At 40.9% G+C, this 144179-nt stretch overlaps 1 protein-coding gene across 1 annotated transcript; it reads left to right on the forward strand.

Moving 5' to 3' along the window:
• The first annotated feature begins 6746 nt into the window (after positions 1–6746).
• NOL10 (nucleolar protein 10) lies at positions 6747–113007 on the forward strand. The gene is made up of 21 exons (XM_004436467.3): positions 6747–6908; positions 11145–11190; positions 13156–13254; positions 16490–16567; positions 21236–21273; positions 22841–22977; positions 24139–24204; positions 25631–25691; positions 29372–29457; positions 33312–33390; positions 34608–34757; positions 37843–37909; positions 45084–45136; positions 78331–78457; positions 82183–82262; positions 82441–82539; positions 84396–84485; positions 93799–93972; positions 94232–94479; positions 104033–104135; positions 109644–113007. The coding sequence occupies exons 1-21, from the start codon at positions 6843–6845 to the stop codon at positions 109761–109763; spliced, it is 2067 nt and encodes a 688-aa protein (XP_004436524.1). The 5' UTR covers positions 6747–6842; the 3' UTR covers positions 109764–113007.
• The last annotated feature ends 31172 nt before the right edge of the window (positions 113008–144179 follow it).

The following is a 144179-nucleotide window of genomic DNA, read 5'->3' on the forward strand; positions in this document are numbered from 1 at the left end:
GCCTACAGCCCCCAGGTCAGTATGCTGAAGTAGGAGGGTCTCCAGCAGAATCATCTAGGAGAAAGGCATCAGGGCAATTCACACTGACCAAAGGCCTGGAATGCATGTGTAGTGGACATTTCTCATCTTTGACCATCCAGCATTTGAACTCTCCTCCAAGATTTGTAAAATTAGTCTTGGTGCAGAGCTGAAAACACTGGGTATCTCCTCTCAGCCTCCCCTGGAGCTTGGGCATAGGCCAGTGGCCTAGGCTGGCTGGTCAGATGTAGGATGGGGTCTGAAATGGGAGTAAGTCACATGGAGGAGAATAAATGGGAGTAAGTCATGTGGAGAAGAATGAATGGGAGCATCCCTCCTGAAGGTGGGGGCTGCATGGCAGCAGGAATGCCCAGTTGTCAGGGGTGGCAAACTATGGAGTTGGGTTCAGTGGCAATGGCAGCAGGGTCCTCAGGGGGTAGATTTAGACAAGGTCAAGCCTCCGTTATTCCTGCTTAGTTTCTGAGCTGGCTTCCTTGCTTTCGCAAGGATTCAGTGGCAGTGGCAGCAGGGTCCTCAGGGGGTAGATTTAGACAAGGTCAAGCCTCCGTTATTCCTGCTTAGTTTCTGAGCTGGCTTCCTTGCTTTCGCAAGGATTCTGTGACTCTCTCAACAGCCTTTCTAGAAAATCCTTTTCCTTTTAAATTGGCCAGAGTCTGTGAGTTTTGTTTGCAATTAAGAACACTGACAGGAGATGGAGGGAAGGGAAGGGGAAAGAAGAGAGGGAGGAAAGGAGGAGAAGGAGGAGAGGAAGAGGGAGGAGGGGTGGAGGGAAGGAAGAGGAGGAGAGGAGGAGGGAGGAGGGGAGGAGGGAAGGAGGAGGAAGAGAGAGGAGGAGGGAATAGGGGAGGAGGGGAGGAGGGAAGGAGGAGGAGGAGAGGAGGAGGGAGGAGGTGAGGAAGGAAGGAGGAGGAGAGGAGGAGGGAATAGGGAAGGAGGGGAGGAGGGAAGGAGGAGGAGGAGGGAGGAGGAGTGGAGGAGGGAAGGAGGAGGAGGAGAGGAGGAGGGAGGAGGAGAGCAGGAGGGAGGAGGGGAGGAGGGAAGAAGGAGGAGGAGAGGAGGAGGGAATAGGGGAGGAGGGAGGAGGGAAGGAGGAGGAGGAGGGAGGAGGGAATAGGGGAGGAGGGAGGAGGGAAGGAGGAGGAGGAGGAGGGAGGAGGGAATAGGGGAGGAGGGGAGGAGGGAAGGAGGAGGAGGAGGAGGAGGAGGAGGAGGAGGGAAAGAGGAGGAGGGAGGAGGAGAGCAGGAGGGAGGAGGGGAGGAGGGAAGAAGGAGGAGGAGAGGAGGAGGGAGGAGGGGAGGAGGGAAGGAGGAGAGGAGGAGGGAGGAGGGAGGAAGTGATCTTCAGTCACACAGGTGGGGTTTGCGTCCTGCCTCTCTCATGTAACCTGGGGCAAATTTGTTTGTTTTTCTTTTTAACTTTCAAATCTACAAAAAAGTTGAGAAAACAGTATTTTCGATGACTCACATAGCCCTTACATAGATTGAACAATTATTAACATCTTAGGGCAAGTTTCTTTTTTGTGAGCCTGTCTCATTTTTCTTATTTGTAATATTGGAAAATTAAAACTACCTTTCTCCTAAGGTTTTGGTGAAGATTAAAAGAGGTGACTTGTGTAAAACATTTAACTTAGAACGCCTACTGTGCGTACAATGAATTATGGTGATTTTATTATTATTAATTTGCTCAACATACACTTGGGGGCATCTACACGGGGTGAAACTTTTGAGGCGTCAGAGATCTGATGATATATCTTGTAGTTTGGGAATCTATGGTGATATGGATAAGTAAATTAAAAATTACAATATAAGACAGTACTCTTCAACTTCGAAAAATGTTCAAACATGTAAGTGAGAAAGAAATCTCAGAATCTCATTGTTGGCTTAGCTCTTTAAAAAAAGCTTTATTTTCTTAAAAAAAACTTTTAATTTTAGGTGTACAGAAAAGTTGTTATTATACTACAGAGAGTTCCCATATACACCTCACACAGCTCCCCCTATTCTTATGACATATTTATCAAAACTAAGACATTAACAATGGTCCAATACTATTAACTAAACTACACATTTTATTCAGATTTTACCAATTTTTCCACTAATGTCCTCTTTCTGTTCCAGGATCCAATCCAGGACAACACGTTACATTTAGGACTCAATTCTTTTTAATGTTTTCCTTGAAGATGTACAAATATAAACCTAGCTATAAGTTTACTATGCTTTTAGCTCTTGTATTCCTATACACCCAAAAAAATTTATACATTATTTTCAAGCAAAACTTTAAAACTTCAAACCAATATAATGCAAATTAATTTGACATGATGATTGATATTGTTTCGATGAAAACCAGTTGCCGCTTTGCTAAATAAACACATAGCACTGCTATGGCATGAGTTCTTTCGTATTTTCTATCCCACCTGATAACGTTGGTTTAATTCTTCCTATCACTGTCCTCTATCTGATCAATTGCAAAACCTTCTTTCACACAGCACGCCATGACATCATTGGGCTTTCACTTGGCTCCAACTTGTCTCTATCATATTACTTTGTACCATCCCCCCTCCTTCTAATCACGGAGCCCAGACAATAAAAGTAATGGCGCGTGGCACCAGTGAACTGTAAACTTAAATGCAAACTTGGCCCTGATACTGAGTGGTAGTACCTTTCAGAAGATGGCCGACCAGATATCAGAGATGCTTATGTCAATTGTTGAAAAGATTATAGTTGAAATAAAAAAAAAAAAGCTAAAGGTTCTTTGAGAATACAACTGTAAGCCCCAGTTTAAGAAACACTCCAGTGAGATTATACACAATGTATGATGAGAACTTAGCCTATTTAAGGCCTCCTGGAGATGGAGAAGGATAAACGGAGTCGACGAGGTACACTGAGGGAGGAAGTTGAAAGTAGCAAGAAGAGCAGGTGCAAAGGCATGAGGGTCTGTATTTTTCAAGCTGTAAGTAATTCACCTGGAGAGTCTCGCGAGTGAGGGGTAGGGGTAGGAGAGGAGCGGGGGCTGGGGGGGGGGACGGGGGGTGCCGCATCAGGTACCGTGTCTGCGAAAGGTCAGAAGGGGCCAGCCAAGGTGCTCAGGTGTGTTCTTTCAGGCTTTGGGGGAACTAACCATTTTTGAGTTGCAGTGTGACATGATCAGATTGCCCACTAGAGAGATTACTATCTCCTGTGGAAGACAGATTGGAGGCAGAACACCAGAATAAAAGGGTTGCAATGGTGGGAGAGGATGAGGGTTTGAACTCCTATGGCACTGGGGACAGAGAGAATGAATCTGACATCTGAAAGGTAGAATCCAAAAGATTTGGAGATGGATTCGCCGTGGAGATGAAGAACTGGGGGAGGAATCTTGAACTTACTTGAGGATTTCTGGAATGGCAACTAATAACAGAACATTTAAGGTTATTTGGAATCTACAACTTAACTATTTTTTTCTTAAACAGTTTTTATTTATTTTTTTTAAGAAAGACTTATTTATTTATTTTGTGAGGAAGATCAGCCCTGAGCTAACATCCATGCTAATCCTCCTCTTTTTGCTGAGGAAGACCTGCTCTGAGCTAACATCTATTGCCAATCCTCTTCCTTTTTTTTCCCCAAAGCCCCAGTAGATAGTTGTATGTCATAGCTGCACATCCGTCTAGTTGCTGTATGTGGGACGCAGCCTCAGCATGGCTGGACAAGCAGTGCGTCGGTGCACGCCTGGGATCAAACCCGGGCCACCAGTAGCGGAGCACGCGCACTTAACCGCTAAGCCACGGGGCCAGCCCCTCTTAAACAGTTTTTAATGTTTTGGTTCCCAGGAGTAAATAATAATAACTAATACATAGTGCTTACTATGTCAGGTACTGTTCTAAGTACTTCATTTTATTGAATCTAAAAGCCAATTCACTTTAAGATGCACCATTACTCATGTATCATTAGGGGAAAAAATATTGTCAATGAAATATTCATGACAAGCAAGACACATCCTGATTTCAGGGATGTTAAAAATAGATGTCCTGGAATCAATGATTTATGGCATATACTCATTTATCTTTCCAACAGCGCTCTGAGGTAGGTACTGTTATTATCATCATTTTACAAATGAGGAAACAGAGGCAGAGAGATTAGATGAGATTAACGTGCTCGATCCAGGCTCTATCCAGGTAGTCAGTGGTAGAGCCAGGATTTGGATCCAGGCAGTCTGGCTCTAGTCTGTGCTCTTAGCTCCGAGCATTGGCATCTAAGAAAGCACTACATTCAAGTTCATTACAGCCAAGGGACTGATCCTTGGGTTAGAGACGATACTAGAAACACCCGAGAAACTGCACCCTGATCTGTAGTTCTGTCCTCAGTAGGAAGCAACCCGAGTGGAGTATATCAAACTCTCAGGCCGGTGCCTGTGGGGAGGCAGCTGTCTTGCCACTGAGGACCAAGAACACCTTGTTTTATCTCAGAGAAAACACTGTGTTCCCTCATGTGTGGTTCCTGACTCTAAGGTATGACATCTCTTGTTGGAAAGACAAGATGTATAAATGGACGTATTTGAAACAATGATCATCTGGCACAAAGCCACACTGCTTTTAGTATCTCCAAAGGCCAAAATGTGTGAAACAAAGAATTAGGACTTTGGGTCAGGATGAGGAGTGATCAATTAATTGATTCATTTTTACCAAGAAATATTCACAGAGAGTGTGCTATATGCCAGGCACTGGGTCAGGCCCAGGGAACCCAGAGATGAACTAAGGCCCAGTCCTGTCATCAAGTCTGGATGGAGGGGGTAGTCAGACAAGTACATCACAACTCTCGAAGATAATTGCCATAGATTTACTTCAAAATCATTTCAAATAATTCAAGGATGAGGGAGTGGTGGGGGTATAGGTGAAACATGCTGGGTCATGCGTGAGTTGGTGAAGCTGGGTGATGCATACGTGAGTTCAATACACTAATATGCTTTTAAATATGTTAAAAATTTCCTATAGCAATAAAAATGAGGGAGCAAGAAAACAGAGTGAAGAACATGTTCAAAAGGAGCCCGTTCCAAGTTTAATAAAGGAAGAAACTTTATGGGCTCTTTAAAAATGACATTTTAATTAGACTTGAGAGGTTGTGGTGACTTAAGGAAACCAAAGGGCCTGAAGGAAACTTCCAAGCATAAGCATCTAGTGTAGCATTACATCCAAGTTCATTATTATTGTGCTTGTAGGATGTTTTAAATCACTGCGTATTTTGATAATAAAAATCTACCAAAAAAGATATACTTGCCATATAGCTATTTATACAGTACACTGAAAGCATAGGAGAAAGAGCAAAATATTCATCTGGATATAAGGAGAAGCGGAGGGCATCCCAGAATCCAGATGAGCCCAGGCAAAGATTCAGAACCAGAATAATGAAACCGATGCTAATCAAACAGAAGGCAAATCTGGGAGTCAGTGGGAAATACGATTGAATAAAGCAAAGTGAAATGGTCTAGGGCCCTTAATATCAGTAGGTGTAGGATACATCTATATATCTTATCTCTAACACTTACATAGCACTTAAGTGACAGATATTGTTGCAAGTGTTTTAATGTCAATGGCTTTTACAGTACATTCTTGAAAATAAAACTAATATTTTTGGGGTCTGTAAAATTATTTAAGATTTCTTGAAAATCATCCTGCATATTTTGGAAAATAAGCGTTTTCTATTTATCTGACTTGCTTAAAAGGCTTCCTTTTTTTTAATCACTATGAAGCCCATGATCTTTCTACCATGGCACACTGCCTCCCCGAGGATGGCAGTCCTGGATATTTCCTCAAAGAAAGTCTCAGGCAGAAGGTAGAAACCGGACTGGGAGTTCAAGGACAGTTATAATAGAAACAAAATTGCTAAACCCAGAAGTCCTTACCCCGACCATGAGCCTGTTGCTCAAAATGACCCACCTGTTACATGTAAGGGAAGTTAATACTATGCTCCAATTTCAAAAGGACCCGTTTGATCGCACAGTTAATCTACACTTTCCCCCGAAGTTTTCATCTACGCCAAGAATTCTCAAGTCCTCAGATCCAGGCAACAGTAAAGGCGGTTTTCTAGGTCACCGGACGATCAAGAGAGAAAGTTTGTGAACTTTCCGGAAACGACGTGTACGTGAGGGGCTGTGTCTGTAGATACTGTCACACAACCTCTCAAAAGACATCAGGTTCAAATCCACTTCTTCCCTGATCTCCACCCCTTCTTTTACTATTTTCTTTTTCTTTTTCGGTATGCTTTTTCTTTTATTTCCCTTCTTAGTGGATGAATGTCAAAGAAATCCAGACGAAAATAACATCTTTTAACACACTAATTTAAAACAGCATTTATTTCTAATGTAATGTTGCAGAAACCCTGGAGCAGAGAAAAGAACACACTTCCACTCTGAATTCTCTCACTGGCCGCCTTCTGTAGCCGGGTTCCCTCGACTGCGCCCACAGGGCTCCGGCCAGCCCAGCCAGCACCGCCCGCCTCACCCGTGACCGCGACCCTACGGGCTTCCTGCCACTCGGGAAGCTGAGAGCAGGGAGAGCGACTCCCGGCTCTCCCGGTATCGGGGTCGCCGCAAGACCCCGCCACCTCCCCGGAGCCTCAGTCCTCCTCCTCAGAGCCGCTCCCCTCCCCTAACGCCGCCACTAGTCCTCTTCCGGGAACGCGCGCTTTCCCGGCGCCCGGAAGTGCGTCATCAGCCAGCGCAGCGCCGCACGCCGCGGAGGCGCGCCGGGGAGGCCCGGAGGTTCTGAGGGTACCGTGCGCCGCGCGGAGAGGGGAGCGGACTGGAGCAGGGATAGTCGCTTCTCGGCGCCGCCATGCAGGTCTCTAGCCTCAACGAGGTGAAGATTTACAGTCTCAGCTGCGGCAAGTCTCTTCCCGAGGTGAGTCACTGCGGGGTCCGCCTCCGCGCGAGCAGCTGCCCCTCTCCCCGGTCCTCTCCCTGTCCTCTGTTTTAGCGGGGCCCTGGCCGGCCCCTGACTCGGGAAGGCCCAGAGGCGAGTGACGGCCAGGGGGAGCTGGTCGGCACCGGGAGACGAGGACACTACTGTCGCCGCGCCAGAGCGGGGCCGAGGGGTGATCAGGGTTGATGAGCTTTGCTTGAACTTTTGTAAAGTTCTCTAGAACAGAGGTCGCGTCCCTTTTGGGTTTCTGTGGATGTTCACAGCCGCTGCCGCACGGAGGATGAAAACAGGGACGGATTGGTTGACAGACATTTCTTCCCAATTTTAATGCACGTTCATCAGCTGTTTGTTGAGTTCCTTTATATACCAAGTTCTAGAAATACAGCAGTGAGCAAGAGAAATGCAGACTTTGGGCCTGCAGAATTTATGGTGTAGAGGGCACTGTTGTTGAACCTTGCTGAACTTAACTTGATTTCATTGAGTCTTAGGACGTCAAAGTTGGAAGGGGCTTGGAAAATCAGTGATTCTCTTCCAATCTTCTCATGTTTAAAATATGCAGCAGATCCAGTGAGGGGAAGGGTGATTTATTCAGGGTCACATTCCTAGGCTCTAAAGCTTGGATTTTATTTCTGTTAAGTGATGGTCAAGCCTCTGTCCAAGCACTTCCAGCGAGAGGAAACTTTTTGCAGAAGCTCGTTTCCATTTTGAGACTACTTGTTAGATAGTGGTTTTAAAACATGCCACTTTATAGCAGGCTGCTGTTGGCCTGAGTCTTGCTCTTGGAAATCAGAATAAATATAGCTCTTCCGTGTGTCCGCCCCTGAAAAATTTGGAACCAGTGATTAGATTCTCCCATTCTTCTCAGAATTAAAGTTAAATAACTCCTCGTCCTCCAACTGTTCTTCACACAACATGATCATCTCGTTCATTCATTCTTCGCATTTGTTGAGAAGTGACTGCATGCAGGCAGCCCTCTGTTAGGTGTTGGGATTCACGGTGAACGTGTCAGATAAGGTTCCCTATTGAGGAAAAGGATAATAATTAAGTAAATAAGACAACTTCAGATACTGGTAAGTGCTGTGAGTGATGAGGGACTAGAATAGAGCTGTTGGGGATGAAGTGTTCAGAAAAAATGTTTTGAATAAATCCTTCAGGGAAGGCCTCTCTACAAGAGGTGACATTTGAGCAGAAACTTGGATGATGAAAAGGGGCCAGTCATGTGGAGACATGGGGGAAGGAAGAGTTTTCAGTGCTGAGAGAACAGAAAGTGTGAATGCTCCCCAGTGGGAGTGCACTTGGCGTGTTGGAGAAACAGAAGAGGCCCAGCTGTGGCTTTGGTATGCTGAGTGAGGGGAGAGAGTAGGGGCAGATAAGGCTGGAGAGGTGGGCCTTGTAGGCTAAGGTAGAAAGTTGGGCTTTTATTCTTAGTGCTGTTGGAAGCCATTGTTGGATTTTATTTTATTATTATTATTTCTTTTGTGTGAGGAAGATCGGCCCTGAGCTACCATCTGCCAATCCTCCTGTTTTTTTTTTTTGTTTGTTTTGTTTTTTTGCTGAGGAAGACTGGCCCTGGACTAACATCCATGCCCATCTTCCTCTACTTTATATGGGACGCCGCCACAGCGTGGCTTGCCAAGCAGTGCATCGGTGCGCACCCGGGATCCGAACCGGTGAACCCCCGGCTGCCACAGCAGAGCGTGCGCACTTAACCACTTGTGCCACTGGGCCGGCCCCCATTGTTGAATTTTAAATTGGCTGCTGAATGGCAAATTACTGTAGCTGGGGAGAATATGAGTGGGGATGAGTTAGGTAGTCCAACTGAGAGACTTTGGTGGCTTGGGGTAGGATGGTAGCAAAGGAGATGCTAGGACACGGTGGGATTCAGGAGGTATTTTGGAGGTAGGCTAATGAGATTTGGTAATGGATTGGATAGTGGCGGGGAGAAGTTGAGGTGAAGGAAAGGAAGGAGTCAGGAGAGAACTCTTGGGTTTTGCATCTGAACAGCTGGGTACGTGGTGTTGCTGTTAACTGAAATGGAGGAGAGTTGAGCACAGTGTCCTCGGGGAGGGGAAAGGTAGTGAGCTAAAAGGGTCAAAAGTTTTATTTTTGATACTTAAAGTTTGAAGTTCCAAAAAGTATCAAGTGGAAATGTTGAGTAAACAGTTGGGTGTATACTAGTATGGTGAGCTCTCTGAATCTTCTTCTTCTTTTTTTTTTTTTTTTTAAGATTTTATTTATTTATTTATTTTCCCCCCAAAGCCCCAGTAGATAGTTGTATGTCATAGCTGTGCATCCTTCTAGTTGCTGTATGTGGGACGTGGCCTCAGCATGGCCAGAGAAGCGGTGCGTCGGTGCGCGCCCGGGATCTGAACCCCGGGCTGCCAGCAGCGGAGCGCGCGCACTTAACCGCTAAGCCACGGGGCCAGCCCTCTGAATCTTCTTTTAAAGTAATTCTAACTTATCAACAATTGCCTGTTTTGCTTTACCTACTTCAAATGTAAGATCAAGTAGGGTCTTGTTTTCTTTTCAACAACAGTGAAGCACCTGTCCAGTGAGAGAATTAGGTCATCAGCATGTCCAGAGCTCTTTTTCTAGGTTTTTGATCGAACTATTTGGCATTGGTAAAGTGTCATTCTTTATTGGCTATGATTTTAATCAATACAGAGAGGATGACTGAAGTTAGTAACAACTTGCGGTTCTTTGGTGAACTTCTTTTAGCTTTAGGCTTATTTGTTCCTGCCCCGTGCTGGCTCTCTGTCTTGTGTGCCCTCCTGTAGTGCTTTTGGTTCATACAGAAACTCCTGAATGAACTTTCCTTCCTTCTCATCATCACTGTGTTACAGAATTTCTGGCCCTTTAAGGTCCCAGGCTCCCATTTAGAAGGAAATCTAAGTCCCCTTCCCTTTGCCCCAAGCTCTTTTGCTCATGATGTATGAGACTAGTTATTGAACGAACTGCCCCTTTCTTGAGCATACCTTCCTGAGAAGAGGAGATTGAGTCATCTATTAAAGGAGAAGCCCTGGTAATATGTCTTTATTCTGCTTGTAATAGGTTAATGTAAAAGAATATGTTGAGTGCCCAGAAACATAGTTTGTCATCTTTAATTGAAACATTATTACCTAAAATAAAATCAGAGCAGTTGAATCACAAAGAGTAGCATAAACCTATAAATCAGTGCACTAAATTCAAAGGCAGGAGGAGAGCTCTGGCTCAGACTCAGGCCTTTCACAGAATGACACCTCTTGCAATGTAGACACTGCCTCAGGCATCAGACTTAGGGTCTTGAGTGGTGAGTCTGCATGACCAGAGAATCCTAAAGATTATAATGTCATGGGTCTAACCAGCTGTACATTGGGTTTGTGCTTTTAGAAATGACATCTGTCAATTTTTCTCTCGCTTTTCTTTCGTTTCTTTAGGGTTGGGTTTCTTAACCTCATCATTGTTGACATTTTGGGTTGGACGGTTCTTTGTTGTATGGGCTGTCCTGTGCATTGTAGGATGTTTGGCAGCATCTCTGACCTCAACCCACTAGATGCCAGGAGCACACCCCTCAGTTGTGACAACCAAATATGTCTTTGGGACTTGCCAAATGCGTTGCGGTGGGGGAGGTGGGGCAAAATTGTCCCTGGTTGAGAACCAGTGCTTGAGGGTAATCGTAATTGATTAGTGCTTCATTGTTGGCACCTGTTCATGCAGTGGACTTATGCTGCTTGCAAAATTGAGGTGCATTAATTACAGAACAAAATCTGGTATCAGTGAATGTGACTTTTAAAAGTAGCCTTTCTTTATTATCAAGTGGCAGCTATTTGGTCAGGTATTTATCTAGTTTTATTCTTTGTAAAAAATATATTTAAGAAAGTTTCTATTTTAATGTTTTGCTTTTTAAAATTTCACTTAAGTTGTTCCATATATTAGTTATAACCCATAATATTTGAGGCTTACTGCTTTCCCTTAGATTGATTAGATGAATTAGTTTTCTCTTGTGTAAAACAAGAGTAGTACTTCTAAAAATTTATTGTCTATTATATGTAAATATATACAAGAAAAAATCCAGAGTATATGTTAACAGTAGGATTAGGATTACAGAATGTTTTCACTATGTTGTATATTCCTGTAAGGTTTCAATTTTTTAATATGAGCATGTATTATGTTTGTAAGCAGAAAAACAATTCAAGTAAATATGTTTTAAAATAAAGTCTCTTCATTTTCTTTAAGTGGCTTTCTGACAGGAAGAAGAGAGCACTACAGAAGAAAAATGTTGGTGAGTATAATTTTTTCCCCAGTTTAGCTACATTCATGATCCGTGTTATAATGCTCTTACTCATTTATTATCATATTTAAGTGTAGGTTTGCAAAAATGCAGTGGCAAATAAACTTTTTGCCCTTTTCCTTCTTAGGAAACCTTTTCTTGTGGTTGATAGATTCCTGGTGAGTGGGGGGTTTGATCTTACCTCCATGCTAATAAGTTAGGCTGTTACTGTTTTGTGGATAATAGCAGAAGACGTAAGGCTCCTGGGTCAGAGACAAGGACTCTGTTACTAACGCAGCCCAGCAAATAGCATTCGCATCAGCATATATCTGTCACTTCCTCTTGCGGTTAAGTCCCACGGGGGCACTCAGCTTGGCCCAGATGGATGCTCTGCCTGCAGGGGGTTTGTGTTGCAGCTGAGGAGCAGGGAGCTTGGGAAGTCCGCTGCTTTTATAGCAATCAGTAAGCCAGCCTGTCTTTGTCTAGAGGAGACATGTTACCTTACCCGTCAAGGTTCCCAGCTGCATAAATAACGCTGAGAAATGGCTCAGATTCAGGAGTGGCCAGGGCCTTGCGGTCTTGCAGTACCCGGCAAGATGTGTAGGCATGCAAGAGGCCCAGGAAGGACTGTCTCTCCTAACGGTTCCATAATTGCTTTGTTCTCCAATGTATCGAAGTCTTTTTCCATTTGTTAAATCCACTTGTCAGTTTTTGAGATATAGAGACAATGAACATTTTCTTTCTGAACAAAGTAATTTTATATACAGGACATATGAACTGAATAATGAAAGATCCTTGCAGAAGATTTCAATTCTTTAGGTTATGGCAGCAGGGAAGATAGATATGTAAGGTCAGTTTTTAACTTAAATCATTTTGGACAAATTTGCATTAAATTTTCTCCATTACAACTTGTCATATATGAAAGATGATTTATCTTCCCATATATATTTTTTAAGTTATTATCTAAAAATCAAAGACCTAAGATATTGAAGGGGTTTCTGGATGTGAGATAAATACCCCAAGGCAAGTATCTTGGAAAAGTAGGCTTTATCTGGTATTAAAGTTAGAAAATTAAAACTTTAAATCAAAGGAAAACAAAAATTGCTGCTGATTCTGATTTCTTTTGATTCTCTCGTTCCACTGTAATGTTCTAGTGTGTAAGAAAACAGATTCAGATTATTTAGAGGAAAAAATTGTTCATTGACTGTTTCTGCTGACCCATCTCAAAACAATCATGTGTTTTCCAAATTGAGTGAGTGGGCCACTCCTGCTCACTTGGTTTGAATCTTATATTTGAGTTTAATAAACAAGGCCGTAATGTGCTGTGGAGTCGTAAACAGTTCTGGCAATGGGCATATTGTTATGATGGTACTAGCAAGAATCCACACTTTCTTATAGGAGGGAACCAGTTTTTGTGAGAGTCCAGGTCAGTGTTTTGATCTAGAGATGGCTCTAAGTCTTCTTCTAGCCAGGATCCTCTTGGCTGCAGATCAGTGGTGCCCACAGCGGCAAAAAGTCAGCTTGATAGCAGTTTCTTAACATTTTAAAGGTTTAAAACTTAACATTTTAAAGGTTTAAACTTGTTATTATTTAGGAGGAGAAAATGATAAGATTTTTGTCTTGGCCATGATTGAGTAACAGTAGGGGCTTAACGTTTATTCTGTTCACCCATTATCCAGGTCTTAAAACTGGGTGTTTGATGCACTATTATGGACATTTTTTTTTAAATTAATGATGATACTCTTTCCTTTTTAAAAAGTAAAAATAAAAAATAAAAAGCTTAGAAAAATAACGTATGAGCTAAGAAAAACCCTTGCTCTGTAGTGGGTGAGGCTGTACTGGTGTGCTTTCCCAAGGCTTGGAAGCACTGGGATGTGGTTGATCTGTTCGTAGTGACTGCTCTGAGTACTCTGTCTTCCTGTGATATAGAATAAGCACGTGCTAGTTAACCCAGTTATTTATTTTCTCTCTTTGTAGATGTCCGTAGGAGAATTGAACTTATTCAGGATTTTGAAATGCCTACTGTTTGTACCACTATTAAGGTGTCAAAAGATGGACAGTATATTTTAGCAACAGGTAAGCATCTTTTTGATTATGATTTGTATACATGTCATAGCAGGAAATGCTATGGTGAGAAAAGTCACGTTTTTTTAAATTACTCTAATATTTTATTATGAAAAATTTCAAATATACAGAAATATTGAAAAAATTTTACAATGAACATCCATTTACCCACCACCTGGGTTCTGCAGTAGTTTTCTCTATTTGCTTTATCACATATTTATCTATCCATCTTTCTGTCAATCCATCAATCCCTCCTGGTTTTTGATGCATTTCTGAGCAAGTTGCACATATCAGTATACTTCACTCCTAAATACCACAGCATGTACATCATTAACTAGAGTTCAATATTTATTTATAGCTTTTTTTCTTAGGTAAATTTACATACAGTGAAATGCACAAATCTTATTATACCGTTTGGTGAGTTTTGACAAATGCATACACTTGTGTAGCACAAACCCCTATCAAGATACAGAACTTTCCTGTCACCCAGAAACTTCCCTCATTCCCCTGACAGTCAGTCCCTGCTCCCACCCAAGCCTAGGCAACCACTGCTGTGATTTATTTCTTCACCAAAAACAAGTTTAGCCTGTTTTAGAACTTCATATAAATGCAGTCATACACTTTATATATTCTTTTCGTGTAAGACTTATTTCACATAGGACTTCGTGTTTGCGATTCATACGTGTTGTCAGATGTGACAGTAGTTTGTTCTTTTTTTAATTACCAAATAGTATTTCCTTGTAGGAATATACCACAGTTTATCCATTCTCCATTTGATGGACACCTGAGCTCTTTTCATTTTTTGGTTGTGATTGATAAAGCACTATGAACAGTCTTGTACAAGTCTGTTTTGAGGACTTTGCTGGGTCCTAGGGTAGGTGGATGTTTAGTGTGATAAAAAACTGCCAGGGGCCGGCCCGGTGGCGAAAGTGGTTAAGTGCGTGTGCTCTGCTGCGTTAGCCCGGGGTTTGCCGGTTCGGATTCCAGGTGCACACTGACGCACCGTTTGTCAAGCCATGCTGTGGCAGCATCCCATGTAAAGTGGAGGACGGTGGGCACGGATGTTAGCCCAGGGCCAGTCTTCCTCAGCAAAAAAAAAAAAAAAAAAAAAAAAAAGGAGGATTGGCAGATGTTAGTACAGGGCTGATCTTCCTCACAAAAAAACAAAAAAAAAAACCTGCCAGACTTTTTTGCAAAGTGATGAGATCATTTTACACTCCCACCAAGGATGAGTGAGAGTTCCAGGAAAGGTCACTTTTAACGTAATGATTTTCTGTATCATGTACTAATATTTTTTAGGTCACTAAGATATTCATCAGTATCAAAAAGCCGTGAAATATAGGGAACTTCCTATTTATTAGTGTATTATAATTTAGAACAGCATTACTCAACCTGTTTTAGTTGTGATTTTGGTACATGTATCCTGTGTATTGTGCACATACATTTTTTTACTGGCTTAACATTACCCATCTCTATCCCTTTTCCAACCACTTTCTTATTTGACAGAACTTTTATACATCTGCATGCCAGTCTCTTTTGTTCTGTGTTAATGGTTGTCTCAGTACTAACACTATCTATATTTCGTAGCCTCTAGTGTTTTGTTTTGTTTTTTTTTTGTGAGGAAGATCAGCCCTGAGCTAACATCTGCCAATCCTCCTCTTTTTGCTGAGACAGACTGGCTCTGAGCTAACATCCGTGCTCATCTTCCTCCACTTTATATGGGACGCTGCCACAGCATGGCTTGACAAGGGGTGCATCAGTGTGTGCCCGGGAACCGAACCCGGGCCGCCAGCAGCGGAGCTTGCACACTTAACCGCTACGCCACAGGGCCGGCCCCTCTTAGCCTCTAGTTTTATGTTCAGAATATATATATATATATGTAGTAAATGTTTATAATAAAACATTTTATAACATTTTATAAACATTTTACAATATAATGTTTATAATTATAATTTATAATGTAAATATGTTTGTATTGCATATTGTTTACATGTGTAAATTATTACCTATTATATAATATATATAACATATATATTATATATAACATATAATATATTTTCATGTATATTATATATAATATATATTATATTACAATATAATATATTATATATTATATATAATATATATTATATTACAATATAATATATTATATATTATATATAATATATATTATATTACAATATAATATAATATATATTATATAGTGTGTGTGTGTAGATATACACTATACTATATACTATTTTTACATGGGATCTTGGGCTTTGATCTATGCCAGTAAACACAGGACTACCTCATTCCTTTCTTTTTAAAAAATCTTTATTGGTTTTAAAAATCAGTCTTTCTCTTTTCCTGATTGCCAACATGATAAACTTATAAAAAATGGAAACATTACAGAAATACATAAGATAACGTGTAAAAGGCCCTAATATTGCACTTCACAGAGACAGTCACTGTGCTATTCCTCCAACTTTTTTCTGTACAAAGTGCTGACGTTATCACTGTTGGGTTTTATAAAAATGAGAGCATACTGTGTGCACCATTGTGCAGCGCTCACCCTGGATCTCGGTACTCACTCTCTTTCACTTGTAATACATTTTGGTAGCTTTCCATGTCATCCTCTTTCCATTTCTGTGTCATCCTCTTTATGAGCTATATAATGATTTACTATCATTTATTTAACCATTTCCCTATCAGTGGACATTTTATTTGCTTTCAGTTTTTGGTCATTTGTAAACAACGCTGCAATGAACATTCTTCATGTCTTTGGTACACTTGTGGGTGTGTTTCTGTAGAATAAATTTGTGTAAGTTGAAATACAGATTCAAGGTGTATAAACATCACATATGTTACAGGTATTGCCAGATTGTCCTCCAAAGAAGTTGTAACAATTTATGGTAATCCCCAAAGTATGAGTGTACTTTTTTTTAACATCCTCACTAACACAGATATTAACCACCTTTTCATCTTTGCCATTCTGATGGACAAGAAGTATTTCATTGTTTTAATCTACTTTGTTAGATAATTAGCAAAGTTTATTAGTTATTTGTGTTTCATTTTCTATGACTTGCTTGTTTATATCCTTTGCTCATTTCCCCTTGGGATGTTGGGAGGGCTGCTTTTAAATTATTTTTCTTTGATGTGGTTATGATGAATCCTACTTACCTCTGAACAAAAAGTGTACTCAACAGATTGTGGGATAATGAAAAGTATGTACTTTAGGTTTTACATCACATTAATTCTTTTTTAGGAACATATAAACCTCGGGTTCGATGTTATGACACCTATCAGTTGTCCCTGAAGTTTGAAAGGTGTCTCGATTCAGAAGGTAAGTAAGAGGTTAAATTGGAATTCATGAAAATAGCTTTTTATGCAGGTGTGCCTTGGAGATATTGCAGGTTCAGTTCCTGAGCACCACAGTGAAGTGAATCACATAAATTTTTTGGTTTCCTAGTGCATGTAAAAGTTATGTTTACACTATACTGTGGTCTGTTAAGTGTGCAGTAGCATTATGTCTAAAAAAACAATGTACATACCTTAATTTAAAGAAACTTTAGTGGGGGCCAGCCTGGTGGTGTAGCGGTTAAGTCTGCACATTCCTCTTTGGCGGCCTGTGGTTCGCCAGTTCGGATCCTGGCCGCAGACCTACTCACAGCTCTTCAAGCCATGCTGAGGCGGCGTCCCACACAGAGAGCTACAACTCTACAACTATGATATACAACTATGTACTGGGCTTTGGGGAGAAACAAAGAAAAAGAGGAAGATTGGCAGCAGATATTAGCCCAGGGCCAGTCTTCCTCAAAAATAAAACAAAAAAAAACTTTATTGCTAAACAATGCTAACCATCATCTGAGCCTTCAGCGAGTCCTAATCTTTTTGCTGGTGGATGGTCTTGCCTTGATGTTGATGGCTGCTGGCTGATCAGGATTGTGGTTACTGAAGGTTAGAGTGGCTGTGGCAATTTCTTAAAAGAAGACAGCAGTGAAGTTTGCTGTATCCATGACTCTTCTTTTGACGATTTCTCCGTAGCATCTGATGCTGTTTAATAACGTTTTACCAACAGTAGAACTTCTTTCAAAATTGGAGTCAGTCCTCTCAAACCCTGCCGCTGCTTTATCAACTAAGTTTATGTGGTATTCTAAGTATCTTGTTGTCATTTCAATAATCTGCACAGCATCTTCACCAGGAGTAGATTCTATCTTAAGAAACCACTTTCTTTGCTCATCCATAAGAAGCAACTCCTCATCCATTAAAATTTTATCATGAGATTGCGGCAATCCAGTCACATCTTTAGCTTTCACTTCTAATTCTAGTTCTCTTCTATTTCTATGACACCTGCAGTTACTTCCTCCACTGAAGTCTTGAACCCCTCAAAGTCATCCATGAGGGTTGGAACAACTTCTTCCGAACTCCTGTTAGTGTGGCTATTTTGATCTCTTCGCATGAATCATGAATGTTCTTAATGGTATCTAGAATGGTGAATTCTTTCCAGAAGGTTTTGAGTTTATTTTGCTCAGAACCATCCAGAGGAATCACCATATATGGCAGCTTTGGCCTTACGAAATGTATTTCTTTTTTTTTTTTTTATTGTGAGAAAGGTTGGACCTGAGCTAACATCTGATGCTGATCCTCTTCTTTTTTTTTGCCGAGGAAGATTGGCCCTGAGCTAACATCTGTGCCCATCTTCCTCTACTTTATATGGGACGCCGCCACAGCATGGCATGACAAGCAGTGCGTTGGTGCGCTCCCGGGATCCGAACTTGCGAACCCCAGGCCAGCGAAGCAGAGTGTGCACACTTAACTGCTTGCGCCACCGGGCCGGCCCCCGAAATGTATTTCTTAAGTAATAAGACTTGAAAGTTGAAATTAGTCCTTGACCCATGGGCTGCACAATGGATGTTGTGTTAGCAGGCATGAAAACGACATTAATCTCGTTGTACATCTCCATCAGAGCTCTTGGGTGACCAGGTGCATTGTCAATAAGCAGTAATATTTTGAAAGAAATCTTTTTTTCTGAGCTGTGGGTCTCAACCTTGGGCTTAAATATTCAGTAAACCGTGTGCTGTCGTCTAGGCTTTGTTGTTCCATTTATAGAGCACAGGCAGAGTAGATTTAGCGTAATTCTTTAGATTTAGCATAATTCTTAAGGGCTGTAGGATTTTTGAAATGGTAAATGAGCATTGGCTTCAACTTAAAGTCACCAGCTGCATTAGCCCCTAACAAGAGAGTCAGGCTGTCCTTTGAAGCCAGGCATTAACTTCTCCTTTCTAGCTATGCAAGTCCTAGGTGGCACCTTCTTCCAATATAAGGCTGTTTAATCTACATTGAGAATCTCTTATTTAGTGTAGCCACCTTTATTAATTATCTTAGCTGGATCTTCTGGATAATTTGCTGCAGCTTCTAGATCAGCACTTGGTGCTTCACCTTGCACTTTTATGTTATGGAGATGGCTTCTTTCCTTAAACCTCACAAACCGACCTCTGCTAGCTTCAGACTTTTCTTCTGCAGCTTCCTCACCTCTCTCAGCCTTCATAGAATTGAAAAGTTAGGGCCTTGCTCTGGGTTAGGCTTTGGCTTAAGGGAGTATTGTGTCTTGTTTGATCTTCTATCCTGACCACTAAAACTTTCTCCATATCAGCAATAAGGCTGTTTTGCTTTCTTGTCATTCATTTGTTCAGTGAAGTAGCACTTTTAATTTCTTTCAAGAACTTTTCTGTTGCAGTTACAAATTGGCTAACTGACGCAAGAGGACTTCGGCCTGTCTTAGCTTTTGACATGCCTTCCTTACTAACCTTAATCGTTTCTAACTTTTGGTTTAAAGTGAGAGATGTGCAACTCTTCCTTTCACTTGAACACTTAGAAGCCATTGTAGGTTTATTCATTGGCCTAATTTCAATGTTGCTGTGTCTCGGGGAATAGGGAGGCCCGAGGAGAGGGACAGAGACAAAGGAATGGCTGATTGGTGGAGCAGTCAGAACATTCACAACATTTATTAGTTAAGTTCACTGTCTTATAGAGGTGTGATTTTGGTTCCCCAAAACAATTACAATAGTAACATCAGAGATCACTGATCACAGATCACCATAACAAATATAATAATAATGAAAAAGTTTGAAATATTATGAGATTACCAAAATGTGACACAGACATAAAGTGAGCAAATCCTGTTGGAAAAATGGCCCCAATAGACTTGCTTGATGCAGGCAATATCTGTGAAGCGCAATAAAGCGGAATGCAGTGAAATGACATATGCCTGTGTTTGGCTGTTTTTCTGCCTTTTTTTTTTTTTTGTGAGGAAGATTGACCCCTGAGCTAACATCCATTGCCAGTCTTCCTCTTTGCTGAGGAAGATTAGCCCTGAGCTAACATCTGTGCCCATTTTCTTCCATTTTGTATGTGGGATGCCGCCACAGCATGGCTTGATGAGCGGTGCATAGGTCCACACCCTGGATCTGAACATGAACCCCGGGCTGCTGAAGCAAAGTGTGCGAACTTGACCACTACGCCACCAGGCTGGCCCCCTACTTTTCTGCTTTTTAAAATGGGAATGGGTTGTGTATTAGTTTTCTTTGCTCTGTGACAAATTACCATAAACGTGGCTACTTAAAACATCCTTTTTTTTTTTTTTTTTGTGAGGAAGATCAGCCCTGAGCTAACATCCGCCAATCCTCCTCTTTTTGCTGAGGAAGACTGGCCCTGGGCTAACATCCATGCCCATCTTCCTCTACTTTATATGGGACGCCGCCACAGCATGGCTTGACAAGCGGTGTGTTGATGCGCGCCTGGGATCTGAACTGGCGAACCCCGGGCTGCCGCAGCGGAGCACGCACACTTAACTGCTTGCGCCACCGGGCTGGCCCCTAAAACATCCTTTTATTATCTCACAGCTGTATAGATGAAGTCCGCCCAGGCTCTGCTGTGTTCTGTGCTCAGGGCTGGACTCAAGGTGTCGGCCACGTGGGACTCTAATTCAGAGGCTTTGGGCAAGATTTGTTTTTAAACTTTCAGCTTGTTGGCAGAATGCAGTTTGTTGCAGTTATAGTACTGGGGTCTCCGTTTCGTGCTGGTCATCAGCCTGGTGCCACTCAGCTTCTAGAGGCTTTCTGCGTTCCTTGTTGTCACCTTGTCCGCTCCACCTTCAAACCAGCAACAGCTCACCAGATGCTTCTTGTGCCTCGAATCTGTCTGACTTCCTGCTCTGCCACCAGCTGGAGAAAACTCTGCTTTTAAAGAGCTCATGAGATGATAAAGCTCCCCTTTGCCATATAATGTGACGTTATCAAGGGAGTGGTGTCTCATCACAGTCACAGCTTCCACCCACACTCTCCAGAGGAGGGGACTAGACAAGGGGGAAGGTCACTGGCGTTATTCTTAGAATTCTGCTTAGCTAGCACAGAGAGCAGGCTGAAATGGGAAAGTTCAGGTATTTTTATCAAATGGCCTTGTGTTTGAGATTGAGGGAAAAGAAGTTAATGGGATATGTATTCTTCTAACTGTTTCACCCTTCTCTTTTTAAAAACAATGCAAACTCCATGTGCCGCTAATGAAAATTGTTTTCACTTCTTTATTTTTGTTTAGCAGGTATACTATATAATGAGTAAAAAGTCACTGTTATCTTTTTTTAAAGCAGTAATTTTTTAATGTTTTTCAGTGTCTATTATTTTATTATGAATATCTCAGAAAAACTGGCAAAATTTAGAAGTCGTTATGTTTGATAAATTTATCTATTTTTAATTTGCTTCAGTTCTGCAGAAAATCTAGTTGATCTGTATTGAGAAATTATAAAATTTGTAATTTTCCATTTGGTGTTTTGGGGGCAATTTAATATGGCAATTTCGTTCTTGTTTTAAGTAGGGGCAAAAAAGTAAAAAAAAAAAAAAAAGCCAGCATTTGTATATAATTTTTGTGTTGAATTAGAATCTTTGCATCAAGTTTGCATTTTTATTAAAAAGCAGGTTGATAATTTTATTTTTTCCTACTATTTCTTGTTTTTCAGTTGTCACCTTTGAAACTTTGTCTGATGACTATTCAAAGGTATGCTTGATAGCATTGGTTTGTACTGACTATACTTGGGAAATGAATGAGTAGAATTTGGTTTTATAAGTATTTTTATAATGTTCCCGTTGTTAGATTAAAAATGGCTGTGTAGTAAAATAAAACCTGTTATTTTCGATTAATATATTTTTCTAGTTTGTCACATGTATGATACATAGTATCTTTTAAAACAACAGTAATAGAGCTAGCCTTTGGCCAGTCTAGTATCAGAATAAATTTTCCATATCACATATAAAACCTTCTTTATATTTGTAAGAATTGGTAGCAGTCATCATGTTTAGACCACCTTATATTCTAAATGTGTGATTTTCATCACTGCATTTATTTATTTATTTATTTATTTGTGAGGAAGATCAGCCCTGAGCTAACATCCATGCTAATCCTCCTCTTTTTGCTGAGGAAGACCAGCTCTGAGCTAACATCTATTGCTAGTCCTCCTCCTTTTTTTCCCCAAAGCCCCAGTAGATAGTTGTATGTCATAGCTGCACATCCTTCTAGTTGCTGTATGTGGGACACGGCCTCAGCATGGCCGGAGAAGCGGTGCGTCGGTGTGCGCCCGGGATCCGAACCCGGGCCGCCGGTAGCGGAGCGCGTGCACTTAACTGCTAAGCCATGGGGCTGGCCCCATCATTGCATTTAAACTAGTGTTTTCCGGGTTGCTTTCCTTTTCTTATTCATATGTGAAAAATAAAATAGTAGTGAATGTTTAGTTTTCTTAACCCTGCAAATAAATGGTTGTGGCATATTCTGAAACAGTTCAAAACACAGCTAAATATATATCTTTTTTCTTTTCCTTCTTTTTTTGGTGCCATTAGTCCATCTATCAATTCTTGTGGTCCTTTTCAGCAGTTAGAAGATTGTTAGTCAAGTGCCTTATTCAATTTAAAATGAAAAATTTTTAGTGATGTCAGATGTCATCTTGAAGGAAAATTGAATTTTCTGAACTGACACGGCTTTATGTATTGTCTTCAGTTCCAGAAACAATAGAGTACAGTTTTATCTTTTTGCCTTTGGTAGCCATTTATCATGTAATTTGGGACATGTAATTTTGTAATGTATTTTCTCTAGATATTGATAAATTTGCTTTTAAATACCATCTGCAGATTTTTAAGATACCTCTGTAATATATTAAAGTTAAATTTATACAAGGAGTTTATCAAACCCTGTGTAATAATTGTGAGATTATTAAAATGTGTTCTTAGTAAACTGAGAAATTACTCATTGAAGTTACTGAGCAGTGCTCTACATTATAAGGTGTGGGTACCAGATAAATGAGGGACATTTGTCTTAAGTCAGTTAGAAGGTAAGGTTTGTAGAAAAACTATTTAGGATGCAGGGAGGCATTGAGAAACCAATGGAGAGGTTTGATTCTTAATCACAATTCTTAATCATGATGGAGAGTTGTGGTTATGCATGTGTGTTTACAGAGAAAGAGGCAGGTGAGAGAGGTCAGAGTTTTTCTTGCTTTGCTGGTTTTAGTGATGATTATAAAATAAACACTTTACCTAGAAACCTAAGCAAACTAATTTTCTTGTTTCATTTTCAGATTGTCTTTTTACATAATGATAGATACATTGAATTTCATTCACAATCAGGTTTTTACTATAAAACCAGAATACCAAAGTTCGGGAGAGATTTCTCTTACCATTATCCGTCCTGTGACTTGTACTTCGTTGGCGCAAGGTATTGGGTCTAATCACTCTTTGTTGTCTCCTTTCCACCTTCCCAAACAACTTCTGTTCTTAAAACTGGGCAGAGGGATTAAAAGAAGAATAAGACGTGATCTCTGCCTTTCAGTTGCTCAAAGGGTGTAGTTCCAAAGTAACTGGCTCCTTTAGGAATGACGTCCTTGACTTTTGTTAGCATGGTGCTCTCAGTCTAGAGAGAGACATGGGTAGCCTAATTGGTGGTGCAGGCAGTTTCTTAGCCTCATTGCATGGCATTTTAAAACTTTGTATTCTTAAATGCTACCTTTTTCTTTATGTTTATAAAAATAATACATATCCTTTTTAGAGAATTGGGAAAATATAAAAATATATAAAGAAAAAAATCACCCATAATTATGCAACCCAGAGGAAACCCTTATTATGTTTTATTGTATTACCTACCTTCTAGTCTTTTCTTTTATACCCATGTAGATACCTTTTGGATCTTATATTCCTTGTGTTATTTGTAAATACAGTCATGTGTTTCTTAACAGCAGGGATACGTTCTGAGAAATGCATCGTTAGGTGATGTCGTCATTATTCGAACATTCTAGAGCATACTTACACAAACCTAGATGGTTAGCCTACTACCCACCTAGGCTCTATGGTACAGATCTTATAGGACCACCTTAATCTGTGGGACTTCACTAATGTATGTGATTCTTTGTTGATCGAAGTGTGGTTATATGGCACGATTGTGATATTCTACTTAATGACTTCATAATATTTCCTTGGCAAATGGGTGGTTTACATCACTTTTATACATGAACAAACTCACAAATAAGGTGATTATTTTGTAGGTTTACAATACATTTTTTTTTTTCCCCAAAAGCCCCAGTAGTTGTATGTCATAGATGCACATCCTTCCAGTTGCTGTACGTGGGACACGGCCTCAGCATGGCCGGAGAAGCGGTGCGTCAGTGCGCGCCCGGGATCCGAACCCCGGGCCGCCGGCAGAGGAGCGCGCGCACTTAACCGCTAAGCCACGGGGCTGGCCCTACAATACATTTTTATATCAGTTTTTACAAAGGAAATTGACGCCTTATGAGCGATAAAATATATTTCTAAAAATTATGTTTACTTGAAGAAAAGCTCTTTATGGTATACCAGATTTTTAACTTTTTTCATTACTTTGCAGCTCTGAAGTTTATAGATTAAACTTAGAACAAGGACGGTACCTGAATCCTCTGCAAACTGATGCTGCGTGAGTATTTTGTTTTGAGAATACTGCTGTATTTATTTTGGCCAGGAGATGGAGCCAGATGCTCACGTTGCATCCTGTGTTGCTTTTAAGCAGAGCTCTGGGCAACTTAGAAAGAGTGCTGTTCAGTTTTTGTCTTAAACAAAAAATTTACTAAAAGACCTGGTGATTTCTTTAAAATTAAAAAATTTTTTTAATATACTTGAAAATTTTAAAACTCACTAAAAAAATTCAGTTTATTATTTTTTGCAGTGTTTTTAAAATTTTCATTCATGCTTTTGTTTTGTGATATTTTCTCGTTTGGAGAAGTTTTGAATTAACTTAGAGTGCCATTTAAAAAATTTTATTTTTTATGTTTTTGCTATCAGGCATTTAAGCTTTTTTCAAGTTTTCCTTTTATTGTACGTTATAGTCTACGCTTTTGTTTTATTTAAAGAAATCCTTTAGGAATGAATCTGTCATAATATTAATACTGAGCAATAACAAAAATAATAGTGAAAGTGCTTACTATGTGTTACGCATTATTTAGTATTTTATATATATTAACTCATTTTAGACATAACAAATTTTTATGGTAGGTACTATTATTATCTCCATTTTACAGCCAGGACAGCTGAGGCTCAGAGAGGGTAAGTAGCTTGTCCAAGGTCACACAGCTAGTAAGGGGTGGCAGCTGGATTACTTCTCATCTATGTATGTAAGGAGCTTGTTGGATTTTCATTATTGCTTTGAAAAGGTTTTTAAATGTTAGACGAACACATAGTGATAAAAACCAAGTAAACTCTTGGTATTTTATTTTACGTTGGCTTGAAATGCTCTTATTTTCTTTAAAAAAATTTATAGTCACTTCATGTTGCCTCGTTGAATAATAAAAAGTCATCTGCTCTTTAGCTGCATAATTTCCTGTTTATAATAACAGCTGCTATTTATTGAGTGTCTTGTAAACTCTGGACACTGTGCTGAACATTTTGTAGTTTTATCATTTGATCTCACAACAACCAAATGAGGTGGGTGAAATACTCATTTTACAGAAAAAGAAAATGAGGCTTGGATCAGTATACAGGTCTCAGGATCGGCAGAGGTATAGCTCATGTTCTTTTTGCCTTGGGAGAAAATATGTTGAGAAAGTGGAAACAGCCTTTATTCTCATGGCTGTGAAATAGTGTTTCAGAAGGAAGTCTTGTCTTATCCTTGTCTCATCCGCTGGCAGATGGAGTGTCACCCTGGGGATCAGAAGCTCTGGTGACTGGGTGTCAAGCCCTTAACCCTTTCCTGCCTCAGTGTTTTTCCTGTGCAGATGGGTGAGGGCGATACGTGTGTCTTCTTTCTCCATAGAATTGGGTTGACTGTTTACTTCGAAAGTTTATTGAGTATCCCTCCCCCCTAAAGCAGATGCTAATACTTTCTCCCTATTGCTTTACTGTTTTAGGGAGAATAATGTTTGTGACATCAATTCAGTGCATGGCTTGTTTGCCACAGGAACAATAGAGGTAAGCATACATTGACTTTTTTTAGGTATTTGTTTTACATTTGCTGATGAGTGGAGTTTTGTTTAAGGACAGAGTTGTGTGGTTCCTCAGAGCAGGGTGCTAATGAAGCGACAAGCCACTGGCTTTCTTTTTGTGTGGAGCGTTGGTACCTTCCACACAGAGACACAGCTGTGCTGTTGCTGCAGACTGTGCCTCGTATGCATCTGATTTGGCGCGCACTGACGTGGATCATCCGGAGCTGGATGTGGAGTCGCTGCTGGGTCGCCAGCTCCGGGGGAGCGGTGTGACAGCCTGTCTTGTTCTGAGCAGGAGGCCGTATGGCCTGGAGTCCCGGCTCTCTGCTGCTTGTTAGTTTATGACTGAATTACTTTCCCTGAGGCTTAGCTTCCTCATTGGTGGCATGGAGATAATACTTACCTTGCTGACTTTGTAGAGGTGCTGGTGAGAATCACATGAAACAGCCTCTATGAAAACATTACAAACTGTAAAGGCACATAGGATCATGATTTGTACATCCCGTATAGTAGCATTCAATAAATACACAATATTATCCTTTTAAATCACCATACCTTTGAATCAGTGTCCTTCATACTTGTCAAGAATTTTTCTGAATTTACATTTTTTAATTACAATAATAATAAATTGCTCATAGTAAAAAAAAGAAAAAGCAATTATGTCATAAACATATTATTAAAAAAAGTGTCCTCTTGTACCTTCCAGTCACCAAATCCCATACCCCAGAGGTAACTCTTTAATGAGTGGTTTGCAGTGTTATCCTTTTGGGTTTTTTTCTATGTATATACAGATATACATGTATGTTAGTAATATATTTTTTAAAGTTTTTACAAAAATGAAATTGTACCATGGTTCTCCATTTGCTATTTTTTTTTTTTCAACATAATGGTATATAATGTGTATCTTTATACATTGGCACTTAAAAATTACTCATAATGCTAAACTAATTTTCTAAAACTGATGGATAAGATTCCTTTTTTTTTTTTTTTTTTTTTGGTGAGGAAGGTTAGCGCTGAGCTAACATCCATGCCCATCTTCCTCTACTGTGTATGTGGCACACCTGCTGCAACATGGCTTGATAAGTGGTGTGTAGCTCTGAGCCTGGGATCTCAACCTGCCAACCCCAGGCCCTCAAAGTGGAGCACACGAACTTAACCACTACGCCACCGGGCCAGCCCCAGGATTCCATTTTTTAATGCACTATAGTTTATTAAACCAATCCCATATGGATGAAATTTAGGTCTCTTTAATCAAATTATTTTTATGTTAAGAGATCGGGATTTGCAGTGGGACCCATGAGGTTGACTTAATAGAAATACATAAAATTATGTTGAATATGTTATCATACTGTCACGCCTAAATCACGCTAGTGGAGCATTTTCTTGGCAAGTACTTTTCTTGAGATTACCAAGGGAGAGTTTTAAAGTAGTTTCCTCATAGTTTTTGAAGAGTCCTTGCAGAGCAGTCTACGCTAGATATCAAGGAACACGCTCTGTAAGAGAAGTTCTGTTTTAGAGCAGGCTACTCTTTCCCCAGCTGTTAGAAGACCAGCCCTGAGACATGCTGAGGGGTGAATAGACCCCCTCCAGCCCAAAGGCTGGGGTTCCTGAAGTTCTTTGATTATTGAGGGCCTGAAATTTGATATGCATAGTCAGACTAGACTTTAAAAATTCATTTTTACATTAATTTTGATATTATATATCAAATAATTTTGATTTCTCATGTGAGTTATTATAATATTATTTATTATTGTTATCAAATCAGACAGTAAGTGGTTGCATTTTGTGCTTTTTGAGGTACGTAAGAGTGCAGGATTTAGCAATAGGAATATTGAAGTTTAGGTCACAAAAAATCAGTATGGTTAAAAGAATCATTTTATATTTACTCTGAAATTTATCTGCATACCCATTTTTTGTTTTTGAAATGTGACTTTTCTTTTTTCTGTCCATAAAGTCTGTTAACTCATTTTGAGAAGACATAGAAGACTAGACCATTTGGAATTACCTGCTGCATGATTGATAAGATTTCTCCTTTTATTTATCTTTGTGACAGACACGTTGGTAATAATAATAAACGATTAATGAGATCAAGCCTTCTAAGTATATTGGAGATCTTTTCTTTTAAGGTGGTTAATATAGTAAACAATTTTTTTTTTTATAAATTGTAGTTTTTTTTTCAATTTTATTTATTTATTTTTTCCCCCCAAAGGCCCAGTAGATAGTTGTATGTCATAGTTGCACATCCTTCTAGTTGCTGTATGTGGGACGCGGCCTCAGCATGGCGGGAGAAGTGGTGCGTCGGTGCGCGCCCGGGATCCGAACCTGGGCCGCCAGCAGTGGAGCGTGCGCACTTAACCGCTAAGCCATGGGGCCGGCCCTAAACTTTTTTAGTCTCCGTGTATGTTTATATTTTTTTATCATTACAAAATCAAATAATACAGAAGAGTAAAAATTGAGAAATGTAGTTCCCTTTGCTCTAGTCCAAGCCTGCATCCTTAGGTAAACACTGTTCATAATTTGTTCTGTGTCCTCTTGGAGGTTTCTCTGTGTTTATGCAAACGTTTTTTAAAATGACAATGTGATCATACTGTTTTTTTAAAGAAACTGGTTTTTTTTTTTTTTTGAGGAAGATTGGCCCTGTGCTAACATCTGTTGCCAATCTTCTTCTTTTTCTTTTTTCTCCCCAAAGCCCCAGTACATAGTTGTGTATCATAGTTGTAGAGTAGTAGCTCTTCTGTGTGGGATGCCACCTCAACATGGCTTGAAGAGTGGTGAATAGGTCTGCGCCCAGGATCCGAACCGGTGAACCCTGGGCTGCTGAAGCAGAACGTGTAAACTTAACCGCTGCACCATCTGGCTGGCCCCAATAAACTGTTTTCTTACGTAGCAGATTGTGAACGTATTTCTAGTATGTATATGTATCTACATCATTGTTTGTAATGACTGTATAGTGCTCTATTTGATGGGTTACACCACTTGCTCCCTTGCTCTAGTGTTTGAAGTTTTTTTCATTTTTTTTGCTTTGTTTTCCCCCAGTTTTTTATTTTTAAAAATGTATACCTTCTGAAAAGTTGGAAAACATAGTTCATTAATCACTCATTTGCATATATTTTGCACATTTGCTTTTTTCTTTTTTTGAAAAATGTGTGTGTATATATTTATATATATATATATAAAAAGGTTTCTGAACCATTTGAAAATAAGTTGCAGACATTATGACGTTTTAGCTCTAAATACTTCCAAAATGTTTTTCTTAAAAACACTTTCCCCTATAAAATCATAATCCTGTTATCATCTCTAAGAAATTTAGCACTGATACAATAATACCACATAATTAAATGTTGAACATTGATGTTTAAACTTTCCCAGTTATACCAAAATGTCTTTCATAGCTTCTCCCCTCTTCACCCCACCAACCAAACAAGGGTCCAGTCAAGGATCATGCATTGCATTTTGGACCTCTTTTCTTAACCAGTTTTTTTCTTTCTTTTAATTATAAGAGAAATTCAGCTCATGGTAAAACATTTAACAGTACTAAAAGGGGTATAAGGTAAAAAATTCTTACTTCCTATGAGATAATCAATATTAATAAGGCTTTTTTTGGTATTTGTCTAAAAATTTTCTAGTGGCAGCTATTATTTAAAATTACTGTTTTTTGTTGTTTAGGGTCGAGTGGAGTGTTGGGACCCAAGAACTCGAAACAGAGTAGGCCTGTTAGACTGTGCGTTAAGTAGTGTCACAGCCGATTCAGAGTAAGTAGAAATTAATTTGCAGTTTAAATATTCATCAGCTTCTGATTTAAACAAGTGTCTCAATACTGAATTAAAATCAATTGCTAAACGATGAAATTCTTCTGACTTATATCTGAGGTTGTAGTCATGCTGATGTTTTATATAAAAATCCTATCCTGTAAAAGCTCACTACGTGGGTCAGCCACATAGAATTGCATTCTAAAATACTGCATAGAATGCCTTATTTATTTAGTTGCCATGGAATTGTATTAAAACAAATACACTGTAGGAATTTATATTTCCAATTCTCTAGGATCTAGTGGTAGAACCGGGAGTCCCCAAGCAAAAAGATGTGCTTTGAATTCTCAGGTGGAGGAAAGCAAGTGTTTTTGATATTTTCTTATTCCTGTTGGCAATTCCTACATTTAAAACAATTAGAAAAGTAACACATACTCGAGGGATGAAAACCTCTAACAGCTTGAATCAAGTAAGAAATATGGGCCCCCTGTCCAACCTTTCCCCACTCACTGGAGTGGTTACCGTTGCACTGTTTGATCCATATTTCAGACATTTTTCTGTGCTCGTATTAACACATATGCAGAATTACACTGTCTTGGTCAGATCCCTGACGTGGGGTTGTTTGCTGTGTTCAGTTCAGGAACGACCTCTCTGGGCTCCTGATCCTCACAGGAATGTGGCTTTACCAGCGCGTCCTCATTGCAGTGGGTCAGGCGTTCATCTGTGGCTGTACCGTGTGGGAGGTGGAGTGTTTGATGGGTGGGCTACAGGGAGACTGTGACCTCTCTAAAGTATTGCAGAGTTTTGTGTGATTTGTATTTTTCTGGGTGAGAGAAGAATTCATTTAGCTCTTTCTTTTGGGAAAAAAAACCCAGCTTATGTAAAGCATCCTTGACCTAGAAACAAGTTAAGAAGCACTGAATTGAAATTCAAGACATTTTTCTAATGTATACATCTTTCCCTATGTGATAGCTAAAGAAGTTAATTTTTTTTCATCTTTTAATTATAACATTTAAAGGGAGTATAGGAGATTTTTTTCTTGACTATTAGTGAGTTTTATTAAAGTAATATTAATGAACAACTTTGTTAACATGGTATGGAGTATATTATATTGAACAGTTTTAAAGTGGGAAATTCACTCATTCTAGATTTGTTTTTAGAATTAGACATCTTTATTGTGAAATATAATACACATACAGAAAATCTCATAAAACATTAATGTGCAGATTACTGAATTATTATGAACATCTACATTTGTTAAAAGAATAAACCAATAGAGAATGCTTCTCAGTTTCATCATATTGGTGTGAAAGAAAACAAATCAGAAACTTGTTTATTTTTAGAAAGTAGGAAATCAGTTATAGGTGAACAATCTTGACCTACTCTCTAGGAAGCAGAGAGGTTAGGTTTTTCTTACTGAAACATTAACGTCTTTAAATTAGCATAAAGATACTTGATTTCTAGTACAAGCTCTGTCATTAGTTGTTTCATCTTGAAAAAGTCATTACAGGCCAGCAGGAGTTATTTGCAATATGTCGTAAGGCTATTTTTACTTTAAATGTAATGACTATGATATACCACTATAGAAAATTTAAGGAAGGGCTGTGAAAAAATATTCTTAACTGTAGTCTTTAGAAACATGGGAGTATTTATTCTGTTTTTTTTTTTAAATAGAATATTGATTCACAAACATTTTTTAGTGGCCTTGTTTATCCTTAGGGGTGGGGCATTTTTCAGCTGTCATGATGGAGGTTATTTTGTTTATTAAAAAAAAGTAATTTTATTATTTTGTAAAAATGATTTATAGTTAGTGTAAAAAGATATTAATCAGTTTCAAAAATACACAAAAGAAAGTAACATCACCTCTGCATACACATAGGCAGATTTAATTTGAGTAACCAGACCACTCGGTACATGAAGGATGTTTATAGTTTTTCACTCTTACATATCCATTTACATTCTGTGATGATTTCCTGAGGGAAAATATCAAGAGCCTGAATTTCTGGGTTAAATAGCATATGTGTCTTTAAGGCTTTGGGTACCCATTGCTAAATCGCATGGTAGAAAAGGTAAAATTGGTTTAAAGGTCTACTTGCACAGACAGAATGCACATTCTCCCACCCTCAGTAGCCCCAGGCACCCGTCTTATTTTAATAATACTAAAATGTCAGAGAGAGCCTGGGGATGTCGATTAAATACAGCTTGGTAGAAATAATAGCTAACAGATAGCACTTGCTATTTTCCAGATAGTGTTCAAGTTCTTTACATATGTTAACTTACTTAATACTCACAACAACCACCTTTGATGTAGGTACTGATCTTGTATTCATTTTACGGATGAGGAAGTATTGACCAGTGGCATACGTAAGCCTTTAAGAATTGTGTTGCAGAAACGTATTTATTTCTAGGGAAAGATATTCCAAGTATACTGTTAAGTGGAAAAAGAAATCATACAGATGCGTATAAAGTTTTATCATATTTTCATAAGAAAAACAACATGGATGTATATCACAGGGGAAAAAATCTAGATGTGTACCAAAATGTTAAAAGTAGTTTTTTTGCTGATTCAGTTTCAGGTGATTTTATTTGTTTGTTTTTTTATGCTTTGCTTTATTTTTTCCTACACAAACGTTATGAGCTGTCACCTCTGTTATTTGACAGAGATGGAGTTCTGGAAGCCAATACAATAAGAGAAATGTGTGTAAATATTGGATAGGGGAGGACAGGCTGTCATTATTCACAGATGATGTGATTGTCTGCTTGAGAAACCCAGTAGAATCAACTGGAAAACTATAAAAATATGGGAGTTAAGTAAATTGGCTACAAAATAAATGTACAACATCAATGGCTTTGATACTTATCAGCAATATCCAGTTAGAAAGATACAATGGAAAACAGTTCTCATTTATAACAACTAAAATTGTAAAATACTGAGGGATAAATTTAATGAGTACCTATCTGAAGAAAATGACAAAATTTTATTAAGAAACAAAAAAAGTTTGAATAAGTGAAGAAAAATGACATGTCCTTGCACTGAAAAATAATTCTAGAGTTCATTTTGAAGAGTAAATGACTAAAAATGATGTGGATGAGAGGCCACAAGGTTCCAAATGGATGCTCAGCGCAGTTACGGGCTGAGGCTTTAGGTAGCATAAGAGACCCGAGGATGCTAACAGTCAACAGCGAGGACTGTAGGTCCTGGTCCAGGACGTGTAGACGATAAGTATTGAAATGAGGACTGTGGTCCTCTTCTAACTTGTTGTCTGGCACCCTTCCACCATAGATCATTACCTTCAGTACTGATACTTTTGGTTGCTGAGAGAGAAGCATATTCCAGATTCATGGCCGTAAACATTTTTCATCATTCTTTGTACTTTTATTCCCCACTTGGGGATTACTCTTTTATTTTATCTTGACATAGCTAACTTTAAAAATGGAGATGGGTATACCCGTGCCCGAATATAAAATTGTTTCTTCTTAGGGGATGTTTAGATGCAAAAAAGAGGATGTTTCTGTAAATAATCTTATCCTGGATTAATTAAAATGAAAGATATTGTCATACTGATCCTTTTGAATTGGTTTTATATTTTCAGAAACTTTTTTTTTGTTTGTAGCTACTTTGAGAATATTTCTTACAGTTTTTGAAGAAGATAATCTACAGATTTTTAAAGGAAGATTATATTTATACGTAAAGCTCATTTTTTATTTTAATAAAGTTTGGGTACAATTACCTTTTAAACAGAAGGTCAGAAATATGATTTTCCCCATTAGAATTGAAGTGAAGATTAATAATAAATTTGTTACTTGGAAGGAAGTTTGGCCATGTGTACATGAAACACGAATATTTTGCCTTTCAGGATAAACAGTTTACCCACAATCTCTGCTTTGAAATTTAATGGTGCCTTGACCATGGCCGTTGGAACATCCACAGGGCAGGTAAGTATGTTTCAGTTGGAAACTTCACACTTAAGTTGGTATTTCAGAGGCGTGTATGTGTTGTGGGAAACACCCACAGACCTTGTCACTGTGGGCACAGAAAATGAGGCGTTACTGTTTTGGCCGGAGTGGAGAGGCTGCTCCAGAACGCTGTGTTCATTTAGGACCCTGAGAAATTCTGATTCTGGCCTTAATGGTTATTAGTCTGAGAGGCTCTTGAGCTGGATCCCTGGTGGAGTGTGCCTCAGGTGTTCTCTTGACTGGAGTTTAGAACAGCATTTTCCAGAGTGTGTGTAAAAGAGTTCTGTGGTTAAAAAAGTTTGGAATTCTGTCAGATTCCTACTCTTGGAGAGTCACTCTGCATTTAAATATATTTTAAAGGCTCTGAGAATTCCTGTAGACAGGAGATGTGTTTAATAAGTGTTTCCGGAGTTTATTTGTTCAAGGATCCTCTTTTCACATCTCGCCATTAACTGCATCCCGTGCAGTGAGTGGTCAGTGGAACAGACCTTGGCAGATGCTGTCTGAGGAGTCCAAGTGAAGTGGCCGCCGAGGTTTAGTTCATCTTTTCTTTCTTTCCGTCAAGGCAGAGCCCACACACTTGTGAATTTGCTCTCCCCAGAACAGGTCTGAGACACTGCTTCCAGGAGAGTTACTGCCTCTGTCATCATGGTCTAGAGGGGATCTGACACTGGAACTAAGATCCGGCTTCCCCAGGTCCCTGCCTCTAATGACAGGGCTCAGAAAGACGCCTCCCCTCCCCAAACAGTCATAGCCACCACCATCTGCCTTGAATCTGCCAGGACTGTCTTCATTATGCCTGCCATTCTTGTTTCTGTCAGTTGCTCTCACAGTGCCTGGTACATAGTAGGCCCTCGGTATATGTATTTGTTGAATTCACAAATGACACAAATTCTTAAGGACTTTCCTTTTTGTTCTTTTCTTAGGATAACTCAGTAGTTCTCAATCTTAATGGGCCTAAAAATTACTGTCAGGGTTGAATTTATAAAACCATGTATTCTAAGGGTAATTTAAGAGATTTTTCCAGAATTCTTTTGCTGGCTGACTTTAGAATCTTTGTACCCTGAGTAAGGGTATTCATTGTGTTCATAAAAAGGTAATGAAACAAATGACAGCATTATTCTAAGTTTTAAATCTTGCTTTTTGAAATAAAATATTTAGTTTGTTTAAACAAATAACTTGTTTTTTTCCCCTAGGTTTTGTTATATGATCTTCGATCTGATAAGCCATTGCTAGTTAAGGATCACCAATATGGGCTGCCCATTAAGTCAGTTCATTTCCAGAATTCGTTAGATTTGATTTTGTCAGCAGACTCTCGAATTATCAAAATGTGGAATAAGAACTCAGTACGTATTTTTTTGTTGAAATTACTTATTTGCCTGTTTTCCTAATGTTCCTTTTCTTTCTGTTGCCTTTTTGAGTTACGTGGGTTCTTGAGGAAGAGATGCCAAGTGTCCATTTGGGAGCTTAGAGGGAAGTCAGTTACTTCAGGAGAGATCATATTCATATGTGGATGAGAGTCAGGATTTCTTTCTTCCTGTTAGGAAGTTTTCCTGTTTTGCTGGAACTGGAATGCATTTTTACATGTACCGATTAGGTAGAGAGTAAATCATTGTTTAAAAACATTGATCTGTGAGAAAGCCCCTGGATCTTGAGGCACTCTCACAACCTTAGGAAAGTTTTTGTGAGCTGCTAATTATCTTTCCATATCAATGTTATTATACATCTCAATTTCATACCTTTTCCCCATCTCAAACAACTGGATTTTAGAAGTGACACCTTTACACTAATTTCTTATGGTGTTTTTCTTAAAAACAATATTTTCTTAAGAATATTTGATGTTCTCTCCCCTCAACTCCGTGTCATTTAAAAAGTAACAAGTTCTATATTGCTAGTTTTAATCTGCCTTCTGCTTTTCATTTTTCATTTTAAAACCTAAGTATTTTGAGAAAATAGTAGAAGGTTAGTGCATCAACTAAATGTAAGAGAATTCATTCAGTAGAGCAATTGCTTTTAAGGGCTCTTTGTATTTAATTAATTACAAACTTAGCATCTTTAGTCAAAAAGTGTTACTTTTTTTTTTTTAAACTCATTTTTGAGATGAAGGGGTGGAAGGTCCAGAGCCTCAACATTAATTGCCAGAGGACAAGCGCCAGTCTTCCTGTGGAGGCTGCCTGTTCTCAGGGCAGAGATGCTACCAGCGGCCCCATCCCAGTTCAGCTACTTATCAGAATCCCTGGCAGCTTGGACCATTAGTTTTGTTTTTAATTTTCACGTTGTTAGCTCTCGAAATAATGACCTTACTCAGCTTACTTTCTTTTTTCCTCTGGATGTGTTGTGGAGATTCAGAGTTATCCTTGAGATGTGTTCTGCCTCCCAAGGCCTAGTACCTTCACAGCTCCTGTGACTTTATTTATATTAGGGAGAAGAGGAAGTCTCCCAGCGTTTCTCAATTCTTGGAAGAATTACCCTGATGACTGCCCAGGAATTGACTCTGCTGCTTGCATTTATATGTTAGCTTTGGCTTGGGAGGGTTTTGAGATCTTTCTTAGGGAGATTCATGGTGTCTTAGGCTGGAATTTTCTCTGCTCTTCTTCTGATAATCCAAAGTTTTAATTTACTTTAAAACAATATTTATTTATTTATTTATTTATTTATTATTTATTTTTTTTTGCGAGGAAGATCAGCCCTGAGCTAACATCCATGCTAATCCTCCTTTTTGCTGAGGAAGACCGGCTCTGGGCTAACATCTCCTCCTTTTTTTTTTCCCCCAAAGCCCCAGTAGATGGTTGTATGTCATAGTTGCACATCCTAGTTGCTGTATGTGGGACGCAGCCTCAGCATGGCCGGAGAAGTGATGTGTCAGTGCCCGCCCGGGATCCGAACCCGGGCTGCTAGTAGCAGAGCACGCGCACTTAACTGCTAAGCCACGGGGCTGGCCCAACAATATTTATTTTTAATACTGCAAATGCAGACATTTTTATTTTTAAAAATTCATAAAATACTGGTAAAGTAGAAGTTGTCATTGACCTGACTTCCATCCTACCTGAAGGTAACTACTGTTACCACTTTGCACGTATCCTCCCAGACCCTTTGACTACTGTGTGGTTTTCCATAGTGTGGATTTCTGTGCAGTGTGGCACCTTTTCTTTTTTGTTCCATGCTGTTATAGTTCCCTTTTTCCCCTCCTTTTTTTCTTCCGTCCTTCTTTCCTGTTTGAATGGGAACTTCAGAAGAAAGGGCGGTAGCTGTGTGAATTTCACTGTTTGTCTTGAATTAGAACTTGGCTGCTGTTTTTCACTGAGCATGAAATAACCATCTTCCCTGGGTGTTAACTGTGACCTCCTTTTGCCACGGGAGCCTCTAATAATGAGCTAATAAATGAAAGAGCTGGCAGACATTTTCAGCATCACATCTTGAAATCATCGTGATGTAGTTGCTACGATAAGTTTTATTTGGGCCTTGTTGTCATGACGGAGCGCGCCCTCGTGACGAACACCCAGGTGACTTGGTTTTGCTTGACTTGCTTTCCTTGTGTATCTTTCTTATCACCTTTTTCCACTCTCATCTTCCTATCTTCTGTTTTTTTTTTTTTCTTTTACTTTCCTTCTGTTAGTTTTTTAAAATACAGAACATTTCCCCCACATTTAAAATAAAAATGTTTTAGCCTGAACTGTATAACAGCTAACACTTTATGTATTTATAAGATTTCGTTTTGTAAGTTATTTTATGTCCGTTGTCTTATTTGATCCTCCTCAAACCCTGTGATACAGGGATGGCAGATAACTGTCCTTATTTTACTGTGTTGCTATCTGTCCTTCTTTGGTTTCTTTGAGTGCAAGTTTAACTAGGATGTACTTTCCAGATGATGAGAATTTTTTTAAAGTTGATGTACAACTTTATTTTATTTATTTTTTTTTTTTAAGATTTTATTTATTTTATTTTTTCCCCCCAAAGCCCCAGTGGATAGTTGTATGTCGTAGCTGCACATCCTTCTAGTTGCTGTATGCGGGACTCGGCCTCAGGATGAACGGAGAAGTGGTGCCTCGATGCGCACCCGGGATCCGAACCCGGGCCACCAGCATCGCAGCGCGCGCACTTAACCACCAAGCCACAGGGCCGGCCCATACAACTTTATTTTAAACATTAGACATTATCTTTAAAACTTTGTATTTAGTTTCTTGGATAAGTCACCTCTTCCCCCCTGGGTTTCAGTTCCTTCATCTCTAAAATGAGGGCATTTGATAAATTGATAAAACGAATTCTCTAAGAATTTTTAAACTTAAATTCTATGATGTCATAGGTGATTTTATTTCTTTACATAGCAGTATGTGGTTGAGTTTTGTCTCCAGTTTATTTTCTTTACATGACATTGCTAAAAGTTGTCTTCTTTTAACTATTTTAATAATTCCTCTTTGCTTACTCTTTTAGGGAAAAATATTTACTTCGTTGGAGCCAGAACATGACATTAATGATGTCTGCCTCTATCCCAGCTCAGGTATGCAGTGTGTAGCAATGAGTCATTCAGTGAGACAGATCTGGGCTATGCTTTATTGGGTTTTAAACTCATTTTATTTCTCAAGACAGGGTTTGGCTTGGTCAGGACAGTTCTTAGATATTGTATTTTCTTGAAGAATCCAGAGCAGGAAGTGGTGTGGATGATTCAGAAAATGGTACTCTCAGTGACTCAGTCCTCAGCCAGCCTAGCTATTAGTAGAAACTGGTAACAGTATATAGGTAGGTGGCAGGTGCGATGCTATTTTAGTGTGCGCTTTAGCTGTTTTATGTGATTAGTAATAGTGTGTCGAAATTGAGGTTAGGGATTTGGAGAAGTCTGGAGTTGCCTGATAAACTACAAGACTCATGAAGCCATAGGTTTTGGTATATTCCATGTTGTATGCTGTTCAGCAGATTACATGGCAGATTTCAAGATTTAACAATACCTTCAAGGCAAATCTGAAGAATTTGGGGATATGAGAGAAAGTGAGAACAGTTCCCACTCTCAAGCAGCGTTGTACTCTGAGAACAGACATACACAAATAATTTTGTTGGGGGGGTACAAGGCAAAGCAGGGAAAGTTCTGTTATGTATGTACAAACAGCATCTGGACAACATGTTAGAGACGGGGGTTTCAGCCAGAGCGGCTAGAGGAGATCGTGGAGAATATTTTTGTTTGCAGTGAGTTTGGAGTGATGAGTGAGATTTGATAGGTGGAGTTGGGAGATGAGGTGAACAGAACAGGAACGGACAGAATGACAGTGAAAGAAGCAACAGTTCTTGAAGCAGCATAGAAGCTAAGACAGGAGCAATTCAGTGGGCATTGCTCAGCAAGTGTTAAGTATCACAGAAGTTGAGGCAGGAAGCAAAGAACTAAGAGTTATTACATGCTCCTACGTTGCCAGTCTAAATGATGGATGCTGTAATATTAATTTATCATTTAATCTTTTTATAACCCTGTGTAGTTAGAGGCACACACTTTTTTTTCTGTCTGTCTGTCTGTCTTACATTGTAGGAGGTGAGAAAAATTGGGTAATTTGCCCAGGGTTGGTCACCCAGTTGGTGTGTGGCAGAGCCTCGGTTAGAGCCAGCCTTTCCTGATTCTGGAGCCCATGTTCTTTCTAGTGACATGCTGCTCTTGTGAGAAAGATGAGGAACTCTAGATATTTGTGCTTAGCTTTTCATCTGTGATAGTGGAGAGGATTTTATTATAATAGTGGGAGTGAGTCAAATTCTGATGAGTTCAGGAATTAATTGCAGTTGAGGATGCTGGGGTCCTAGTTAGCAAGTATAGAGTGATCTAAAATGGCATCTGGGCTGAGTACAGTGATGAGTAAAACTAGGTGAAATTGAAGTTGGAACAAGGGTGGTGAGCATGTTTAGCTGGATTGAGGAAGTGTGAGTTTGAAGGGCAGCAGGTAGTGATGAGAGAAAGAACTTCTTGACCTGTGCTGTCCAGTTTGGTAGCCACCAGCCACATGTGGTGAACTTAGTATGACTAATCTGAGTTGAGATGTGCTCTAAGTATAAAATACACACCAGATTTCAAAGACACGGTACGGAAAAAAGAATGTAAAGTAGTTCATTAATTTTTTATACTGATTACATATTGAAATGAAAATATTTTGGACTTACTGGGTTAATAAAATATATTAAAATTAATTTTACCTATTTATTTTTATTTTTTAAATGTGTCTACTTTTAAATCACATGTGTGGCTTGCATGATATTCCTATTGGATAGTGCTGGTCTAGACTTGGAGATCTTTAAACAGTTGAGGATGCTGAAGGGTGCAAGGCATTACAATTGAGCTGCGGGCGTGGTGGTTCTTCCCCACCACAGAGTGCAGCATTGATCTCCTCGGAGTGGAGACATTCTTCTAGTGGTCAGAAATACCGTTATCCCACCTAAGAAGAATAACAATCATTCCCTAATACCACTTGACGTCCATTCCATTTTCACATTTCCCTAACTGTCCTCAAAATGCCTTTTTTAGCCCATTTTTTTGAACTAGGATATAATCAAGGTTGTATATTACATTTAGTTGTTGTGTATCTCTAGTTTCTTTCAATCCGGAATAGTCCCCCCATCTTTTTTTTTTTCCTTCTTCCTGACAACTGACTTTCCCAAGAGTAGGTTGATAGTCTTATAGATTATCACTCATCCTGGACTTATGTGATTGTTTTCATGGTGTCTAACTTGTTCCTCCAGCCCCTGTATTTTTTCTAAAATAGAAGTCAGATCTAACGGCTTGATGCGCTGTAGGTTAAATATTTTGGAGGAGAGTAATGCTCGGGACTGTGGGGTTCTCCGCTACAGACCTCATCCCATCAGTCTTCCATCCCAGTGCCAGTGAGGATGAGTGTGGGCGCTCTGTTAAGAAGACCCCCAGATCTCTGCATTACAAAGTATGCTTTTCTGACAGGTAAAAATCTTAAGAGTGATGATAAGAGGAATGACTCTACTGTTGAATAACTTATAAGAGGTTCATCAAACACAAAAACTAGCTGAGTAGTTTCTTTGGTGAGATCGCAAGCACAGTAAGATGAGTGCCTTGGCTGCTGCTCTGGGGTTTGGATCTGAGCGTGGTTGATTCATGTGCTTTGCTGTCTTTCCCTTCCTTTACCACACCTTTTTCCTTTAACGCTGCTCTTTATGGTTTGTGCTTAATCATTATGAGCTTAATCATATTTTAGAAAAGCTAAAACATTCTTCTTTTTTTATCTTGTCACTTACTCATTTTGGCGTAATTAAAGCTGAATCACGATTACTGTTTTGTAATATTTTTCCAATACTAAGACTGCTCAGAATGTTGAGAAATGGTTCTGCCTTCCTGGCCCCTTTTACACCCCAGCTCTGTTGCTCATTCAGCCGTCTCTGTGTCAGGCAGCTGCTCTGCAGGTCAGGGCGCACGAGAGGCAGCAGATGCACATCAGCTTCACATGGTGCTTGTTGAGCCTCTCTGTGTCGAGTCCCGCCCCAGGCCTGCGGAATCAGGATCACTGGTTTCAGGATCACTGGTTTCAGAACCACTGGTAGAGAGAAAAGAAGGTTTCAACTCAGAAAGACCTAATTCAGGCTTCATAATTATTCAGATTCTCCAACCTCAGTTTTCTCACCTGCCTCACAGGCTGCTGGAGGTTGTCTCTACTGTTAAATGTGAAGTAGCCTTTTATTCTATCAGTATCCTCTCAACACATAGTAAAAAGCTGTTCGAGTCATCTGTAAATACCCTTGGTGCCATATATACAGTCTCGCGCTGTGGACCTACGTTTCGGTCAACGACAGACCGCATATATGACAGTGGTCCCATAAGATTAGTACCATGCAGCCTAGGTGTGTAGCAGTCTATACCATCTAGGTTTGTGTAAGTACGCTCTATGATGCTTGCACAACAATGAAATCGCCTAATGACACATTCCTCAGAACATATCCCTGTTGTTAAGCGACACATGAGGGAAAATCACATGTTCCAATTTATATCAGAAGTTGAACACATAGGAAGAAATGTCCCGGCCTTTCCCCTCTGACAGAGTTCAGTACTCACCGCTTGTCTGCTCAGAGCTGTTTAAGGCGATGACAGATGCTGTATGTTTTAGTACAGTGCTTCTCATATGTATCTGGTGAAGGACCAGGGTTTTGCTTTTTCTTTGTTTTTAAGTTTCCAATCCATTGCAGATTGATATTTTTGTAAAATATAATAAAAATGAATTACTAGAAAAAGGATCACACATTTGGATCTCATTGCAACGTTAAATTGCTATACAGGTTTCTAAATTCTTCTTTTCAGTTTCTACACATATCTCAGCCGGGTATCAGTTTGCCAACTGGCCCTGGGAGCACACTGTGAGTAGTGCTAGGATGGAGCATTGTCTCTAATTTCCAACTATGAGCTTCGGTGAGTCCTTCAGCCCCCGAAGCACATGCAGACCGGTATTGATAGGTGCATGCCTCTGGGGAGGGCAGTGTTCTAGCAGGTTCTCTTTGGCTGCACCCTTACACCATAACCATACATTGTATACTGTACTCTACTATTTCATACCAGAGGTGTGATCTTTTGATTCTAGGTGCCGATGATCTTTTCCTTCTTTTTTAAAATGCATATTTTTATTGTTGAAGCCGTAATAAACATAAGGAAAGGAAATTTAGAGGAAAAACCATCTGTAATTCCACAATCTCTTCACAAGTACCATTACTCTTTTCATTAGAGAAATTCTTGGTGGGTTGGCCCCGTGGCTTAGCCGTTGAGTGCGTACGCTCCGCTACTGGCGGCCCGGGTTCGGATCCCGGGCATGCACTGATGCTCCCCCTCTCCGGCCATGCTGAGGCCGTGTCCCACATACAACAACTAGAAGGATGTGCAGCTATGACATACAACTATCTACTGGGGCTTTGGGGGGCGACAGGAAGGAGGAGGCTTGGGGGGGGGGTGCGGGAAGGAGGAGGCTTGGCAATAGATGTTAGCTCAGGGCTGGTCTCCCTCAGCAAAAAGAGGAGGATTGGCATGGATGTTAGCTCAGGGCTGATCTTCCTCACACACACACAAAAAAAAAATAGAAAGAAATTCTTGTTGTATTAATCACGTGTTCATGTGTTTTTATTTTTATTTATTTATTTTTTTGTGAGGCAGATCAGCCCTGAGCTAACATCCATGCCAATCCTCCTCTTTTTGCTGAGGAAGACCGGCCCTGAGCTAACGTCTATTGCCAAGCCTCCTCCTTTGTTTCCCTTTTTCTCCCCAAAGCCCCAGTAGATCGTTGTATGTCACAGGTGCACATCCTTCTAGTTGCTGTATGTGGGACGCTGCCTCAGCATGGCTGGACAAGCAGTGCGTCGGTGCGTGCCCGGAATCTGAACCCGGCCACCAGTAGCGGAGTGCGCGTACTTAACCGCTAAGCCACGGGGCCAGCCCCAGATCATGTGTTTTTAAATTGTTGTCCTCACATGATACATATAATTGTCTTTTGGTTTCCAAGTTGACATTATATTAAAAACATTTTTCATGTTGCTGTATGGTGTTTATATTGGCACTTTTTAGTGGTTTGTTAGTTGATCATGCAAGAAGTCTTTTCATTTCACCTTAGTTGTTATTGGAGTTTTAGAGTGTCGTACGTGGGCTTTGTAGTCAGGAGAATATCAGTTAATCTACTTAGTAGCTGTTCAGTGACCTTGAGCAAATTATCTCATTTCTGATGCTGCGTTCTCATCTGTGGGTGTGAAGTGCCTGGCATGGTGCTTCCCACTCTCCTCTCTTGCCTGTGATCTTCTTCATTTCTACTGAACTAATAACTTTCTTTAACTAGTTTGAGTTTTCTGCTTCTTACTTGTTAAAAACTTCTAATACTCCTGGGCTTTGTGAGGTTGTTTGTTTTTCTCATCCATAGTTGGTTTCAGTCCTGACCCTCCCCACTTTAGTTTGGTGGTAGGTCAGCTTGTATCACTGTATATGGCCAAGTGAACTCCTGCTCCATTGTAGAAAGCAGTCTGCTGCGTCCAGTCTGAATTCTTTTGTGTGATTGGATTAGAGCCTCTTCTATGGTTTGTTTGGTAGGTGTGGTTTTGTTTCCTTGTGGAATGTTCACTGTTCAGGGTTGAGCCAGTGAAACCAGGCTTAGGGGATGTCTTCAGCAAGAACCTTCTTTACAAGCTGTGAAAAACATCTCTGATTTTTGTTTTGCTTTAATTTAGACATACATTCTTGCTTTTCTCAACTTGACTGTGTGCTTTTGGATGTTGCCATGGTGTGTGTGTGTATTTTGGTGAGGGTTGGTTAAGGGTTAGCTCCCACTTTTGAGTTGTGCAGGATGTGGTTCTGCTGAGAGAACATTGAGTTCCTGCTTTCTGATTGTACTTGACCTCATGTATCTCAGCATTTCACTTCTGTAGGAGCGTTAAATACTGTTCTTGTATTAACAAAAGAACAGGAAAAAATGCTTTTTAAAACACAGAATCAAATCACTGTCCTTAACATTTGGTGTATTTAATTACGATTATGTGGTCTGATGATCCAGGTGTCTTCCTTCTGTGGATTCCTCTTCTGTATTTTACAAATAGCTTTTAAAATGAATTTGGTTGATCTGTAAAAGTATTTAAAAACAAGAGCTCTTGAGTTTGAATTTTAGCTCTGAAATTCTCTAGCTCCCGACAGGACACTCAGTCCCGTTGAGCTTTGTTTTTTTGATCTGTAAAATAAGGACGATGATATTTCTTATTTCAGAGCATTATTGCATATTCACTAAGATAATATGTGTGAAAGTGCTTAGTGAATTATAAAGGACTCCCCAAATGGTTGCTGATTTCAGTTTTATTTAAAGTGCATCATTCTGGAACAGGGGCTCTGAGGACTGGAGCTGCTTCAAGAGACTTTCGGGGAGGAGTAGGTTGCAAATGTGGTGGAGAACAGAGACATCTAAATACTTTGGTCCTGTAGCAAAGAATCATGGATTCCTAGGTTGCTGTTGCTACTGGGGTTATAGGGAAACCTTTACTTAAATGCTGGCAAGTTGTCCCTTACTTCAATTTTGCATTCTTAAAATGCTGATCCTGAGAAGACTAAATTATTAAGCACTCTGTTGGTTAAGTCTGTTCCCTGGTGAGTAGGTCCTTTTGGTGTAGTAAGGGCTGTGAGGGTCTCTCAGTCCTTTCTGCTGTAGCTGCACATAGCATTGCCCTTAAGTCATTTTGCTTTCAGTTCAGGTGTGAAGTTTAATGCAGAAATTAGGAACTGCTTTGCTGTGACATTTTGTGGAGAGATACTTTACCATGGTTCTTTGACTCCTGGTTAACAGAGGAAGCCTTTCTTCTTAACTTCCTCATACTGCACCAAAACTACATTTTATCTACGTCTGAAGCTTAAAACTTTCCCCCTTAAAAATGATGGCAAACTTTGTGTAGACCTGAGCCCTTTACAGTGGGAGCACTCATTTACTTAGCTAGTACAGCCTGAGCATTTTGCAGATGGGGAAGTTGGTCTTTCTGATACTTAAGGTACCTGTCTAAGAGGGTCAGGGACTGAAGCCCATGATCTGACTCCTAGGGTACCTTGCCCCCAGGCCCAGCTCTTCTGCTATACACTGTGTTCTGAGCACCTCAAGCATTGCAACATGTAAAACAAGTAGAAAAGGATACTTTTCTTTTCCCCATGTGTTTACCTTTTTCATTGTGTTTATTTTCAGGAATGCTTCTCACTGCCAATGAAACCCCCAAGATGGGTATCTATTACATTCCGGTACGTAATACAAATAGGAGTTAACAATAAAAACAGGACAAGTAAAGATACTTTGTTTTTAAACTGATGTATTGAGGGACTTTGTGTCTGCATGTGGCTGTGTAAATTGAACACAGTGGGTCCACTTGTAGGTTCAGTTTGCTTCCTGGAGCCAGTAAAATAATGCTTACCCATTCTTTTATGGGAAACTATTTAATATCACATTAAAATAGACGTTAGAATTAGTCTTTATTCTTCAGATTTACATTTGTTTTTTGTTTCCAAGTATTTCAGAATCTTAAACTTTCAGCTTATTAGTGATCAAGAGGTCTCATTCTAAATGAGACTCATTTCTAAATGAGGTCTCATTTCTAAAATGAAAGTACTAGACTTTCATTTTAGACTGTCTATATGACAGTCATGTCATTATAGTTTGTTTCTCTTAAAAATCAGTTACATATAAAAGAAACTATCCAAGACAGACATGGTCAGTGATGACATGCAGTTTACAATCTTGTCCTTTTTTTTCTTCCTTAAAGAATTCTTCTCTTACATACGCCAGATGCTTCCCTACCTTTACGTTTTAGAGTATAGTGGGAAAGAAACAGGAAAATACAATCTCCTAAAGAGAAAAACCCCATAGTACAAAGTTGGCATTAGATTACCTTCTAGTCCACAAATATCTCCCTTTTCTGAGATTTGGGGAGGAGGGAGTGGGAGTGTTGAAGGTCAGAACTCTAGGGAGGGTGGACTCTCTGTAATCACTTTCAGCCCCCAGTTATGAAAATTTTTCTTATTTATGATGGTTCTTTTAAAATAGCTCAACAATGTGTGTATTTCCAAAAAAAATATTCTGGTTGATGTTCACTTTCTGTGGTTTCAGGAAACTGATATGTTGTTGAAAGCACTTTGAGATGTTTCTTTTGGTTGATAGTGAAATGAAGACCATTCGAACAGCAAGCTTTTCCTTTTTTCTAAGTTGTCATTTGTTGCTCTTTCCCTGTACTCTCACAAATACTGCTTCTGTATTCCTATCAGTTTATCCATCTTTCCTTGTCTTCATTTGTTCAATAAATATATTTATTGATTGCATCAGCTGTTTGTCAGCACAGTCCCATAGGCTGGCAGTATAACAGTGTATAGGGTACTGCACCTTTGCTCCAGGAGTTCATTGTTAGGAAATAAAACAAGTAGGCAGCCTCCATTCATGTGATGACTGCTGTAAGAGAAGTATGGAAGAGTACTTTACAGCACTTAGGAGGGGAGACATTTATCCCATGCTGGGGATGGGAACTGGTGGGAAGTGTGGCAGATACGCAGAGAAACCTTCTAGAGGAATTGACTTCTAAGGGAGACCTGAAGGATGGTTATATATACTGGATGCAGAGGGTGGGTGGAGTGGGGTGCAGAATGGGAGAAGGATCTTGGAAGTAGAGGGAACAGTGTGTGCAGAGATCAGAGAGAAGTTAATCCACGTGGCTGAGCATTAGAGCGAGAGGGATGGGGGTAAGATCTGAGGTTGAAGAGCTGCTCAGGAGCCAGATGGCAAAGGTCTTGTAAGCCAGGTGTGAGAATGGAGGACAGGAAGTCTTGGAAAAGTTTTAAGTGCGGGAGTGATGTGATCAGATTTGCATTTTGGAAGGATTATTTTGGCTGCTGCAGGAAGGTGGATTAGATAGGATCTAATCCAGAAGCAATAAGAACAGGCTGTAACAACCTACAGGAGAGATGACGGTGTCTGTGTTACCTCTGCGAGGCCTCCCTTTTTAGTGGTTGGAGTGTTTTGAGTTCTGAGATAATTTGAGAGAAGTCTGATTTGGCAGGTGGTAATTTCAGAGGTTTGTTATCCTTGAACTGCCAAATGGCATGTCTCAGAGATGCTCACTGATGAAGACTTGTACAGATCACAAGAAGTGCCTTCCCTCAGTCCAGCATGACACAGTCTTCTCCCAGTCTCAGGCCCTTTTGGGAGCATTGTTAGGGGAGGCAGAATAAATCAGCTTGCCGTCTAAACTTTACTTCTTGTCCTGGGAGAGGTCTTTCATTTTCCACTTAGGAGTGCTTATTATGTTTTGATCTTTAGCAGCTGCCTAAAGATGTTGATGTCTTGGATCGTAGAGCCTTTACCCATGTAAAAAGTATGTAGAATCAACCAATGTGAAGGGGAAAAGCACTCTGTGATCGAGCATCGAGGGCTGTATCCGGAGGCCGGCTTGTAGACAAGGAAGGTGGGCTGGAGAGCCCTTGGTGTGGAGGTGAGGAGGGGCGGGTCTGAATACTTTTGGAGTGAGGCCATCTTACCACTTGTGCTTAGAAGGTGGCAGTGGGGATAGAATTGGAAGGGTCATTAAGGTTGGAAGATAGACTTGCTAATGGATTGGATGTGGGTAGTAAGGAAGAGGAAAGAACCAAGGATGACAGCCCAGTTTTTGCTTGGGTAAATGTGTGGATGAGGAGGTCATTCCCTGAATTCAGGAAGAGGTAAGGGAGTATTTTTTTTTTTTTTCGGTGAGGAAGATTGGCCCTGAGCTAACGTCCGTTGCTGGTCTTCCTCTTTTTGCTGAGGAATATTGGCCCTGAGCTAACATCTGTGGCCAGGTTCCTCCATTTTGTATGTGGGATGCCGCCGCAGCATGGCTAGCGGTGTGTGGGTCCGTGCCTGGGATTTGAACCTGCAAACCCTGGGCCGCTGAAGCGGAGTGCACAGACTTAACCACTATGCCACCGGGCCAGCCCCTGAGGTAGGGGAGTATTAAAAATAGTTTTCCTGTGGCCGGCACGGTGGCATAGTGGTTAAGTTCGGCGCTCTCTGCTTTGGTGGCCTGGGGTTTGTGAATTTGGATCCTAGGTGTGGACCTACACCACTCATCAAGCCATGCTGTGGTGGCAACCCACATACAAAATAGAGGAAGATTGGCACAGGTGTTAGCTCAGGGCCAATCTTCCTCAAGCAAAAAGAGGAGTATTGGTGAGAGGTGTTAGCTGAGGGCCGATCTTCCTCACCAAAAATATAAATAATTTTCCCTTTGGTATCATGTTCTGCGTTTTATGAAATGGTCTTTAAAAGGAACAAACACACAGCTTTTTTGATTATGCAAACAATGTATGCATATTGCTATTTATTCCAAGTGTTTTACAAAGTGTAAGAAAAACCCCTTCCCCCCCTTGATAATGTTATAAGCACTGTTAGTATTTGGATGTATTGTCTTTCAGTTACAATGTTATGTGTGTGAAATTGTATTTTATATACAAATTGGTATCCTGGTTTCTTCAGTTAACTTTAGAAATATTAATTCCAAGGCATTAAAATTACCTAAAACATTTTTAGTTATCTCCATTATATTTTATTGCCTGGCTGGTGACATTTTTAGAATCTTAGAACTATAAGAGACCCATTAGTCACTTCTTATTCTCTGAGTCTATTTCTCAGGGTAGACTTTTTTGTTCTGAGTATAGGAACTTTAATTAGCACAAGTGAGAGGGGCAGGATGATAGCCAGGTGGTAAGAAACAGCTTTCTTGAGAAATGTTAGCTTATCTTATAAGACCTTTTTAGTTTCACCTTTGTGACTCGGATTTAACAGAAAGCTGTGGGAAAAATCTGCAGAGACAGCTCCCAGGTGACTGTGCAGGTGGGGACAGTGAGAGCATAAGTTATTCTTGCTCAGCCAGGCATTGTGCTGAAACTTGTACTTAAGTGTTCCTTCCTGGCCTCCATTCTACCCTGCTGCTCTGTGCCGAGTGATGTTTTATAGTGCCACTTGTCTTTCCTTGGAGCCTGCTCTTTGTAATACTCCTTCAAAGCAAGAACAGAGTCCAGGGGTCTGAAAGCCTGCCATTTTTCATAAGATTTTATCAAACTTACCGAGCTGGTATTTGGCATGAGGGTTTATTTGAGGCCTATAGAACCAGAGAACTGTGTGTTAAATATATGATTCGTGCCAAATTTAGGAGGTTTGGACTGTGATTTGTATTAACATCTTATAAATCAGGTATGAACACTCTTTTATCCCCCTTTGGGCCTCTGCTGAAAATGAAGACAGCTTAATGTTCTTTTAGTGTGTTAATTTTCCCTATCAGATTCCATCTTGAATACTTGAAATCTTTATAAAGTAAATGCAATTCCTAATTTACACACTCTGCCGCTCACATATCCCCATGGCTAACTAGTCTTTTATGACCCAGTGGATTTTCTCCAGCCCTTTCCCCACTTTCTCAGGACTCTCCTTTTTTCCCCTCTCAGACGCTGGGATCTATTATTTTGTTTGTTTGTTTGCTTTTTAAATTCTAGGGCCTGATTCAACTGCAGCTCCCGAGACTAATGCCAGGAATAGTTTTTCAAATTTGGTTTTCCCCTGAAATGTAATTTAATCTTAGGTTAGTTCTTTATAATTAACACCTTTGGCAACTATGTAGACTCCAAGGGGAACCCGAGTTCCCTGTCGCACCCAACCCAAAACCCAGCCAGTGTGGTTAATGTTTCTGTTGGAAATGTTCCTGAGTTCCAAGGCCCTAGTGTATCAGCAAGCTCCTGAAACCACTCGTTACTGGACAGTTGATTGCTTGCGTGCTTGATAATATATATGGGTGTGTAAACTTAAAATGTAAGAGGAAAATACATTATTATTTGCTGAGGAAGCTATTCAATTTAGAAGAATAAAAGTCAGTTAATTAAGGGTGAATGGTTTGTTTTTGTTTTTAAACATGTAAATTTAACCCACTAAAAAAGTTATATGCAATGTTACTGAACCCAACTTTCAATATTGGCAGTTAGGTATTTTAGTTTTAAAACATTTTCTTAGGAAAAAAAAGACCTATACTGTTTTTATTGAAATGTTTTTATTATTTACAATAAATCAATAAAGCGCATTAAATATTTTAACATTTGCTATTTAATATGCAATTATATTTTAAGTTTGGGAAGTACTTTTGGAGCCAAAGTACCTGCAAATAGAGCAGAGTTAACAACGTAAAGGATTATTTTCTATTAAGAAATAACACTTGAACTTATCCAACATAATGCATAAACCCCACAAAACTCTGTCTTTGCAAACAGAGATGATTAGTGTTAAGAAGCATAAACCTTAAGAATACTTGCTTCACTTAATTATAAAACACACACACACATCCTCACAAAGACATATAAAGCCGAAAGAAATGCAAAAATTTTTTAGTAGCCAAACTTGTGAAATGTAATAAAAAGTTCAGTCTAATGAATATCTTTAAGTCCCTTCACTTCGTGAGTTATCATTCACAAACCCAAAAAGGTCTGTGGTAGAGCCACGGTCTTCTGACCCCGGCACTGGATTCGTTTGCTCGTGTCTTCTGAGGGGTTTAGTCACTGGTTTAGGGAGAACATCTGCTGTGGCACCATGGAGACAATAGGATGGTAAGAGCTGCATAGTTTTGGGGGTGGTCAAAACTATGTTTTTGAAATAACTTAAGTTATAACTTTTGAAAGTCGGTTTTAGAGAAATGGCGTCAAAAATGTTATAGTAAATATGTGGATATTTATGTTTGGGGAGATTTTATTTTTGTTGTGCAATAAAGAATTAAAAATGGATATCAAAGTCTTTTCATCAGTATTTTTTTTCTCTATGGGATTTTGTGACCAAAAAAGAAATGTAAGGGGGCTGGCCCAGTGGCGTAGCGTTTAAGTTTGCACTCTCCACTTCGGCGGCCCCAGGATTCACCGGTTCGGATCCTACGCGCGGACCTACACACCCCTCATCAAGCCATGCTGAGGTGACATCACACATAGAACAAACTAGAAGGATGTGCAACTATGACATACAACTATCTACTGGGGCTTTGGGGAGAAAAAAGGAAAAAAGGAGGAAGATTGGCAACAGATGTTAGCTCAGGGCCAATCTTCTTCTTCAGAAAAGAAATATAGGTATAAACAGTTTTGACTGTCTGTGGTGAATTGAATTTGTTAGTCTAGTTCTAAACTCAACCGCCATGTCAGATTGTCTATTAGGGAGGTATTTCTGGATACTTTTTGATCATCCCTTATGTGGCCTCCCTTAGAGATGGCATCATTTTTTAAGTCCGGTATTTCAAGTATACCACTCTGGTATATTTTGGCATAATTTTCTAGAAGGCTTAAGAACATAGCCATATAGTGCTTTCTAACAATTATTCCTTGCCTTCACCTCTTAAGAAGATAACATATTTTTATCAGCTATCCAAATCGGAAATATGTTATTTTAGTTGAACATCGGATTTGACAGTATCTTAAAAATAAGTGTCTAAAATTCTTAGGTGGATGACTTCTTTGCCCTTTTGCCTATTAATATTTTTGTCTTTTTCTGTATTATAAAAATAAATGTAGGAGACAAGTACTTTTATTTATTTAGCAAGGATATATTAAGCACTGTACTGGGAACCTGAATATGTTGGTGAATGAAACAGCATTAATACCCTGCCACTGTGAGTTTACAATCGAGGGGGAGGGGTGATGATGAACACATGTGACTAAGTGCTGTGAAGGAAAGGAGTAGGATGCGGTGACAGAGCGATACACTTAGGGTCGTCAAGGGATCAGTCATTGATTATCAGTCTCTTCTTTTATATAGATATGTTATGTCTCCTATTTGTGTGGATGTTGTCTTTCCATTTTAATTTTAAAGTTTAGGGTTAGAGACTTGGTCTTCTTTTGGTCTTATGATCGCAGCGCACATCTGGGGGCAAAATGGTGAATGACAAGTTTGTCCCACAATCTCTAGAAACAAAGTGAACAGCAGAGAGGATTTTGGCCAACAGTAGGTACTGCTTTTCTTGGAGAGTCACTTGTATGAACAGTCAAGTCCCCCTTCTCCTTTAACGTACATCTCATATACAGATCACTTAACTTTATCTCTAAGTAGCATTTGACACAGCTGACCAGCCTCCATGAAAGACTGCCTGGCTTCTAGAACGCCACATTCTCCTGGTTTTCCTCCTGTCGTCCACTTGGCCCTTCTCAGTCTTCTTTGGTTTCTCCTTCCCCTGCTGGTGTGTCCCAGGGTTTGGGCCTCAGCTCTCTCCCCTTGACCTGTAACTGTTAGTGAGCCGTGGGGTTTAGTCCTTGTCTCTTCTGTTTATGTTTTCTCCTGAGGGAGCTCTTCTGTCCCTAGGCTTTATAGGACACCTGTGTACTGATGACCTCCACATTTCTGTCTCCAGCCTTTCCTCCCCTCTGAGCTACAGAGTTATATATCCACCAGTCTACTTGGCTTCTCCACTTAGATGTCTAATAGGCATATAATATTTAATGTGTTCACAGCAGAATTCTTGATTCCAGCTCCCCATCCCACACCTGCCAGGTGTTTCCATTTCAGTAGAGGCACTATCGTCCACCCAGTTATCTAGGCCCAGAGCACAGGAACCAGCCATGTTTCCTTTCCCCCTTCCACTTCATCCCTCCTCATCCAGTCCATCAGTAAGTCACATCAACTGTATTTCCAATATTGGTTCAAATCCAGCCATTTCTCAGTATTCCTGCTCCTATCACTCATCTGGATTATCATAACTGCCTCTTCACTGATCTTCTTTTACTTTTGTGTCTCTTGCAGTCTATTTTCCATACAGAAGCCAGATTGTTTTAAAATATAAAAATAAAAACAAACATAAATCAGATTATGTCACTCCCCTGCTTAAAATCTTCCAAAGGCTTATCATTTTGCTTAGCATAACATCCTAACTCCTATCGTAACTTAAAATGTCCTACCAGCAGAAATAGACTAAAACACCAGAGTCTCCATTTTCTCTTACCCATCAGAGGATAGACCTCTATAAACCATTAGTCTTTGTACAGAGATCACCAAATAGAGCATAAAACCAAATTAACCAAATCAAAAAACAAAATTAGTAGAGAGGAAAATTAATATTAGAAAAACAGAGTTAGCAAAGTTCTGCTGCCCCTTTGGATTCACCTCTGAGAGCCAAAGAAAAAAACTGCTTGGGCCTGAGCAGCCTGGGTGAGGTGTACCTCCCTGGGGATGAAATGGACCTGGCTCTGTCAGGTGAATCCATTGGGCATCTTGGTGAGACCTCCAAAACTGTTCAAGATAATTTTCAGAAAAAAGTGAAATCGTGACTTGCACAGAGATATCAAACACATTTAAAAAATTTTATTTAGCCTATTAATTAAATGAGGGAATCAGGCACATGTTATAACCAGATCAAAGGAGAAGTCTAAAATAGCACAGATTTACATGGAATAAAGTTATGTTGCATTGGAAATTTGCAGATGGACACAGATTGGCTTTTCCAAAGGTATGGAAGGTTATCTATCCAGGACAGAATTTATTTGCGTGTCTATGGACAATTATTTACAGAGTTGTAAAATAGATCCTTTAGAATCAGAATCAGATAATCTTGAAGGGTGCATTCTAGACCAGGGGTTTGGCAACCAAACACCAGCTGCCTGGTTTTGTAAATAAAGTTTTATTGGAACACGGTGCATCCATTCACTTAATGTATTGTTTATGGCAGCTTTCTGACTAAAATGGCAGAGTTGAGTAGTTGTGACAGAGAAAGACTGTGTGGTCCTCAAGCCCTCACATATTTACCTGGCCCTTTAAGAACGAGTTTGCAGGCCCCTATTCTAGACTATGCATAGTTTTCCAGTGAAGCAAAATATTTTCCCTACATTCATTTATTTACTTATTTATGTGTGTCTTTCCCCATTATAATATAAAACATGGACACAGAGACACTGTTTGTCTTTTTTGCTGTTATATCCCCAGCACCTAAAGCAGTGCCTAGTACACTGTAGGCATTGAGTTAATATGTCTTGAAAAATTAATAAAACAAATACATGTGAGAGTAATCTGATTACTGTAATGTGGAGAATCTTAAATAATAGTTGTATATTTTGACAATGGCTGGTTTGCAGTGCTTTTTAGCTGTTCTTATACCAAATTGGAATTTTGTATTTGCATTTTTCTGCTACAACTATTGAAATAAAGTGAAGAACATGACTCATAAGTGCCAGAATAATTTTTATACAGTAAGGTAAGGATCAGTTCCTCAGTACATTCTAATCAGCCAGATAAGAGAATCTTGGTGTGATGCAATCATTGCGTTTGGGAGTGCTGACAGATTTCTAAAAGTAATACCTTGTCCAAAAGATTTAATAGTGCTTCTGTTAAGAGGATAAATTCTTTCCTAGAAAAATAGAAAAGGAGAATATGAAAGTAAGGGCATTTAGCTTTTTTGTACTTTTTTTTGAAATTTGTGCAGAAGTTGCCTTTGCACCTAGGGTGGGGTGGACTTAGTGTTTTAAAGACTGGAGAACAGTGCCTTTGTTGTCTTCCTGTGCGCACCTGTGCTTTTACGCTGGAGTTGCTGGAGTGCTGTGCATGCTGCTCCCTACGATTTGGGTTTGGATCTGGACCATGATGGGTCTAGTTGATCCATTTTGATTCAAAGCCAGTATTGAAGGTCTTTTATGTTTACTAATTTGATATTCAGAGAGTCCTCAAATGTGAGATCTCTTTGGCCCACTAGTTTCTGTTGAAATGGCCCTGAATGTATTAGTGTCCATATAGAATCCTAAAAGTGATAGATGACATTTTCATCTAAAATGCTTGTTTAAGCAGAGAGCTGTTAGGCATAGTGACAGAAGAATTTTGTTAGAAATTCTTATTTTATAGTGCCAGTAGCAACATATTCTCTTGGTTTAGGGAGGTAGTGCCAGATGCAAAGAAAACTATCCTCGGGGGAATTTGCCAGCATACAAAGGATGTACAAGACAGAACATAAACTGGACAAGTAGTTGCTGAAGTGTTTCCACATGAAAGGATTTTTCAATGTGCTGTAAAGAACAGGGGAGGCTTTTGAAGCACAGAATATTAGAGCAGAAAGGGAACTTTGAGGTCTTCTAGTCCAACCCCTTAATTTGTAGCTGAGGAATCAAGTTTTTTGTTCAGGGTCAAATGACAAGTTGGTAGCAGAGCTGGATCTAGAAGGCATTTCTTTATTCCCCATTGCATACTGGAAAGAACTTGGATTTTGGAATTAGTCTGACCTGCGTTTAAATACTATATGTGATCAGTTACCTTCTGTCCTATACATTTATGATGATGCTAGTTAATGTATCATTCTTGGGAGAATTGAGAAAGCAGTCAATTATTTTTTGTTATGTGGTTGAGATGAGGAACGCCATTAGAAAAAGGGTGCTTGAATCTGTTGTTTTCATCAAAAGATGTTTATCCCCAATACCTCTCATAGCATTGCAACACTGAGTATGATTCTGGTAATTTAAGATATGGGATTTTTTGGTAAGACAAGGCCACTAGAAGCAAATCACCCACTGTATCTGGTCCTGTTCCAACACCTATGGAAAATGGACTCTTTTAGACTTACTGAAAGACATCCTAAAGGGATGTTCAAATTTAATTTTGATTATACTCCGTTTAGTCTTACCTGCTTGACTTTAGAACCTGATCTCTATATAAGAGGTTGAACCAATAAAACTAACTTCAGAGATAGTAAATGCAATGGATAGAGTAGGAGAAGGGAGAAGCTTTTTAAAATATAGTTAGCAAGTTCAGAGAGGGATGTGCAACTATGACATACAACTATCTACTGGGGCTTTGGGAGGAAAAAAGGGAGGAGGATTGGCAACAGATGTTAGCTCAGAGGCGGTCTTCCTCAGCAAAAAGAGGAGGATTAGCATGGATGTTAGCTCAGGGCTGATCTCCCTCACAAAAAAAAAAAATATGTGTGTGTGTATGTATGTATGTATGTATGTATGTATATATATATATATAGTTAGCAAGTTCAGAATGGGCGAGATAGGGCTTAGCAGCAGCATCTGTGAAAAAGAGATCTGGGAGTGTTATTCAGCTGTAAGTCAAAGGAATAAATGTTAAGCAGAATGTTGGCAGTGATTCCACATGTGAATGGGGCTGGGGAAGGACAAAGTAGTACAGGAAGGAGCGTCTTGGGGCGCCTAATGGGAATGTTCATTGAGAAATAATTTATAGGCTGAGGATCAGAGAAAGCTCAGAAAAGAGTTCAGGAATTGTGTTATCAGGCACCTTCTAGAGAAGGCATGTTTTTAGGATGTAGGAAAAGAATAAGATCATGAGACAAAGGCACCTTATGTGAGGTAAAGAAAATGAGGGGGTCTTGGCCTGAAGAAGAAAGTTTTCATGATTGAGAATATGGGAAGAGCTATTAGAATATAGGAGGGAGTGAAAGGCTGCCCTTTTAGAGCTTCTAGAGGGAAGGGTAAGGACAAATTTGAATGAAAAACATGATTCATTTTAAATTGAGTTCAGCTTTGAGTTCAAAGATGCCTATTTTTTAGCTGCCTTGATTCCTAATAATGCAAATGGGATTTATGCTTAATTTTGCTCTCCAAGAAAAGCATTTTAAAGATAAAGCAAAGCCTATAAGAAAGATCTGGAAGGCTAAGACAGCTTATGAAAGGTAAAAAACTTAATTCTATAGAGAAAAAAATGTGAGGCATTTAGAGGCAGAACCTAGCAGCTAGTAGAAGAGTTAGCATTCCAAACTCCGGGCATTTTCATTACCTTTTCCTGATTAAGAGAAAGGGAAAGGCATGCAAAGCAGATGCATTTATTTTTAGTGAGTTTCCTTTCTAACCCAAGCTCACAGCAAATCTGTCGTAATTGAATTTTATCTTATGCATGAGGTTGCTTTATAAGGTGTAGTATTCTTTTTGTAATTTTTCAGTTATGTATTTATAACTATGAAATGGGAAGTAAGGCACAAAAGTCAGGTGGCTAATAAAGTATTCTGTTCTAATACAAGCAAGTTGTTTGCATCATCTTTACAAAGGGGAAATATGGGCTTCCTATTTTAATCTAAACACTTTCAGGCAGTAACATAGTATCTGTGGCATTTTTCTCAACAAAGGAAATCCTCTCCATTTTTCCCATCACAATTTATTGGGTTGCAAAAATAGCAGACATACAGAAAGCATTAATGTGTGATACTCAGGAAGTAATTTTCTGGGCATCCTGTCACATTTTCAGAAGTTAATTTTAGTTCTGACTAGGTAAAAACGCATGTAATTTCCATATGATGTACACATGACATTTATTGTGTTAGTGTATCAGGTGATACTTGTTTTTGTTTAAACAGTTACACATCTGGCATGCCCATTTTCTTGAAAGTAAATGACAACTTCCTATTCAGATGCTACTCAGTTTGAATTGAATATTAACCAAAGAACCTGTCTCCCCGTGCCGGCTGTTACCTCCATCTTGGTGCTTATTAAGTTGATCTCTTTACCATTCTTGTTTTGGACAAGGTGGAGTTGGAAGTAAATCTAGTATTCCAGTGTCCTCTTGGTGTGGTCATGTAGGTGGTAGTGATAGATGATAGTGTTCACAACCAGGGACTGGTTTTACTTTCTGAGTATGCCTGACTATTTGAATCATGTGGCAGTTTCTTTGATTAATGTGCCCATTACCAACTCTGGTTTTTTGTTGTGTTTTGTTTTTTCGTTAAAAATACAGGTTATACAAATAGGCCAAAAATTTGGACTACATTCTTTTAAAAGGCCCAGATTTTACAGAAAATAATAATAAAGTTCTGTGACTTGCGCTGTCATTACTTTGATTCAGTGTTCTCAAATCCCAAGAAGGTTTGTCTTGTGATGCCCATGGACTTGATTATAGGCGCCATAAGGGCGGGGCTTCTGTGTGTTTTACTTTTTACTCTGTCCCTGGTGCCTAGAACAGTGTCTGATACTCATAGGCTCCCACTGAATACATGCCAATTAGAAAGAATGAATATTATTGACACTTTGTTTTAAAAATTTTGTTGTGGAAAAATTTCAGATACACATAAAAATAGAAATATAATGAACCCCTATCTACGTGTGTCTTTGCTTCAGTATTTTCAGCTTTTCTGGGGAGTAGAGGTGGAATTGGTTTGTATTACCAGCACTTTAAATTGCTCTAGAAGATAGTCATTGAAAATTATTAAATGGAAATGAATACTTCATCTTCACATTGGCAGATACCTTTAATTAGGTTATATATTTACCTTCTTGAAGAACAGAACATTATTCTTGGTTGGAAACAAATCATGCGTAAATGATAATAGTGAGGCGTATTGAAAGAAAAGTTAGATCTGCCTATCTATGTTTCTTGCATATGTGCATATGGATGTATTGTTCATTCATTTACTCATTCATTTAATTGACTTTATTTTTTAGAGCAGTTTTAGGTTCACAGCAAAATTGTATGGAAAGTACACAGAGTTCCCACATACCCCATGCAAACACTTATGCATAATATACGTACTCTCTTCCACCAACATCCTGCACCAGAATGCTACATTTGTTACAATGGATGAACTCACATTGACACATCATTATCAGCCAAAGTCATCAGGGTTCACTCTTGGTGTTGTGCAGTCTATAGATTTTGACAAATGTGTAGTGACATGTGTCTACCATTATGTGTCATACAGAGTAGTTCACTGCCCTAAAAATCCTCTTGTGCTCCTCCTCTTTATCCCTCTGTTTCTCTCCCCCAAAGCCCCTGGCAACCACTGATCTTTTTACTGTCTACATAGTTTTACTTTTTCCAGAATGTCATAAAATTAGAATCATTTAGTATGTAGCCTTTTCAAATTGGCTTCTTTCACTTAGTAATATGCCTTTAAGATTTCTCCATGTCTTTTTATGGCTGGTTAGCTCATTTCTTTTTATTGATGAATACTTTTCCATTGTATGGATGTACCATGGTTTGTTTATTCATTCACCTATTGAAGACATCTTGTTGCTTCAAGTTTTGGCAGTTATGAATAAAGCTGCTCTAAACGTTTATGTGCATGTTTTTGTGTGGACGTAAGTTTTCAACTCCTTTGGGTAAATAGCAAGAAGCGTGATTGCTGGATCCTCTAGTAATAGTACGTTTAGTTTTGTAAAAAACCACCAAACTGTATTCCACAGTGGCTGTACCATTTTGTTCCCACCAGCAATGAATGAAAATTCCTGTTTCTCTGCATCCTCACCAGTATTTGGTGTTGTCAGTGTTTTGAATTTTAGCCATTCTAACAGGTGTATACTGGTATCTCATTGTTTTAATTTGCAGTATCATATATTTTTATATTGGTCACTGAAGAAAATACCACCCTCTGTTTTTTGTCTTTGTGAGTTTGACTAGATAGTCTATGTTGACTAGTTTTTTGTTTGAGTATTTTGAGGGGCTGGTTCATTCATTAAACAAATACGTAGTAGGCACCTTTCATGTGCCTGCACTAAGACCTGGGATATCAAAGACATTTTAAGACCTGAGCCTTGCTGCCTCGGAGCTTATAGTTTTATAAAGAAACAGACAATACAGTTGATAAGGGACTTGTTTATACAAGATCTTAAAGGAGCACATAGAAAAGTCACTTTCCCATAGGTGCGAGAGTTAGAGGAAGTACTGATGTCTGAATTGAATTTTGAAGGACAGGTAGGAATTAAGCAATAAGAGGTAGAAAGAAGGGTGGTGGGATCAGGAGATGATTTTACACACAGAGAATTGAAACAAGACACTGGAGCCTCCTTGTCTTCCATCTGTTTGGGAGGAGCTTAGGTTTTCGAGGGGTGGGGAAGGGCAAGAGGTAAGTGAAACTGGAGAGGTTTCAGGGCCTAAGTCTAAAGCCTTGACTTTAAGTAGAATGGCATGCGTCTGAAGGATTATTCAGGGAAGTGAGATCAGTTATGTGTGTCAGATTATTCTGCCTGTAGGGAGGGGGTTCCTTTGGCAGCAGGGGCAAGGACAGACTGTAATTGATTAGGAAAAGTCGTGAGGCCTCCATCTAAGGCTGTGGCAGTGGGTGGTGGAGGAAGACACATATAAGAGACATTGAGGAGGTGCGTCCTTAGAGCTTGGTGATCATTGAGAGTGGAGACTAAGAGGGAGTGAGGGGAACTGAATGAATAGTGGTACCATTCACAAAGGTGTAAGAGCTACAGAAGGTGGAGTAGATGCTAAATTCATTTTTGGAAATGTTGAGTTGTCTTGAAATTCTCTCTCCCATGTGTATGAGTTAGAACTCTGGAGCTTCAGATAATATTGTGCTGAACTGCTTCCTGGGAGAGAGTTTTGATCTTTTATTTTTTTGGCTCATCTCTATGGGAAGGATCAAAGGTTGTGAGTTAGTTCTTGAATTTTCCAGAGAGGAAGAAAAATCATCTTTTTTAAAGGTCTCTTCTCAGTCAACATCACAAATATCAATCCAGGTGTTCACTAAGGACCTCACTCCCGAATTGTGGGCTGGGCCTCTGCTCCTTGGTAAAGATGATCTGAAACTATTGATGTTTCAGTTGGATGTTGTAGAAGGCTTGTTAACCCTCAGTATCTATCTGTATCTGTGCCTCGGTCCTTTTGAAGATGTTATTTGTTTTGCTTTAGAAAAGAATGCTCTGCTTTTTTAAAAAAATCACACATTGTAGAAATACATAACCTAGAAAGGAAAAGTCCTTCATAACCACTCCTTCCACTACCACTATTAACAAGTGCACATTCTTCAGAGAGTCAAGTCAGTCCTCCCCCATTCCTTCCCCCTGAAACCGTACACACACACTAGCACGCATATTTTAGCAGAATCATTATACATATTATTCTGAAAGGTTTTTTTGTCACTTAATATATCATGTGATCAACATATATAAATTAAATCCATTCTTTTTAATAGTAGCACAGTATTTCATTATATAGATATGGCATAATTTATTTACCTAATTTCCTATTAATGGATATTTACTACCCATTTCTTTCAGTTCTCTAAATGAGCACTGTTCAATAGAACTTTCTGTGATGACAGAAACATTCTAGATCTGCTCTGTCCAATATGGAAGCCACTAGCCGTGTGTGGCTATTGAGCACTTGAAATGTGCTTAATGTGCCTAAGGAACTGAATTTAAAATTTTATTCCATTTTAGTTAATTTAAATTTAAATAGCCACATGTGGCTAGTGACTACTATGTTGAATGGCACAGATCTAAACTATTTCAGAGTCAAGTTAGGTCATCAAGCTGCTTGCTTGGACTGTGTTACTCTGGCATTTATAAATTACAGTTTAATGGTGTTTCTTTGATATTTAACAACAGTCATATAAAGTTTCTTTTGTAAACTTTTTTTTAAAGAAGTATTATTTATTGTTAGAATCCCTTAAAGTAAGATTTATGATACGCTTCATGAATTTAGTTCCAACAAAGTTTCTCTTTCAGACACATCAGTATACTTCCCTTTATCAGGTAAGTGACATCTTTCTACCTTGCCGTGCATCTCTTTTTGCCGTGGTTGCCAGGGAGTCCAAAGTTACATTTTTGGTCCAGCTGTAGAGCAGGTGGTCTTTTACCTCTCATCACTCCCTCACCAAACTACCTAGCTTTCCTTTGATTCTGAGTTTAAAATTTTCATCATGTATGGTTTTTCTTGTAGAGCTCTTCTCTTTTTGAAAATGATGATTAGGTTTTGCATGAAGTTTTTGCAATCTGTCCTAAGACTTCAATAAAAAAAGATTAATACTATATGTACACTATTTGCCTCCCACAGCCCCACACACACTTGTCTCTCTTAATAGGGCCTTTAATATTGCCACATGTGTAAGAATCCTGTTTATCATCTCAGTGGGAAATATAGATATTTAAACTCTGAAATAGACATTCTACCTGGAGTTGTAGAAAATTACTTTAGTACTTTGTGGCTGGCCACATTTTATTCGACTGTGAGTCCAGATTGGGTTCTTGTACCCTCTTCTTTTCCTCTGCCAGTATAGTGCTCTCCTTTGGCTTTCTTTGGGGATTTTGCTTGAACTTAAAATGTATTCTTTAGGATTTCCTAGTTTCATGTGTGGCACCCTCTGGATAAACAGTAACTGCTGAATGGTGGCAAATATTTGTTGACCCTGCTGGAATAGCACTAAGTCATATAACCTTGGGAAAAAGTGTACATATAATTTAAAAACATTTTACTCTTCCTTTGTTTCTGCCAAGTTTCCATCGCTAAATATTTTTAAATATTAGGATACTCTTAGTTTTTACATAGACTTCAGAATTAAGAATCAGAAAGCATAAGAATATGCTGAAAAATTATTAATAAGTTCCTTTGCCTGCAAGGAAGTAGGATAGAACCAGGAAACTACTGATGTGGTAACCAGGATAACACACTAAAACCATCTGTGTAACTTTGGCAGGAATAAAATGACAAAACAAGATCTTGGAGAGCGCTCATTACCAGGTGTTTGATCAAAAAGAAAAATACGTTCTCATATGATGAAATTGGCCTGGTGCCTTGAGCACCCATGGGGTATGTGTACGTACGCATGCGTGCAGACAGCTGTCAAGGTTGAGCATTTTCGGCGCAGTTAGGAAATTGGGAGAGGAAAAGGCTGGAAGTGGAGGACTTGAAGATTGCTTGGGGTCATTGTAACTGTAAACTCTGGAGGTGAACTCGAGGAAACGGCGTAGGATTTCAAGTGTAATGTGATGAAGAACATCAAGTGGTGATCTGTAGCAGAGGTTCAAGGCCAGGCTCCTCAGGAAAGAATGTATGGAAGGCCTTAAAGGATACATGTTTTTGTTATTTAACTCACAGTGGACTTTGAACGAGATTGGGACTGTATTAAGATATCCTTTCTTCTTTTCTCAAGAGTTGAAGGAAGGTGGAAGCTGAGGATGTTTCATGCTGTTGAATGCATTGCTTGTACTTTTCATGAAAGAGCAGAAACGTAAAGCTTTTTATTTTACCTCAGATTAGAATTACGTAGATTATATATAATGCAGTTTTGAATACTTAAAAGAGAACTTGAAGAGACTTCTTTTATGAAGGAATTTCGTGGTTTTGAAGAAATTTTTGCCCTCTTAAATTGTTCATTTGAGAATAATTCTGTTTCCCCTCTTCCTAAATTTAGCAGAACTATTTGGCTTCCACTAAGCTTGTATCTTCTGAATGTTGCTAAGCTCAGAGTCAGTAAATCTCCAGTGGATGTATGTGTTTAGTTTTCAGTAAATTGTTACTTTGGTTTCCCACAAGCTTTCTTGACTTTCCAGCACCTCAAATAAATTTGAAAGTTTAAAAAAGGAAAGGAGTGGTATGATTTTGTGTATCTTTTCATTGAGTGAAATAACGAAACGGGATAGTATATCTGTAGGCGTGATCTTCTTAGATAAGTCTGCTAAAAGGTAATTTCATGATATTAGCTCCTTTTGAGAAGAACTGAGCTGTGCCCCTATCCCCAGTCCTACCCATCTTTCCAAAATATTTGTGGGGGTGGAGTGGGGCGGGGGGTGAGGAGAGTGTGATAAGTATTGGAACTTTCTGGTCTCTCCTTTTATGTAGCCCAGGGTAGCTTCATCAGGAATTTATGGCCTCATGGGCTTCTGGGATGGCTTCAGACAAACCCTTATTGGACCCCCTTTCCGGAAAAATCACTTTATACCCAAAATTCAAAGCACAATGAAAAAACACAAAAGTGTAAATATACATGAAAATAAAGTACTATAAAGCACATGACTTCACAAACATTAATCATGCAAAGCCAAATGCTTAATGTGGAAACAGTTCTAAGTGTTCTTTTGGCACATACCACCTGTGCATTCTTGCCAGCAATGTTTAACTGAATCTAATTCTGAGGAACAGTCAGCAGATGAAGATTGTGGGGATCTCTACACATCAACTGGCCTACCTCTTAGAAAATGTTGACATCCTGAAAGGCAGTAAAGATGGGGGAGAGGGGTTCTTCTAGATTAAAAGAAATTAAAGAGACATAATAACCTAATGCAATGTGTGATCCTTAATTAAATTTTTTAAAATAATAGCTTTGTAAGATATAATTCACACACCATGAAGTTAACCCTTGTAAAGTATGTAATTCAGTAGTTTTTACTATATTCGGAGTTCTGCGATGATCACCACTATCTAATTTCATTACGTTTCGTCACACCAAAAGGAAGCCCTGTATCAGTCACTCCCTCCCCCTGCAACTGCCAATCTACTTACTTTCTATTTCTATGGATTTGCCTATTCTAGACATTTCACATAAATGGAGTCATGCAGTGTGTGGCCTTTTGTGTTTGGCTTCTTTACTTAGCACGATGTTTTCAGGATTTATCCATGTTGTAGCTTGTATCAGTACTTCATTCCTTTTGATTGCTGAGTAACATTCCATTGTATGGATTACCACATCTTGTTAATCCATTCATCACTTGATGTGCATTTGGGTTGTTTCTACTTTTGGCTATTATAAATAATGTTGCTGTAAGCATTCATACAAGTTTTTGTGTGGACATGTGTTTTCAGGTCTCTTGGGTAGATACTTAGTAGAATTGCTGGATCATATGGTAACTCTATGCTTAACTTTTTGAGAAACTGCCAAACTGTTTCCAAAATGGCTGCACCATTTTACATTCCCGATAGCAATATTTGAGAATGCCAGTTTCTCCACATTCTCATCAACTTGTTGCTTTCCATTGTTTTGATTATAGACAGCCTAGTGGGTGTGGCCTGATATCTCATTGTGTTTATTTTTTTTCATTGGTCTCCTTCAGTTGAGGGAATTTAATAGTAACAAGATCCACATCTATGCAACTTTTATATATCTGGCTATATATATATTTTTAAATTTTTTATTGATGTCATAATAGTTTATAACATTGTGAGATTCCAGTTGTACATTATTATTTGTCAGTCACCGTATAAATGTTCCCCTTCACTCCTTGTGCCCACGCCCCAACTCAGTTCCCACTGGTAACCACCAAACTGTTCTGTCTGTCCTTGTATTAGTTTATATTCCTCCTTGTGGTTTTGATTTGCATTTCCCTGATGACTAATGATGTTGAGCAACTTTTCATATGCTTATTGGCCATTTTTATATCTTCTTTGGAAAAATGTCTATTCAAACGTTTGCCCATTTTTAAATTGTTATTTGTCTTTTTATTATTGAGGTATAAGAGTTCTGTATATATTCTGGATGATACTAGACCTTTATCAGATGGGTGATTTGCAAATATCTTCTCCCATTCTGTGGATTGTCTTTTCACTTTCCTTATAGTGTCCTTTGGTGCACAAAAGTTTTTAAGTTTGATGAAGTCCAACTTCCTTTTTTTTTTTTTTTGGTTATTTGTGCTTTTGATGTCATATCTAAGAAACCATTGCCTTAACTAGGTTTAGGAAGATTGGAATTTTGTAATCCAGATACAAGGAGCTTTACAACTATGTTTTCTTCAAAGAGTTTTATAGTTTTTGCTCTTACATTTAGGTTGTTGATCCATTTTGTTTTGTTTTTGTATATAGTGTGAGGTAGGAGTACAGCTTTGTTCTTTTACATGTGAGTATGTAATTGTCCCAGCACTATTTGTTGTATAGATTATTCTTTCCCCATTGAATTTTTTGGATACTCTTGTTGAAAATCAATTGACAATAGATATAAAGGCTTATTTTTGACTCTCAATTTTGTTCTATTCATTAACAGTTCTGTCCTTATGCCAGTATTACACTATCTTGATTACTGTAGCTTGATTACTGTAGGCAAAAAGGCATTTAGAATTTTGGTAGGGATTGCATTAAATCTGTAGATTGATTTAGAAGTATTGCAGTCTTAACAAGATTAAGTTTTCCAGTTCATGAACATGGAATGTCTTTTTATTTATTTAAATCTTTAATTTCTTTCAACAAGATTTTATAGTTTTCAGTGTACAGTTTAGTTTCAGTCTTACGTTTTGAGGTTGAATATATTCCAAAGTATTTTATTCTGTTTAATGTTATTGTAAATGGAATTGCTTTCTTAATTCATTTTTGCCTAGTGTATTGCTGGTATATAGAAATACAGTTGAGTTTTATATATCGATTGTATCCTGCAGCCTTGCTAAACTTGTTTGTTAGCTCTAATGGTTTTTTCATGGGTTCTTTAGTGATTTCTATATATGATCATGTCATCTGCAAATAGAGATAGTTTTACTTCTTTTTTTCCAATCTCTGGATGCTTTTTATTTCATATTCTTGGCTAATTGCCCTAGCTAGATCTTCCAGTACAATACTGAATAGAAGTGGAGGCAGCGGACATCTTTGTCTTGTTCCTAATCTTAGGGAAAAGTACTCAGTCTTTCTAGGTATGATGTTAGCTGTGGGGTTTTGATAGATGCTTTTTAGAAGTAAGTTCCTTTCTCTTTCTAGTTTGTTGAGTGTTATCACGAGTTGGGGTTGGATTTTGTCAAATGCGTTTTCTGTGTCTCTTGAGATTGTGTAGTTTTGTCTTTTATTGTATTAATATAGGGTATTATCTTGATTGATTTTCATATGTTGAACCAACCTTTCATTCCTGGGACAAATCCCACTTGGTAATGGTGTATAATCCTTTTTGTATGCTACTGGGTTTGGTTTGCTATGATGTACATAAAGGATATTTGTGAATTTCCCAAATTTCCTTCTGTTATTGGTTTCTAATTGCATCCCATTGTGGTTAGAGAACAAACTTTGATCTCAGTCCTTTTACATTTTTTGAGACTTGTTTTGTAGCCTAACATTTGGTCTCTCCTGGAGAATGTTCCATGTGCACTTGAGAAGAATGTATATTCTACTCCTACTGACTGGAGGGTTTTTTAGATGTCTTTAGATCTAGTTAAGTTACAGTGTTGTTCAAGTCTTCTGTGTCTTTCCTATCTTCTGTCTAGTTATTCTATTCATTATTGAAAGTGAGATATTGAAGTCTCTAAATATTGTTGAGTGGTCTCTCACTTCAGTTCAGTTTTTGTTTCATGTATTTTGGGACTCTTTTCTTAGGTACATATATGTTTGTAATTGTTACATTTTCTTGATGAATTGACCCTTTTATTGTTATGAACTCTTTTTTTTTTTTCCTCTAGTAACAATTTTTATCTTAAGTCTGTTTTGTCTAACCTTAATATAGACACTCTTGCTGTCTTTTGGTTAATGTGTGCATGGTATATGTTTTACCATCCGTATAATTTTACTTTCAACCTATTTGTCTTCAAATCTAAAATATGTCTCTTGTAAACGTTATATAGTTGGATCATGCTTTTTTTAAAATCCATTCTGTCAATTTTTGCCTTTTAAAGGAGAGTTGGATCCATTTACATTTAATGTCATTACTGATAAGATAGGATTTATGTCTGCTTTTTTTGCTATTTGTTTTCTAAATGTCTTATGTCATTTTTGTTCCTCAATTCATGCATTACTAGCTTTTGTTACACAGACATTTTGTAATATACTATTTTGATTCCTTTTTTGTTTATTTTGCTGTATATTTTTGAGTTATTTTCTTAGTGGTTTCTCTGAGGATTGCCATTACCACTTTAATTTATAGGAATCTAGTTCAGATTAATACCTATTTAATTTCAATAATATGCAAAAATTTTGCTCCTATGTAGCCCCATTTTTCTCCTCTTTTATGCTGTTATTGCTTCAAATTATATCTTTAAACATTGTGTGCCTGTAACTTAGATTTATGACTATTGCGTTATAGAGTTGTCTTTTACATGATGAGAAATCGCCAGCTTAACTTAGTGAGAATCCCTTCCATGTGATCAGTTGCTTTTCTCTGGATGCTTTGAAGATTCTCTCTTTGTCTTTGTCTTTTCACAATTTGACTATAATGTGTCTAGGTATGGATCTCTTTGAATTTATCCTGCTTGCCATTGAGCTTCTTGGATGTGCACGTTAATGTTTTTTACCAAATGTGAGAAGTTTTTAGTCATTATATCTTCAGATATTCTTTCTGCCCCTTTGTTTCTCTTCTCCTGCTGGGACTCCCATTATGTGTGTGTTTGTCTCTTTGATGACATCCAACGGGTCTCTGAGGCTCTGTTCAGTTTTCTTTTTTTCTGTTTCTCAGACTGGATAATCTTTTTAAAGATTTTTATTTATTTTTTGCCCCCAAAGCCCCAGTAGATAGTTGTATGTCACAGCTGCACACCCTTCTAGTTGCTGTATGTGGGACTCGGCCTCAGGATGGACAGAGAAGTGGTGCCTCGATGTGCACCCGGGATCCGAACCCGGGCCGCCAGCATCGCAGCGCACGCACTTAACCACCAAGCCACAGGGCCGGCCCAGACTGGATAATCTCAATTGACCCATCTTCAAGTTTGCTAATTCTTTCTTCTGCCTATTTATATCTGTGGTTGAGCCCCTCTAGTGAATTTTTTATTTCAATTATTTTGTTTTTCAACTCAAGAACTTTTATTTAGTTCTTTTTTATAATTTCTATCTCTTTATTGATATCCTGTATTTCATGAGACGTTTGTTCTTATACTTTCCTTTAATTCTTATAGACATGGTTTCTTTTTAGTTCTTTGTGCATGTCTGTATGAGCTGGTTTCAAGTCTTTGTCTGGTAAGTCCAATGTTTGAGCTTCCTCAGAAGAAAGATTCTATTGACTGCTTTTGTCCCTCTGAGTATCGGCCATGCTTTTCTTTGTGTCTTGTATTTTTGGTTGAAAACTAGGTGTTTTAGATAATGTAATTTGGCAGTTAGAGAACCTAGATCCCTGCCTTTCCCAAGTTCATTTCTATTATTGCTGTTTGTTTACTGATTCTCTTGGGACTAAGTCTGTAAAATCTGATTTCTTTATGTGTGGCCACCAAAGCCTCTGCTTAGTTCACTTAATTATCAGCTAATGATTGAATAGAGATTTCCTTAAATGCCTGGAACCAGTAAGTCTCCCAGCCTTTGCAGAGTGATCCTTGTAAACGCAAGTCAGACCCTGTCATTCCTCTGCTCTGAAGGAAAAGGTCAAGTCCTGCAGTGGCCTACAAGACCCTGTGTGATCTAGCCCCAGTCTCTCCCTCCCTCCCTTTCTCATGCCATACTGGATTGGTCTTTTTCCTGATCCCCAAACATACCAAGAAATTCTGACCTCAAGGCCATTGCGGTTGCCAGATACTCTCATGGCTCATTCCCTCCTCTCCTCCAGGTCTGTATTCAGCTGTCACCTCAACAAGGGCTTTCCTGTCCACCTCTCCTCCCCTTCCCCTGTATTCTCCATCATCCTTCACTGCTTTATTTTCCTCTTAGCTCTTATCACTAGCTGTCGTACTCTGTCCTGCTTTTCCTTTGTTTGTTTATTGTTCCCCTTTCTGCATTGTTAGCTCTTTAGAGGTAGAGATTCTTGTTTGTTTTGTTCACTACTGTATCTACTGTGAAGAGAAAAATGCTTGACAGTAACTGTTTGTTGAATAAAGGAGTGGTGATCTTTGGCAATCTGTTCCTGTTTGACAATGAGGCACTAAAATGCTGATTGGAACTCTTTGTATGTGGTGGTCTTGTCTACTGGTAGTTTTCATGCTGACTCTTCAGCTAATGGCTGTTGGAGGATTCCAGATATCAACATCCAGAAGTCTGTCTTCAGGGATCTTTCATTTTCTACAGAGAGGAATCTCCCAATTTCTTTCTGGGAACGTTGGAGATTTAGGCTGGCGGGAGTGGAAGACTTGGTTTCTGGCATTCTGGGAGCTGAGAAAAGGAGCTGAAGGTCACACAGTTTGGTGTGTAGACTGCCATTTAATTGTGCTAATTTCAGCCCATAGCTCAAGTCGCCTCTTCCTGATATCCGCTCATGTGGAGCAGCTTTTCTTCACTCTCTCCAGAGAATTATCCTCTGATCTTCTCAGGGGTGATGGGAATTTAAGTATTCATCATCTCCCCTCTGTTCAGGCCCATCTTCCCAGATACATGGTGCCTTGAAGTGCTGGGTCTCAGGGACTCTAGGGAAGAATCTCCTCTCCTTTCTCTCTGTGATTTTCCTCTGTAAGAACCCAGCATTTACCATGTTAAATCCCTTAACCACTGTATTTCCTTCTTTTTGTCCTAGAAGGTTGATATCTTGTTATATTGATTTACTGTCATTTTGACTAGGCTTGGGAGGGAGAGGAGATAAAAATATATAGTTAATGTGCCATTATTAACTGAAAGCTCTTTGTGGTTCTTAGTATCAGTTTTAATTTTGTATTTAAATGTTTGCTTGGAGTGTCCTATCTGCCTCTAACCCTTGAGTATAGGCACTGTATCTTATGCTTATTTGTACTTGCAGAGCCTTGCATAGATTAACTGTTAGGTTGATTGGCTGGTAGTGGAACAATAGCATAAGCAATATTAAATTTTTTTTACTTGGCCTTATTTTCTTATTTTGTTTCAGTGTCTAAACTACTTTTCAAAAACTAAATCAAAATTGAATTGATAATAGTTTTTCTCTTTTTTAAAATAAATCTTTTGAAATGTTGAAATTAAATTGCTTCTTTGCTAATCTGATTTTTAGGAATGAGAGAACAAAGCACTACAAGTAGAGTACCTTTAAATGACTCATAATTACTCACGCAAATGCATGTAAACTTGGGTATGCAATTAGGCAGCTCGTTATGTTGCAAATACAATTACATGCTTAAATGCATGGCCACTCCCTCAGCTCACCCAGCTGTCCTCTTGTCTTAAGCTTATGATCAGTTATTATTAAGCTCCAACTGTCAGAATTTGAAAATACATGCTGGTGCTAGTGGTGCCTTTCAACCACTAATGGAGGAAGAGTTTGAAAAGGAAATTTTCCTTTGAATTTATGTATTGCAGAGTTGGTCTTCTTCATTGGCAAAATCCCTTTCTTCTACTGGAGATGCAGGCTATGCAGTTAGAACAAATATCATTGAGGATAATAGTGGTCAGTGATATTTACGGTATAGTATATACCTCTGTCATCTCTGACCTGTGATTCTGAAATCCAGAAAGACCTGAAAAATTTTTTATAACTCTTTGGTGGCAAAACCTGACCTGACCTGCTTCGTTAGAACTCAAACTTGACATGTAATGATGAAGCTCTTTCTAGTCTTTATTTATCCCAAATTACCGGTGTGAATATGTATGTATTTTGCTGGAGAGTTATTAATGTGTTTGATTATGGACCCCTGACCCAACCTCACTGAAGATTTATGTGGTAATATAGTATATGTACTATATTACCTTTTTAAAATGCACAAGTTGTGAGTTTCAAACACTTTTTGGTCCCAGTAGTTTCTGATAAAGAGTTATGTAGCCTTATAGTAAGAGCAACAGTTTGGAGTTAGTTGGAGTTAAAATTCTAATAGGGGGATAAAACCCCCTTACCTCGTAGAGTGTGGATTGCTACTGCTATTATTATTTTTGCTATTCTTGTTGTTTTTATTATTGCTTTAGTTTTAGAACTGATATTTATATCTACTTTTAGAATGTCCTGAAAACAGTTCTCTAACAAAATAATTAGATAATTTACATGGTTACTAGGTGGTAAAATTATTTTATTTTCAAACTCTCCGTTGTTGGTTGTCAGTAAGTGCAGTTCTTATCTGTTCAGTGGTGTCATTATAACATAAATAATGTTTAAATTGAGTTTCTAGGATCGTAGTAGTATAAGATCAGTAAAAGGTAAAATTGAAAATTCTTCTGTCAAAGTATCTTTTCTATAATTAATGAGTAAAATATATATTAATTTTATGTAGCATTAAATTCTATTTAGTATGACAATTTTTACTGAATATAAAATCATAACCTCATAGAGTTTATCAAAGCCTAGCTAAAATGTCTCCAAAGTTATCTTGAGCTCCTACCTCAGTAGATAAAGGGCTCCTCAGAATCATTTTTAAATTTCTGTGGCATTAGTCACATTATATTATACTTGATTGTTTTCCAAACTTTGTTTTGCTTATATTTGACAGTGCTTAGCTCTTGGTAAATGCTCAGTTAACCTTTTGAATGAATGAGTGAATGTATGAAGTTGAGGAAATTAAGAATCATCTAGTCCTTCCACACAAGTAGTACTATATGTGAAACAACTCCTCTCCCATTGGATTTCATTCTAGTACCTAATTTTATAGAGTATACTGTACCTGGAACAGAATAAATATGGAACTCAATAAATATGTGATGAATGGAAATTGAATTAAAATCTACCTCCTTACTTTTAATGGGTCTAGTTTTATTCTCTGAACATAAAAGAATATGCTTAAGTTCTTTTTCCATGTGATGTTATACTCTCATATCATCATCATTCTCTTTCCAATTATCATTCAAAATATGTCCCACTTCACACTGTATGCTGCAGTGCCTTCTGGAAATTTTGTAAAAGAATATTTTAAAAAGTCAACTGCATGTACTTAGATATACAGTCATGCGTTACTTAACAACAGGGCTGCGTTCTGAGAAATTCGTTGTGAGGTGATTTCGTCCTTGTACAGACAACATAGAGGGTACTGAAGGGGGACAAAATTTGCCACCCCAGAAAGTGTCTCTTTAACATGAGGATTATTTTAGGCTGATTTTTTTTCTTTTCTTTTCTTTTTTTTGCTGAGGAAGATTGACCCTGAGCTAACGTGTGTTACCAATCTTCCTCTTTCATTGCTTGCGGAGGATTAGCCCTGTGCTAATGTCTATGCCAATCATCCTCTATTTTGTATGTGGGATGCCGCCACAGTGTGGCCGACAACGAGTGGTATAGGTCCATGTCCGGGTTCTGAGCCTGCGAACCCAGGCCACTGAAGCAGAGTGCCCTGAACTTAACCACCAGGCCACGGGTCCAGCCCCAAGGCTGATTATTTTTAAGAAGCAAAAGACTCAGAAAGTTTTTCCTGTTACCTCTGCCTTAACTGCCTAAAAGAATTCAGATAAAAAAATCTGTCTCAGGAAGCGAGTTGTCACCTTAGCATAACATGAGCTAGGTAGTAGAGAGGGAGGAACCTAAAAAAAGGCCTGTTTGTTGAGCTCCCCTCTGTGTTCTCTCCTGTTTCTGTGTGACCAAACACTTGTTTTCCAAATGTTTGCTCCTTTTCACCTACCTGTGAATTGCCTTCTTTCCCTTTGAAGTCCCTGACTCTCCCCACCCCCAACATCTTCTTTTGTCTTTAGCTGAAGATGTTATTTAAGGTGACAGCTTTCACCATTTTGGCGAGTTATTCAGTTTTCCTGGGTTTCTCCCTTGTATACATGTTACTAAACTTTTGTTTGTTTTTCTCCTGTTAATCTGTCTCATGTCAATTTAATTCTTAGACCAGCCAGAAGAACCTAGAAGGGTAGAAGAAAATTTCTTCCTCCCCTACAGTACTTACACAAACCTAGATGGTATAGCCTACTACACACCTAGGCTGTAGTACTCATCTTATGGGACCACCATTGTATATGTGGCCCGTTGTTGACTGACTCGTCGTTATGTGGCTCATGACTGTATTACATACTTCTGTGTGTTCTAATGTAATTATATATCAGTTAGAGTTTCCTGTACATAAGCCCATTTTGGTTCAGAGTTATTTATTGTCTGTTGATACAGTTATACCAAATGGAGTAATTAAGAATTTTCTTAGTTTTGCTAAAGTTTTTTAAATTGTTAGTTAAAAACAAGATAATTTCAAATTTAATTGCTGTTCTATGTTATCAGTTATTTTCTTTCATATTAATAGTAGGAAAATAATGAAATTATTTTGTCTTACCGAGTAACATTATAAGTAATGGAAAAAATGATAGCCTTTATGCTAAATTTAGTAGTTTTGTTCTTTGTCTCTAATGATATTAATAATACTTTGTTGTTGTTATTTTAATCACCCTTGATCTGTTGAAACCATCCATCCACTAATCCTCAATCCTTATTTCTGCCTTAACACAACTTTAGGGTGTGGCCCAGTGGTTTTTCATAAGTAAAGTGGGGGAAGGGTATCCTTCTCTGTCAGCTGCCTAGGAATTTTAATATTCATCCTCTTTCCTCCCCACTCTTTGCCATTTTTGTCCATTACCAGAATATATGAGAATTTTGAGTTTTAAAATTAGGCATATATAATTAACATCTTAAAGACAGATTATAATCATAGAGGCAGATGATCTTGGGCACGTGGCATGTATTTTCATGTACTTAAGAATTGGTTCTGCTGCTCAAATGGATTAGAGCAAGCGGATACTTGGCTGCATTTGTGTTGAGGCCTTCCCTTTATGTTGATGAAGTTTCTTTCCTATTTTGGAGGACCGAGTATTTCCATTTAGATTGGATGATATGATGGTCATTAAAGTTGCTAAGAGACCCACGGTATCCCTTTATAGCAGTTTGATGAACTGGTTTCCAATTCTCTGCTTTTACTGACCTGTGACTTTAGAAAATTCTTCTAAATAAAAAGTGGAAGGTCATTAACAGATAATAGAAGTTTGAAATAGAACAGTCTTCACCAATTTTCTGAAACCTGCAAAACTCTTAAGGTGTGTAAAAATGTAGAAAAACAAACAATACTGTTTTGACTGAAATATGGAATATAGCAATATAGTGACAATACAGAAACCTAGAAACTTTAGATGTGGTAGTAATAATATACCAGTGGTTCAAAAGGATGTTTTCTTTAAGTTGTAAAGCCTGAAATTTAGGAGTAAATTAATATATTTTTAAGGATTAGTTGAAGATTTAACATTTTATAAATGAAAACAGCAAGGAATTTTTACACAGTTAATATCGTGGTCATTATAGGTACCTCAGAGAGCTATGCATGTCATTAAGCCCTCCTTACTGGTTAAGCCAACTACTGTTTTTGCAACTTAATGGTAGACCTTTGAGGAAAGCTATAATGTAGATAAAACCTGCCGTTTAATACTAGTTAAATGAGTAACTTCAGCTTTGTTGTGGTTGTTCTGATTTTTTTTTCTCTGAAAAGGAACTAGGGAAACGTGATTAATAAAATCAACCTGCTAGATTTTAATTTTGTTTTTTTTTTTCTCGAGGAAGATCAGCCCTGAGCTAACATCCATGCTAATCCTCCTCTTTTTGCTGAGGAAGACCGGCTCTGTGCTAACATCTATTGCCAATCCTCCTTCTTTTTTTCCCCAAAGCCCCAGCAGATAGTTGTATGTCATAGTTGCACATCCTTCTAGTTGCTGTATGTGGGACGCCGCCTCAGCATGGCCAGAGAAGAGGTGCATCGGTGCGCGCCCAGGATCCGAACCCGGGCCACCAGTAGCGGAGCGCGCGCACTTAACCGCTAAGCCACGGGCCCGGCCCCTTAATTTTGTTTTTGATGGAAATTTTTCCTCCTGTAAAATTTAATGGCCATGAATTTGATTGCAGAGGTTATTTACCATAACTGACTTGTCCCCTGAGAGGCAATTTAAAACAATTCCGTTAGAATCTAGATAACTAATAAAAAAGAATGTTGTGGAACATTATTAAAAAGGATGTCATGGAAGTAATTTCAGATCTGTTCTGATATTTTTATATTCCTACCCCTTGCCTCCCCCCGCCCCCCCAAGAAAAGTCAGTAAACACAATATAATCTTTTCATTGTCTTAGAAGCCCATGTTTAGGGCTGATTTAAGGTTTAAAGGTGAAACTACTTTATTATGAGGTCCTTTGGTAACCAGTGTGCCCTTGCATAGCAGGCAAAATAGATCTGACTTTCACCAAAAAGTCTTCTTATATCCAGTAGTTTTATGGTGAGGTATTTGAGTGACTTTATCTGAATAAGGAAAATTAGACAATTTAAAAAATACTTTTGCCAAACAGGACCCTGTAAGTCTTAGTACCTTGTGCGCATGAAATTCATGAATGCATTCTTACATCATATATGAATAGATTTATTTATGAAATATTTATTGAACACATACTACTTGGCAGGCAATGTTCTAGGTAACAGAAATTCAGCATTTAGAACAGATGAGGTTCTTACTCCCCCAGGGGACAGTGTCTTGGATCTTATGTTTTAGGAAAGTGATAGTAGTGTGCTTTTTTGCTGTCTAAAAGGAGAGAAGATTGCTGTCTTAGGTCGTACAGCAGTATATGGGAGAGCTTTGCATTTGCAAATATGACTGATGGGAAGCAGATACCCCTGTAGTTGCAGTGCCTAAACTCTCACTCGCAGAAGGTGCCCCATGATTTTCCTAGCTTGCTCATGTGTGTTCATTCCAACCTGAAGTCCTTTCAAATATACTTTTTTCAGTGTCCCAGCCTGCCCTGTTTTCTCCAGCCCTCGTCTGTCTTCCCCATGGACTCAGTGCAATCTCAGTTCATTGCTTTCCATGACTTGAGTGTGTGTGTGCACGTTCACATGCCTTTCTGCTCCAGCTGGATTTTAAACTCCTTCAGGGAGACCACAGTCAGAGACTTTGGTTTACTCAGTGCCTTATATGGAGTAGCATTTAGTATCAATATTTGTTGACTTCAAGCTACTGTCCTAAAATTGCTTAAAATCATAGCAATTCCTTTTAAAAGTTTTCTACATTGAATTTTTTAAAAATGCCTTGTATTTCTTTTTTTTTTTTTTTGTGAGGAAGATCAGCCCTGAGCTAACATCTGCCAATCTTCCTCTTTTTGCTGAGGAAGACTGGTCCTGGGCTAACATCCATGCCCTATCTTCCTCCACTTTATATGGGACGCCGCCACAGCATGGCTTGACAAGTGGTGCGTCGGTGCGCGCCCGGGATCCAAACCCTGGGCCGCCACCGCGGCAGAGTGCGCGCACTTAACCGCTATGCCACTGGGCCAGCCCCCTTGTATTTCTTAAGGGTTTGTCTTTTATGGTTAAAGTCAAACCACTTAGTGTATCAAAACCTTTACGTTTGTTTTTAAAAATTGCATAGATTATGCTAATATGAAACTTCTCGATAGGACTCCTTTTATGCTCATTAAGAGTTGTTTTTCATCTTCACAAGCCCCGTAGCCTTTGTGTGTGTGGAGGGGAAATTCACCCTTTCTAATCAGGCGAAGTAATATAATTAAATTAGTATGGCTATCTCTAACATTTCCTTTTTTTTTTTTGATTGGATAGGGTATTAGGTGTCCTTTTTCTTTGTTACAACTCTCTTCCTCCTACCTTCCTTTCTTCAAAAAGTTAAGCTAGATAATTTCCATTATGATTTTTGTTTTTTTCCTATATAATTGATTACTATCAAAATACACAGGCACATATTCATTGGAAGTTCCATTTTGTCAGAGCCCAGGATTCTCCTCTGATAGCCTCCACGTTAAGAGAGGATTTCAATAGCATAGCTTTCCCACTGAGCGAGGGTTGTTTCTTTTGGGATAAACTTTGACCTCAATGGGTGAGACATCGAGCTGGGACAGATTTGTATCAACAGCAAAAGAGTAAAAAGCAGTCAATATTTTATGGAAGTAGTTGGATTACAAACTGAAGTATTCCTATTTTATTAATTGGTTATAAATTCTCTTCAGTCTTTTGTTCCTCAGCCTTTCATTGGGACTAACTTTGTGGGCCCTGGTGACCCATTTTAGGTTCAGTCTGAAGAATTCTATTACAGAATTTTAATTTTTAATGAGTTAAATGAAGCAGACCATACAAGATCGAATATAATTATCAAGTAATTAGTTGAAAACTCTTGAAAGAAGGTAATTCTCATTTCGGACTTCTGTTTGTCGTGAGTGGCAAACTTAAAAAATTTTTCATACCAAATATGCTTTTGTAGATTCTAGTACTATTTTGAATGAAAGAGGTGATAGATAAATGGATGGATGGATATTATAAGTGCCTGAATTATTTATGTGTTTTGATAGTTCTAATGTAAGAGTATTTATTAATATCTTTGTATCCCAGACTAAGTGAGATTTTTCCCTTATAAGCCTAAGTTGTTCCTACTTTGTTTATTCTCTTCCATTATATACTTGTTTTTTTTTAAATTTTTTAAATTTTATTTATTTATTTTTTCCCCCAAAGCCTCAGTAGATAGTTGTATGTCATAGCTGCACATCCTCCTAGTTGCTGTACGTGGGACGCGGCCTCAGCATGGCCAGAGAAGCGGTGTGTCAGTGCGCGCCCGGGCTCCGAACCCGGGCTGCCAGCAGTGGAGCACGCACACCCAACCGCTAAGCCACGGGGCCAGCCCACATTATATACTTGTTGATTATGCATTTTGTAGTTGTTTTTCAAGACTTCTAATAGAAACAAGGATTTAAAAATTATATTGAAGAGGGAGCCGTCCTGGTGGTGTAGCGGTTCACGTGCTCCACCACTGGTCTGGGGTTCGCAGGTTCGGATCCTAGGCGTGGACCTGCACACCGTTCATCAAGCCATGCTGTGGTGGCATCCCGTACAAAGTAGAGGAAGATGGGCACGGATGTTAGCCCAGGCCCAGTCTTCCTCAGCAAAAAAGAGGAGGATTGGCAACAGGTGTTAGCTCAGGGCTAATCTTCCTCGTAAAAAAAAAAATTATATTGAAGAGAATCTGGTTGTAGAATAACTCACTCTGAGTTGGCATGGTGAGAATGTATATTTGCTGACTTTTGCATCAACCCCGGCAGGTTTTGGGTCCTGCTCCCAGATGGTGTTCCTTCTTAGACAACTTGACAGAAGAATTAGAAGAGAATCCAGAAAGCACAGTTTATGATGATTACAAATTTGTCACCAAGAAAGACCTTGAAAATTTAGGTAAAAAAAATTATGATAAAATGTTTATAAAACTGTTTTATTTCTACTTTTTTGGGGGGGTTTCAAACATTAGAAGTGGTGGAGTTGCGTTTGTCTGTTTTTCCTATCTTCTCTTTCTGCCAGGTCAGATACTGAACATATTATGCATACTATATATTGTCAAGTTTGTAATCTCTGCTGAGAGAAAGGTTCAGATAAATTCAACCTACTGAAGCTTTTTTTCTATCTTAAATGAAGAATAAGTTTTTTTAGCATACTAGCTGTGAATAGAAAAAATATTTGTCAAGAAAGCAGTAATTCTTTTTCAAATACTGTTGGATTGTAATAAGATTTTGAAAATATCTCAGTCTGCAAGTAAATGATTTCTGGCTCCCTTTTAGGTTTGCTTATAAAAGACTCTATTCAAAACTTAGAAACCATAGATTGAATCCTCAGATATATAGAACCTTAATAGTTACTTTAGGCTTAAAGGTCACAAACCTAGAAATGCCTCTTAATAATTGCCAACACTTATATAGGGCTTACCATGTACCAGGCAATATTCTGAATCTTTTACATACAACTCATTTAATCCTCACAACTCAATGGAGTGGATACTATTATGATTCTATTTTATAGATAAGGAAACTGAGGCACAGAAGTTGCTTCAGTGGTAGCACTTGTGAGGGTTGGGTTTTAAACCTAGAGTTCTATCTGTGGTTGAGTTGAAAAGCCATACTAACCCCTTGGAAGAGCATATTTATCTCAGTTGCCTAGCACTAGTTTGTAGGATAGAGAGAGTAGATTTTGCTAATCTTGTTCTTTTGTTGGGAAGAGGCTACATAGCAAATTATTGAGAGTGGAAAAACTGAGAGGACCCATTCTCCTCAAGTCTAGACCACTCAGTTGTCTTTGGAACAAATAGATGTACAACAGAAAATAGAATCATGTAATAAATAGATTGAGAGGTTCCTAAACTGTATTTTAAGCTATATTTCGTAGCACAGTTAATCCAGACAATTCATCTTCTGCCAGTTACCACCAAAATAATTCTTTAAATTTTAATGTGTTAAAAAGAAAAGAGTTGTGTTCAGCCTTTTTAAAAACGACTTATGAATGAAATAGGGTGAACTGGGATCTTCCTCCTGGAGTACCCTCTCAAACGTCTCCAGCACAGTGTTGACAGTACCCTTGTGTCGTACCCACCTGCGTTCTTAAGTTGGAGAAAAGTCGTTGCTAATTTGTAGATTTTTTTTAAACTACTGTGTTTAGTTCGTTTTGGGTGCTTTTTCAGTCTCTTTACTGGGTTTATTTTAGGTCTAGGTATATTTTGTTACAGTGTAATCATAGTGCTCATTTTTAAAATGATGGAAATAGATATAATATTCAACAAAATAAGTTACACTAGAAAGCATTTTCATGTACATTATTAATATCTTTTAATATTAAATAAGCCATTGGTTATCATTTTTCAGTAGATTTCACCATCATATATAAAACCTTTTAAATAATTTATATTAAAAGTAGGAGTAGGGGCCAGCCCGGTGGTGTAGTGGTTAAGTTTGCGCACTGCACTTCAGCGGCCCAGGGTTCGTGGGTTTGGATCCCAGGCACGGACCTACACACTGCTTATCAGGACATGCTGTGGCAGCGTGCCGTATACAAAATAGTGGAAGATGGGCACGGATGTTAGCTCAGGGCCAATCTTCCTCACCAAAAAAAAAAAAAAAAGTAGAAGTAAAACCATGTAACTAATTTCCCTTATTTCTTAAGATTGTATTTAGTGCAGCAGTAATAACATTGAATACTTGCAAGTTCTGACTTTTCCCAGCTACGAACTTTAGCAGATCCTATATAGCATGCTATTTCCCAAAACATGTCTCCCGGTCTATTACTTCTCTGGAAGTGCTGGGTGGATAGCACAGTCGCTAATGTCATGGACATTAGAGGTAGACTGACCTGGTTCACATCCCACCTCTACCACGTAATGTCTGCATGACTTGGCCAATTTACTTAACCTCATTAAGCCTTGGTTTCCTCATCTATAAAATGGGAATAATAATGGGACCTCCCTGTAGGGTTGCTTGGAGAATGAGTCAGAAAATGCCTGAACAGTACTCAGCACAGTGTCTAAATGTAATAAGTGAATGTTAACTGTTATTTTAAGAGATTTGTGGCAAATAAGTTTGGGAAATGCTAGGTTAAATAAAGTTACATCAGTTTCTTTACTTATGGCCTTCTTCGAGCCTTTAACATCATCGCACATTGTAAATCTCCAGAAGGGAGAGGAAAATATGAAGCATTTCCCAAACTTACTTGACCATAGAACTTTATTTTCCTCAGAAGATCTCTTGGAACTTGTGTTCTGTGGAGCTAACTGTGAGAAGTGCTGCTGCTGTCAGATTCTCTGTTTAGAGAATCTCTGTTTAATTCTCTGTTTAATGTGAAAAGCTTTCTGCTTGGTTTTTATTTATGACCTAACTTAAAATAATTCCGTGACATAAATGTGAGTTTTATACACTTAATAGAGGAAACAAAAATTATTGTTGCTATGATTGATGTATGTATTTTACAATTTGGTCATTAATCCAATCAATTATTCAAGGAAAGATTATATAATAAAAACATATTTGCAAGTACATAAATGCAGATTGTTGTGCATTGGTACATTTCATTAAGGTTCAGCCCCCCCCTTTTTAAGATTCCACTGTGAAATCCAAACCCGGTAGTTTTATTAATCTGTTAGATTCTAGAAAAGTATTTTTCTGACCAAGTCGTATGATTACTTCATGAGATTATCTTGAATTTAATTTTGCCTTTTGATGTTGTTCTGTAATGTAAACTATTTTGTATACCTGCATAATTTTGCCTAGTACTTGATTTCCAGGTCTGGATGGATGTTTATTTCTAAAATTTGGAAATCAGGGTAAAGTTTTCCTTAGAAACACAGTCACTTAGTATTATATCAGCTAAAGGTATTCTCCATGTGGGTATATCATATGTGGTCTTATTTTGAGGCTAAATATGCTCATAACATTTCTCTGTGTAAATATTTGCAATTAATAAATAATTTCTGTAACATAGGCAGAGTTTCCTTATGTGACCAACAGTACCACTAATTCTAAATATAATCTAAAACCAGGAAATTGTTCAGGGCAGGGTTCCCAAACACTGATTGTCAGTGAGCTTTTTGTTCTTCCATAATGAAGCATGTGTGTATGTAATGTATACGTTAATGTGCTTATGTATGTTTATGTATGTTAATATAAATTTGTCAGCTGTTCTTTCTTAGGAAGGAACATGCCTTTTCTACATTATTGTTGTGACTGTATCCTTTTTTTTGGAAATTATGAGAGATAACAGTGTTCCTGCCCCATCACCACTACTGTTCCTACTTGTCAGTACAAAAGTTGGCAACTTACTGTTGATCCAAGTATTATTTTTTAAATTGAACTCATTCGTGGAGTCCAGAAATCTGAAAACTGCTGGTATAAGGAACCCTTTTTTACCAATCTGTCATAGTTCATAAAGGCTTTTTCATCATTTTTACACTTAGTATTAGGTTTACAATAAGTAAGGATAATATTGCTTGAAGTGGATTAAAATTTTCTCCATAGGTATTGAAGATTAGTAATTCTCATCCTTAAATTTTTACTCAGAAGTGAAATCTAATTATAATCCAGGAAAAACTGTTGAGTTTTAATCAGGATTTCATAAGGACCTGCCTTCTGATTAACTTTCCCCAGGGCTCACACATCTCATTGGATCACCTTTTCTCCGGGCCTATATGCATGGATTTTTCATGGATATAAGACTCTATCACAAGGTAAATACAAAACTACACTTATTTTAAGTGATTAATGAGCCATTTGTTCTCTACTTACTTGCATTTTCATAAAACATACTTATGATTTGTAAGAGATCTGTCTATTCTTTGGCGTAATAGTCATGGTGTATATGAAACAAGCTGCTAACTATGATTCTTTTTTTCCTACTTTGAAAAGGTGAAATTGATGGTGAATCCATTTGCTTATGAAGAATATAGAAAGGATAAGATCCGACAGAAGATAGAAGAAACACGTGCACAGAGAGTCCAATTAAAGGTGAACATTGTACATACTCACTGTTAAATTTACTAGAGAAAAGTACTTAATTTTCATTTTGCGTATTATTCCAAAGAAACCTGCTATCCATTTCTTAGTTTTTCCATCCTTAGTTTACATCTTTTACTAATATTTTTGTATATTTTATTTGTTGTGAGGGTGGGTACTCTGTGCTATTATCATTATGGCCTCTATGGTAAGGGTATTTTTTTTTTTTAATAGTTTTATTTTATTTATTTTTCCCCCAAAGCCCCAGTAGATAGTTGTATGTCATAGCTGCACATCCTTCTAGCTGCTGTATGTGGGAAGCGGCCTCAGCATGGCCGGAGAAGTGGTGCGTCAGTGCGCACCCGGGATCCGAACCCGGGCCGCCAGCAGCGGAGCGCACGCACTTAACCGCTAAGCCACGGGGCCGGCCCTATGGTAAGGGTATTGTGGGACATAACGCCAGATGGACTGATGCTGTCAGCCCTGCTAAGGAAATCTGGTGGAGTTTTCAGATGGGTTTTCAGAGTCTACAGTGTTGGGCGCTTTGCTAATCCCCAACACTTGCTAACATTTGGCGGTATCGTAGGCTGGCTGCTTGGATCGTGGGAAATGGTCATTAGACTATGTGAGGGTCCAGACAGGAATCAGACCTCACTAGTTACATTAATAGAATTTAGCATAAAGAATTGTTAACCAGGTATTAAGAACTGAAAAGGCAAACACTAAGGTATTGGTAAGAGAAGCAGTGGCCACAGGAAGCAGCTACCACTCCAGGGCTGGGCAACAGGGAAGAGGCGGGCCCTGAGAAGCTGGATCCAGACCTCTGAGCAGGGCCACCAGCCGGTGCTGGAACCCGGACTCTGAGGAGGGCCGTCAGCCGGTGCTGGGACCCAGACCTCTCAGAGGGCTGCTGGCCAGTGCTGGGGGCCTCAAGGTAGATCGAGGCTGTTCCTAGGAGTGTCGGAAAACCACAAACTGGAATCTCCCTCTCTGTTGGAACCACCTGTTGTTGCCAGGGCAAAGGACTGTTGATGTGTGATGCCAGCCCAACAGCAGACAGACAGGAAAGAACAAGTGCCCCCGCCCCTCGCCTTTTAGTCTCTCTAGCACCCCTCTTGATTAAGGTTAACCACCAAATGATGCAATAATTTCTAACTGAACATTAGTTTAAAAAAATTAAATAAATAAATATGTGTGTATATACACACATATGCACACTCTTTCAGTACAAAAAAACTAATGACTTTTTCCTTTTTCCAGATTATTTGTTAAGTTTTTAAGAGTGATGAATGTGTGTGTGTTGGCAAGAAGAGACTAGGATGTGGAGTACTTTTGTCCCAGCTTTTTGCGTTTTGTCCAGTTGTATTTTACTTGCTTTACCGTGGAATGTAAAGCACTAAGTGGAAAAGGACAATAAATAGCTTATAGCTTTATCCTGAGAGTTGTCGGATTCACATCTAGAATTCCCCTTAGAAATTTAGCATTTCAGGAGCAGGAAATAGTGCAGTCAGCACTGTTAGTAGAATTTTAGGAGTTCCTGCAACTCCAGCCAGAGGCTACAATCCTGGGCCTGGTGGCCTCCGTTCATTAGGGGCCTAGACTCTCTGAGGCTGACCTCGGCCCAGTACAGCTTCTCTCAGCTTGCTTCCAGGTGAGCTGGGAAGAGGCAGGGGAGGCTGCTGTTTCTGTGCTCCGTGACCCACCTGAGAACATCGTGTGTGTCCACGTTATTTCCTACTCTGGGGATAATGACATTTTAAAAATAAGAATAAGATATCCTCTGTGTGAAATTATACTCCTTACAGAACTACTAACCTTTAAAGCTAAAATGTAGGTATTTTAGTACAGCTTTTTTTTTTCTCTACTAGAAATTGCCAAAAGTTAACAAAGAGCTGGCACTTAAATTAATTGAGGAAGAGGAGGAGAAGCAAAAATCTACATGGAAAAAGAAAGTTAAGGTAAGATTTTATAAGGCAGAGAAAATACTGATAAATTGTACGTTTTCTTGATAATAATTTGTATCCTTTCTTTAAAACATTTTTTTTTTCCTTCTTATAATATGGTATATGCTCAATGTGGGAAGTTGGTAAAATAGGAAAGAACTTAAAGAAGTCACCCATATAATTCTCCCCAGAAAAAGGCATCATTAATATTTTAGTGAATTTCCTTCCTGTCTTATTTCCCTTAAATTGTAAACTATAATAGCAAGATAATATTGTATATACAAAATATCCTGGTTCTATAAAATAACACAAGTGGTTTCCCGTTTCATTAAAAATTCTTTGTGAATGTTTTTGAGAGCTACATGTTCTGTTTTATGAATGTATTATAATTTACTTAATCCTTTTATTGTTAAATGACTGTTTATTGTTTTTCTTTGTACTAACTAGGTTTGTTTATGATTCCAGAAGTAACCAATTTTTAATTAGACATGGCAGTATAGAGAGTGTGCACGCTTACATGTGACTGTTACCCACCATCCTTTACTAATGTGAAGATAGACAAAGAGCAGTCATAAAATAAGGGTTAGCACTTCATTTAGCTGATGTTGTCAAGACAGGAGAAGAGTTTTCTAATTTTCCCAGGTGTATGAAGACTTCCTCATTCCTGCCCAGTGCTGTTTTCTCACCTGCTTAGATGAGGCAGGCAGATAAGCAAGCTGGAATGAGTTGTAAAGACAGATCTCTCCTGAGAGCCTGCCTGATCTGACTCTGAGTAAATGGCCTACCCTTGTAACTTTGGACTAGCTGTGTTGAGCTCGCAGGAGGGTTTTGTTTGCTTGTTTATTCTTTCTCTTTTCTCTCTCTGGTTTTTAACCAGGCAAGTGAACATGAGATAAGGGAGCTCTTCATATGTTTATTTTTGTTCCCCTCTCTCCAGCGATGCCAAGGGACTGCACTAAACATTCTTGTTTCTGTGTACCTTGCTCACTAGTTGTGTCATCTTCGGTGACCCTCAGCTTCACTGGGCCGTAGTTTTTTCTTTAACATGCAAGGATAGGACCAGAGAGGGGCGTTCTTGGTGCTGTGAGTTCTAACTGGATTCATACTCACTGTGCCCCCTGTTGTCCTCTGCTTCCTGATCCTTTCTGCAGCCTCTCGTCCTGGTCTATTACACTCTTTTAATATAGTATTTAAGTCTTAATTTTTGGAAGCCTTCCTTAAGTAAATAGATAGATGGCTTTTATGTTTCCATTTTCATTATATGAATAATAAACCAGTGTTGAAACAATGACTTAAACTTATTATTATATAAATTTACATCTATGTGCTATGGCTATGCACCTTCCTAATTTACATCAATGTGTTAAATGTATATGTATATCTTAAAGTGTTTAAAATGTAAGTGCTTCCTGCAATGTTGACTTGCTCCTCAGAGTATGTTCACGTTGATCTTCTTGTTAGCCCAGCCTGAGGATGAGTAGGGAGGTAACTTTAAGCTTCATATCATTTTACAAGCTAAATGGGCATGATCTCTTTTACTTGCCCTAAAGCTTCAGTAGGAAGATAGTGGAACTAATTTAGGCTGCAGATATATGCATTCCTATCTATGTTTTATACTTATTAGTCCTTATCATTACATTTAATGTTATAGTGGGTAGAACACAAGTTAGTGTTTAATTTTGATACCGTATGCAGCATGTTGTACACAGTTGAGGAGCCTTTTTATAAGGCCTTTATGATTATATAGATGTGGAAAAAGGCTCCTTTCCTGGCCAGCCACCCTTTCTTTCGCAGACTTTTGTTGAGGTTGGAGCAGCCAGAGATTTGTAACACAGGCAGTCCTCGCTGTGCACAGTAGTGAAGGATAGTAAAAATGACCATGTGAGCTGAAAACATGTAAAGTGGTCTTAATAGTAAATGGGAAAAGTCATAATCTGTGCCTTTAGAATTTTTTGTCAAAATATTAATAGAGTCATGCTGTAGAGATTCATTAGGCTGTTACTGTTTCTACTGCAAGTGCAGAAGAAGAACCTTGGAAATTCTTATCTTTCATCAAACAGCAGTTTCTCTCCAGCAGTTGGAAGCTAGAAAGTGCCAGCTGTGTGGCCATGTCACCTGATAAAATTCTGCTAGAAAGTAGTGTTTGTAAAATGTGCCCCTAATTTGCCTTTTGGTGGTTTGCTGACCCAAATCAGGTCCTGTTATCAGAGCTCAGTGTCTTTCCAGAAATTCTTAAATATAGTCTTCTAAAAATCTGAGGCTGATATGGACAAAGTTTGTATGATTGTTTAACAGTTTTATCTAATTAAATGAAGACCTTAAAAACCATTCATGAATTAAGGAAAGAATCCTTCATTATAATTGGAAAGGATACTTGAAAGAATTGTTTAATCCATCAGTAATTCATTAGTCTTGCCTTTGAACTCAGCTCTTCAAACTCTCAGAGCTTTAATAGCTCTGATAACTCCTGATTTGAAAGTCAGTATCGTGCAGTTATGTTCTGAAATTTCATGGAGGCGGACAGTGAAACATATTCCCAAATATTGCTACCACTGATAACATGGTTAAAATCTAATAAGGTGTTTACCGTTTAGTTGATGTTGAACCTGCAATAGGAAGTGACCCCCCGCATAATGTCAGTAGCATTATCTGGACATTATCCAAACTTAGAAACTTGGTGATATCAATTCTAATTAAGAATTAATTCATTTAGTCTTTAAACAAATATGTATTGAACTCCAAGTGTGCACAAGCAGCTTTGAGAGCCATGGCACTGGTGACCCATTTGATTTGGAAGGGTTTGAGTTTTGGTTAGAGACATTTTGCTTACAGATGTCATTTCCTGCCTGTTAGCCTTTTCTGTCAATTTTTGCTATTGCCTTCTAGTCTTGTATGAAATTACTGCTCTTGGATTCAGCTCAGTCAGATATTGTCGTGCATGACGTCTCTAGGCCTGGAGTACTCTGTGGCCTGGAGACCAGGGGAGAGGTGTCTTAGCCTTGGGGATTATTTGATATCATTAAGAGTTTGTGTTAGAGGAAGATTGGCACAGATGTTAGCTCAGAGACAATCTTCCTCACCAAAAAAAAAATAATAATAATAAAAAAAATACTTAGGAATAAATTTTTTAAAAAAGAGTTTATGTTAATCTTTCATCTCTCTAGGGAAAAGGTATAATCGTACATAGACACTGTGTTGGATAAGATCAGTTTTAACATCTAAAATATTATTTTTTAAAGCTTTTTTAGTACCAGTTAAAAATTGTTTTTCTTGTTTATTACATTTGTACACACATGCTTTTAAAAACTAAATATTTCTCCAAGGTTTGCTGGGAATGTTGGCTATCCTCTGTCCTTCTCTCCGTTCCCTCCCTTCCCCCCATTTCTACTTCTCTTGAGACAAACACTTTTGCCTTTTTTAGTGTAAGATTCTGTGTCTCTTTATATTGCCCATAGGGCTACTTCTTTACTTTTAAGGTTAGGCATTGTCTTTTGATAACCTTCCCTCCTGATAAAATTATATTGTCATTTTGGGTAAGTCAGTATTCAGCATTTACATTGTTATGATTATGCAAATACTCTTTATATGCGAGTTGGAGTCACATAGTAATCCATGGTTACCTTTCCTGTATAACCTTCATCTTCCTTGGACTTAATAATTGACTTTTTTGTTTGTTTTCTATATGATTATCACTAGTGAACTCTCAGTTCTTTGCCAGTTGTCTAAATCTCATCTCAAGATATTTATATGAAGATCAGTTGTATGAGTTTTACTTTCCTGAAGAAGTCTCTTCTATATCTTTCTGCCCTGCTTCATTCTGGTCTGATGCCTTCGAATCCTGATCCACAGCCTTCATCCTGGGAATTCACTCTACCTTGCCCCCATATTGGATACAGAATTAAAGGAACCTTTAGTTTTTTGAAGGAATATTGTTTCCAACCCAGACAAGCAGTCAACCATTGTAAGGGTGTAGTGAAGAAATTTTCAAACATGCACGTTCTCAACAACAAATTGACCCTTATATGCTTTTTTCCCTCCAGAAGTTCCTTAGGATTTGCTCCTCCAAAATAAGAGAATAGGCCAAGAAAGAGGGCGAGTTTGGGGCTGTCTCCCACAGACGGCTCTGCTTCACTGGGGCCGCTTTCCATCCAGAAATCCAGCCCATAGTGCTGGCCGCTTGGAGGGTCCTTTCAACCCAGAAACTTATGGTCTTCAATGCTGGGAAATTTTCGAGAAAAAAAATTTTTAAATAGTTTTTCCCTGCTGCGAACCTTGGTCATTTATTCATATTTAAGAGTGAAAGATTTAAAAAGCTGAATGGAGGGGCTGGCCCAGTGGCATAGTGGTTAAGTTCGCATGCTCGGCTTCAGCGGCCCAGGGTTTGCAGGTTCGGATCCTGCGTGTGGACCTATGCACCACTCATCCAGCCATGCTGTGGGGCTGTCCCCCATACAAAATAGAGGAAAATGAGCACGGATGTTAGCTCAGGGCCAATCTTCCTCAGCAAAAAGAGGAGGATTGGCAGCAGATGTTAGCTCATGGCCAGTCTCTCTCACACACACACAAAAAGAAGCTGAATTGAAACTCTGAGGTGGGGACAGTGCCCATCAGTCACTGTGTGGTGACCTGGCCAAACTGCCTATTTGGAGAAGCTCTAGATATCGATATCTTTTCAGCCTTTCTCTTGGCTGGTCAGACCCTCCTGCATTCCAGTATCTGAGAACTATAGTCAGGCGAGCTTGGGGTACGGGGACGAAGAGGCATTTCAGCCCCAACACACGAACCTTCATTGAAGCCCCCTGGTGCCAGATGCTTCCCTTGCCCTCACAGTGCTGTCGCCCCAGCCCGACAGCTCCCCCTTGCAGAGAAGAGGCCTCCAGATGAGAGGGGAGGTTCCAGGCCTTCCTCTCTTGCTTCCAGAATCTCGTTGCTCCTGTTTCCTTTCGTATCCTCTCATTCTTAAGGGTTTGTGTCTTTTTTAAGCCCCATTTCTATTGTTTTCTTGGGGTTTTAGCAGAGATTAAAGGAGAGGTCTGTGTTCAAACCACCATCTTTACTCAGAAGTGTACATCAACTTAATTTCATAGATATCATAGCATTGAAAGAATTAATTTGTTTTAAATATCAAACATTCCTCATATATATTACTGTGTTGGAACAAAATATTAAATAATAAGCACCCTATCAGATCTAAAAGTATATGTCTTTGAGATAGGGCTCTGGTATGAACAGTACTTTAAGGTGTTTTCCAGATTTGAATGACAAGTGTTTAGCAATATGTACACATGTATTTACAGGGAAGATCACTAGCCAGACACTTGTAAACTACTGTAGAACATCACTAACTACATCTTATCCTCCTCTTTTTTTTTTTTTTCCCCCAAGACAGTTGTGGAAACAAACAATTAGACTAGGAAAAATCTCTGGGGGAAATATTTTTACAGCTGGGTCAGAAGAGTTTTTGTTTTGTAACTGTTCATCCAAGGCATACTTGTCTTTAGGCAGTGCAATTTATTGTTTTAAATTAAGAAAGAAACTTAAGAATACTAGCAACATACTCTTTTTTAACATTTTCCTTTGTTATTTATTAAATGACTATTTAATAAATATAGTAAGATAAAAGGAAAACATTTCCCTTGGATTTTATTTGTTTGTTTTTTTTTTTTTGCTTAGAAGTGTATAATAGGTAAATAGCTATTCGTTTGAAAATATTTGGATCTTTGGCACCATTACCTATCCTATATTTACAGAGAACTCCAAAATTTTCAATTTAGCCCTCTCCTCTCACCTGATACCTGGTGCCTTATTCCCAGGCACCTAACGGTGTCCATCAGAAGGCAGATAACATTCTTGTACCATAGACTTAACCAGTCTTAAATGGAGCATAATTTCTTTTTTTCTTTGGTAATTTTTCTCATTCACTGGATTTTTTTTTAAGACTTAATTTTTTTAGAGTAGTTTTAGGTTCACAGCAAAATTGAGTGGAAAGTACAGAGATTTTCTCTCTACCCCTTGCCCCCATATACTCACAGCCTCCCCACTATCAACGCTTCCAACCAGAAGGTACATTTGTTATAACTGATGAACCCACATTGATACATCATAATGACCCAAAGTCCATAGTTTACATTAGGCTTCACTCTTGGTGTTTTTTCATTCTGTGAGTTTGGACAAGTGTATAATGACATGTATCCACCATTAGAATATCACACAGACTATTTTACCTGCCCTAAAACTGCTCTGTGCTGTACCTGTTCATCCCTCCCTCCTAACCCCCGGCAACAACTGATCTTGTTACTGTCTAGACCCATTGTTTTGCCTTTTCCAGAATGTCGTATAGTTGGGATCATACATATGTAGCCTTTTCAGATTGGCTTCTTTTACTTGGTAATGTGCATTTAAGGTTCCTCCATGTCTTTTCATGGCTTGATAGCTCATTTCTTTTAGTGCTAAATAATGTTCCATTGTCTGAATGTACCACAGTTTAATTATTTATTCACCTACTAAAGGACATCTTGGTTTCTTGAAACATAATTTCTTGCACTTTACTCCATCCTGTGCCTCTTTTTCTGATCTCCAATGACGGATCCTAACTCGTGGTATCACCAGCTTTCTAGTCACTTAAGCTAGACACTTGAGAGAAATTTCTAACCCTGTTTTTCACTCTTAATCTTCCCCCATCTCCTCCATAGCTGTATCTATCAATTCTAACTTAGAAATCTATCTCACAATAATCCTTTCCTGAAGAAGTATTTATTCCCATCTTTAGATTCCCATTGCCCTGATTTAGGCCCTGGCTCTTCTCCAAGTTTCCTGAAGTGGTTTCTTAATCTTCCTCATGACTCTGGTTTTATATACCAGGCCATCGTATACCATGCTGCTGAGGACCGTTCCCATCTGAGATTCTTGAAGCACACTTCTGTCTATCATCTGTTTCCTCCTCATCTTCTTTTTTTTTTAAAGATTTTATTTATTTATTTATTTTTCCCCCCAAAGCCCCAGTAGATAGTTGTATGTCATAGCTGCACATCCTTCCAGTTGCTGTATGTGGAACCCGGCCTCAGGATGGACAGAGAAGTGGTGCCTCGGTGCACGCCCGGGATCCGAACCCCGGGCCACCAGCATCGGAACACGCACACTTAACCACCAAGCCACGGGGCCGGCCCTCCTCCTCATCTTCTTCTTCTCTAGTAGTTCCCCTTCACCTGTTGAATAAAGGTCATGGTATTTATAATCTTCTACAACCTGGACTGATCAAAATCAGTCAGCTTTTTCAAATGTTGCCATTATTCTTGCATCATTAGACTATTCACCACTCCTCAGAGTGGTGATGCTAAAGAGCTGGAAATGCTCTTTAGATTTCTATCTGTTGAAACCTACTTTTCTTTGAAGCCTCCTCCCAGATGTCACATCCTCTCTGAGCCCTTCTGAGATGTCTCTTGGGGCCGGCCCCGTGGCTTAGCGGTTAAGTGCGCATGCTCCGCTACTGGTGGCTGGGGTTTGGATCTCGGGCACGTACCGATGCACCGCTTCTCCGGCCGTGCTGAGGCCACGTCCCACATACAGCAACTAGAAGGGTGTGCAACTATGACATACAACTATCTACTAGGCCTTTGGGGAGAAAAAAGGAGGAGGATTAGCAATAGATGTTAGCTCAGAGCCGGTCTTCCTCAGCAAAAAAAAAAAGAGGAGGATTAGCATGGATGTTAGCTCAGGGCTGATCTTCCTCACAAAAAAAAAAAAAAGATCTGAGATGTCTCTTGTTGGAATTACTTTTTACCTCTCTGCTCCTGGAGCACTTTCAGCTGTTTAGCATCCTTCATAAGGTACTTTGTAGCATACAGATGTTTCTTCTTTCTTACTAGATTGTGAGTGAGCCCACTGGGATCAGGAACTAGATCTTATCTATCTTTTTTCTTCCTTAAACCTAAATCTATCTTGGAAATGATGTGTAATCAGGGAAGACTTGTTCAATGTATCTCAAATATATATTCAATATATCATAGAATTTTAGGTAAGGGTTCATCAGATTTTAGGTACATACGGGTAATAGATAGGCCAAGTTCCTTAATGTCTCATGATTTACCCCATTTTTATGTAGCTCTGTTACACAAGTACAGTGTTCAGAACTCAACTACTTACAACCTTATATATTCTAAATAATGGAGAAACAGTAGTAAAATAAAATCTGTTCAGTAGAGCTAGAGTCCACCACAAACAGGTTAGCTTTTCCAGCCTGTGTTCTGGCTGTTGATTCTGTTTTACAAACCATTTTAAGTAGGTTGATTTATCTGGTTTCCAAGCCCATGGCAGTTAAGGAACAGTAGGAGAGCCGTGTGTGTGTAAGATTATCATCTGTTTATGTGAACAGATAAGTTTACAATACACTCTAGAAAACTTTCTGTTCAAAAATGGTACAAATAGGGCCGGCCCCATGGCTTAGCGGTTAAGTGCATGTGCTCCGCTGCTGGCGGCCCGGGTTCGGAACCCCGGGCGCGCAGCGACGCACTGCTTCTCCGGCCATGCTGAGGCCGTGTCCCACATACAGCAACTAGAAGGATGTGCAACTACGACATACAACTATCTACTGGGGCTTTGGGGAAAAATAAATAAAAAATTATCAAAAATGGTACAAATAGAAGAGGAATTTATTATCAATCCTGAGCTGTCCAAATGGATCTCAGTAGCAGTTTTATTATGTCAAAATGACAAAATCTTACACTGTATCCTTTGAGGACAATTAAATGGCTTAAAGAAAAAAATTTATGAGGCTGTCCTATAAGGGATGGAAATATCCCTTATGTTTCCTAATAACTCAGTTGAGTCAGTCAGCTTACCCACCAGCTCCCACCATATTAATTCTTGACTTATCAGTGTATATGTCCTCTCTCAGTTTTGGAATATGAAATTGAAAGACTCGCTAATTTTAATTCAGTATAGTAACTATGCTTTAAAAGCCATGTTTAGAAAACATATTTTTCCTTGAAAAGTCTTTTTGCATTAAAAATGTTAACTGAAGAAAATTCTTTCTAATGTATGAAGCATAAAGTTAGCCAAAAAGGCTCATTCTTAGCTCATTATGTGTAATGGCTGAGCAATACATATTGTCTGTGAAATAGATTAATAAAATTTGTTTTGTGGGTAGGAGATAAAACCCAGGGGCAATTAGAAAGTTCTGGAAACTAGTTCTAAAGAAATTTCATAATGTAATAAATTATGTCTTAGGCAGCTTATTAATTTATAATTGAGTGAAATGTTTTTAAGCCATCTTTCTGGTCAGATTTTATTCAGATATTAACTTTAAATTTTTACATTCTTTTTGTTATAGAGCCTTCCTAATATTCTCACCGACGATCGATTTAAAGTTATGTTTGAGAACCCTGACTTCCAAGTAGACGAAGAAAGTGAAGAATTTAGGCTTTTGAATCCACTTGTTTCAAAAATTAGTGAAAAAAGGAAGAAGAAACTAAGACTCTTAGAGCAACAGGAACTTCATGAAAAAGTAATGTACTCTGAATTATTTAGAGTTTGCTGCCGTTTCTTTATATAAAGTTTCTGTGTAAGTTAGAAGGGTCTTTGAGTACACTCGAAATGTATTTTGTTTGACTTTCAGCTTAGGAGTATATCTTATTTAATTAAAGGCATTTTTGTCCAATGCATACGACATCATGTACTCTGATGAGCTAGTGCTATTTAAAAGAAAATAATGGGTCAGTGTTGGATTGGGGGAAAGGAGCTGCTTCTTACTATTTTTATTTCAGGAAGAGGAGGAAGAACCGGAAGGAAAACCAAGTGATGCTGAAAGTTCTGAGAGTTCAGATGATGAAAAGGCCTGGGTTGAAGAGGTCAGGAAACAGCGCAGACTTCTCCAGCAGGAGGAAAAAGTGAAGCGGCAGGAGCGACTCAAGGAGGACCAGCAGACAGTTCTCAAGCCCCAGTTTTATGAGATCAAAGCAGGAGAAGAATTCAGAAGCTTCAAAGATTCTGCCACGAAGCAGAAGCTGATGAAGTGAGTAACACGCTCTCAGTGAGGCCTGGCGTCTGGTGGAGCCTGCTTTTCCTCACTGGCACGTTGCCCTGAGCATGACATTCTGGTCTTTGGAGTTAATGTGAGGACAGGACCACAAGGCCTGAGGGAAATGTCATTATTAAAATACACTGGTCTTTATGATGATTACTTTTAACAACTTTTTGAGGTAGACTTTGCATACAGTAAGATATGGGTGTAGTCCTGTGCGTGTTGGTAAATGTGCAGCAGAATGTCTATGCTGCAACAGCCACACTCGTTTTTGTTGTCCTTGCTTTTTCCCCGTCGGGCTCTGTAACCTACAGTACTTACCTTGTTCTGTGGCCTGTGGGTCAGTGCCTTGAAGCCTTTTGGACAATGTAGTTACAGAGGTAACAGATTCTTTGCCTCTTAACAAAAAAGTTATTTTTAAAAATTGGAATTTCAGTTTTGTTTACCCCCATCTCAGTTTACCTGATTATTGAAAAAGTCACTTGGAAAATTTGCTGGAAATGTTAAGCCTTTTGCAAGAAAATTGAGAGATCAGAAAGAGTAGTATTCCAGAATAGTCGAATACATAGAGACAGAAAGTAGAATGGTGGTTGCCAGGCATGGGGAGAGGGGGAAGAGGGAGATATCACCTAATTAGGACAGAGTTTCAGTTTGGAATGATGAAAAAGTTCTGGAAATGGGTAGTGGTGATGGTTGCACAATAGTCTGAATGTACTTAATGCCACTGAACTGTCCTCTTAAAAATGATTAAAATGGCAAGTTTTGTTATATTTATTTTACCACAATAAAAAAATCAACCTTAAAAAATAATATTATTTGGACGGTTTCAGTTGTCAGATATCTAAATGAGGAACAAGGTAGGTACTCAAGTCTCTGCTTTGAGAATTTCTAGGGTAAGTATTACGTAGATAAGATTCGAATGTGAGAGATGGTCACGGTAGATAATATTGAAAGAAGAGCTTGAAGATCTGGGGAGCCAAGAGGAGCAGGGGGAGGAGGAGCAGGAGCTGGGCAGGATAGATGAGGCGTTATGTTAGGCCGGGGGCAATACCAATCCTGTACCTTGTATTTCTCCAGCTTCCAGCTTTCTGTTTAGGAAAGTGTGGTTTTTCAGATGGAAGAAGGGGGAAAAGGTAGGAGGACATCAATGGACAGGTTCAGTTGTTTCTGGAATGGAATATGCCTATTCATCTTTATTTCACCAGCTCCTAACAAATATCTGGGACACCAAAAATTGAGTGAATCCTTCAATTTAGAATCCAGGAGCATCTTGAAATTCTGGTTCTAACTGACAAAAGAAATTTTGGTGAGAAAAGAATCTAGTTAATAGATATCTTTTGAAGATATTTTCTTTACCTACCAACCTCACTTTTCTTTTATAACATACTTTCTTGAGATATAATTCATATACAATTCATCTACTTAAAGTGCACAATTCATTGGCTTATAGTATATTCACAGAGTTGTGCAACCGTCACCACAGTCAATTTTAGAACATTTTCATTACCCGGAAACAAAACCCTGTACACCATTAGCATTTACCCCTACCCCACCCCATCCCCAGGTAACCACTAATCTACTTTCTAGCTCTATAGATTTGCCTTTTCTGACATTTCATATAAATGGAATCATATAGTATGTGGCGTTTTGTCTGGCTTCTTTTACTTAGCATAATGTTTTTAATGTTCATCCGTGTTGTAGCATGTGTTAGTACTTCATTTGTTTTTATTGCCGAATGACATTCCAGTGTATGGATATACCATATTTTTCCTTATTCGTTTATCAGTTGATGGACATTTGGGTTGTTTTCATTATTTGGCTATTATGAATGATGCTGCTGTGAACATTTGTATATGAGTTTTTGCACTAACATATGTTTTCGTTTCTCCTGGCTATATACCTAGGAGTGGAGCTGCTGGTCGTATGGTAACGTTATGTTTAAACTTTTGAGAAACTGCCAAACTGTTTTCCAAAGAGGCTGCTTCATTTTACATTCCCCCTAGCAGTGTATGCAACCTCACTTTTTATATAGCTGTTATTCTTAGGTATTTGGAGTCCTACTCAGAAGCAGGGGGAAGATGGCATGTTTCTAGTATTCTGATTCTGTGGAGTGAATTTCTTTGTTAGGTTATCTGCTGTTTTCGTCTTGTTTTATTTACTTTATCCCTGGCTCTTGAATCAGTACCTAGACCGAAGTAGGCGCTTGATAAATCCTTGTTGAAAGTGTGCATCTTCTGTGCCTTGGCTACATGTCAGGCAGCTCAAGAAGTTACGCTTTTGAGATCTGCTGAAAGGGAACTTATTAACTCCTCTACCCATTGACCAGGGAAATGTGGGAGCAGTTGTTTTTAGTGTAACCATGGTAAAAGGAGGCCGTGATTTGGGGGTGGGAGGCATGACTAATCACACAGACATTCTTCTGCCTGTGGGTTGTAGCAGGAAATTAATGTAAAAAACAAAAGGGATAAAAATTTCATGTTTAATGAATAAGTAATAGCTAAGTTAATACACTGCAATTAAACCTTCTTACTAAGTCAAACATCACTAAGTTAAACATTTTTTTAAAGAAGAGGAGCTATATAAGTGATAATACTTATATGAACTTAAAAGAAAAATCCTGTTGCTTAAAGTAATAACCCTTCGGTATGAATAGCCTGCAGTTTGCTGGCGTTTTGGCATAAACTGCTTGTTGAATTCTAGTCTTGACTGGATTATTTTGGCAAATCCTGAACTTGCAGTATCTCAATATTATTTAATGAAGCAGTGAACCATTATCCTTCAGAGAACTAAAGTGACTCCTTATGTTTATTATGCGAGTTACTACAAGGCATAAAACACAACATCAAAATTGAGTGTGTTATGTTTAGACATTCACTGGTGCTTGCCCAGCTTTAAACTATTCTATGTAAAGAGAAAAGTGAGTAGTGAATCGTACTCACTACTTGAGTAAGTTATCTTCTTTGCTTGGCATAGTAATGTGGCTTTAGAGAAATACATATGTCTGTCAACATGTATTTATATGCATTACAGTATGCTAGACTCTATTTGTGAGTGTATTCATCCACCTCTCAGCCTCTCCACCCGTCCATTCATTCATCAAACACTCGCTGAGTGCCTAGTGTGAGCAAAGTTCCGTTCTGGACCCGGGGGTGCACAGGACAGGACGGCTCATGTGCCTGGAGCACTCACATTCCGGCTGATGCTCTGTGAGCTGCGAAGAGGCATATGAAAGGTATAAGAAAAAAGGGGATTTAATTTTTTGAGATTTAAGGAAATCTTTATAAGAGGTCATATTGAAACTGGTCTTTTGAAAGATGAAACGATGAGCACTAAAAGCAGGGTGGGAAAGACAGCGTTCTAGGCCGAGGCTCAGTGTGAACAAAGGAACGCTGTGTGAACGCTGTGGGGAGCACTGTTTTCATGCAGTGAGAGCATAGAATATGTGGGGGGAGCAGCAGTAGATGAGGCCAGAAGGGCACATAGGGCCCCGCCCCAAGCACTGGAGAGCCAGGGGACGTTTTTAAGCTAAGAGTGATGTGATCAAATCTGTTCCATCCCCTCCTGCCAGTAATGTCAATACTTTTATAATAAAAGCAATACATGATTTTTTGTAGAAAATAAAAACAAAAACATACAGGCATAAAAAGTCCCTATTTCCAGAAACCTATTAACAAAATACCTCAGTTTTAGAGAGAAAAGGTGAAGAGAAACTGGACACCTGGGATCAGCTAACATACTCTACAGTAGTCCCAGTCAGAAGTGATGAAAGCCTGAACGAGGGGGTAGAGAAGAGGAGACAGACTTGGAACCAAATTATTCGTAAGACTGTCTAAGAAAAATGAGCATATACCACAATATTGGTTACTAATGTAATATCAAAGGGAGAGTCAGGTGTAATGTTGAAATATCTAACAGTGTTGCCACTGAGATGAAGAATATAGAATGAAAAACAGGTTTAAGGCTAAAAGCATTGAGGGGCTGGACCCACAGCCGAGTGCTTAAAGTTCCACGTGCTCTGCGTTGGTGGCCCAGGTTCGCGGGTTCGGATCCTGGGTGCAGACCTACTCCCCTCATCAGCCATGCTGTGGAGGTGTCCCACATGCAAAGTGGAGGAAGATTGGCACAGATGTCACTCAGGGCTAATCTTCCTCAACGAAAAAAAAAAGCATTGAGCTGAGTCTTCAGCACATTAAGTCTACAATGCCAGATGTCTTCTTGGTAATGTTCAGTAGACAAATGGAAATGTAGGAGGGGGCCAGAGATGTTAGTTTAAAAGATACCAGCTTTTATTGTGTGATTGAAACCATGGTATGAAAAAGACTTACCATATATGTGTAGAGTGAGATGAGAGCTAAGGATGGAGACCTTGGGAACAACAAATATTTTTCTTGAGTCTAGGATAAAAACTATGAACTTCTCTTTAGAAAAACACAAATGCGTGCAAAGTAATACGTATAATTTTAGAGATGTCACAGATACACTGATAGCCTAGGGCTAAGAATTCTAATTTAGAGGACAGGCAGAGGAGAAGATGGGCAGTAAAAATTATAAACTAAGGAGTTTTCCAAAAAGTAGGAGGAAAACTGAAGAGAGACAAGCATGGAGAGACTGTCACAGAGAAGGGTGCGGTCGAAATGTCAGGTGGAACAGGGAGGTCCACGAATGAGGTTGAAAAAGGCCCTTAGGAGATTGTCTTGTTGGGACTGGTTCCTCAGGCAGTCAGACCAAATGTCTGATTGCAGTGGATTGATGGATGAATGGAGATAAGAAATACTGTGAACAATTATGTAGATGGTTCTTTCATGAAGTTTGGCAGTGAAAGGAAGGAGTCAAAGCCAATAGGAAAGGTTGACAGGAAAGGTTTTTGAGGCTTGAGAGATGTGATTTGTTAGTAGGCAGAGAGGAATGAACCTGGGAAAGGGGACAGTACAGAAACGAGAGAAAGGACTGAATGGACAGAGCTGAATTTGGGAAGCAATCAGGAGGAAGTGGGGCCAGGAGCTATAGCCGCAGAAAGGACAAGGGGTCCATCTTCAGAGACACGAGGGAAAGAGGTCAGGACGGGTGGAGAGAGTCACGTGTATAGGTAGAAAGATGGAGAAGTCCTGTTTGCTGGCCTCAGTCAGGAGTCTGGGCACACGAACCTCTTCAGTGGTCTGGGACAGCATGGCCTGCAAGGGGTAACGTAGATGTCGGAGTTGTCTGTGGTTGAGCCCTGGGGGAAGAGAGCCCTTAGAATGACAACCTTCTAAATTTCAGGAGCCGAGGATACCTCCTCTTCTTGGGTAATAAATACTACCCACTGGGTGGCCCTTTTAATTCAGTTTATGAAAGCATTCTTTGAAGTGCCTACCCTGTGGTAGGTCCTGGAAATTCAAAGGTTTTAGGACGTTCGTTCCCTGCCTTTGGGGAACTCATCTTCTTCACCGGGTAGTTTGAGGAGCTCTGGGTGAGCTCTTATCACGTCTATGACATCATCCACTTTGTGAACTAACTATGGCCAGTTTGTACTCTTCTTCTAATTCTCCTCACTGATAGTGGATGAGAGCTGAAAGAATGCAATCTTGTTTTAATAAAGCATTTTTAAAATCTAATCCTGAAGACAATTTAATTTCAAAGTTACACTTAAAGAGAATCTTTTATTACTTAAGTAATATGTACTTAAGTAATATATAAGCATATTTTCATTGTAATACTTAAGAATGGAGGATAAAAGGTGGAAGTCTCTTTTACCCCTCCACGCTCCCTCCCTGAGGTACCTGCTTTGTATGCCTTTTCAGAATTCACTCCTGTGTATGTACACACTCACATATAAGTTTTAGCTTTTCTTTCTTTGACATTAGTGGATCATACTGATCATATTGCTGATTACTTTACACTATTCATTTAACAATAAGTTTTGAAATTTTTCTTTGTAAGTACATGTAAATCTGTTTGCGGCTGCATGAATATTTCGTAAGATGGATGGGCCATAATAATATGCCCTAATTTTGGATGTTTAGGTTGTTTCTCGTTTTTCTTTTACCTTTTTCAGTTATAAATATGTGCACATGTGCAAGGATTTCTTTAGAATATATTACCTAGTAATGCAATTTGCTGGATCAAAAGGAGTGTGTGATGGATACAGCCAAACTTCCTAGAGAAAGGCTTTGTGCACTTTGCACTCTTCCTAGAGCACCTGTTTCCCTGCACTGGCAGCAAGAGTGGGTGTTAGGAATCTTTTTAGGTTTTAACTAAGCTGGTAGACGAGGTAAGGTATCAGACTTGACGGTTGCTTGAATTTACATCTCCTAAGATAGGGGCTTTGAAGCCACATATGCAAACTGAAAGCCTTGAAATAGAGTGTTCAGTAACTGTTACAGTATATGTAAATATTTGTCCAAGTTATTTATTTAAAACAAAGGACTTAAAACTTTAAAATACTTAAAATTCATTTATCTGTGGATTCCATTTCTCCATTCTCTTCTTATTCCCTTTGATGTAGACTATGGAGGGGTGATTCCTTTATTTTAATTAGAGTTAATTTAACTCTTTTCAATGCCATACTCACTAAAGCATGTGCCTTTATGTATATTACCTTCCACTCCTCTACCTCCATTTCCATGCAAAGTGATTTTAAAAACTCTCAGTTGAGGAGCATTATTTTTAATTAAATACTTTTAATTAAAGAAATATTTGTGTGTGTTTTAAAGCCTCAATGAAGTAAATCATTCAGCTTTCCTGGGGCATCTAATAAATATATAATTTAATTTTTACCCGTATAGTTTATGCTCCTTTTTCTTTTTTATTTTAAGATAGCCCTACTGATAATTCAAAGTCTTCCCCTTATAGCCCTCTCCATCTTGTACCAAGTAATTCCTCTCACTTTCAACCTTCTAAAGCCCATATCTTTTTCCTTAGCAGTCCCCACTAATTTGTGTGTGGGGGGGGGATTGTTCAACTTGTGGCAGTGAGATTTTTTTCCCTAAAATTCTTAACCTTGCTATTAATTACAACATGCCCAAAGCCAGCAGACCTGAAGCTGAGAGAGAAGCAGCAGCAGGACTGGGGAGGGCGAGAGAGGCAGGAAGGGAGTGCTGGCCCTGCTCTGCTGAGGGCCACCAGTCCTGGGTGAAGCCCCGAGAAGGACGTGCAGTGTGGTTTGTGCATTCTGTTCTTCTGTTACAGTAGAGAGTTTCCAGCTGTCTACTTCTTCAATCATCTGACCAAATTCACACTCAAGTAGCAGGCTTTGGAACTGCTGGTTAGCAGCCACGTTCCGTAAACTGACTTTCAAAGGGAGGGAAGTAGGACTCACTTTAATGTGGAAATCTCCACACTCAGTCCCTGTGTCTGATCTTCTGCCATGGCTCGTCCTAAAACTCAGCTGTCTTTCCAGTAGCCTAGACAGAACAAGTTTTTACAAGTGTACATCGAAAGTACCTTGAGAGCAAACCAGAATTTATATACCCTATCATGGAGGAAATAAGGTCATTCTTAAAAGAGTAATAATTTCCCACAATTTACTTGAAAAGTCTTTTTCTTCCCAAATTAGTGTCTTCTGTGTGCCATCTTGTCTCAGTGGCTCCATAGTTATTCAGAAGTCCTGTTAACTTTAAAACCTCAGCATTTATAGCTATGAGGGGAAAGGACAACAATGAAATGAACAGGTTAAGGCATTTGCTTAGGCTAACATAATTCACATGCATGCTAGAGTCAGTCTACACTTCACTTTTGAATTCTTGTTAAAAAAAAAAAAAGCTAAATTAAATCTTAATTTCATTCAGTTTGTCAGGTGGAAGCTTGTCATTTAGAATACTTAATGGACTTGTTTCCTGAACAAGACTTTATAAATCAAGTATGATCTGACACACACCTGGAGACCAGAAATTCTTAAATTGGAATCCTGGTTTTAGACCTGAATCCTTATGTGGCCTGGGGCAAGTCATTTACCATCTTACCTCCCTTTTTGCCATCCATGGAGGATAAATACTTCTGTCTCAGGGACGTTGAAAGGATTAATTAGTTCATCTGTAAAGAACTTTGAAGATGAAAAGTACTTTAAAAGTGCTTCTTAATAACATTATTGCTTAGAAAAGAGTGCCACTTTTATGCTAACTGCTTTATGTCTCAAATTAAAGAAGGTATGTTTAGTACATTTCTAGTGATTGTAAACTAGAGATAAATCTCTCATGGTGTGAACATCAAACATTAGCTTCAGAATTTCAAAGGAGCATCTCTTTGTCTTATGGATCATTTAGGAGCTGTGTTCTACTCAGTAATTAGTTAGAAAGGTCATATTTCAGGAAAAAGAAGACCCTTTCACACAATTCAGCCTTTTTTTATTCAGTCAAGTTTTTTAGTATAAACTTTAAAAGGGCACATTCAATTTTAGTTGGTGCAAGGAGGGTTAGAAAGGGAAATATATTGACTTTTTTAAGCAAAGAACAGAAGAGAGAACCATATTCTTTCTTTTTTTCTTCCCTCTCCTCTCCCCTCCCAGTTTTATCACGAGGATATAAGGGAGTTGCTTTAGCCATTTCTAGAAGGGGTAGAGCTAACATTAAAACTATGTATCTTTAGGCTTAATTCAGTTTCTTCCCCTTTAAACCAAGAAAACAAAAAGGGCCAAAGGTTCTGATTTTATAATAAAACATTATTATAACAACATGCAATGAAGTGTTATATAACCGGTACAAAATTCAAATTTAACGTCTTGACTGTAAAACAGAGGTGGGGTGGTGTTAATTATGCAGATAACAGTGAATTGCAGGGCACAGCAAACAATAACAGGGACATGGTTATATAAACAGACCCTAGAAAAGTTTAGAAAACATGATCAAGAAATGAAATGAAACTTAAATTTGGGGTGAAGTGTGTCAGAGTAACTTAAATAAGAAGCTGAAAGGGAGGCCACCTGGAGAAATGGTGGTGAATCGGGCTGAATCAGATAGAATTTACCCTCAGTGCAGTTGCTCTTGTGTTCTCTCTGTGTAATCAGACAGGCTCATGGTTCAGGTTGCTCGTACTGTGGGCGATGAGTGCAGCCCAGCAAGCTAAGACTGAGTGAAGGACAGGTCAGACTTCTCACAGCCCTTCTCTGTGGTTTGACCTGGAGACTTCATTTGGGTCCACTACTGTGGAGAAGGTGAACGAGTTGCTGAAATACATAGTTATATATAAAACACTGTAGAAACGTAAGTGCCACTGACCATTACAGTAAATTACGGGCTTCAGAAATAGTGCTTCTTGCATTTTGGCTTCAGAAATAGGATTTAGTGAGGTAAGTAGCAACCATTGAAGTATTTGGAACCACTACTTAAAATATTAAATTAGTAGGTGTTTTTGGCAGCCATTGTTTTTACTGTATTATCTATTGAGTGTGAGTAATGACTGAGTGCCCCTTATTCTTTCCATTGATTGTGTTAAATTAATGCCATTTTTTATCTTTACCACATGTGTAAAAGATTTTTCTTTATGTGATCAATCCTAATTAAAACTTGTTTCAAGTGGTAAATCAAAACATAATACTAATCAATGTGTCATTCTCTTAATTTTTCTACAGTAAAACTCTTGAAGATCGTTTGAAACTTGAAGCAAAAAATGGGACATTGAGCGTATCAGACACCACGGTTGGCAGCAAACAATTGACATTCACATTAAAGAGGGTAAGTTGTTTTTTTAGTGATATTTTTTAATTCACAAAAGAAAAATAGGCTTCCAGTAGTGCTCTGGGTGTGTCAGACCTCAGAACTGCCTTTCCAAGTTTTTCCCTATTGAGGAAGCTGTGTTCCTGTGCTGGCATTTTCTCTGCGGCCAGAGCGCCTCCTGGGTTGATAGCACACTGCTTGACTGAGGCAGAGCCAGGCGTGTTTCTGGTGTTGTGAGGGAGGCAGCGCTGTTGGTGAGGAGCCAGCAGTGTGCTTTCTGGGGCACTGGGCCGCCTGAGGGGCAGCGTTGTAAAGCAGAAGTCTGACCATCTAAGGCTATAAAAGAATACTTAAAGCTTATATGGACTCTGGGGCCAGCCCTGTGGCGTAGTGGTTAAGTTCGCACGTTCTGCTTCGGCAGCCCAGGGTTCACCATTTCGGATCCTGGGTGCAGACCTACTCACCGCTCATCAAGCCATGCTGAGGCGGCCTCCCACATAGAAGAGCCACAGCTCTACAACTATGATACACAACTATGTGCTGGGGCTTTGGGGAGAAAAAAGAAAAAAAGAAGATTGGCAACAGATGTTAGTGCAGGGCCAATCTTCCTCAAAAAAAAAAAAAAAGTCAAATCTTTAAAAAAAAAAAAGCTTATATGGACTTGAAAGAAGACCAAGAATTGGTGAGTTCTAATGTATTCATGACAGTAATATCCAGCCTCCACAGGGTACTGTAGTTTCAGAAGGCGAATTACTCCATCAGCGATAGGTGCCATCATGAGCTGATTTATAGGAGTCATTTCTTTAGCCAGCTTTAATAAAGCCTGGCACACAGTGTAGAAGGAATAAGCTGCTTAAATATTTGCTATTAACTGATGAGTGAAACTACGTGGCTTTATTTTTCAAAAATTTTTTCTCATTCTGTTGATCTCCCTTAATATATATTGTCACCAAATAGGGAAAGAATGACAAAGACTCCACCTCTGATTTCCTTATTTTTAATTAAGATAAAATTCACATACTGTAAAATTCACCTCTTTAAAGTGTACAATTCAGAGTTTTTAGTATATTCACTAAGTTGTGTGATCATCACCACTATCTAATTCCAGAACATCCTCATCATCCCGAAAGGAAACCCCGTAACCTTTGGCAGTCACCCCATACTCCCATCCTCCCCGCCCTAGGCAACCACTCATCCACTTTCTGTCTCTATGGATTTTCCTATTCTGAACATTTCATATAAATGAAATCATAGAATATGTTTTTTTCCGCAACTGGCTTCTTTTGTTTTCAAGGTTAATCCATGTTGTAGCTTTCAGATCTTCATTTCTTTTTATGACTGAATAATATTCCATTGTGTGGATAATGCCACATTTTGTTCATCCTTCTATCTGTTGATGGACGTTTGGGTTGTTTCCCCTTGTTTTGGCTATTATGAATAATGCTGATATGAAAATTCAGGCGTATGTTTTTGCATGGACATATGTTTTTCATTTCTCTTGGGTTTATACCTGGGAGTGGAGTTCCTGGGTCGTATGATAACTGTTTAACTTTCTGAGGAGCTGCCAGACTCTTTCCAAAGCAACTGCACCATTTCTCATTCCCAGCAGCGGTGTATGAGGGTCCATTTTTTCCAAGTCCTCACCCACACTTGTTTTTGTCCGTCGTCTTTGTCATATCTGTCCTAGTGGGTGTAAAGTGGTATCTTATGGTTTTGATGTGCATTTCCCTGATGATATAGAACATCTTTTCCTGTGCTTATTGGCCATTTGTATATTTTCTTTGGACAAATATCTGTTCAAATACTCTGCCCATTCCTCTGATTCTTCAACATTTCTCTCTGACAGCATCCAGGAGGCTTGCCAAATTATAACTTTTTTATTCTAAATGTAAGAAGCTTTTCAGTTAAATCTGTCTCCATTTAGAGCAAATTTGCACTTTTAGACTTCTTATGTAAATAAGCCAAAACTGGATGTGTGTCCAGAGTAACTTATTGTGCCTATTTCTAATTTCTTATAAGTTGTCTGTGTACCCTTCAAACGTTTCCTGATTCCCTCTGACATTCAGAATGCCAGGTGTGCGGCAGGAGCAGGACAGCTGCAGGAGGGGCCATCAGCTGCCTCAGCTCTGCTAAGGGAGTGAGCTTCCACTCTGCAGTAGGGTGCAAGCACACGTCTCTTCTCACTGTTTCTTGTTTAATTAGAAGGTACTAAGTTGAATATCAGTTTATAATTTGTGGTGAAATGAAAATAAGGTGGTGAAATGAAAATAAGATGGCTCTGAAATTATTTTTTTTGGCTAAAAACTAAAGAAGCACTAAGAAATACTTAAAATGACCTCATAGTTGAGTCAAGTAGAGTCTTAGAAACTATTTTTTGGGAATATATCAATTAATGTTTGATTTATGCCTGTTGTATCATTTGACTAACAATATTTTAACTATTAAATCTCAGTTTTATTTAAGAATATTTAGGGATTTGTTTGTGTATTGTTTTATAGAAATCTCTTTTTATACTAAATGTGTAATATAGTCAAGTAAAATCTTGAGTTTTCCCAGTATTTTCATATATAGTTTCTAAAATGTGAATAAAATTTAAGGGGAAAACTTATGCTTTAGTATTATTTAAAAGTGGCAAAACTGGGAATAGGTCCCCAATCCAGTTTTAACACTTCCTGTAATAACAGTTCCTCGTCAGATCTGCGGCAGGGCTGCTGCTGATGCCGGCGTGTGGTTGGCGTTTGTCCTGCTCCCTGCTCTGTGGAGGACTCTGAGGCTGTGGTCAAAGAGTCAGGGCAGGAACAAGGAGGAGAAGGAAAGGAGAACTTGCCGAGAGCTCCTGGCCCATAAATCATAACGAATCGGTCGCCTGATGACAGCGTCTTCTAGACGCAGCCTTTTAGAGAGAGGCTGAGTCTTTTTCTGGATGGAGGTTTGACTGTAGACTGTCGCTGCTGCTTAAAAGCTCCTCTGTAGGCTCCTGCCTTTGTGGGAAAGGTCTGGCAGGGCTTCCCAGAATGTGCTGCAGGAGCTGTGGAGGTACCCGTGGCTGTGCCATGAGATGCATAAGGGAAATGCTGACGACTGAGGTCCGTATTGAAGATGTGTAAACGCACCTCACCTAAGAGCTCCAACACACCCTGTCTATCTTCATTTAGTACATCATTTTCCAAAATTATTTGGACAAGAAACACTTTTTCAGAGATGCTTTTTGACATGAAGAAACAAAATATTAAATAACCAGTGTTTGTTACCTTTGCAAGGGTCTTGATGATACCATTATTTGGTCTGCTAGGAAGTGTGCCTTTTCCCTCAGGTTTTCAATACGTAAATATGTATTGAATGTCTGCTCTGTGCTGCATGCTGGGGACACACAGAACAAGACAGACGTCATCTTTGCTGCCACAGTTCTCAGGCTGTTGAGAGAGAGACATATACGGTTATATTGTTATAATGTGGTGAGTGCTCCAGGGGTGGCCAGAGGGGCCTGACCTGGACAGAGGAGTTAGGAATTGATAAGTGATGGACAGGCTAGGTTTCTAAGAGCGGGGGTGGGGTGGGGGCAGGCAGGGTTCCAGACACAGTGCGCGTATAGGCAAAGTTCTTGCTTGAGGGAGGAAGCCAGGCGTGCTCGGGGTCTAAACGAGAGCCTGTGTGTAAAACAAGCGATCAAGGGAAAGAGAGGCATCAGATGTAACTGGAACGGCACACAGAGCTGTCCTGTAGGGCCTTGTGGGTAAGCCACGTTAAATTTTAACCTTAATCCTAGGAACCGTGGAAAGTTGTTGAACAGTTTTTGTTAGCAGAAGACTGACGTACCATTTTTATTTTTAAAATTCATGCTGTTGCATGAGGAGTGGACTGAAGGGGGATCAGAGAGGAGGCGAGGAGGGCCCGCAGAGGGCAGCTCCTGCAGTGTCTGGGCCAGGAAGGCTGTAACCAGGGCTGCGCGGGAGCAGAGACAGAGCCACGCAGAGGAATTGGAAGGCCCTGGGAGGAGTACACAGGGCAGGGCTTATTTTGGAAAAGGCACTTGAAGAAATGGTAATAATCAGAATAAGAAGGTAGAGAATTGTTCAGAATCCCAGTTTCAGGGCTTCCTAGAATAGGGGAAATTCATCAGTTTTTGGTCTTATAGATAGCTTTCCTTTCCCACTATTCCCTCACCTCCCAACTCTTTTTTTTTTGTGAGGAAGATCAGCCCCGAGCTAACATCCATGCCAATCCTCCTCTTTTTGCTGAGGAAGACTGGCACTGGGGTAACATCTGTGCCCATCTCCCTCCACTTTATATGGGACGCTGCCACAGCATGGCCTGACAAGCAGTGCCTCAGTGCACGCCCAGGATCCGAACCGGGGCTGCCAGCAGCGGAGCGTGCGCACTTCAACGCTATGCCACGGGGCCGGTCCCCCAACTCTTTAATTTTAAAATATTGAATAATATCAGCTGGAGGTGAATGGAGAGAGTTTTCCTTCAAAAGTAAGATGCAAATGAATATTTTTTTAGGGGTCTAGCAAAACATAGATCACAGTCAAGCAGGCTTCACAGGTATCTGTAAGGCAGTGTTTTTCAGCTTTTGAAACTCAGGCCTCTGACAGTGATCCTCAGTTTACCTCTGTGTAATACTGTAACCAGCTAAGAATGTTTTTTTGAGTTTTACATTCAGGAGTTTCTATTATCAAAACCATCAACCGTGTTTTTAAAACTACACAGTCCTTACCTTCGTCATGGACTCTGTGTTGACACTCTTCTAAGAATTTCTGCTGGAAGTGGTGACACTGTTTGGGGCGGGGAGGTGGTCCAGCTCTCACCTGAGCAAGTGAGTGTTGAAACCAAGTGTGGACGCCCTTAAAGCAGTCGGCCTGCGAACCTGTGTGTTCATTCAACCACGAACCTGTGACTAGTCTGCAGAGCCATCATCAGTGTACGTCACTGCTTTCGAGGGGAGTTTGATTTTTTTGAAAACAGCCAAAAATTCTTTGGAACCAGTTCTGGTGAATGAATGCTTAACCCTGGGTGGCTTATAATACACTTTTAGTACACATAAGTATTTTGTTTCGTTTTTAAGACAATGTGAATAAATTAATGGTTCTGGCTTATAAACAAAAGACGGTTCTACAAGAGAAATCGTGGACATTTTGTAAGTGACAGTGTCTTCTCATTTGGCTCTTTTGAAGGTGACCATTCCCTTTTAAAACATCCCCCTGGTATTGTGTGTTGGTCGAAAAGCCAGTCTCATGCTCTGTGGTTCAGACTGGTCTGTCAGGCACTTCTCTGGCCCAGGGGTTTAGAATTTTGGGTTTTACGGTAACAGTGAAAGTTGGCCCTGTCTGGCTGTTCCTGCCAGGGCAGCCTTGGTGGGAGCAGAGTCCCGCTGCCGGACCGCCTGCCCTGGGGCCTGTGGGCAGCATCTCTCCTGGCAACAGTGTTGGGTTTGGTGGTCCTACTGTTGGCACTCTGACGGTTACAAAAAAACAAGTGTTGAATTTTCTTTCTCTCTCCCTCTGCTCATTTAATTTTCTCTTTTAGTCTGAACAGCAGAAGAAGCAACAGGAGGCGGAGAAACTGCACCGACAAGAGAGGAAAACCCTCCGTCGTTCAGCTGGTAACCTGAAGTCAAGACACAGGAGGGGCCGGCCGTTTCATTGAATCTGGAAGTGATCCTACATGTGATTTGGAAGGAGCACGTCTCCCCCAGATTGGTCATCATGAAAGGACATTATGCACAGACAGGGGAACACACATTTTAGAAGTTCCGTGTAAACTCCTGATATACCTACAGAGGTAAAGATTTGACAACTTATCCCTATACCTATACCTTGTGGGTCACACTTTGAAACTGGGCCCCCCATGGGTCAGTGCATCGCTCCCAGGGTGCTTTTTGTAAGTTGTTGCTCCCCATAAACATTGTCCTTTTTCCCCTGGGTTTAATCAAGTAAACCAGGTTTTTGCTTTTTAACATTGTGAAATGTGTACCATGTAAATGGGAGGTTATCCTGTGTTAAAAACCAAGATTGATCATGTTTTAGGAACTTTTTTTCTTGCAATGCCTGCTGCCATTCACGACTCAACCACCCAGAAATATCATTCCTGCCTTACCTAACGTGCAGGTGTTGGTCGTCTTTGTGTTTATAAGTGTATGTTGGTAGATTTGTTGCTTGTTTATGTGTTAGTTTGGGAATTTTTAAAAAATATTTTTATACCTAGAGAATATAATTTAATGGTAATAACAACCTTAAACAAGAAATAGAAGCTACTGGTTATTCTTTTAACTTGGCACAAGATTAAATACAGATTTTTTTCTGTTTCTTAAGTGCAGTTAGAGATAAAAACATTTATAAAAATAAATACTTTCATTTGAACAGGTTTTTTGAGAAAGACACATTCCTTGGGTTAACTTGAAAATTAGGTTTGGTTTCCTTAGTTTTTCAAGTATTAATGTGATTTTGGAGGTGCGTTTCTTTATGTATAGCTGGAATAGTATCTCTTTGGACCGTAGATGATAGAATCTGACTTGAAATGCCGTAGGCAGAAAGGCAGAGTGAATTAGTTAACATGCACAGGCTGTAGCACCTGTAGCTGGTACAGGTGCCTCGGGGACACCTGGGTCTGGGCTCCAGGTTTAGTCAGGTCTCTCTCCCTCTCCTTTTCCTCCTCCTTTCTCAACACTCTTCCTGATGTCTGCAGTCTCCCCTTCTCTCTTTCCTTGATGTCTTTCCCTCCCCTCGTCGTGTATCTGCACTCTTCTCTGCAGACTGGTTCACTCCCCCAGGCAGAGAACAGTGGGTCATATGTCCACTTCTGTGGTCTGAGAGGTGGAGTCTGTTTCCAGAATAAGTGTGTGTGCGCTCGTGTGTGTGCTCACGTGTGTGTGCATGTGGGCACACACGGTCACCAGAGAGACTCTTGTTACCTAGGTGGCCAACCCAACTTGTGTTGTGGCTCCAGAGGGTCCTCCACCTATTTCAGTCCCTGGTGCCAGCTGCTTTTCATCCCACTAACTCCTCTTCATGAACCTTCTCTTCCAAAGGAGGGGGCTTCAGCTTTCCTGTGGCTTTCTCTTCTCTATTTCCCACATTGCTTCCTTAGAGATGAGAGTTTCAGAAGTTGTTAAAGAAGGACACTGCTGGCTGGAGTTTTTCCGCGGGAGTTGAGTGGTTGTGCTCCAAACCTGTCTCCTGGGGTCAGGTGCTTCCACACCTCTACCTGCCTTCCCAGGCCTCTTTTCTTTCCTTCTTTGGGGGTTCTCCCTGTGGTGTGGGAGCCAGTATGCCATGGTGTTAAATCCCAGAGCAGCGCTGCAAGCTAGCAGCAGAGTTCATTTGCTCTGTGAAACGGAGGCTCATCTAAGACTGGGCTTCAGAGCATCACCAGGTTGGGGAGGATGGTAGGATCCATTCTGGACCCTGGAACACTGGCACGGAGCCAGCCTGACCCGGGTTGAGTCCCAGCCCTGTTGCCTACCAGTTTTGTATCCTTTGACTATTTATTTAACCTGTTTGAGTCTTGTTTTCTCCTTTAAAATGAGCCTAATACTTGGTTTCTGTGAGAATTGAATGAGATACTTACGTCAGGTGAGCATCTAGCACAATGTGAGCCTCTTGAGTCCTTGATAAAGCTGCTCTCTCGCCAGCCACCATTCCCTCACCTCTGCACACACACCCCTCTAAACCCAACATGTTTCTTAATATTGAGGTTTCTCTAGAGCAGAGGTGCCCCTCAGCTTTTGTTCTGGGGGATTCCTGAAAGGGCACATGGAGGGCCTGAACTGAATCTGTGAAGAACATTCAAGAAAGACTTGCTGAATAGATAGTTGCACGAAGACTTCCTCCAGGGTATTCTTTATCCCTATTGATCCCTTAAAATAGCCCTGCCTCTTCAGGGTTGAGATTCCTGAAGTACCTGCTACAATCCTTACATTCCTTTGAAGTCTCCTGTTTTAAAAATGTTAGACAAGTATCATACCCTGTAATTATTCTGTGTTTGTGGTAGATTACTTACTGGCCCTAGGACATGGCCGTGTTTCTCCTGGGTCTCCTCCAGGAAAGTGTGCACAGGGTATTCATGAGCCAGGCGCAGCCTAAAGATGTGGTTTTTACATCAGGACCATCGTGGGCGGGGGGGGGGTCACTGAGTTACCACTTCTCCCCTAATTCTGCTCCAGATCCCCCTCATGCTCTGATATCCCTGACCTGTTGCTCAAATATTTTTTTTTGCTATTAAAAAAAGTTGTTTTCGGCACTTGAGTTGTGGCAGTGGTTACTTTTGGAGAGAGAGGAAAGTGATGGGCGGGGGGGACCTGAGGGGACATCTAGGGTCTGGTTGGTTCTGTTCCTTAACCTAGTGGTGAGCTGCTCTCACGACTCATGCACCTTTCTGTGTGCGTGTTCTACTTCAATTAAAAAGTCTTATTGAAAAAGAATTGTTTTATCAAAGTCACATGTTCCAATTTTAATAAATTATTCCCATCTAATCCCCCTGAGATAACTCCTAACAGTATAAGGTATATTTTTTCAAATATTTTTCTGTTCTATAAACAACTGTATACATACTTGTTTTGGTAATCAAATGGCATCATATTGTTTGTGATGTTGCTCATACTATAATGTGCTATTCCTCAACTTGATTTTTATAACTAATAATATATAGTAGACATTTTTCCAAGTCTTCACCTATATAGGGAGGTCTACCTCATTCTTTTGTATAAACATCAGAGTATTTTATTATATGGCTGATCCGTAATTTAACTCTTTCCCTATTAATGGTTATGCCTAAAAATGTAAAGAAAGAACCTTTTAAAATCATTTCTGTAACAAGTATAACCCAAGCTATTTTTTAAGTGAACATCGTAACTTTATGAAGCACCTATATGCAGTAAAGCAATCTAAATGTCGTTTCAGTTTTTTCTTTCTTCTTTTTTTTGTATGGGATTTGAGAAGGAATTTCAGTTCTGTTAGTTACGATGTAGTTTTAGCTTCATCCAGGATCCACTGTTTATCATAAGAGCAGAAACAAATATTTTGTAACATAATTGGGCTAATCTTAATGACCTTCTTTTAAGTGCCTTTTATAGAGTGTTTTATTATGCCTGAAACTGAAATTATGAAAGTTCCTAAGACAATTGTATGCGTTTTCTATCTTGTGAAAGACCCACATCATTTATTCTCCAGCTGTCGTGAGGAGAATGGGCTGTATGGAGATGGGGGCAGAAGCACTGTGGCAACCCGGTGAGGAGGTGGCGGGGGCCTGGCCCTGGGTAGGAGTAGTCGTAGGACCTGATATGTTTTGAAGGTGGTTGGCAGAATTTGCTGCCAGCCTGGCTGTGGAGTATGAGAGAAGGAGAGGAGTCAGGCCTGGCTCCAGTGTGTTTGGCGTAGCAAGGGCCGGGATGGAGTTGTCAGTGGCTGACATGGGAAGATCCCAGCAGAGCAGGCCTTGGGGTGAGGAGGTAATGAGGGATTCATCTGACCAGAGTAAGTTTATTTAAAATCTAGTTCAGATCAGGGCTCTTCTCCTCTCAAAGCCCTCCAGTGGCTTACTCTCAGAATAAAAGCACAAGTCCTGACAGCCTCCAAGGCACCTTGTGATCTGGCCCCTTCTGCTCTGCCTTCACTTAACTCGTCATCACCACACTGACTTTGCTGTTTCTAGAACGCTCCGGCTTTCTCTTAAGCCAGGGCCTTTGCAGATACCACTTCCTCTGCCTGGAATGCTCTTTCCTTGGCCGTGGGCATGTCTGTCACTCCCCCTTCAGGCCATGACCACCCCGTGTAAAATTGTCAAACCCCCGCTCCCTGCGCTCCCTATGCCTTTATTGCAGCTGACACCCGACATAATGTGCTTTTAAAGAACTTTTTCTTGTAAAAAAAAAAAAAAAAACGGAAATAGGAATATTTGCCAGTGCCTACATAATGAAAGTCTAGAAGGATCTCTGAGGAGCAGTGGTCACCTGTGGGGGATGAGGCTGGGTCCTGGAAGGATAGGAGAGGGGAGTAACAGGGAGAATATTCACTGGTTGTCTTCTAATATATATTTTTAAGTTTTTGCAACGTGAGTATATTAACAATTCAAAAACGTAAATTAAAAATGGCTTTGTAAAGTGGAAGAAAAAAAAACCAACTTTTTATTGTGGAAAATTTCAAACATATACCAAAGTGCAGAGAACAGTTTAATGAGCTCCCATGTACCCATCACCCAGCTTCAGTAACTAACAACGCAAGCTCATCTTGTCACCTTTACTCCTACCTATTGGCCCTGTTATTTTGACATATTTTCATCCCGACATCATATCATTTTATCTATAAATACTCAGAGTGCTTTACTTGTTTGTTTATTTTGCCCCCCACCCCCAGCCCACACCAAAATGTAAACTTGGTAAGGATGGGGATTTTTTTTTTTCGGTCTGTCTTGTTCACTGCTCTCCATCCAGCATCTAGTACAGTGCCTGGCACACAGTAGCTGCTACTAACAAATATTTATTAAAAGAATAGTTGAGTCAGGTTAGATGAGGACTGAAGTTTGAACTTTGGCTTGAATACCAGAGGAGTGATTCTCACTTGACAAGAGCTGTTTTAGAGCTGAAAGGCCTAATCAGAGTAGTTCAGGAGAGATTAGAGAAAAAAGAATCTGAAATAGTGATTATAGACAACATTTGGTAGGAGTTTTTGGATACAGAGGAATAGGAAATAGGACATGTGAGATCAGGAGAGGGTTTTCTTTAAAATGGGACAAATTCTAGCATGTCTGCATGCCGCTGGGAATAATCCAGGAAAAGGAGCAAGTGATGGTGTCAGAGAGAGAGCAGAGTTACTGGAGTGATACACATAAGTAGGTGCAGTAGTTACCTGTTGCTGCGTAACAGGTTCCCCTGAAACTTAGTGGCTTATGATAAAAAACAGTTAAGCAAGTTATCTAGCCGTTTCAGGGGTCAGGAGTTCAGGAGCAGCCTGGCTGGGTGGTTCTGACTCAGGGTCTCTTGTGAGGGTACCATCGAGATGTCAGCCACGGCTACAGTCATCCACAGGCATGACTGGGCCTGGAGGATCCCCCTTCCCAGCTCAGGCGCAGGGCTGCGGGCAGGAGGCCTCAGTTCCTTGCCACATGGACCTCTGCATGGGGCCGCTTGAGTATCCTCATGACATGGTAGCTGACTTCCCCTGAGCAAGGGATCCAGGCGAGCGAGAGTGACCAAGATGGAGTCACAATGCTTTTTGTCGCCTAGTGTCAGAGGTTGCACGTCATCACTTACCCTTTCTTCCATTTGTTAGAAGCTAGTCCCTAAATACAGCCTACGCTCAACAGGAGAGGAATTGGGTGCCATCTTTCAAGAGGAGGGAATATCAAGTAGGATTGCCAGATAAAATACAGGGCACCCAGTTACATTTGAATTTCAGATAAACAAATAACTTAGTAGTATAGATGTGTCCCAGATTTTGCATACTTATATTAAAAAATTATTTGTTGTTTATCTGAATTTCAAGTTTAATGGCTGACCTGCATTTCTGTTTTTTAGATTTGGCAACCTTAGAAAGAATCTGTAGACCTATTTTAGAACCACTACACTAGCCAAAGAGGGAAGGGGATGATGTAGTGCATAGATAGAGGCACTGACCTTCTATAGACACACGGGTAGAGAAGGCAGAGTACACGGCAAGTTGAGATAGGTAAGTGATAGGTGGGTAGGTACAGTGAGGGACCCAGGTGGACGTTCTCTTCTGATTGCTTCTGTTTTCTCACTGAAGTAAGAAACAAGGTGGGCTTCTTCCCCCCATCACCTTGTCCTGGACTTCCCTGCTTACACAGCGAGCTCACTCCTGGTTCAGAGCCTTTGTTCTGGTTGAATCCCTTAATTCCCAGTTACTGTCTGTCCTGTTCCTTTTTCTCCCTCCTACCTCTGCATCCCCGGATCATCTTTGGAGACCACTGATTGCTTCCTCAGAGTGATAAAACTCAGGACATCGAGTTGAGGAGCCTGGGTTCTGCTTCTAATTTCCTCTGGTTTTATTGCCTCTCTGGGTTTCCAAAATTCTACCTCAGTGTTTTTCAAATGTCTTTTGCTTTGTCCCACTGTAAGAAATCCACTGGACGTTGTTACCCAGAACACATGTATATCAAAAGTGTTACAAACTACCTGGCAGCATAGAAAGCACACTGGTATTTTTCTGTTCTAGCACATTCCAGTTTCTTTACCTTCCCCTCCCCCCAAAAATGAGTTCACATCCATTAAGTTGATTTGACGACCCACTAATGATGGATCCATTCCCAGTTGAAAATCACTGCCTTCCCTAACGGACGGATGGTATTCTTGCACTCCAGGAGCATGTTGGCAAAGCCCACTGAAATTTGTCCACCAAATATGTACTTGTTGCTATTCCTTATAATGGTGATAAATTGTGTAGACAGACATTTTGCTGGAGCTTCTATGAGAATTTTTTTTTTGACTGAGCACACAAGATGAATTTTTTACTCTTTTTTCCAAAGTTCTATCTTCAGCATAAATTAAATGCAAAATTTTATAGCAGAACAGTTGTAGTGGGTTTATAAGAAAATTTAAAAGATTTTGTGGTTCTTAGGTAAACTTTCAGTGCATTAAAAATCTGGGTATTTTATTTGATTGATTTTGGTTTTGAAATGATTCTCAAGCCTCCCATTACCTGTGTAGGCATGAAGTTGAAACGGAATCCTGGAGTTTTTGCTGTCATTATTTTTAGGCAAATATAGATGATGGCAATTACAGAACTTCATTTTACTCTGTGTGAAAAACCAGTCTCCATATTTCATATCCAATAGAAGACTCGTCTCTTTTTTGCATTTGAGAATACTAAAAGTAATGTATTTTAGTCCCAAAAAAGTCCAAATTAAATGAATATGTTCTATCTTGGAATAACTGAATGGAGTAACTCAAAACTTGGAAAGCAAACAGCAAAGTATTAAAATAAGTGATTTTTAAAGCATATGTATAAATAAATACTATAATTAGAGTCTCGATTCTTCTCTTCAACATCCCTAAAAAGTTTATATATCCAAGTTTGCATAAATTTTTTTCTTCTCCTTGAGAAAATATGGAATTGCCTAATTTTTGGAGATTTCCTTATGTTTAGGCATAGATAGTAGCTTGATTTAGGGTACTGCACATTTTTTTGAACATGAAGGGAGAATTCCAGTCCTAATAATTTTTATTCTTGGAATTCATTTTTTATCCACATGTAAATTTCCCAAAATTAATTAGTGCAATAAAAACGTCTAACAGTTATACTTGAGCGAAATATTTTGGGAATTAGGGTGCTGCCTCCTACTCAAAGCTCATGTAGCCTTCGTCATGAGCACACCCTGGGTGAATGGAAATTCATTAGAGAATGTTCCATCCTTGCCCTTACAGATATGATGGCCGAGGGCCGAGTTTCGGGAGGGACGGGGCTCCGGGTGTTCACGTGGCGTCCTGCTGCCCAGCAGTCCTGCAGGGGGGTGGGAACCGCCTGTTGGCTCCCGGGTCTTCCTGCCTAGTGAGAGTCCCATACACAGGGTTAATTGAGGAGGAAATTGTTATGCTCTGACGATGGTAGGTTCCAGACTCTGTGACTGTTTTGTAAACGCAGATGGAACTTCAAAGTTGTAGGGCCAAACACTTTCCTGTTGAGTGGGAGGGAGGCCAACTGTGTTTTTCTAGTAGCCTTGGGTTTCTTCCAGATTCAGGACAGAAACGTGAATCCTAGGCTCTCGGGATTTGAAAGGATCTCAAGTCCAGCTGGTCCAAACACCTGGCTGATTGGATGTCCCCTGTCATATCCTTGTGAACTCACAGTCCAGTTTCTTTTTTTTTTTTTTTTTAAGACTTTATTTATTTATTTTTTCCCCCCAAAGCCCCACTAGATAGTTGTATGTCATAGCTGCACATTCTTCTAGTTGCTGTATGTGGGACGCGGCCTCAGCATGACCAGAGAAGCGGTGCGTCGGTGCGCGCCCGGGATCCGAACCCGGGCTGCCAGCAGCAGAGCGCACGCACTTAACCGCTAAGCCACGGGGCCGGCCCCACAGTCCAGTTTCTGCTCACACACCCAGTTCACAGGAGGCCTTCTCTCCCGTTTTAGATGCTCAATGGTGAGTTAAAATTTGGGGAGTTGGAACCTCCCTTCCCCCTCACCACGCCTCCTCCCACCCCCACTAGTTCTGCCTCCCAGGTTTCTACAGAGCACGCTGAATGGGTCCTCCTCCTGGCCGCTCCCTGTCTTCATTCCCTGGCACAGTCCCTCTGATACTGTAGATTCGGGAGAGAAGCGCATCTCCCGATTCTGCCAGATCTAAGACGAGGTTTTTCTCGACACTGCTTGGCTCCTTTGTCACGTTTGACGCTGTCTGGCGCTTGGCCTCCTTGTCTCGCTGCCAGGCCCTCATCCTCACCCACCCACATGGGTGTCGTCGTGCTCCAGGATTCCTTCTTTAAACTTTTCCTTCCTCCTCCTCACATAGTATCACCTCCTCAGTGTTCCGGAGCCACCCAGAAACAGCCTCTGCACCTTTCGTCTGTGTGGCCCAAGTTCAACATGCCCCCAACAAAACTCATCGACCCCATCCCCCACCCACCCAAATGCTTGTTCCTTCCCCTTGTCGTTCATCCAATAACCTGAGTCAAAACTCGTGGTTCGTATCAATATTTATGGATCACTCTGTGCAAGTCACTAAGCAAAGGGCCCTGTTCTCGTGGAGCTTACATTTTCATGTGGGGAGACAGACAATATCGAACAAACGTGATGAAGACAGTGAATCCTGTGAGGGCTGGGAAGCGGGAGTCGGGAGGGCCAGGAGAGGCCCCATTACTGAATTAACTAGGCTGTGTCAGGGTGGGCCTTCTTGAGAAGGTGAGATGTGAGAAAAGGCTTGAAGGAGGGAAGGGAAGTTTGCCAGGATATTTGGGGGAGGAACAGCCTAGGCAGAGCTAGTGGAGAAGCCCCCGGAAGGCTTGTAAAACAGAATTTCCGATTCAGTGGGTCTGAGGTGGGGCCAGAAACTTTGTGTTCCTCACATGACAGCTACTGCCGCTGCTGATCTGGGGCCCACTTGGGAACCACTGAGCTGGAGCGGAGGCCCTCGGGCAGGGTTTTGGCCTGGTTGCTGTAGGAAGAGCCTGTTGGCCACTGTGGCCAGTGCGGAGTGTCAGACTCCCTTGTGATTGAAGCAGGAGCCGCCTGGTGTCAGCTATGTGCCCCCGCAGCCACACCACCCTGGGAGCCTCGGGCCAAGTGTGCGGACCTCCAAGGCCAGTCGATGCTGGCTCTGCAGGCCAAGAGTGCATGCCGGGCAAGGCTGGCGGAACAGCCCTTCCCACCCTCCGGACCGCTGACGGCCCCGCCTCCTCTCTTCCCTCCGTTGCCCCTGCAGCCTCCTGGCCCAGCAGCCCTTTCTGCATACAGACGGCCGCAGGGCCTGGGATCCCGAGATCACGCTGTGGGAAACTCTGAGCCTTTAATGATGCAGGGCTTTCAAAACCCAGGATGGAGTCTGATGAGTAGAGACAACAGACGGAAAGAGGAGACCTGAGTCTGGCCCAGACTTGCTCGTGGCTAAGCTGCTAGTCAGTAGCCAAGTCACTTACCCCATCAGTGCCTTGGTGTCTAGGTCTGTAAAATGGGTTTAATAGTATCTGTCCCCTAAAGACTTCAGAGGGTGTTTGTGAAGCTTAATGAGTGAGGTCCATTAAACTCCTCAGAAGAAAGATGTAACTAAATATAAAGCACTATTGTAATTAGCACTCAGGTTGTTTAAACCAGGTCCTATCTTGTTTTAGGAGGGTTACCATGACGACAGCTTTGTTTGAAAAACACACGTAAAAAAGGCATGGACATAATAAGTGAATTTGACTTTGCTGGTTTCTATTGTAGTTAAGAACTGTATAGTCTTACTGATAGTCTTACATTGACAGCCAGCCTTCACTGCGACAGGTGACTTCTGCGTCTTGTGCTCCACTGTGGCAAGGACTGCATTACTATTTCTTTTGAGCACGTGGTGGGCACTTCATAAGTGATTTTGAATTAATGGACTCACAGTGCCTGACACTCTAGGCTCTGGGAGGTTGTTGGCTGCACAGAATGGAGGTACAGTCATATTATTGATGACACTGATTGTATTAGGGTTCTCCAGAGACCAGAACCAACAGGAGATGAGATATGTATAACGAGATTTACTGTAAGGAGTTGGCTCACGTCATGATGGAGGCTGACAATCCCAAGATCTGCAGTCAGCAGGCTGGAGACCCAGGAGGGCTGATATATGATTCCGGTCAGAAAGCCAGCAGGCTCAAGACTCAAGAAGAGCCGATTTTCAGTCTGAATCTGAAGGCCAGGAAAGACCAAACATCCCAGCTCAGCATCAGGCAGGAGGAGCTCCCCCTTGCTCTGCCTTTTGTGCTATTCAGGCCTTCAACTGATTGATGAGGCCCACCCACGTTGGGGATGGCCATCTGCTTTACTCAGTCTACCAACTACAACCTTAATCTCATCCAGAGACACCCTTACAGACATACCCAAGATAATGGTTGACCAAATGTCTGGGCACCCTGAGGCCCGGTCAAGTTGACACATTAAATTAGCCATCACACTGATATTTGCCATGCCCTCACTATGCATCAGGCGTGGAACTCAGCACCCACAGTGAGTTCTGGTCCAGCCCTGTTGAATGGATCAATGGGTCGGTGAACAGATGGGCATGGGAAAGCCCGCTGGATTCAGCCAAATGCTCCATAGGTACTAGGCGTTATTTCAGGGTATCAGCAAGGGTTTGGGACCAGCTCTGAGACTTGGGAGCAGATGTTAATAAAACACCAAAATTTCAGATTGGAGGATGAAGCTAAAAAGATTAAGATGGAAGAGAACATACCTCTTTGTTAATTAACAACGAGGAAATTGATGAGGTTTGGGTTTGAGGTAAGCAGAGGGCCAAGGTGCATTCCAACTCTAAGAACTGGGTTCAGTGTTGGCTGGGTCTTCTTTCCTCCTTGAACAAGAGATGTGCTGTCTGTCCATGAACTTCAAGTGACTAAGCAGAACCCCTCCAGTGCCCGAAGGCCTTCCTGAGAGTCCAGTCTGCGTGCTGTGGGACTGCAGTCTCAGGACTGTTCCCTCCAGAGCACCCGACACGAGCCATGTTTGCTGCTCCTACACCCGTGCTCTGCGAATGATGGGGGCTGCTCACTCAGGCCACAGGGCTCGGAGCTCCACTGGGCTTGGAGCTCAGTGCACATGGCCATTTAGTCTCCTCCAGCTATGCTCAGTGGAAGAGGGAATCCAGAATCCCCAGCGGGGTGCTCTGCACGTGGCAGAGCTTGGAACTATGGATCCGCAAAGCAGGGGAAGACTTTACACCCACACTTCAACTAAACTGACTGGGAAAATGCAAGCTCTTAGGGCCACACTGTGAGTGGTCAGAAAGGAATGGCTTCGAGAGAATCGGGCTTTGAGTGGTAAAGAAGAGCTTGCTGGAGGAGGAATAAGGAGAGACAGGAGGGGATAAGGCAGCTGGGAGACACGTGTAAGCTGGGTGGGGCTTGAATCCAGCTGTCTTGGGATGGCTTTGTGGAGCCCTGACACCAACCTGTGAAGGCGGCTGTCATAAGAGAACAGCTTCCGGTGGGGACAGAGAACTGGCTGGTAAGTGGCAGAGGCAGGACTTGAAGGTGGTGAGGCTAAGGGGCCAGCCCTTGCCAAGATTGCTCTGGGATCCAGCCTTCAGGACTGGGATGTATGGGCTGGGCTGAACCGGGGCACAAAGGGGAGAGAATTGACTGAGGCCAATGGAAACCCAGGAGGTTTTCCCAGCAGAGGGATGAGAAGCAGCTGCAACAGCAGCAAGAGGTAGGAAGATGTGAGGAGAGGGAGAGACAGACAAACTGAGGAGAGAGTGAAGGGGAAGGCGGGCAAGCGAGAGGAGCCCTCCTCCTCAATTAGGCTCCTGTCAGCAGGGTCAGGCTGACATGGCAGCTCCCATTAACCATGGATTGTTCCAGATCTGTGGGCTTCTCTTCACCCTTTGGGGGGCATTCCTCCTGGGGTAAAGGGGTGGATCTGTGAAGAGTCATTTAAGAAATTTCTGCTGGAAAAGAATGATTTTCCCTGAGGGTTTGGCCTAGCGAGTAGGGTCCTTGCCTTTCATGTAGTCAGGTACGGCCCCACGTGGACAAAACCGGCATGTTCTCCTTTCTTCACGGAGAGTGGAGTCGCGGGCGGAGAGTGGAGTCGCGGGCGGTACCTGCAATTAGCTGAAGACACTAGAGCTTGGGGCTAAAACCCGCCGCTCGCCCCTGTAGCCTTGGGGGGGCCTTAGGGGCCACACCTTCCACGGGTTCTGTCCACGTCTCCGCTCTCTGCTCTTCTTCAGCTTTTATTATTACTTTCTAAACCTTGGCTATTCGGCTCACAAAGCCATTGTCTTTACCCTTAACCCTCAAATTAACTACTTCCATCCCTGGCAGATCCCAGGAGATGGACTGTGTTGGCCGATGCAAGCCCCATCTCAACAGAGAGACGGTGAAGAAGGTAGAGCAGAATGCTCTGCGCCCCTGCCCTGCTCTGGCTCCTGGCCATACCCTCTGGTGACGGAAGTGACATTGAGCGAGGCTAGAGATGGGTCTTACTCTTGTGGGACTGAGGGTGCCCTTAAAAAAAGGCCGTCAGTCTGGCCTGCACCTTCATGAATTTTATGTAACGGGTGGATTGAGAGTTCCATCCTGGTTACTGGTAACCATAGCAACCTGGTGGACAGGAACCACGCCCGTGAGGGGCCTCCCACCTGCAGAGCCCCAGGTATGCACAGCTCAGTGGAAACAACCAGGTTTGCATTTACCATATCTGAAAACTTGGAAACGTTACTAAAACTTCATGGACTTCTTTGTAAAGTGGGCATAATTATTTCTACCTCACAAGACTGTGGGGGCATTTAATGAGATAAAGTATGTAAAGAACCCTACAGCGCCTAGAAAACAGTAGGTTCCTGGTGGATGTTCAGCATCACTCTCTCTCTGCCCAGTCTTGCCAACATGTTTGGCTCAGCATGGACCAGCTTAGGCATAGGTGCAAGAGCATCATTCTGGTGGGTTGTGCCCACAGAACAGTCATCTAACTGTGTGACAAGGTGGCGCCACGGTGGAGATTCTGCTCCAGATGTCAGTGAAGTGGGCTCCACACTTGGGTCACAGGCTCTGTTACCATGGAAACAGTTCTTGGAATCCTGGAGTCCCCCTCTCCACTGCCTGACCCCATTTGCACCACCACTGTTTCATCAGTTGGAGCCAAAATCTCCGATAGATTGTCGCTCCCTCTTCCTGGTACAACCTGCCAGATACATTCCATCTTTGAAGAGTCATCTCAGAAGGTTCTGTGGGTGAAGAACAGAGGAGACATGCTTTCTGGATGTGCGGCTCCTTCCTGGCTCACACTGCCTGGTGGTCTGCCGTGACCTTCCTTCCCTTTGTTTGGGATATTACCAAGACCCCTACTGGAAAAGCCCCCTTCTATTCATTTTCCCTGCAGTTTTCTGGATGAGAATAAACCCCAAGCTTTGAATGAGTTTCGAGCGTTTCACTGCCTCCATTCACCCCTACCCTATCTCCCTTTGATTTCAGAATTTTCATCTCTTGGGTTTGACTTTTCCCAAAAGCAGATCTGTGGCTTAAATAATAACAACACACAATACATGAAACTGACTTATAACTCAGTAGTTTTTATAAAATATTTCTAGGCTGCAGAATGTCCGGTGGCAAAATCTCATTGTATCTCCATTTCTCCCCAGAGCCTTTGCAGGTTGGTCTCTTGGTGTATATTTCTGAAGGATCTGCGTACAGTGTGTAGCTCTGAGAGCGATGTGCTGATGCTGGGGAGATGGTCACCGGGGTGAGAGCCAAAGGCAGGAGACAGCCAGACGGGTGTGGAAGTGACTGGGGCTGGAGGGAGAGGCCCCCAAAGCTGGGGACAATCAGGCCCTAGAGACCCCAACTTTGTTCATCTGACTGCGTTCCCAGCTTCCTTTATTGGGACATGACTGCTAACCAGGATTTGAGGCTTCAGAGTTTATGTCAGTTTATACCTGAAAATGCTCATTCAATCAGTTTGCTCTTCCAAGTCTACAGGCAAGACGTTTTCCGAGCCACCAGTATGTGCCCAGCACTGTCCCAGACGATTGATGGGGGGCCAGGGATGTATAAGAGAGAAGACCCAGGGCCTTCCCTCCGTAGGGACACAGTTCAGCCAAGTAAAGCATGGCCGGGCAAAGCGGGGGAGGGGTGGTCCTAGAACTCCAGGCACCGGGGCCAGCACTGGGCATGAGGGACTGCCAGGAGGTGGCAGAGGCCTTCCTGGGAGCACTGGGAGCCAGGAGGGGCTGGGCCTCGAGCCTGAGCAAAGGCAGCCAGGCAGCTTCTCCAGCCCAAGTGTGACTTGGCTGACATAAGCCATCGCCTCTCCCGACCGCCACATCATCTTACCTTTCTCTGGAGAGCTGCTAACTCCAACAGCAATTCTTTTCAGAGGCGGGGCCTGGCTGTCTGAAAGGCCTTAGGAGGAGATGGGTGGTTGGCGCACGTGTTGGATTGCATTTGTACCAAATGGCTTTGAAGCTCTTTTCTCTCCTGACACCTTGGATGGGTGAGGACAGCAAGGAGCCAGTAAACCGTGCTCTGGGCCCATCTTGTCCCCGCTGGTCATCTTAGGTGGGCCACTCCATTGCTCTGGGTGCCAGCCTTTTCATGTGCCAAGGGGGTTATGTCCTCCTCCAGTGCTGAGAGAATCCAGTAAGGCAGTGTTCTTAAACTGTCAGGCCCCACCTCACAGCTTAGATTTATTTTATTTTTTCCAATTAGAAGAGAAATACATGCTGATTATTTAAAAAGATTTAAATGTTACAGAAATATAACAAAGTGAAATTCCCCCAGAACCCTGTCTCTCCAGAGACAACTTGTGTTTAATGGCTTGGTCTTGCAGTTTATTGGTGTTTTGACATTGGCTGGGAGAAAGGAGCGTGTGAGCTGATGCATCGGCTCCATCCCTTCATCTTGTGCTGAGCACTCGAAGGGCAAAGCAGTGTTCCAGGTACTGCGAGGGGGCCCAGGGCTGGCCTTAAGGAGCTGTGCTTAAGGAGCCTGCAGTCTAAAGGAGGAGACAGAAATCCACAAGAAACTGGCACGGCCAAGAGGAGCCTGAGGAGACATGATGACTGAATGTAATGTGCTGTCCTAGATGGGATCCTGGGACAGAAATAGGACACTAGATAAAAAGTAAGGAAATCTGAGTAAACTATGGACTTAATAATAATGTATCAACATTGGTTCATTAATTGTAACAAATGTACCACACCAGTCTAAGATGTTAATAATAATGGAGACTGGGTGTGGCGTATATGAGAACTCCCTGTACTATATTCTCAATTTTTCTGTAAATCTAAAACTGTTTGAAATTAAGTCTATTAAAAAAAACAAAAACAAAACACAGGACAAGGCGAAATGGTGAGTGGTGTGTTGAGGTGGAGGCAGCCCAGGCTTGGTCTGCACGTCCTCCTTGGCCCCTCGGGCTGGAAGCACAGGGCTCTCACTCCGGACCCTTGGGGTGGCCTCCCAGGGCAGCCGGCCCTCCCGGCCACATGACGGCAAAGGAGGCAAGTCAAGTATTTCAGGAGAGAGCAATCAGAGGCCCCATCTGGACACTGGTCCTCATCTTTCCCTGTCAGGGTGCTGGTCAGGTACGCCACGTCTTCAGCCCTGGAGATGTCTCAAGAGAAAGAGGACAATTAACGGAGATTCGGAGGGCAGAGGCCGGGCCTCACTGCCCCGGTTCCAGGTCTTGTCTGCCAGCCAGGCGGGAGGGCTCTGTAGGTGCTGAGTGGCACATGAGTGTGTGAATGAGCCAATGTGTTTGTTTCTAGGTCTCGATGGAAGAGCTGCATCAAGGCCTAAAGCCAGAGAGGGTGCAAGTAGGAGCCCCGTCCGTCTCACTCGGTGCAAGGGGGGTCCTGAGGTGGAGGCCTGAATGCTCAGTACGTCTCTCGATTCACATTCCATTTTACTACTTTTTAATTGCCCAAGGTCACGTTCAGAAAACAGCTTCTGAGGATCCCACCGCTTCCTGTCCGGCAGTTGTCCTCCGCTGCCGTTTTCCTGTTAAAACACTTGAGGATCATTGGGAGCTGAGGAAATTGACCAGCAGCCCCGGAGAAGCTTTTCCTTCTGGTTCCTTCCCCTGGACGTGTGTTTATGAAGGTCTCTGCAAACACAACTGTTTGGAAAAGTCTTGAAATAGGAAACAGAGTCCCAGCTGAGTGTCTAGGTTACATGAGAGCCTAAAAAAACATGTAAATCATTTCCTCCACAGTTGCCAAGTGTTTGGAGGTCCTGCCTGGATTTGCACATCCTGCAGATGACTCAACTTGAATTTCCCTCCCTGTCCTCCACTCGTGCGTGGCTTGCACACATGAAGCCAGTGCCTGAAGGAGAGAGCAGCGCAGAGGGGCCCCGGGCCAGCCTCATGCTCAGTCATAACACCGGCTCTTCCCCAGCCAGGCTCTGGCCCCAGCGCTAAGCAAGCGTCGGTTGCTAACTGGGGCATGTGCTGAACTGAAAATGCCATTCTTAATACAAGTAAAAATGGCCTGTCCCTTTCATGGGGGAGAATTACTCTGCTATTTTAACTGTTTTTAAGTGCACAGTTCAGTGGCATTAAGTACATTCACATTGTTGTGCAACCATCACCACCATCCACCTCCGCAACTTTTTCATCTTCTCAAACAGAAACTCTTTCCCCCTTAAGCACTAACTCCAGGTTCCTCCCTTCTCTCAGCCCTGGTAACCTCTATTCTACTTTCCGTCTCTATGAATTTGACGAATCTAGGTACCTCCGATAAGTGGAATCATACAATATTTGTCCCTTTGTGTCTGGCTTATTTCACTTACTATAATGTTTTCAAGGTTCGTCTATGTGGTATATATACTTTGGAGTGAAATTGCTGAGTCATATGGTAATTCTATGTTAAACTTTTTGAGGAACTGCCAAACTATTTTCCACAGTGGCTGTACCAGTTTACATTCTTACCAGCAATGCACAAGGGTTCCAGTTCCTCCATATCTTTGCAAATACTTGTTATTTTCTGTTTTTATTATTATTATTATTTTTATAATAGCCATCCCAGTGGATGTGAAGTGGTATCGCATTGTGCTTTTGACTTGCGTTTCCATGAACGTCGCTGTCGAGCATCTTTTCACGTGCTTATTGACCAGTTGTATATCTTCTTTGAAGAAATGTCCTTTGCCCATTTTTTAATTAGGTTGCTTGTTTTTTTGTTGTTGAGTTGTAGGAGTTCTTTGTGTATTCTGGATATTAACCCCTTATTCTATTTGATGTATCTGTCTGTTCACATACCTCTGGGAGCAGAAATTCAAGGTGCACACATACCTGGGTGGACTAGGAGGGACTGTTCTTAGGCATTCCATGCTCCAGGAAGGGGCATCTGAGCTAACCAGGTGTCTCAGGGGCCAGACTGGAAATGGACTGGAGGGGGAGGAAATCAGAGACGAGAGGTGGGGAGATCTCCATCCAGGATCTCACACAGCTCCGGCCTCCAACAGCTGATCTCTACAAAGCAACCTCTGGAGGACTCTTCAGACACGGGTGAGTCTACAGGGCCTCACCTGGAGCGCACCCCGCTCAGCACAGGGACTGCACCCCCACCCCAGTCCTGCTGAAGGTGACTGCATGTCCAGTGAAGCCAGCACCCCCTTCACTCCAGCCAAGGAGACTGCTCACAGGGTTTTTCTGGTTACCCCAGTTATTTCAGAAGACTTGACTGAAAGGAGGAGGGGCTCCCCAATAAGTATGAAGCCCCCCTCTCCCAGCATGGCCTCTGGGTGGCTCCAGGCAGAACGGCTACCCGCACCTCGCACCCACAAGCACGGGCTGAGGCTACAGCAGCTTTTCATATCTTAGGACGAGGGCCACTAAGTCAAGGGGACCCGTGATTCTCGCCATTGTGGAGAGAGTCCCGTCAAGCGGGAAGCGTTGGCTGGATCTCGGTTTGGGTGGAGAAGGCAGCCATGCTGGAGAAAGGGCCCTGGGTTTTGAGTCAAATGTCAGCTCTGTGACCCGGGGCAGGTCACGCAACCGTGGGAGCCTGTTTCCTCAGCTCCAAAAAGAGGCGAACGCAGGATGAACGATGATGTGTATGAACTTGGTGATGTGTGTGATGATGTACTTTATAGACCACGTGGGCACAGAGCTGCCTGGCTGCTGTCGGGTGGGGGTGGGGGTGGTATTTCTAGCTCTGCTTCAGGCTTACAGACCCTCAGACTCTGAGCACCCATGTTTTCATGCATTAATGTGCTCTCGATAAATCTTAATTCACTGTAACTGACCAGACCATTTGGGAGGTTATGGAGATAAATAACAGGCTTGATAACAGGCCTTTGACTGGTGGAGCACCTAGAATATTCCAGACACTGTGCCAGTGCTGTCCCGTATGTGGACTCCCCCAGGGGCAGATGGCATCACCTCCGTTTTGCAGAAGTGGAAGCTCAGAGGCTGCTTGTCTGGGTTGTCAGAGTCTGGGCAGAGCTGGGATGGGGACCCAGGCTGCAGGGGTTCCACTCCTGCTCGACACCACCCCTCACTGCCAGCTGTGGTGGTGACTGCTAACTGTCCCCCCCACTCCTCTAGTAATGGGACACTCCTAGTTTTAGTTGGGCACACAGCCTAGCCCAAGGCTGCATTCTGGAGCCCCCGGGAGTGAGCATGAGCAGAAGTCACGTGTGCTACTTGCACGTACCCAGATTGAAGGGAAATTGCTTGCCCTGCAACTCCTCCGTCTCTCTCTCCTGAGATCTGGAGCGCGAATGTGGTGGGGACCCAGCTCTGACCATGCTCACGAGCAGACAGCAGAGCCACAGGGTGGAAGGAACCGGGCCCTAAATGACTTCTTGCAGCGGGACTACCCCGCTGGCTCAGGCTCCTTCCTTACAGGCCATTACGTGAGAGAGACATGAAAGGCTCTTTCTTTGGGCCGCTGTCATTTCCAGTCTTCTCACTCCTGCAGCTTTACCCATAGCCTCACTAAGGAGTGTAAATGCTAAGCTGACACCTTGTAGCATTGCCAATAAGGACCTCGCCGTGCCATGTCACACCAGCTCCGTGCTCCATCTAGACATGTTAGAGTAAGAGCCCAGGGCAGGGCGTCCTTACTGCAGCAGAATCTCAGGCTGTGCAGTTAAGTCCGTTCTCTGGGCAACTAAGGGGAGAGTTACCCCTTCTAGCAACATCTTCTGAAAAGTGGTGAGTTCCTTTGCTTGCCATGGTAAGTCCTATCTTGGAAGAGAAATGGACTGGGTGTGGGTTGTCCCAGGTTCTTGTTCTGAATATCAGGTGTCACTGGACGGGACTTCAGGTGGGTGCTGAGGACAGTAGCCCCCTCAGCACCCGGAGCTGCCCTCCCATGTTCACTGAGGGCCGTGCTGGGGGTTATGTGCTCCTCTGTCTCCCCACAGAGAGCAAAGTAAGTCCTCACGGCCTGGACCTGGTCGTCTTCAGCAGTAAATCCCCAGTGGGGCCCCCTGGCCCAGGGTCTGGCATCAAGAGGCACTTCCTTGACTTGAGGACAGCGTAGGAGATCCCTGAGGAATTAGGCAGCTGGGGCATGTCCTGCAAAGACTCTGCTTTGACTTCAGAAGGTTGCCCTTTTGCACAGGAGCTTTCCTAGTTGTCCTCGGCCATTTTCTCCTAAGAACTGAGTGCAGAAGCCGAATTCTTATGATTTGGAAGTTCTGATTATTTGTGGCCTGTGTCTTCAGTAATGCTTATTTGAAGTTGATCTTAATGTGTTTGAATAACATAAGCCCTTCTTTGCAGAACCATGTAAAAAGCTTGAAAACAAAACATAATTAAAACCAGACTCTGAAGAAGTCCCGCTTCTTTCCATTCCCAAGGGAAAAGTCCAGAAAACCCTAGTCTGTCTTAATTTCTGTCTTAGTCCACTCCTTATCAAACAGTCACTTGGCCACACCCTTAGTATTCTCTTCCAACCACACTTTTTCCTTTTTCAGAATATGGATAGGCTGAGAATTTTCCAAATCTTTAAGTTCTGGTTCCCTTTTGCTTGACAATTCATGTTCATTTCTCTCTTCTTGCATTTTACTGTGAGTTGTCAGGAGGAACCAGGCCTTTCCTTCAACATTTTGCTTAGAGATCTCCTCAGCTAAATATCCAACTTCATTGCTCAAAAGTTCTATCTTCCATAAAACGCTAGAACATGAACACAATTCAACCAAGTTCTTTGCCACTTTATAACAGAGATCTCCTTTTCTCCAGTTTCCAATAATATGTTCCTCATTTCCATCTAAGACCTCAGCAGAATGACCTTTACCATCCATATTTCTACTAACATTCTGTTCACGATTACTTACGTATTCTCTAAGAAGACTGAGACTTCACTAGCTCTCTTCCTTTCTTTCTGAGTCCTCACCAGAATCACCCTAAAGTTCCATATTTCTAGCATGCACCTCAAAACTCTTGCAGCTTCTACCCACTACCCAGTTCCAAAGATGCTTCCACATTTTAAGGTATTTGTTACAGAAGCACACCACTTCTTGGTACCCCTTTTGGGGGCTGGGCTTCTCAGTCTTTTCTCCATGGCTTGACTGAAGCACTTGAGCCCCAAGTCCACAGGCCTGTTCAGCGATTGCCGAGGCGAGGTGAGTGAGGGCAGCCACAGCCCCACCTACCTGAGGATAGTCTGTTTCTGCCTTGCTCTGCCTGTCACGCTCATGTGTCAGGCTCCCCTCCCATGAACACCCCCAGGGCCCACCCTGCGTGTCCAAGTTGCCTCCTGCCCCCCTGGTCAGCCCCTTCCTGCACCTCCTGTGCCTCCCTGTGCCCATCAGCACCCATCACCTCTGGGGGCAGGAATTTGGTCTGCAATGTTTGATGGATCTGTGTGGATGCAGTTTCATCATTCAGGGAAGCCATGAGTGTGGATATTAAATAATAGTTATGAAAAAGGAGAACAAAACCCACGCCAGTATTATTATCCAAGGTGTGATGCATCTGAAGGAGATGGTAGACTTACCCATCTGAGTCATACCCAACTTATCGGTCAGATTCCTCAAATTGTGCAAACATTGGAATCCCTAACCTCATGGGTGTTTGCCACCCACAGTCAGGCTCCAAGGATTCAGGCCTGCCTTATCACTGCTCAGATCTGAGCTTTTCCAGGAGTGAACGCAGACTCCACAGGAGCTAGGCAGCAAAGGGTAGTGAGCAGCACATCAGAGGGAAGATGCAAGCCAAACATGGTGGGCCCAGCTCCTGAACCAGAATGCGCAGCTCAAGGTGCACTGGGGCCTCTGTGGCTGCAGGAGCGAGCGCCAGCTCCGTCCCTCTGCTCGGCCCTGCTGTGTTAGCAGGACTGGGCTGAGCCAACCCTGAGCCACCAGGCATAGGTCCTAGGACCCTGTATTCCCAAAGCTTCTGCTTGGTCCTGCTAACTTCCATTCGTCTAATGGCTGGTGAGTCCCGTCGCATGATGCCCCTCAGATTGACACCATAGTTTAATACCACTCAGCTGTGGTGGAGCTTAGCTCCTCCACATAAAAGAACTTTGGGGGAATTCTAACCACATCTGAGACTATCTGTTTGAACAACCTCCCTGCCGTTATCCCTGGTGGATTGTTCGCCACAATAGGAAATCTGGGTTTCAAAACTACCGAATCCAGTCGTTACGGGTGTGCTTCACCTCCCCTTAGGCCGTCTCTGGTAGAGAAAGCTCCGAACACCGGCGGGCCACAGCCGGACTGGCTGCATCTTCATGACTGTGAGCTGCTGGGTGTGGGGAAGCCCCGGGCGGCCCGCAGTGCAGGCGCGAGGGCCTCTCGCGTGTTCCTGCAGGAGGGAGCCTCTGGCCCGCAGACCCCGCTGGAGTTCTCAGCCTCTCGCCTTAGAGAAAGAGGCGTTGGCTACCCCGAGGGGACCCAGACCCGGCTGGACGTGGGGACTCCTTCAGCACCTGCCCCTTGCCCTGAACATCCCTCCCCTCACTTACCTGCCTCTGTGTCCCTCCCGTCTCTCCATCACCTTGCCATGGAGTTTGGCGGGTTTGTTCTCCTTCCTCCTCTGAGTGGAGAACGTCAGACCTCTGGCTGGCTGAAGCTCAGGACTGAAGCTGTGGCCCCTCTGCCTTGCAGGGGGCCTGTGCAGGGGGAACGGGGAGCAGCCACAGGGACCATGAGGAGGGGGAGGCAAGAGACCCGAGTTGCAGATGGGGAAACTGAGGCTCAGAAGGTAGAAGGCTGGCCCAAAGACGGTCCTGAGAGTGGGGCTCGGGGGCTGGTCTCCTGCTCACCCACCCGGCTCATCCCTGACGCTGTCACACCTCTGAGCGCAAATCCAGAAGGGCTCCAGCATCTGGTCTTCTCCCCAAACTGACCCGCCCTCTCCCAGCCCTAGGTGTAGAACAGACACAGGTCCTTACTCTGATTGCCTTCATGCCACCGGAGGAATTTGCTATTTAAAGGCATCCTATGATTAATCTGTTCATAAAGCAAAGAATCACCCTATTTTTCTGTTGAGAATATCTGAGTTTTCATAGGTGGGGTTTGCTTAAAGTAGGGTTGCCATTAAAAAGAGAGAAAGGACAAGATGCCCAGTTAAATCTGAATTTCAGATAAACAACAAATAATTTTTTAGTATAAGTATGTCCCAACTCCTGCATGGGACTCACTGAAATTCACATGTGACTGAGGGTTCTGTAGTTAATCTACTGTCATGGGTTGAATTGTACCTACGAGTGGGTGACCTTATGTGGAAATAGGGTCATTCACATGATCAAGTTAAAACGAGGTCATTAGGGTGGGCCCTAATCCAACATGACTGTCCTTATAAAGAGGGGAAATTTGGATAGGGACAAGTACACAAGGAGAATGCCACATGAAGATGAAGGAGAGATCCTGGTGATGTGTCTACAAGCCAAGGACCACCCAAGATTGCCCTCAAACCACCAGGAGCCAGGGGAGAGGCTGGGACAGACTCGGCCTCACAGCCTCAGAGAGACCAACCCTACTGATTCCTTGACCTTGGACTTCTGGCCTCCAGAACCGTGAGATGATAAACTTCTGTTGTTGAAGCCACGAAGTTTGTGGGGCTCTGTTCTGGCAGCCCTAGCAAACCAACACAGTTGGCAACCCTCAGTAGAGCCACTTGGTTTGGAAAAGTGGGGCCTGGGGGCCCCGAGGGAAGCACTTCTGCTCATCTCGCTCTCCTACCCTGGGCCCACGGGCCTCGACAGTGATGCACCGCAGGCTCAGGTGGTGTTTTGTGATCTTCCCCGTGGCCCTTAGGGGTGGTGCAAGGCAAGATCATGCGTGACTGGTTGAGGCTTGCCTTGCAAATCAGGCCAGAAAAGAGGATCCCCGGGCGAGGGGGAGCCTGAACCCCCCAAAGGTGAGGCGCATACAGGGCTGTGTGTGCGTTCAGGGGAAACCAACGCCAGGGAGCCTTGCACGGCCTGGTGCGCAGACCTCTTTTGGGTCTTGTTTGCTGGTGGAGCAGGGTGGCAGCCCCCGGGGACCCGCTGCAAACCCGATGTTTGCGGAAGGGCACGTGCAATGCCTCTCTTTCATGGCCTGGAGAGTGAGTGGCCGTGAAATCAGTGATGCTGCATTATTGCTTCCTGAGCGTGCGGGTCGGGCTTCCTTCCTGTGAGCAGCACCCCAGGGTAGCAGCTCCCTCCCTGGAAAAAGGCTGCAGACACGTGTATCCTGGACAGCTGGGGTTGAGAGTATTTCCTCTTAATTGTTTGAAGGAACACTCAGGGGTAAATATGGAAAAAGCTGTCCACTGCGGGCAGGCCGCCTGACCCTGGGAGGTGTGGCCAGGCCTTGGAGAATGTGGCCTGCCCTGCCACTGGCCCCGGTGTGGCCTCCAGCTCTGGGATGCCTGAGGAACCCTCTTCTCAGCAGCAATATTGGGGGTGTCGGACTCCCTGGGCCTTTTCATCAGGTAGAGGTGTTGGGCCTGACAGGACAAGGGCAGCATCATTTCAGGGGGGTTTGGAGTGTCCCCATTGCCTACAGCAATGTGGGGGCCTGGGAAGCCAAGCAGGGGGCACCCTGCCTGCCTGTCCACCTCTCTTCACAACGGAGCCTCCACGCTGGGCTTTCACTGAGGTTTGCTCCAGGGCTGGGACACGGGTTTTATTGCTAAAAGTGTTTGGAAACCAGTGGCCCTGGAGATAAAGCCCCAGTCCCTTAGCCTGTCTCCCGCCGTGCTCAGCCGTGGGCACACTCCGTGCCCTTGCGCTCCAGCCGACTCTGCACACGTCAGAGAATCTGTCTCGGTGGTCCCCGCGTCCCCCCGCCCCCAGCCTCAGTTCGAGTTGCTGCGTTTAATTATTACTGAGTACAGATCGCCAGCAGGTTTAGCTTCAAGCTGAAGAAGGACTGTCTGAGTTGAAGGCACGGAAAGTGCCGTGGGAGGCGATGACTGCCCGTCTGCGCAGAGAGGGGCAAGCACAGGGCAGGAGAGCGACGACATCGCTGTTGGGGAGGAAGGGGCAGAGCAAGTGGTCCTTGAGGGCCTTTCAACCTGGGATCCTAAGACTCTTTATGACAGCTGGGAGCACACAGGCCCAGTGTCTACACTAGGCGTGGTGTCGGGGGGCCTGTCGCAGCCCCACTTCCCCCAATGCCACTGTCCTCCACTTTCAGCTTACTGCTTCAAAATGCTCTTCATGTCCCAATACCTCTTCTCTCTTTCTTTCAATAGAAATCCCAAATTTCTAGCACATGCCACCTGGAATAAAGACTACACTTCCCAACCTCCCTGGAGCAAGGTGTGACCACGTCACTAAGTTCTGGACAAGGGGATATGACAGAAGTGATAAGTGCCACTTCTGGGAGTCATTGTTCCCTAAGGAGGGAGCATCCCTTCCAGTCTCCTGCCTTCTCCCTAATGGCTGGAATTTCAGCACAATGGCCGAGTTCCAGCAGCCATCTTGGGCCATGAGGACCAGGGCTGCACCCCAGGGGTGAGGTGCTGAAAGCTGGGAGGAACCCGGATCCTGGTGGTTTTTGGAGTTCCTGTACCAGCACCGGGGGAGCTGTAGTCTGGACTTCTGGAACATGAAAGGATGCAGCTTTGGATCTTGATGCCAAATTGAATGACTAATACATCCAAATGACAGCAATATCCATGACTTTAAATTTCCCTGAAGGGAGAGACCGTGGTTTACGTTTCTTTGTATTCTTTTCAGCATCTAGCACATAGTATGTGTTTTGATTTGCTTTGATCCAACCTTTTAAAAATCCTGTTACCCAGGGAGTGACAGAATCTTAACAGTGACTCCCTGGTGTGTCCAGTAATACTTCCCTTTTATCATTCTAAAAACTACGTCTCTAGGTTCCAGACAGGCCCTTTTTGAGGGATGCTGAGCTCACTTTTGACCCAATTTATGCTGACGCCAGGTCTGGATTACATCACCTCTTAGATCCCGTCTCTCCAGGTGGGATGTTCCCTCCAGTGGCTGCTGAATGAAGCCTTTGGCGGGGGCCACATGCGGGTCAGAGTCCAGGAGAGGAAAGGCCTCCAGGAAGGAAGGGCTGAGGTCAGCTGTCCGACGCTGGGCAGCCCCTGGTGGGTGGAGCAGGCCTTCCCGTGCGGGACTGCACGTGTCCTGTGGACAGGAGCCGTGCCAACAGACCTGTGAGCACGGCCAGGCTGTCATCTCTGGGGAGTGGCTGAAGCCGGGGGCCGTGCCGGGCAGAAACCACCCTTGCTGAGGACATGCACGGTGACAGGAATGAAAGAAGACAGGGCATCAAGGGCCACGAGGCCACCTTCCTTTGGGTGGAATCTAGACAAGGAAAAGCAGTGGTTCTTTTTCTAGCAGCAACAATTTCTTCCAGGCCTGGGCTTCTTCTCCAGGGGCAGCTGGGGGGATGGTGGGAGAGAGAGGAACTTTTGTACTTTCCTGTATACACAGCTGGATTGTTTCTAGTTTTTCAAAGCCTATTTGCCTACTTCTGTCATTTAAAAGGAAACATTCTAAATAGATTCTTAAAAAAGAAACCATTAACAATGAAAGACAAAACCCAGGAGCGCCTATCCACAGCCTTCTCTGAGAATGGGACTTGTTTCCAACTGTGGGCTCAGCCAGAAAAGGGGTCACCGGTGGGAAAAGCTTGGGGACTTGGCGTTGGGGGAAAATGTCAGGGTGGAAGCCGGCAGCCACAGGTTCGGACTGGACGGGCATTGGACATCCCCATCCTCCGGACGCAAGGTGGGTCCCAGGTCCCAGCACCCTCCCTTGTCGTCCCCTGACCAGGAGCCTGGACTCACGCTCAACTTCGTTTCCTTTTCTTCCTGTGAAATAAACAGCCCAGTGGCAGCCGTGGGGCGTGTGGTTTGAAAAAGTTAATGACACGAGCTTTGGCCAGCTTCAGGGAGAGGACCCCAAGTAGAGTGGGCCGGGGGAGGCCTGCCTTCGGCATGGGATGATAGCTGGGTACCTCACCCACCGTGTCCCTCGACCTTTAAGAGCTAGATACCATGAGAGACACTTCACACGTGGCATCCAGCTGCTGCCCACACTGTCCCCAGAAAGCCCCCGGTGTCTGTCCACTTCATAGATGAAGACATCAAGGCTGACCGAGGTCCCACTGCCACTGAGTGGCCCAGCTGGAGCTGGAACTGGTGCCTCCCGGTCTTCAAAGCTGAGCTGCGCCCACTCCAGGCTAAAGCTGTCCCTACCACCAACTGGGCTGGCGGGCACAGTAAGAGCCGACCAAATTGAGCTGCGCGTGCAGGGGGAACTTAGGACAAATTATATTATGATCCATGCATTTTGCATCTACCTCTCAGGCACCTGCAAGGGTCCTGGCCTGGTGTGGATTTGCAGGGGTAACAGGGTCTTCCTTCGAGGGTCCGCAGGTAGCTGGGAAGCTGAGTGCACACGTAGGGTAATGTCCAGTGTGCTGGGTGCAGATTGTAAGTGCTGTGGGGCCCCAGGGAGAGAAGGCCCCCTCAAGGGGTAAAGGTGTTCAGGAATGCTTCCTGTAGGCGTCAGGTTTCAACTGAGCTCCAAGGTAGGAGCAGAGTTTGAGCAGGTGACAACAAAGGAAGAACGTTCCAGAAGGAAGAAATGGAATGAGCCAAGGGTCAGAGGCAGGCCTATGTATGGGACACAGTAGATCAGCCTGACTGGAAGAGCAAATTTCATGGAACAGCGAAGGTTGTGGTGGGTCCAGAGGGAGATGAGTTTGGAAGGTACCATTCTGACACCTGCTACAACATGGATGAACCTCGAAGATATTATGCTAAGTGAAATTAATAATAATGATAAAGGACAAATTAATAAATAAATAGGGGCCTCGTTGTCTACTCAGACTAAATCATGTTTCTCTGTTAAATCAGCCAATTCGTAGCAGTTAAGTGCGCACGCTCCGCTGCGGCGGCCCGGGGTTCGCACGTTCAGATCCTGGGCACAGACTGAGGCACCACTTGTCAGGCCATGCTGTGGCAGCGTCCCATATAAAGTAGAGGAAGATGGCTGTGGACGTTAGCACAGGGCCAGTCTTCCTCAGCAAAAAGAGGAGGCTTGGCATCAGATGTTAGCTCAGGGCTAATCTTCCTCACAAAAACAAAAAGAAAAGAAAAAAAAAATCCGCCAATTATGCAAAGATTTTATTTGTTAAAATCTGGTTAATAACTTTCCATCTACTCTGTTGTCCATTGGTTGTTTTTGCAGACTAACCAGAAGGTTTTTATATTTTTAATAAATGTGTTCACAATCCAACAAGACTCTTCACTGGGATGATTTTTAAACAGGTTAGAGAATTGTGTTCCCAAGTTTTGTTGTTGTTGGTCCCAACTTGTCAAGGTGTGCAGATATGAAAGATTTTAGTTGACATGCTGATAATCAGTTGTCCCCACCCCACCCCCAGCCAAAAATCACACAACGATAGTAACATTTTCAAACATATTTTTCAAAACGCTTGATTGCACAAAATAAAGCAATTACTTTCTTAGAATTATCAGAATGTCACTGGTTTTCTGAAGGGACAGATTGTGTGTGTGTGTGTGTGTGTGTGTGCACGCGCTCACGAGTCTCTGTTTTAACTATCTGCTAGGCGACGGTCACGTGCATCGGAGGTCACTGAATTTGGAACACTGGTTTTTTGTTTGTTTTCAAGCTCAATGGGTCTTTTAAGTGTTCTGTCACAAGATCACCTTTGGATCCTGTGCGACAAAAGTTTGTCGTCACTCCTATCTCATTGCAAAGTATTGAAAAGATCCTACTCTGTTTAAAGGTCTGGTTTTTATAAAACTAACCACTTCTGGTCGCATTGCACTTTGGCGCCATCCTCTTTGCCTTCCTCAACGACGAAGGGAATGAATTCCCTGCTTCACTATCTTTGTAACCTGATCCTGAATTCTTTCTTTTTTAAAAAATTCCAAGTCAAACGCAGCTCCAGTAGCCAGAGATTTTCAATAACACACTGTTTTGGTTTTTTTTATTTATTTATTTTTACCCCAAAGCCCCAGTAGATAGTTGTATGTCATAGCTGCACATCCTTCTAGTTGCTGTATGTGGGACACAGCCTCAGCGTGGCCAGAGAAGCGGTGCGTCGGTGCGCGCCCGGGATCCGAACCCGGGCCGCCAGTAGCGGAGCGCGCACACTTAACTGCTGTGGGAGATCAAGATTTGGCCATCCTAAAATATATCTCTTTACCTTGATTGTTTTCTCTGAGGGACATTTGACCTCCCCCACTAACTGCCTAAAAAATTTGACATGGTGGCTCCTTCCTAGAACAGATCTATCATGATGGCTGTAAAGATAATGTAAGATAGAGGTTACAATAAAAAAGGCACCAACAAGCCCCTCTTATCAGATGTTCTGTCTCTCTGGCCACATTCTCTGGATGGCCCTGCGAGGAGTTGCCAGACAATCATTTACATTTATAAGGGAAATCTCCATTTGTAAAGGTATCTCCCTCTCTGTTTTGGGAAGAGGAGGGGATGGTCTCATTTCTAGAGGCTTATCAATGTGAAAGGTGAGGCCTCAAATCTGCATAATAACCTTGCTCTTGTTTACTGTGCTTTAGTGGTAATCTCCTATAACTGACTCCCCCCACCCCCAACATCCTCCTTTGTCATTGGCTGAATATGGTATTTAAGACAAAAATTTCTGCTATTGTGTTGAAAAACACAGTGTCCCTGCTTTCTCCCATGTATACATGTTATTAAACTTGGTATTATTTTCTCCTGCTAACCTGTCTTGTTATTATTTGGCCAGCCAGAAGAACCTTAAGGGAAAGGGCAGAGGGAGATTCTCCCTCTTCCCCCCCCCCCCGCCCCCGACAGTTTTGGCGTAGCCGGCAGGATCCACACTGGCTGGCAAGTTGCCTTCTCTGGCTGGAAGACCCGCCTTCTCCCTGGACTACTGCAGATGATGAGATACGGGAAGGCCTGACGAAAGCCGGCAAAGGGTAAGACTTCTTACCACGTCAGCCTCCCGGAATCTCCATCTGCGGAGTCCAATGGAAAGAAATGGTGAGAATTTTTTCTCTTTCTAAATTTAGATTGGCAGGAGAAAATATTTGGGAAACTAGTTTCTTGTGCTTTTAGTGACTCTTGGTTTAAATTTGGTAGAGTACTCTTGGTTTTGATCTTGATCCCTTTTCCTCCCAGAGTAGTCTCTGTCTTGTTCTGTGTTCTGAGAAAACTTGGCTTTGTGACCAGTGAGAATATTCTCCTTGGTCTCCACCATACGGAAGATGCATTTACCGGAGTGCACCTTGGTGGCCAGTTGAGTAGACTGGGGTTCCCAACTGTCTCTTTGTCCGGCTGTGCCAAGCTCTCAGGGGAGTTTGTCATAAAAGGCCCAGTCCATAAGGGCTTTTGTCATCTTTACCTTCGTTGCTTGTTAGTGCTGGAAAAATCCCATTCCAGTATCACCTGCCCAGTGTCACAGATTAGCGGGTCTGTGACTGGAGGCATCCCACACTATTGTGGGAGACCGGAGACACCGTTTTCACTACACCATCCTTACCGCCTGTGCAACGAAGGTCTTTACTTTCTCTGAATATCTTTGGGAGTAAATTCTGTGGATCACGGGGGCTACATCATCTGCGCCCTCACCAGGGACGCCTCTTGTGTCCATGGTAGATTTATTCTAAGCGTGGAAAGTTACCTCCGGGTCTTTCCTTAAAAAGCCTTATTGGTTCCAGTCACTATTGGAATAAATATACAAATAAAGATCCTACTCGTCAATGGCCAGACGACGGATCCTTTGAATTGGGAAAACTTCTAAATTGGGGGAAAAAAAAATGTTTTGAGAGCTCTCACATAATTATTTATTTGGTACCTAAGAAAAGGCCAGAAAAGGAAGGGAAAAATTTGACTAGCCTTAAGACCTTGACTCAGGTTACAATTGAATTGAGAACATGTAAAAGTATAAGTGTTGATAAGATTATAAAGGTTAGAATGTTTGAGCTAATTTTATATAGAGGTTACATCAACTTTGCCTGAATATGTTTTAAAATGTCTGACTGGGAATGCTTCCCTTGTCCAAAATTAAAAGACCAAGACCTATTGATAAAAGTCTTAATGATAACTATGTTTAAAGGTATAAGAGATGATAAAATTTACATGAAATTTTATAAAAAAAAAACTGATGTTATTTCTATTACAGAACTGGTTAACAAAAATAGTAATTTAAATGATGGCTAATTTTATCTAATGTCTTATGAAGTCTTGTAGGCAATCTAAATAATTATTGGGCATAAATAACTAAATAGTTGTAAAAAAAATGAATGTTGGATGAACTTTAAACAATAATTATGTGTTATGGTGGTTACAACTTCCAAACTCTTTTTGGTGACTTAAAACTTTAGAGTTTTGCTCAATTTTATGATAAAAATTCAGTTGAGTAGATCATTTCCAAATAAGATAAGATACTAGACATTGTACTAGACAAACTTACGTTTGTCTACATTTGGCTTTTCATTACAGGAAAACTAAAAGGTGTTTTGGGTCTATTGGTAAACATGTGTTTTATTAAAATATTGTACTATAAAGTAATGTGTTTCCAGAAGTTATAAAGTGTTTATAAATTTTCCAAGCCACAAGATACTAATGTAAAAAAAAGTTTATAATTGTTTACTTAGTTTTTACTTAGAAATTAAGGTTTCTAAGAGTTAAAATTTCTAATTAATATATGTGATTAAAGCTACTAAAAATTAAGAAAAATATGTCTGTGTACAGGGAAAATAAGATATATAAAAAAATACAAAGAATGAAAATATTTTGTTTGATTGATTAAAAAAGATAAATTTGTCCTCAAGTACTAGGAGGGAAAAAAAAGACATGGGACAAATTCTGAATATAAAAAAAAGTTATAGGTTTGCGGAAAAAAAATTCTGGAAAAAGAGTTTTTATATGGTCAAGTTGGCTAAGATTAAAATGAATTTAATTAAATAAATGAGTTTTAATAGCAAAAATAAACTGGTGCAAAATTAAAATTTGGTCTTCTGTCTCTTAAAAAGGTAATTTTCTTAAACTTGATAAAAAAGTTATAAAAGATTTTTCTTTACCTTTGAGTAAATCTACCTAAAAGACAGAAAATCTATGTTTTGTTAAAATAATTTCCTGTATTCAAAAAACTGAGATCTCTCTATTAAGGCTTTTTAGACTGTTAATGCGCTGTTTGCTTTGACTTTTTATATTTTTGACAAGCTCCCCAAAATTCATATCTTAAATAAAGTTGTTTTTTTACTTTTTTTCTTTGCAAATTTTCAAAGGGCCCTGGAACTTCTCAAAGAAATTTACTCTCTGCCTATAAAGAGAAAGATTCTAAACTTATTAGGCTTATTGAATATGTTAAACTACATAGAAAACATTGTCAGACAAGTGATGATAAACCGTCTTAGGTGGTATTATGTGGGCAAATGTTATTGACATAGGTGTTTTAAAATTATATAACATTACTGAAATTCTGATCTGTCCTGGTTATCAGTCATAATTCTGGTTATTATTATTTTAAAGTGTTGTATGTCACAAAATTAACCAAATTTCTTTGTCAATTGCCATTTTGAGGTCTTGTTGTTTACAGACTTATTTCTTTGCTCTAATGCTTTTGCAAAATGTTTCAACTTCAGAAAAATTCATAGAAAGGACTCTGACATTTACACTGAAGTACAGGCTTCTGGTAAACTTTCTGATTATAAAACTGAACTGGGTAAAAAATTACAGAAATCTGATGGAGAGACTGATAACTTCATAAAGCTGCTAACAAAAAGATTGGGATCAAAAATAGATTACACAGGACTGAATAAACTGATAAGGTTGATTATAATTTTTATAATTTTTCATTTAAAGTATTGCTAAATTTTTAATGTTTTGTTTTTTCAGATGTAAGGAAAACTTTTTCTCTTTTCTCCCGAGATAGCTATGACTTATAGCAATTTGGTAAATGATACTTTTATAAATAAAATAAAAATATTTATCTTTTTCTCTCTACATGATCCCTCCAGGATTTAGAAACTCTTAATAAGTGAATATTGTTGTTTTCATGACAATATAGTTATTTACATAAGTTCAGTAAGAATCTGTTCTCCTTATAACAGGACACAATTAGAAACACTGGTTATATTACCAAGGTTGTGACTAGAACATCATATTTGCGATATAACCATACAACTTTTAAAGAATAAAGATTAGACTTTATGGAATAAAGCCACGTAAAAATATTGGCCTGGTACCTTATGTTCCAAGCAGCACTTACCAGGATAAATAAAAAATGTCACTTATCTGACAGGTACAAAGAACCTCGAAATATTTTGGAAAAACCTCGGAAGAGAGAAATTCACCCAAATCTGTAGGTATTACAGGCAAAGTCTGATGACAAAATCCTTGGCTTGGCTTTCCTGGCCTAGAGAGGCCTTTAAAGTTAAATCTGAGATTCCTTATAAAAAATTCCAACAAAGCAGATTTAAAAGAGCCTATGTGATCAATTGCTATTCTTACTGTACTTATGTAAATAATTAGGCCAACTCTATTAGAACTAGACTTATTTTACAAACTAAAGTTAGTTTTAATTTGGCTATCTTTGATAAAAATGAGGGTGATTTTAGAGAAAAAAATTATATTTCAGTAAAAACTATAATATACATTTGCAGATGTTAGATCCTAGTTTTGTTAATTGTCTTTTAAGGTTTTTGTTTTATATCTGTTGACTGGACTAGATCCTGATTTCTTCTAGTCTCCTAAAATATCTGGCTACAGATGTCCAAACTAACATTTTTGATTTTTTCCATCATTTTCATTTAAAATCACTAAAAACTGAACCTGCCCTGTTTCCTGAAGCCTTACAAACTAAAGCTAATGGACTTGATATAAACTTAAGAAATGACCTGACTGACACCATCAGAGACATTTTAAACTGCAAAAGATACTTTGCCGCTGACATCTAAAAATCTTCTTAACTGGCTGTCCTCTTATCTCAAACTCGTTTCTAATTTGCTCCAACCAGGGCCGGCCCCGTGGCTTAGCGGTTGGGTGCGCGCGCTCTGCTGCTGGCGGCCCGGGTTCGGATCCCGGGTGCGCACCGACGCACCGCTTCTCCGGCCATGCTGAGGCCGTGTCCCACATGCAGCAACTAGAAGGAAATGCAGCTATGACATACAACTATCTACTGGGGCTTTGGGGGAAAATAAATAAATAAAATTATTAATTTGCTCCAACCATTAACCTTGTTTTTCTTTTGTTTACATAAAAATGCTTCCATTAAATACTTGATTGCTTGCTTCCATAATATAGGGGTAACCTTGAGAGCCCACCTACATCACCGCCTTCCAAAATAAACTTAATTAAACTGATCTATTATCAGGACTAAAAAATGTGTTCAGTGAGATAAAACAATCTACCAACTCAGCTTCTATACTATGAAACTTCTTCAAGTTTCAAAAAGACTGTGAAACTTGTAGTTTCAAAGGCGGGACTGTGAGAGATCAAGATTTGGCCATCCTAAAATATATCTCTTTACCTTGATTGTTTTCT

This window comes from Ceratotherium simum, chromosome 11 (assembly GCF_057802395.1).
Source record: "Ceratotherium simum simum isolate JZ-2026a chromosome 11, ASM5780239v1, whole genome shotgun sequence".
Taxonomy (NCBI): Eukaryota; Metazoa; Chordata; class Mammalia; order Perissodactyla; family Rhinocerotidae; genus Ceratotherium; species Ceratotherium simum.

Coding starts and splice junctions, on each gene's coding strand:
- NOL10 (XM_004436467.3), top strand. CDS start 6,843: ATGCAGGTCTCTAGCCTCAACGAGGTGAAGATTTACAGTCTCAGCTGC. Junction 84,486..93,798: donor CATGGAAAAAGAAAGTTAAG/GTAAGATTTTAT, acceptor TTTTTGTTATAG/AGCCTTCCTAATATTCTCAC. Junction 93,973..94,231: donor AACAGGAACTTCATGAAAAA/GTAATGTACTCT, acceptor TTTTTATTTCAG/GAAGAGGAGGAAGAACCGGA.